A 125146-nucleotide genomic window follows, 5' to 3' on the forward strand; every position below is an offset into this window, starting at 1 on the left:
ATTATCGATGGAGCATATCATGTCACATTCAATGTGCTCTCTTTGGGCATATAGGCCTTTACTAGCAAGTTATACCAGGGGAGAAGTTCTGATGGTTTAAATGGCGTTACCCACGAATTCAAGTATAAAGCATATACATGTCATTGAATGTTCTTCAATCAAAATGAAATCATTACCGTTGGAAAGATGTTTGTGTGATCTCTCTTCATATATATGTTAAACGATTGAATTTGACAGATGTTTGTGGGCTTTAGAGGCCATTATCATTTTGACTAATAATTTTGTTACCCACATATCAAAAATGAAATGATCATTCTGAAAAATAATAAGTGAATCTGTTATAAATGGCTAAGTCATGAAACTTAAGTTTTGTACTATAATTCTCAAGTCCAAGTCAATTTTTCATATTTGAGTACATTTTGCCCATAAAATTCCACAAAATCAAATTTGATTATAATAATAATAATAATAATAAACCATATCCATGCTTATATAGCCCTTTACACCGAAGTCCCTAAGCGCTTTAAAAACAAATTATACATAGACAAAAACATAACAAATAAACATTAGTATGCAATTTTAAATGAATAAGTTTTCAGAGATGTTTTAAACTGATTAACATTCTGAGAGTTTTTCACATGTAATGGTAAACTGTTCCAAAGTTCAGAGGCAGCAATAGAAAATGAGCGATGACCATACTGAGTAGAAGATGATGAGCTAGTTAGATGAAACTGTGTTGACGATCAAAGACTACGTGGAGGCGTGTAATGCTATATGAGTTCTACCATTCTATTTTTCAAGGGTCATGGTCATTTAACTGTTAAATGCATCGATAGGTAAATTTTGTCCTACCGCGGTTTTTGTTGCCTTTTAGAATGATAATATTTCGCAGTGCCTATTTATCTAAACAATGTGAAAATTAAAATTAAATTAAAAAAAATCACAGTATTCACTCCAAAAATGGGGACAAAACCCAAAAACATTTCTTGACGCTTCTTCATATAAAAGTGGGGCAGTAATTAATACTTGAACCAGTACCCTTCATCATTCAAGGTGCACTTTCTGCCGACTGAGCTAACGGGTCAGAACGGTGTAATTTTGAACTGAAGAATATTCACAAAATAGGAAGAAATTACAATGTTAGAAAAATTTACCAAAACGAGTTATAGGTATAATGTATGAATTGATTTACAAACTAAGGCCAATGGCACTTTGAGAAAGAACGCCAGAAAAAAAACACAAAAAAACAACCACCAAACACTAAGTGTTTGGTCATGTCACGAAAGTTTTTTTCTGAGGCATTATGTCGAGGTTTGCACAATTTAACATACACATATCCTTAATGCTGTTGAGATTTTACAAGGAGGGCGCTCTCTCATTTCTATGAAATCCATAGCGCCATTAGGCGAACGTTTACGTTATTGCATTGGTCAAGGCGACATGTAATAAAAAGCGTGAACAAGCATTTCAGTACAATTTTTATCAAGATATTTTCTGATCTGGCCAATTTTATACATAGCAAAAGAAGCTGAGCGACAAATGTTATAAACAAAAGAATCCATTCTCAGATCATTCTGCACAATAACACCAAGATTGCGAGCATTATCTACAGGTTGGATAAATGAGTCACAAATTTGAACAGGTGGTAAAGGTGAATTATGTCTAAAACGAGATGTGATATGGATTACTTCCGTTTTGTCCTCATTTAGTTTTAAATCGTTCATGTTTGACCAGGTTTTAATGTTGTTTATACATCTTATATTATACCCAAAGTTATCCACGCGTCCAGCAAATATAATTTCCATAACTTTAATTTGCATTTAATGGAGCTGTTTACTCTCAGACATGCATGTAGTAAATGTGCCGTAACGTTGTTAATATTCACGCAAGGCATATAAAAGTATACATTTTTATAAAGGCAAGACACCAATGAATCTAAATATAAATACAGATTTGGTGTAAAAACAACAATAATTATTATGAAGAAAATCATAAAAAAGTGAATTTTTGGCATTTTTTTTTGTACATCATAACAAAAAAACACATGCATGATTCCACCCCCTTCATACAAACATACAGACTTGCTTTTCCTTGCTGAATAGAACACTTGAATTGGGGGCTGTCATTCATACACATGATAGCCTTGTATTACCACACTAACTCAATTTGACCAAAATATGGACTTGGTTCATTGTTGTATTCAGGTATTGTTTTTTTAAAGAGGGTGAAACTTGGGGAAGTGTTGCATCATGCATTAAACTTAACTCAAGGCTAAACTAATAATAATTCTACACTCGATGAACAACGGATGTCAACCAAAGTGAACCAGATTGACGAATCAACACGGCAGATTCAAGCAAGTGTAGACGATATTAAGAAGAACACTGACGAGATTGAAGTTGTGTCAGGGGCAATGCAAGAAATGCATCTAATATCATACATTAGTCTAAATTAAAGAGAAAGAAATTTGCCCCATTATTCTGGGGAAAGCTATAGGCCTAAAGCACACGCACACGTTACCAAAAACTCTCCACTTCGTGTCGTGATGGCTCACACTTCATTCCCTGTGACTAACTTGTTTTTATTTATTTATTTATTTATTTATTTACATAACTGGCTAAAATACATCAAAAATACACATACAAAGCATGTCATAAAATAAAAAATTATAAAAGATTGTCCCGGTAGGCTAGCCAGGAGGAGCCAGGAGCGCGGACACTATCACCCGAGGGGTGTGACCCCTCCAACCCACCGAGACAAGTGAACTCAAAACATAAATATTAAATATCGCACATTATAATAATTAACATTACACATCTTTCATCAAATAACATAAAATTTAGGAGTCCAGCTCCAGCTCTTGCATAGTGATTTCAATAAAATGTGTTTTAAGGTGGCTTTTGAATGGCCTCATATTTTTATGCAAAATAAACTGATCCCTGATGGACACTGGAAGTGCATTCCAAAGACGGGGAAAGTTGACACTAATGGTATATTTAAAACTATCGGTTTTTTGGGTGATATGATTGTTAAAAAGCAAATTGTCAAGATGGCGAGTGTTTACAATCCAATTGCTGAAATGAAAGACATAAGAATTTGAAATACATTGGCAAGCAAAACAAATAGATAAATATTTCCTCCTATTATTAAGATCCATAAGATTGAGTTGTTGAAGACGCTCCCTGTAAGATTGATCCCCCCTTCTCTGACCCAAAATAAATCTTGATGCCCTCCTTTGGATAAGTTCCAAATTATTAATGTGATTTTTACGATATACAAACCAAACTGGTGAACAAAAATCATGATACTGAGTCAAATTTCATTTTTGTCTCATAACTCAAAAAACGGAACGTCATATATGAGCTTCATATTATACACGATTTGGGAACAGATTAATGCTTTAATCATAATAAAATTGTTGATAAAAGTTTGGTTTATTTCAGCATGGTCTTTTAAAACATCCCTAATGCTAAATGACACACACATTGTAATTAGGGCTCTAAACTGCATGAAACTGATTTGCCTAACTTATTTTTATAATTAATTTTTAAAGTTAATTGTCATTGCATTTGTCAGATATGTGAATAAGTGTTAGAAAAATAAAAAATAGTTCTAATTGAATACTAAGACCACATTATGATTTGTAAGTACAATGTAGGTATATAATGAACTACCGCTATCTTAATAGCATTAACTTTTTTTGACGTGCTGTACAACTATCTTCATAGATAATTTTAATAATGTGTAAAATATTTGTAAGTGAGGCCTACACTCGCATTTCAGATTTATGCTTCACAATTGTATTCCAAAATAAATACTTTAATCATCTGGATACGATACCGGAAACTTAAGTTAAAATCATGCATGGTAAGTTGATTTGTGAAGTGCTGAGCTTTTTGTATTACTACTCATCTTTCAGACCTAGCGAGTATTTGACTGCTACATATAATGAAGAGAGTGATTCGACCACTCGCCTAGCATGATGCTAGTGCCCTGGCGCACCGCTAGCATGATGCTACTAGGCGAGTGGTCAAATCACTCGGAGTGATTGACCTCTTTAGTGACTTGCCGTTAAAGTCTAGACGGCAAGGCCTGATTCCGTAAATAAATTCATTAGGTTTGCAGAAATTCAGAATACAAAGTTCGTTTTTCAAAACCAATTAAATACTGTTTTTCACTGACCTGACAGTTTCGAGTGTCTTGGGCGACACTCTTCTTCAGAGTGAGCTATGTCCACACACCTCCGACAAATTTCGGCCTGTAGAGGGCGCACTACTCGCGGAGATGATTGGAGATTGTAAAATCTGATCAAGTTGACAACCTTACTGATCACCTCAACAGCACAGACCCCACGGACAGCATAAAATTCACATACGAAAAAGAACATGACGGTAAAATACCATTCCTTGACACACTCATAGTTAGAAAGCCAGACGGTTCAGTGAAATTGCTCATTTACCGCAAAGCTTTGCACACAGACCAATATCTGAATTTTGAGACCCAACTCCACATTAAGGAAAATGCTCGTCCACCCCAAGGACAAGAGGGATCCGGACTCTACAACAGACTGTGTATATGAAATCCCTTGTTCTAATTGTGATCAGTCATATATGTGGGTGAAACGAGGCAACGATTTTCCATGAGACTAAGTGAACACATGAAAGAAACAGACAAAGTTACGGGTTTAAAAAAGAACTACACCCACCAGACCAGAAAACAATCTGAAAGCGAACTTAGCAAATCTGCGATAGCCAATCATTCTGTACAACAAAACCATATCATCGATTGAAAAGGGTCCAAAATTCTTAGCAAGGAAGGTAACACGAGATCAACAAGAATTATGGAATCCATCTGGATAAGGAAGAAATCCCGCAAGTCATGAACAGAGACGAGGGGGCCCATTTTCTAAGTCACATCTATGACCCAATCATCTCTGTGAGTAGTGCGCCCTCTACAGGCCGAAATTCGTCGGAGGTGTGTGGACATAGCTCACTCTGAAGAAGAGTGTCGCCCAAGACACTCGAAACTGTCAGGTCAGTGAAAAACAGTATTGGTTTTGAAAAACGAACTTTGTATTCGGCAAGGCCTGATAATGCCAATACATGTAGTATGATTTAAATCTTACTTGCACAGAGGCATTTAATCTTTCATGGTGCTACCATGGGATCAGTCAAATAAACACCAGGCCTTGCCGTTTGAGGCGAGCGATCACTCTCGCTCGCCACCGCTCACCCAAACTCAATTTCTAGTGAGCGATTTTCCACTAGCCATAGACACTAAATATCGCTCGCTCTGAATCACCATGATCACTCAGTTTACATTCAAGTTTCAGCACTTTCAATGTATTCATTCGATATATTATAATAAATTAGCCTTAATTCCTGAAAATGATAGAGAGGGTATTCAACAGTCCTTAAGGCGATTTAATGCCCTGATTTTCATCAGTACCCATCTTCTTTTTTTGTTGCAAATTTATAAAGTATATAAATATGTTCATCATCTCATGTCCTGAACTTACAAAATATCTCTACATACAAAGTGGTTTTAAACCATTTTAGAAAATCATTTTAGCCCTATATATTTTTTTGTTTACTGTATCCTGGTAACTGAGATGTGTGTTTCATAACAAACGATAATTTATTCTATTGAACATGTCCAAGTAGATTACATGAATAGAATACATTAAATCCTTTGTAATACTATCTATAGAAATATACTCACTGATTATAACACTGAATAAATTAAATAGGCCTGAATAATCTCTTCCACATAGACAATTTAATACTACAACATGTATGTATCTTCTATAATATGTTGTTAGGAAAAGAGATTAAAAAAGGCTATAAGGTCATCAAAGGTCAGGTTATAGGTCAATTGGTTCAGGTCAAATTCAGGCATCAATTTTGAATACATGTGATAGTCTGTGATATCATACATGTCATAATGAGGCATCAATTTTGATATTTTGTCTGTTACTGGATATATAATGGAAATGTGTGAGGTGGATATACTAAAATACACTTGGAACAGATGTAAATGGTGAGTACAATTTAGATTGCCTAGTTGAGTTGAATTGGGCAAATAAATATAAAATAGTTACCAAAATCACAAAAATGAAGCTCACGGAAAACTACCTAATATGGTGGTATAGGTGACAAAAAAATACAATCTTTTTCAACATTGCTGTAGTGTGGTTGTGGTAACCTGTTACCTATGGCTTAATTAAGTTTCAGTGACATAGTGTTGCAAGTTCAAAATACAAAATATAGCTCGACATTGAAAATAGAAGCATTTTAACCGGTTTGTTTTTTGATAGTTGTGGAGCACCAAGTTCATGAAGTCATAAAAGAAATCAGGGACCACTTATTCCCATTTTACATATCAACATTATTTCCCTAATGTGTTAGCAACACATATCCAAAATTTTAACGAAATCCGTTGATAGTAAGCTTTCCAAAATGAAGTGAATTTAAATCGTCAGTGATGTACCTCCTTTTGGCTTCTATCTTCAAAAGCATGTAAGCTACATTGATACCGATGCCACCAATAAAACGAGAAGATTTGCCCTTCATTTTGCATACCACTTTGTCCAATTTTTTTGTAATTTCTTCACAAAATGCAAAAAAATGCAAAAAAAATCAATGGGTGTAGTACCCCTTAAGTATTATTGGTATGAATGATCTTTCAGACCTAGAGAGGGATTTTACTACTATAGAGTGCTTCGACCACTCACCCCACATAATGCTAGCGAGCGATTGACCACTCGCCTTTAAAATGTAGACGGCAAGGCCTGAACACAGCAAAATAAATAAGTCTCCCCCCTCAACATTTTGTCATAACATTGTAAGGTTTCGTTTTGTACCAATAAAACTAACTTTGAAATAATTATATGACTGTTTACCAAGTGTTGTGTGAAAATGAGAGATTTCCATGACTTCAGGGTTGAATGAGCCTAAATTGAAGGCAAAAACTGCCCTTTTCAAAAGTCACAAAGTAGGCCTATGCTTGTCACAAAAGTTGATACATGGCTTGTAACTAATGGAAAAACCTGTGTGGTTGAGTGCAGTTTAAAATCCTCACCAAGTGAACATTTACTGTAATGTGTATCGATTCTGATCATTCAGCCATACAAATCCCCTTGGTGCAGAGTTCAGCACAGTGAGTTGTAAGATCCATCCTTGTCCCAATACGCCTTGCAGTTAACAAGCATATAGGCCTATACTTTGTGACTTTTGGAAAGGGCAGTTTTTGTCTTCAATTTTATAGGATCATTCAGTCATGAAGTCATGGACATCTTTTATTTTCATACAACACTTTAATCATATAATTATTTTTAAGTAAGTTTTATTGGTACAAAGGTTTACTTCACGATGTTATGATGAAATTTTCAGAGGGGGACTTATTTCCAGTAATGTGTTTATAAAAGTGTACGCATGCTTGTTAATCAACCCTCAAAGCAGACCTCAAATAGGGTAACTGATGGTAGCAAATTTGCTGCCCCAAATGGCATAACTGTCAACATTTAATACCACATTTTTTACCTGTAAATGGCGTACATGTAATATCACTTTTTAAAATCATGATGTTAAAAAAAATTGTTTTAGCACTAGGTATGTCTCAGAGCTTGTGAAGATTTTAAAATTATTTTTACCAATTTAAAGTGCTAATCACATAATTAAAACCATAAACTAGAAAATGAAACCCATGGAGGTTATAAAAAAAGCGACCTTAAGTGTCAATATAGCCAAAAGTGGACCGCTAATTAAACATCAATGTAGCCAAAACGTTCACAATACAATGCTGTATGCGCTAGACCAGCTTCTCCGTAGTCCACTTGCCCAATTTGCATACTCTGGCTATTACATTTAAGCATAAAACTCTGATTTGTATTTAATTTGTGTGCATCAATTGATAGATTTTCACATGTGATCTTTTCAGTCACCATCCCTCTGTTTGTTAGCTTCCCAAGTGGACTACTTACTTTGTATTGTGGTTAACTTGCTTAACACGGTTGTCTATGGATGAAATTGTCAGATTTCTGGCCAACTAAAATTGGCCATGATGTAATGCATCTTTAAATGGATCTAGCTTGTGATTGGTCACCCAGATCTCGTTATGGTTTAAATCCTCCGGGCATGTGCCATTACCATGAACTACATGGTACCCAACTATCTGTTGAATTTGCGGCACGCTTTTGTGTTGACGCAAAGTCCTGCTCAAAATTCCAAAGTATATACATACATTGTAGTCGAATTTTTATTTGGGCTTTCATGATCAATAAATTCTTAGATTCCAAAATCAGAATTGTTCAGTATTGAAGTAAGACATTATAAAATGCAAGATATGTTGCATTCAATAACATAGGCAGGCCTCATACTTAACTGTCACTTAATTATAAAATCTTTACGACCATTTACTATTGAACACTTGAATTGTAATAAACATCAGTATAATTTTGAGTTCAACGGAATGCCTTCATCATGATTAATAATAACATATTTTTATATATCGAAATTCGACTATGGCATATTCTATGTACATGCGCAAAATCCAATGTCGATGTTTTATCACCGCAGATGCATAGCACTTTATATGTGAGTGATCCCCATTTGCATCTGAACGTTTGTGTTCTTTTTTTATTTTATTTTTTTTTTTTTGGGGGGCATAATATCAAAAAGATGCCCCAAAAATCTGTGCCAAAAAGCACTTATCCCCAGTTGACCTGCCAAAAGTGATTGACCAAAATATGATTTCCCCCTCCCTATATTTCCCCACCCAGGGTAACATAATTATTGCTCACTTTTAAATCATCTTAACAATTGTTTCATGTTATAATCATTTCCATGTTTGTACAGGCACAATTACCACCACTACTGGAAAATACAACAAAGGTTTGGATGCTGTAGCCAACATTCAATACAACGGAATGAAGAGTGCGCTTATTGGAAATATTCCTAGCAATAAATTTGAGGAAATCAAAGCTTTTCTTCTAAAAGGTAATCAATTTGATTATACTTGACTTATACTTTCACGTTAGGCACAACCTATTACTACATGATCGCATTAAGTTAATGTAAATATACGATTTCTAACATATTTAGATTTTTTTCAAATTAATCTAAACTGGAACTAAAATTTACAACTCACTTTGCTATGTTGCGTCTTAATTTAGAAAATAGTGTTTCAAAAAGACTACTGGATGAATAATCTACATGTACACAGAGATATAATTTTGATTTTGTTATTCTATCATAAACATGATAAAATAACATTACTAAAAATCATCAAGAATATTTCCTATCTTTTTTTTATATGTATCACATTTGATTGCTTCTAAAATACAGACCCTGGTATATCCGAAGCTCGTGTGGAACAAATTCAAGATACAAAAGGTCTTTTAAAGTGTCTTGAAGAACATAGATTGCTTGGACCATACAATTTGCTGTTCCTTCAATTACTATTATCAGTAGTTGATTGTGATGATTTGAAGCAGTATGTGGATAGTTATACAGAACACATGAGAAGCAACAAGATGGATCCTATCACACTAGCTAGGGTTGGGAAATCAGGTAAGCAATTATAACAAGTAGAATTTATTATTGAATAAAATCTAACTTATATTAACTTAGTTATAAATAAACCAATTAAAGTAACAAAGTACAATTTCATTAGTCTGAATTTCATCGCATATGCTATAATTGAAGACAAAGATAAAAAGACTAGTTTGCGTCTGACATCACAAATTTCCTACGATCCTTGATTGGTTAATAGCCTGTAAAAGGAAGGTTGATTTATCTGGTGCCGATCGGAGAAAAGGAATAGCAGAAAATAGCGAAAAAATATGTACTTTTACAAAGCAAAAAGCAACTTTTCTAGGCATTGTTGACATGGTGCCTTCGAAAGAAAGTTTCCTACTATAAAGACCTAACTTTTGAAATGGTTTGTGTGTTTGAAGATGCAAAATTGACAATAAGGCGCCCGGTTTTACCGCCGTGTTCAGGGAACTCATATCATTACGACACTTGTAAACAAACCGTACCCGAGTTTGATTGACAGATGACGTTAGACGCAAACTAGTCTTTTTATCTCTGTGTTTCATTATATTCTTCCTTGGCTGAACCCATTACTTAGTGCAGACATCACCTGGATCAATGTACCTTTTGTTACACATCATCTCCTTATTGAAGGAACTGAGTTATGTACGTCATCCACCAGTGGAGCTCCTGCGCCCCTCCGCAGAACTTCCGGTAGTGGATGTTCTGCGCTCGGGGCGCAGAGAATCCACTGTCGGAGTTGCTGCGCCGGGCGCAGTCCCTTATATGTAACGGTGGATCATTGCTGCGCTCGGGCGCAGAACATCCACTGTCGGAGTTGCTGCGCTCGGAAGCAAAATAATAGATTTTCTTATTATAATAGGCCTACTGGTGGATCACTTCTGCGCTCGGGCGCAGAACATCCACTGTTGGAGTAACTGCGCTCGGAAGCAATATAATACATTTTCTTATTATAATACTGGTGGATCACTTCTGCGCTCGGGGGGCGCAGAACATCCACTGTCGGAGTTGATGCGCTCGGAAGCAAAAAAAATATATTTGGCCTATATTAATAAATATGCATGCGTATAATAACTAGTATTAGGCCTATTATAATAGGCATGCGTATAATAACTATAACTCCAAATTGACAGCAAAATAATACATTTTCTTATTGAAATTACGGCGGATCATTGCTGCGCTCAGGAGCAGAAAATCCCCTGTCGGAGCTTCTGCGCTTGGATGTCAAATAAATTATTTTCTTATTTTATTAATAAAATATAATTATGCATGCGTATAATAACTAAACTCCGAGAAGTTTATTGCTATTAGTATAACCGAATTGACAACAAAATAATAGATTTTCTTATTATAATAACGGTGGATCATTGCTGCGCTCGGGCGCAGAACATCCACTGTTGGAGTAACTGCGCTCGGAAGCAATATAATACATTTTCTTATTATAATACTGGTGGATCACTTCTGCGCTCGGGGGGCGCAGAACATCCACTGTCGGAGTTGATGCGCTCGGAAGCAAAATAATAGATTTTCTTATTTTATTAATAAAATATAATTATGCATGATGCGTTATAATAACTAAACTCCGAGAAGTTTATTGCTATTAGTATAACCGAATTGACAGCAAAATAATAGATTTTCTTATTATAATAATGGTGGATCATTGCTGCGCTTGGGCGCAGAACATCCACTGTAGGAGTTGATGCGCCCGGGCGCAGAACATCCACTGTCGGAGTTGATTTGCTCGGAAGCAAAATAATACATTTTCTTATTAGGCCTATATTAATAAATATGCATGGGTATAATAACTAGTATTAGGCCTTTTATAATAGGCATGCGTATGAACTTCAAATTGACAGCAAAATAATGCATTTTCTTATTGAAATTATGGCGGATCATTGCTGCGCTCGAGCAGAAAATCCACTGTCGGAGCTTCTGCGCTTCGGATGTCAAATAAATTATTTTCTTATTTTATTAATAAAATATAATATGCATGCGTATAATAACTAATATTTTCTTATTATATTAATAAAATATAATATGCATGTGTATAATCCCTAAACTCCGAGAAGTTTATTGCTATTAGTATAACCGAATTGACAGCAAAATAATAGATTTTCTTATTATAATAACGGTGGATCATTGCTGCGCTCGGGCGCAGAACATCCACTGTCGGAGTTGATGCTTGGAGCGCAGTCCCTTATATGTAACGGTGGATCATTGCTGCGCTCGGGCGCAGAACATCCACTGTTTGAGTAACTGCGCCCGGAAGTATAAGTAATTTAAAAGGAATGTGGTCCGATATATTTGGAAAATGTTTTGGGTGATATTTGTAGAAATACATTGATTTTGAACGCATAATTTCAATAAAGAGTAAAATAGGATCTCTCGTTTGATCATGTTGATATCAAAATCTCATCAAGTTTGAGGTGTGGGGGTATGAAATATTGATGGGGTTACACACCTTAAACACAAAACACCAATGTCATTTAACATAATAACAATATTAATAAAAATGTATAGGTTACAAAAAAAAATAAACCAATCAAAACATATTTTTTTATTCTTATTTGTATCTTTTATCATTGTTTCCTCGCCGCCTTCATCAGTTCATTTAGACTTTCATTCATTATTTTCCTTCATCTGTCGAATAAGTATCTATTTTTTTTCTAGTACCGTAATAGTGTATACTCAATGCTATCTTTATTGCTGTATTGTTTTTTTTTTTTGTTTTTTTTTTTTTTGTTTTCATTTTTTTTCTGTTTTCTTTCTTCTTCATTCTTTCTTTTCTTTCTTTTTTTTTCTGTCTTCACGTTTCCTTGTCGGTACTTTTCATGTAACCGCAAATGCTATCTCAGATAATTCCTGTTCCAATATAATTCTGATTGACACATGATCACTTGCAATTTGGCCTTTGTTAGTCAACGGATAAATAGGTGTAATCCATTGGCTTCCCAAACAAGCGGAGGGGGTCCATAAATTAGCATAACCGAAGATCAATGTCAATTTTAAATCCACGGCACACAAAACATTCAGAACAATATCAATGGAGATAATTATGCGCCGTCATTTTGTGGTTAGAGATAAAAGGAACCGACAAACGTGGTTTCATGTCGATGATTTCTAAGGTGATTTACCTTCTTGTACGGTGGATAAAGGAGTGTTACCTGTTTAATATTAAATACCTAAAACCAAAGTTTCCCTTGAGTGATTATGTTTTGGTAGATATATATTTCATTCAAAGCTTTGCAATTGATTGCTATGAAACTTCCTTGATTTTTGAATCATTAACATTACAATCATCACCTTCAATATCAACATTTTTTCCCATTTTTTCAGTTTTTGTTGTTTTTTTAGAAATTATTTCAGCATTTTCCAAAAATTTCAAAATAAAGCGGGGTGTAGAACCCCCTAAATCGACTTTAAAATTTTGGGCGATTTTTTGGCTATTTGGGCGACATTTCACGGCTAATACCCGCGACTTGGGCTAAAAAGTTTTGGCAACCCTGATGTTATTTTACTTCCGAGCGCAGAAGCTCCAACACTGGATTATCTGCGCTCGAGCGCAGAAATAATCCGCCACTATTTGCCCAAAAATAAATATTTTCTCAATCACACTTTGACAACAAACTTTTTTTAATGCGGCCTGGAATGTTCTTGACAATATATTAGGAATAAACATGACAAAAAAAAAACAAATTCAAATACACGCCAACATATTTAGAACAAGAAAATCAATATGAAAAAAAAAACAATAACAAGAAGACCAATAAACATTGTAATAATTTTTTGGGGGGTTATTTCCAAAACAAAGAAACAAATAAAAAAAAATGGCCGACCGACCCTACTTGAAAGGTCCGTCCGCCCGTAGAACAGGTTTTCTTTTTTGTCGCGGCCTTATCGGTTCCTTTTATCTATTAACCACAAAATGACGGCGCATAATTATCCCCATTGACATTGTTCTGAATGTTTTGTGTGCCGTGGATTTAAAATTGACATTGATCTTTGGTTATGCTAATTTTTGGACCCCCTCCGCTTGTTTGGGAATCCGATGGATTTAATACACCTACTTATCTAGTGACTAACAAAGGCCGAATTGCAAGTGGTCATGTGTCAATCAGAATTATATTTGAATAGGAATTATCGGAGGCATTTGCGGTTACATAAAAAGTACCGACAAGGAAACGTGAACGGAAAAAAAGATGAAGAAAACAGAATGAAGAAGAAAGAAACAGTAAAGAAATGAAACTTGTAAGACCTATAGGCCTAATAGTAATAAACTTCTCCGTAGCGCTAATATAATAGACCTAAGTTTTATTATAATCTGAGCTTGCGAGCGCATTATATAGACCTAATAGTAAATATCAATAAACTTCTCGGAGTTATAGTTATTATTATACGCATGCATATAGGCTTATAGTAATAAACTTCTCCGTAGAGCTATTACAATAAAAATTATATTATTAATATAATAAGAAAATAATTTATTTAGCTTCCGAGCGTATCAACTCCGACAGTGGATTCTCTGCGCTCGAACGCAGAAATGATCCACCGTTATTTTAATAAGAAAATCCATTATTTTGCTTCCGAGCGCAGTTACTCCGACAGTGGATGTTCTGCGCCCGAGCGCAGAAATGATCCGCCACTATTTTGCCCCAAAACAAACATTTTCCCAATAACACTTTGACAACAATCGGAATAAACAGTGGATTAGCGTCCGAGCGAAGCAATGATCCACCGTTACATATTATTATACGCATGCATTGGCCTAATAGTAATAAACTTCTCCGTAGACCTATTACAATAAAAAAATATTATTATTATAATAAGAAAATAATTTATTTAGCTTCCGAGCGCAGCAACTCCGACAGTGGATGTTCTGCGCTCGAGCGCAGAAATGATCTACCGTTACATATACGGGACTGCGCCCGGGCGCATCAACTCCGACAGTGGATTCTCTGCACTCGAGCACAGAAATGATCCACCAGTATTATAATAAGAAAATCTATTATTTTGCTGTCAATTCGGTTATACTAATAGCAATAAACTTCTCGGAGTTTAGTTATTATACGCATGCATAATTATATTTTATTAATAAAATAAGAACATAATTTATTTAACTTCCGAGCGCAGAAGCTCCGACAGTGGATTTTCTGCGCCCCGGCGGCAGCAATGATCCGCCGTAATTTCAATAAGAAAATGTATTATTTTGCTGTCAATTTGGAGTTATTATAATGGGCCTAATACTAGTTATTATATATATGCATGCATATTTATTAATATAGGCCTATTAAGAAAATGTATTATGTTGCTTCCGAGCGCAGTTACTCCAACAGTGGATGTTCTGCGCCCGAGCGCAGCAATGATCCACCGTTACATATAAGGGACTGCGCCCGGGCGCAGCCTCCGAGCACAGTTACTCCAACAGTGGATGTTCTGCGCCCGAGCGCAGCAATGATCCACCGTTACATATAAGGGACTGCGCCCGGGCGCATCAACTCCAACAGTGGATGTTCTGCGCCCGAGCTTAGCAATGATCCATCGTTATTATAATAAGAAAATCTATTATTTTGCTTCCGGCGTGACCTCCGCGCGTTGCCTCCCCGACGCTCTCTCGTATTACCGCAAATCTATTATTTTGCGTCCGAGCGCAGTTACACCAACAGTGGATGTTCTGCGCCCGGCGCAGAAATGATCCATCGTTATTATAATAAGAAAATCTATTATTTTGCTTCCGGCGCAGCAACTCCGACAGTGGATGTTCTGCGCCCGAGCGCAGCAATGATCCACCGTTACATATAAGGGTCTGCGCCCGGGCGCATCAACTCCAACAGTTGATGTTCTGCCCCCGAGCGCAGAAATGATCCACCGTTATTATAATAAGAAAATCTATTATTTTGCTTCCGGCGCAGCAACTCCGACAGTGGATTCTCTGTGCCCCCCGAGCGCAGAACATCCACTACCGGAAGTTCTGCGGAGGGGCGCAGGAGCTCCACTGGTGGATCACGTACATACATGAGGAACTCTTGTTGAATAGTATTTATTTCTACTATATAATTAAATACCATACATGGTAGCAATTTCGTACCTTCCTAAAGAAATATCAAAAGGCAGGTAAGCATATGACAAACCATAGGGCATAAATACCATGCCTTGCAAATTATATAGATTCACTACGATACTTCTACAAACATGTCAATATTTTTGACAAAATTAAAGATTATTACACCAGCATTAACACTCAGTCTGCATGGGTGCCCATGTTTACAAAGGATATTATAATAATAAGATAATGTTGTTCGAGGTTAGGGACTAAGTTTTGTGACTGTATAAATCAACCCCCCCCTTCCCCTCGGAAGTTTAGGGGCTTGTCATGTGCTCTGCATCAACAATATGCTGACCATGTATCTGCTAACCATTCAGTAACACCTATTTTCCTATGTGATTCCTAGTAGAAACCAAAAGACAAAATTCTTACACTCTACTAGCTTCTACATGGCCTTGATGATGACCAGGCTATTAGGTCCATTAAAAATGGACTAATAAATCTGGTCATGTTGAACAAGATTAGGCGAGGGAAGAGATGGCCGGAAATAATGTCCTAGTCTCATAACTGTTGCTAATGGGCTATACTAGCTTGTCAACACACAGTGTATGTGAAGGATAAATTGTGTATATAAATTATATATACTGCGTAGATATAACTTCCCTACGGGACAAAAACAAGTTGACTAGTTGCAACTTTTTAATTTATTTTCTCTCACTTCTCTTCTGGATATCTTCATGGGCCTCCCTATTCCTTCCTATTGTTTTCTCAACGGTGTTCTTCTTTATGTAAAATCCACTAACTCCCTGTTTTGTCTTTCAATTGACAAATAGCTGGCGGTATGTTCTTAACAGAATTAGAAATAACTGGAGACCAGAAATATCTTCATGGGCATGATGTCGAGGACTTCAGGCGAAGGTTAAGCACACGTTTATTGGTTCCTCTCAAAGACATCAGATATGAATCTGTACCACGAATGCTGCATGATGATGACAAAACAGATGTAGACATCGGTAAGAAGATACATTTGCCTTGTAGATAACAAACAATACAATTAAAAGAATAATGACGTTTTTCAAAGTTGAAAATCTTTTAAAAACCAGATTGTCTCAGCATCAGGGAAACTTGGGCGTTCATGTGCAGCCAAGTCTGGACAATTATCCTATCAGTTCCACTTGAGCCATATCAAGTGCTCTTGAAACTTATGCTATTGATTTGGGTCATGGTATTGGAATGTTGTAGGAGTTGTTGTGTTGTTATAGCAACAATCCCAGATTCCTGGCCATTCAGATGGCACTTTAGTGGGGTGCAGCCAATCAGGTATCTGCTTTAATTCCATTTCTTTTGTTGTGTTCATACCTTTCTTAGTAAGCCACTTGCATTTGCTCCTCCGATCATGCTGGACCAAAAAAGTTGTTGTGCTCTTGGTGGTGAAAAATACTGTTTGTCTGATGTGGTAGTATTTTATAAAGTATAGGATTGATAGTGATATGTTACTTAAGCAGTGGATGTGATTATTTTATTAATATTTAAGTGTATAGAAGCGCAAATCAACATCCACAAAGCAGCAACTGGTTTCATCATGGTCACATTGGCATTGGCCACCGGCTTCATGTTAGAATCAGCCAACGGCTTCAATTTATTTACAGCAGGCAAGTAATCGACAAATTTATCGGTAATACTTTGCATGAGATAATGAACCCTAGTTATAGTCAAGTATTTTATAAGTTGGATGTTATTAATTAAATCCAAGTCTTCAAAATATTTAGTGTTGGCTGTAATTGACAAGTAGGCCTATTATATATACAATATATACCATTTTCTTTTTGGCATTATTAGATCACATATGCAAATTATTGGGAATGATTTACATGGATTGCATGGTACTCGAAAAGGTCAACCTGTAGTATGCAGGCTCAGGCTGGTTCTATTACTGGAGATACAAATTTATATTATTACTGAATATAAGCCTTTAAGTTAAGAATAGTAATCATGGTAGTATACCTTAATCTTCAAGTGTCTATTACTAGATAAATTCTAGGAGTTGCGAATGTTGGAACATCAGGCTTACCAATCATGTGATATAATCAGGCGCAAAGGTTTCAAACAACGGGGGGAAGGCACATGTAGTTTCTTTTTGCTGTTTGTTTCTTTGTGGTTATATTTCAGGAGTAATGATGCCCCCCGCTGATCTTGCACATCAATTGCAGTGAGGTTTGCTTCAAAAGACAAAAGACCTGTCTAAGCTGTTCGGGTTATCCAAACAATAGAAGGACTCTCAACGCATAAATAGGCGATTAAAAGGCTGTGAAGAGTTTCCATGTGCTTCTTTTGTCCAGTTTGCCATCAACATTTAGAAAACTAGTTAAGACCCAGGACACGATCATATCAGTAAGCAAATATTTTGTTGCGGGTCTGAGTTATCCGAACTAGAGTTTGGTTGGCTATGTGAATACTACAAGTTGTGCAAGCTGATTTCTTGCATTCTTCAGTCATGGCAGCTGTGCATCATCTACATATAATGCGCCACAAAAGATAAGAAGAAAAGAAGAAGACTGAGAACAATAAATTTGCAAGACCGGTAGAACATTTGATACAATGAATCAAGCAGACTTAGATTCTCATTATTTCCACGATCAAGAAGAACAAGACTTCATTCTAGATGAACAATTTTAATCGGATACCAAGGTTTTCTTTCTACAAAACCTCGTTAATTTCTTGTTCTACCTTGGCATCAATATCAGTCATTATTCTTCTGCAAATACGGTCAGTCGCAAATAACGTTAATCCAGTGACGAAACTAGACTCATAATTCCTAAGACTCTGAAATTTGACTTTACATTATATTTAAACCAGCTAAATCTGGTTATGTATGTATGTCTGGGTGTAAAACATTCAGTAATTAATAAAAAATGGTAACTGTGTGGTTATGTGCAAATAAATTGTTCTTTTATAAGGCAAAAAGACAAATCTTAATGTTCATCGGCACACATTTTATAAATAAATAGACAATGTGCATTGTATCTAAATGATATACAAGATGTCTTATACTGCATAGGTTTGCTTCCGATGAGCTATTGGCTTCTATGAAATATCAACAAGGAATGTGCTATTTTAATTATAAGGTATTTTGTTTATGCATCAAAAATTTATTGACCTGATATGACATCCTTATTAAGTTTGAAAGTTAACCTGCCTTCTATATGTACATGTAAAGATAGCTCTTTTTTACAGATCCTAATATGTGGTAAGAATTGCAAATCTGCTCAAAAGACTAGGTCAAAATTAATGCAAGAGACACTTTTCATTATTTACAAGTTGGAAATTGACTTCATAATGGCGATATTAATTAATGACGTAAAAATATGTCTTATGTCTCACTTTATTTCAAGTTAAATAGAATTGTCGTAAGTATGTTAAGATGAAATATGTAGGCTCTATTTGATATTACTATTAATAAATCTTCCGTCATTTATGCAACAAAAAGGAAGAAATTGATAAAGTCCAGATTAGAGTGCCAGGTTGCTCGCAAGACAACTATAAGCACACATATCATGTAAGATAGGTTAAAACAATAATAGACCTATAATAAAATTACATTAAGTATTGTTATGGATGGAGTGGTCCTTAAATTATATGGAACATATTTAATAACCTTTCGGTAATTCAATGTTTGTTTTATGTTGTGGTTCAAGTAATTCAAACTTCGTTGTATTATTTGATATTTTCTTTTATACAAAAAGGCACAATGTGTAAGGTGAATGAAAGTAAGAAAGGAGAATATAAGATTGCAATTGGTATCAACTATCAAGTTAAAGGAGAGGTAATTATTCATTGAATATTCTCTATTGTTTACATTGATCTGTTTAAAATATAGAACATTTAGTTCTTAAACTTTTCATATGCTTAATGTAGACTTTTTCACACAAGCATAGGGCAATTTCTACTTAAGTGATGTTGGCAATGAACCCAGGCCACTTGACCAAAGAAACTTCAAGCAAATGCTTGATTCATTTGTAGTACAGATATTTTTCAGTTCCTGAAAATATTATTAGTAGATATTAAACAATTCAATTTCTGCAATTTTGCTGTACTACTGGGTATAAAAGGGGCTGGTAAAGTTAGCAACTATTTTTAACTGTGTAATTCACAGCACCTTGTATTGTATTGTATTGTATTGTATTGTATTGTATTGATCATTTCATAGCGAGTTTGAAGAAGTTACAATGTAAATGTCACAGATACTTTTGTAAGCTTTTTGTAGGTAATGTACTGTTCTTGAGTTATGTTGTAAAGAGGGCTGTAGCAACAACACTTTTGTAAAATGTACATAACTCATCAAGCAAGTTACAGAGTATTTGATTTTTTCGACTTTTACAAAACAACAAAGCATTATTTTTCAATAACATATTGATAGCGAGTGTGTAGAAGTCAAATGTCATGGTTATACTTTTGTAGGTCCTGTTGTCCTTGTGTTGTAAAGAGGATTTAAACAGCAACACTTTTGTAAAATGCAAGCAAGTTTTCAAAGTTTTATAGAAGGAACTTTTGCAAAACAACAAAGTGTTATTTTGCAAAACAAAGTGTTATTTTTAAATAAGATATTGATTAATCAAGATTCAAGATTTTGGCTGCTTGGACCAACAATAATGCATCTACCCTTAAATTGCTTCAACAAGAATAATTGTTGATTATTGTGGGTGAGCAAGCCTATCCAGTGCAATGCAATTAGATTATTTTGACATTATTACTGGTGGCAACTTTATTTTGTTCAAAATTTAAAAGAGCAGAAAAGATAAATTGTTTCTGGGTTAGTATGTTGCCTTGTGATATCTGTTTCAACTAGTAGTATAAGGTACATATGGGCACTATTCATGATCTTATCATTAAATGTGTCCTGAGATTGGAACTCGAGTTCTGTGTTACTTGAAGGTTAGAGTTTGGTCAGATAAGCATTTTACAAATTCCGGTTTAAAAATCTTACAATGAGCACCCATTTCATGTATTATTCTCAAGATCAGATAAAGACCAAAATATCTCTTGATAAACATATAATTCAAGGTCGGATGAAGAAATTCCAATAAGATCATTTTGTCAAATTGTGCATTGTTCATTTAAAAATGTTGTATGTTACTTAGATAGTACATTACACTTGATTATATGGAATTGTTGTCTATCTTTAAAAATATACATGTACATTGTATTTGATAAGTTGTGCTAAACACGCTTGAAGCATGCATGATTGTATTGTATTGTAATTATAGCTTAAACAACATTGCATTTTAATTTTATACATATTTTGTGTATAATAGACATATTGATAGACCTGCAAAATATTTAAAGAGCAAGTAATGTTAAACCGATATATGCCTTTATGCTATGCATGGGCTTCCGATTATTTGTTTCAGAACATAGAGTTTGTTGATAAGCATCCGAAATTTATTGTCTTTTGATTCAATAATCTTTGTGTCTATATTATTAGGGTGCACCAGTGAATTTTCTGTGTTTTCTTGTTTTGCCTGGCTATTTTTAGATAATAATCATTAATAAGTCTATCTAATTCATGTTTGCAAATAGCTTACATGCATGCCTTAATTATTTTATTTTAAATAAACCATTGTTCATACTTTGGTCTATATCTATTATATTGTTTCGCAATAGATTAATTGATCAATAGATTTTGTTAAGAAAACCCCAGAATGAGTAAACCAATATTTGTCTAGTCTTGGGGCCTACCCCAATGCCTAGGTGATTGTTCACTACAATTATATGGTGGACACTAACAGTAAATTGATAGCCTTCCTTTGTCATCAGAGGGATTGAATTGGTTCAGGGTTTTTCTGATGCATTTTGGTGCATCCTGATCTTTTGTTTTTCCACCTTTGTTAATTTGCTTTTTGGGGGAGGGGGAGGGAATTATGCAAGTTTCTCCATTGAGAAACTTGTATGGCATGTTTCTTCTTTTGGAGATTTCTGTTTATTTAATAATTGCGTTATAAATATTGATTTCCAATTCAATCCTCTGTTTGATCCAAAGAGGTATCTGTATTTGCTTAAGATGAAATTTGGTTAAATGTGATACAGAAGTCAATTCTTGCATGTCCAGCCTGTATGGTTGGCTTGTTGTACACATTTTCCAATAATTCTTGTATTGTGTTATTAATAATATTTATTGGAAGATAACTAATTCAATATGGTTATTTCTATTTATATTATGTCAGGTCTTAATTGCTATGAAAGTGCTATGAAATCTATCATTATGTATCTCAATTATATTTATGTATATGAATATAAATTGTTGAATGGTCATAAATAGCTTAATAAATGGTCCTCATGATCGTGAGGCAATGCGGAGTCTAATCAATGCTTTGGTGTTGTGTTTTCCTGATGTCTTGAGACAATGACGTTTTTCAAAGTTGAAAATCTTTTAAAAACCAGATTGTCTCAGCATCAGGAAACTTAAGCGTTCATGTGCAGCCAAGTCTGGACAATTATCCTATCAGTTCCACTTGAGCCATATCAAGTGCTCTTGAAACTTATGCTATTGATTTGGGTCATGGTATTGGAATGTTGTAGGAGTTGTTGTGTTGTTATAGCAACAATCCCAGATTCCTGGCCATTCAGATGGCACTTTAGTGGGGTGCAGCCAATCAGGTATCTGCTTTAATTCCATTTCTTTTGTTGTGTTCATACCTTTCTTAGTAAGCCACTTGCATTTGCTCCTCCGATCATGCTGGACCAAAAAATCCCACCCACCCTCCCAGTAGCTGGAAGGGTAAATCAATTATCTCATTTGTCAAAGATGCTTCAATGAAAGTATGTCAAATTATGCTACTCTCCGCTTTGTCTGGAGTTTCTTCAAATCCTGAAGAATCTCGTCAGTAGATTGTCTCCACTTTCTACTACGCTGCGTTGTCTGGAGTTTCTTCAAATCCTGAGGAATCTCGTCAGTAGATTGTCTCCACTTTCTACTATGCTGCTTTGTCTCGAGTTTCTTCAAATCCTGAGGAATCTCATCAGTAGATTGTCTCCACTTTCTACTACGCTGCGTTGTTTGGAGTTTCTTCAAATCCTGAGGAATCTCGTCAGTAGATTGTCTCCACTTTCTACTATGCTGCTTTGTCTGGAGTTTCTTCAAATCCTGAGGAATCTCGTCAGTAGATTGTCTCCACTTTCTACTACGCTGCTTTGTCTGGAGTTTCTTCAAATCCTGAGGAATCTCGTCTGTAGATTGTCTCCACTTTCTACTACGCTTTGTGCTGGCTTAATGAATGCTTTGTATGGAGTTCTTCAAATCCTGAAGAATCTCGTCTGTAGATTGTCTCCACTTTCTACTACGCTTTGTGCTGGCTTAATGAATGCTTTGTGGAATCTCGTCTGATTGTCTCCACTTTCTACTACGCTTTGTGCTGGCTTAATGAATGCTTTGTGGAATCTCGTCTGTAGATTGTCTCCACTTTCTACTACGCTTTGTGCTGGCTTAATGAATGCTTTGTATGGAGTTCTTCAAATCCTGAAGAATCTCGTCTGTAGATTGTCTCCACTTTCTACTATGCTTTGTGCTGGCTTAATGAATGCTTTGTATGAAGTTCTTCAAATCCTGAAGAATCTCGTCTGTAGATTGTCTCCACTTTCTACTACGCTTTGTGCTGGCTTAATAAATGCTTTGTATGGAGTTTCTTCAAATCCTGAAGAATCTCGTCAGTAGATTGTCTCCACTTTCTACTATGCTGCTTTGTCTGGAGTTTCTTCAAATCCTGAGGAATCTCGTCAGTAGATTGTCTCCACTTTCTACTACGCTGCGTTGTCTGGAGTTTCTTCAAATCCTGAGGAATCTCGTCAGTAGATTGTCTCCACTTTCTACTACGCTTTATGTAGAGTAATTTATGCTTATTTGAAGTATCTTTTTGGCTTGATTGTTTTTGTCAGTGGTTTATTTCATTTATTAATATTATTTTATAGTAAATTTTGGCTCACTTTTCAATAATTACCAGCTTATATAGGGATTTAAAGGTTTAATTCATTGATAGAGTTGGCATTGTTTCTTCTTTTGGAGATTTCTGTTTATTTAATAATTATGTTATAAATATTGATTTCCAATTCAATCCTCTGTTTGATCCAAAGAGGTATCTGTATTTGCTTAAGATGAAATTTGGTTAAATGTGATACAGAAGTCAATTCTTGCATGTCCAGCCTGTATGGTTGGCTTGTTGTACACATTTTTCCAATAATTCTTGTATTGTGTTATTAATAATATTTATTGGAAGATAACTAATTCAATATGGTTATTTCTATTTATATTATGTCAGGTCTTAATTGCTATGAAAGTGCTATGAAATCTATCATTATGTATCTCAATTATATTTATGTATATGAATATAAATTGTTGAATGGTCATAAATAGCTTAATAAATGGTCCTCATGATCGTGAGGCAATGCGGAGTCTAATCAATGCTTTGGTGTTGTGTTTTCCTGATGTCTTGAGACAATCATTGTATTGCTTTATTCTTGTTTTCTTAAAGTAGAAAATATATGCAAAGAATAAGCAAGAATGTATACATCCTCTTTCAAGAAAATTGTACCTCTTTATTCAATATTTTGGTTTATGTTGTGACCAAACGCAATTATGTGTGGCACTATAAGTGATCCGAATGTGTAAAGCAAATAAGGCTACACATGCCTCTTTACATTTTTACATTTCGTAAAATATTTTTATGCCTCCACCGGAGGTATTATGTTTCCTGGTTGTCCGTCCGTCTGTCCCTCCCTCTGTCCGTCCGTCTGTCCATCCGAGCTTGCAAGTGCAATTCTCGGAACTGGTAAGGTGTATTGTGATGTAACTGGTGGTCTCCAAAAGGTTTTCATCTCAAAATATGGTAATTAAGTACCTAATTTGCATATCAAGCAAAATAACCTTGTGCACAGATTATCTGGAGATCTGTACGAGTTACAGTGATGAAACTTGGCGGAGAGTAGCACAGCCAGAGGTTCTTGACCTGATTTGCTTTTCAGCGCAAAATATTCATAATTGCAAGGTCATTGTGAGGTCATTTGGGGATATCCGGGGTCAAATCACCATATATTGTTGCAGGGTCATGATATTTGGTGGGAACGACCACTGTAGGAAGACAAAAAAATCAAGGTCATTTTGGGGTCATCCAAGGTCAAATCGCCATAGATTGCGTTCATGAAATTTTGTGGGGACGACCACTGAAACAAGGCAAAAATGTCAAGGTCATTTTGGGGTCATTCAGGGTCATCTGGGGTCAAATCGCCTCTGCTGGAGGTTCATGAAATTTGGTGGGAACAGCCACCTTACGGAGGCAAATAATGTGAAGGTCATTTTGGGGTCAAGTGAAATTGCACCGGTTAAAATGATGGGCGTCAAGGTGGAGGCATTGTGACTGACGCTTTGCGTCGAGAACCGCGCAGGTCGAGAACCGCGAAATTCTAGTTTCCACTTATTTCAAAACAATATACAACATAATACAATATATAACTTATTTTTTTGAAAATTACCTAAATCTTCCACATTTAATTTTTTAGCTTACACGGATTCTTCTTAATGACTTCGGTGCGAGAGCACCAACTATATAAATCAAAACTAAAGTGTATTACATTCTTAAAGAATATTGTAAAGGTCTCCTTGTAACTTTGTTTTTTTCCCACATGTCAGATGAACTTTCGGTTCAAATTATATAACTACCATTCATTCCATATGGCATTGCGTGGCAGTTCTTTCTCAGGCTACGAGACTTCCATTATAAAATAATAATACTTAACAAATAAAATATCCTAAATCAAGGTGTGCGCATCCTTCCTTGCATCACTAATCTGGTAGGGGGGTCTTGAGTTTTGTTTGGGTAGGGATGTCCGACTGGGTCTCAAAAAACTTATGCAGAATTTAAACCATGTTTGACGAAAGAGAGATTCAAATTTATACCAATTTTAAGGAATTGTCTGTTAAAACTTGAGGCACCTAAGTGTTGTAATAATAATAACAAGGTTAGATTTATTGAATTCTGGATACTTTCTTTCCCCATTTTTTTGAGAAATGTTGCAAACACATCCTTTCTTTAACCAGGGACTGTGTACTGAAAACGACTTCCACTCATTGTACTATGCGAGTTGCTAGTTTGCAAATTATTCTCAGTTGAACGAGTGGGTATTATTATAGTGTTGTGGTCATGGGTTATCAATTACCAACACCTTTTAATTCTACTCAAGACTTATGTTGATTATGTATTAGCATGTGATACCTGAATATCCATGTCTTAATTAATGGACACGTCACAAGGGAGCATTATCGTAACAGTGCATAGCTCTTTGCAAGAAGCTAACAACCTTGAAGGTCTCTTAACAATACAATGTTAACCTCATGGTCCACCCAGATTTCCTAGTAATAAAGGTAAACAAAGGATACCAGTGGTCCTCACATTGTTCTACTCGCCCACTTGCTCATCTTGGAAATATATGGTATCTAATGAATATTTTAATAACTATTACAGTGATTGGTTAACACTAATCACTAATCACACTAAGAACATTATTTGAAGAATTATTTCGATATCAAAATCAATTGGAATAGAAGGAATATATGGTCTACACATTCCATGAAAATGTTTAATTTTGTTTGTTCTAGCATTTTACATTACCCTAAAATTATTACATCTTGTCTCCTATGTACATGTAAATGATTCTCAGTGCTACACAGAAATCACAATTTGACATAACTGTAGGAAATATTGGAATATCTTTTTTTCGGTATTGGAATATCTCTTTTGGCATTTTGAAAGGCAACATGAGTAAATTAAGAAATCAAACATTACGCCCTTGGCCGCACTCGCATGTAATTGAAGGTCGTAAAAGATAATCCGATAACAATAGTCATCAATAAGTCGTTTCCAGTCCCTCCATACACGGTCCCTGCTTTAACCATATAGTTTCATGAAAATGAGAGCCATCAATAAATAAATATGGCTGAAAATGTATCAACTAAATGACTGAAAATGCACCCCAAACTCTGCCGCACATCTCCCAGTACTCTTATTTCCACTAAGAACCCCCATTATGAACTACATGTATGTGCAGGGAGAGCCTTGAACTGGCAGCATACGTACATGAATGGGAATTGAACCAGCTACAGTCATATGACATTCTGTGTAAGGTTACGTAATTCTTCCTTTCATGTATGCTGCCATTTCTAGGCTCTCCCCGCATAGTGCATAATGGCGGAACCATGCAAGTAGAGAATAAGGGTGAAAACCATGTGGAAGTCCCTTTGGTATATGTGACCGTACACCACAAATGAGCCGTAAAGTCGGCCCCCGGTCAATTTTGTTTTATTTTGTGTTTAGAAAATATCATTTGACTTCAAATGATATCCAGAATCGGGGTTAGGGTTTGTTGAACTCTGCTCCTTCAACAAAATGGTACCTTTTCTCGGTTCTACATGTGTCTCTTTTTCCACACAGCATAGCAGCATTTGTTATTGGGCCAAGTGTTTTTAAAATGCGTAAAAAACAACTTGATTTGAATGCTAATTTATTGCACATTCTAAAGAAGTCTGATTACCTTTTTGAAATAGCTGAGTGGGCGGGTTTTCGATGAAATATTTTTTGTGTTAAAACTGAAGCATCCTATGTATAAAAGAAACATGGCAGGCTCCCTATCATGCCTATACTAGTACATTACTCGGACCATAGCATGTGGAGTCAAAATGGATATATTAGAGAGATTGCGATTTCCAAACGCATTGCTTGGACGCATGTCAATCTATTCAAAACCACTCTCCAATATGGTAATTAAGTACCTAATTTGCATAATTTATGCATATCAAGCAAAATAACCTTGTGCACAGATTATCTGGAGATCTGTACAAGTTAGTGATGAAACTTGGCGGAGAGTAGCACAGCCAGAGGTTCTTGATGTGGTTTGCTTTTCAGCGCAAAATTTGCGTAATCGCAAGGTCATTGTGAGGTCATGTAGGGTCATCCGGGGTCAAATCGCCATATATTGTTGAGGTTCATGAAATCTTGTGGGGACGACCACTGAAACAAGACAAAAATGTCAAGGTCAATTTGGGGTCATCTGGGGCCAAATCGCAATAGACTTCTGCAGGTTCATGAAATTTGGTGGAAACAGCCACCGTAGTGAGGCAAATAAATGTGAAGGTCCTTTTGGGGTCATTTTGATGGGCGTCAAGGTGGAGGCATTGCGGCCGACGCTTTGCGTCAAGAACCGTGCATGTCGAGAACCGCGGAATTCTAGTTAAACTTTACCATCAGGGAGGAGATCATTTTTGCCTCAGTGATCAGTGACAAAGGTGAGGGGTTTGAGCTTTTTGCTCTGTTCTATTCGGTATGGTTTTTTTTTCCAGAGTTTAAACACGTAATGATAAGTTATGATTGGGGACATCAAGAACAGATGATAAAATTGAGGGAAAAGCTGAGCCAGGCTGGGTACAAAGTATGGATGGATATCGATAGTCTCGGTAAGTTTTCATAACAATTATAATTGGGAATTTCAGTGACCGAAACTCTCATGTCATCAATTATGCTTTATTTTCATTTTTATTGTTATATGATGCAGTGTGTGATGAATTAAAATGTGACCGTTCACGGTGAATGAGCCGTAAATTCCTCCCCCGGTCAATTTTGTTTTATTTTGTGTTTAAAAATTAACATCATACACTTAAAAATGGTATATCATTTGACTTCTAATGATATCCAGAAGCGGGGTTATGGTTTGTTAAACTTTGCTCCTTCAACAAAATTATAGCTTTTTTTCGTTTCTACATGTGTCTGTTTTTCCACATTGCTGGCAATAAATATCAAACAGTCATAATTGGCGGTCATTTCAAATCATCCCCAAGTCAACGAGGTTTAAGAAAGTTCTCTCATTGTTAATTGTTGGTTATGCATACCTATACAAAATACAATGCCTATAGCCATCTAAGGTAAAAGCTTATTATCCACTTCAACAATTGGATAATTGATTAGTGTTTCACTATCAAAATGAGATCGATGTCGGGCCAGCTTAAGTTACCGATGAATACGACCTTCGTACACATTTTACACCGTAACTCAGAATACAATTTAGGGAATTTACGGCTCATTTGTGCTGCCGGGTCACAAATAGTGTACAAATATTGAATGCTTAAGAGTGCGATATATCATAAGGTCAAATCTCTGAGTGAAATGGAACAGTCAAAAGTTGACCAAATGATATATTTTTACTATTGCACGAATTAAGGCAGTCAATATTTGTTTTATATAACAATTTCACACGCAGTTTAATCACAGTGCAAAGGTACCTTGCAATGGAACAAAATAATGCATTAATAATGCATAATTGCATGAGAGTTATATAATCTAAATTATATGAATAAATTAATTACATTTAAAGAGATCTGTTAAAGTAAATGCATAAATATTTAATTAGAATAAAGAAAAATTAAAAATATTCAGTTAAACAGATTGTTTATATAGTAAATAAATAAGATTCTGGTCAAAGAAATAAACAACCTCAAAAAACATGGCACTAAAGATTTGATTTAATTTCCTTTTCAGAGGGAAATATGTTTGGATATATGCAAAAGGCAATAGGGGGCTCGGCAGTGGTCCTTGTATGCCTTTCAAAAGCATATCAGACCGGTAGCCATGGTTGCAGAAGGGGTGAGTATATGTGTGTTATTACCATATTGTTATTACCATATTGTTTGTATTAAATGCCCCCTCTGTATAATAAATTCCCCCCATTAATTTTTCAGTTGCCAAGCATTCTGGTCAAAGAAATAAACTACAATTTTAAAAGTAAGCTTAAAACTGACATGTCATGATGACAAAATTGCATGGACGAATCCTATTCCAACTTACATTTCCATCCAATTCGTCGCCACATTATATATAATGTTCATATTTAAATCATAAAAATGTACTTACAGATCTAATTTCGTAGCATATTCCGATAATTGTTTGGTCCCAGTATGCGCCGCCATGTTGTATTTCAAAGCGGAAGGCGAATTTTGCTAGTTCAGAAGTCGTATTTTGCAAGTTTTTTCATTGAAAATTCTCTTAATAATTTAAATGCAACCCCACCAAGGCATTTTTTGTACAAACAATACAGTAACCTGATGCATCTCTGACAAAGGTACTACGCTAGACCTCATAAACCTTTACGTCATGGAGAAATGCTGTACAGCAATTATATGTTTTTCAAAAGCATATCAGACAGGTAGCGTGAACTGCAGAACGGATGAGCATCCGATTATAGTTAACCTGATGACCATGTCTTTAATGAGGGTACTGCACTAGACCAAGCCTGGAGCTATACATGTATGGTCTATGTGAAGTCATGGGAAATGCTGTAGAAGGCTCAGCAGCGCTGCCGCCCCATGGCAAAAGAGTAAAACTTACATATTGATCTTTTTTGAGATAATGGACAAAACCTGTTGATTTCTCTCATAGAGGTGTACATGTAAACCAATTTCGGAAGGGTTTAATTTATGGTTTGGGAATTGCAATTGGGGTATTTTAGATATTCTGTGTTATGATATCATGTTCGTGGGAGGGCAGATAGAGTAGTCCTCAGTCCTCACATGTTTTTCAAAGGCAAATCATGCCAGTATGAACTGCAGAACTGGTGAGTATAATGATAGTAGTTATCAATAACCATGTCCTTCTCTGATGAGGGTTCTGCACTAGACCGGGCACTATATGGTCTGCTCAAAGGCAAGGCTCAGAGGGCTCGGCAGTATAGTTAATCATCATGATGTCAATAATCATGTGAACAATTTTATTCATTATTTTCTTTCAGAACTTAAATCTGCATACGAATTGAAGGTTCCCATTATACCTCTAATGGTTGAGTCCAACTTTGTACCAACTGGATGGTTAGGGGTCTTCTTGGCAGGAAACAAACTCTACTACCATATGGAGACAGACGATGAAATGGAACAGAATTTCCCGCTCTTCTAAGGGCACTGGGGAATAAAGGCCGTGTTCAGCATTCTACCAGCAGCAGTAATGAAACAGAATCTCAAGAAGGTAAATTACATTACTATTAAAAAAGGGAGTATCATGGGTGACCGGTCTATCTGGTAACCTCATGGCTTGAAAGACAGTCAAAATCAACTTGAATATGTTTTGGAATAGCCAAATAGGATCATTTGGTTAGTTCAATGTTCAATTGCCCACAATATGTCCATTTGTGGGGAGGTACTCTGAACCCCATCCCACCCCTGACTAGGCCACTATATTCAATCCAGACAGCATCATTATATTGCACTTTTGGCATTCCCAGTTTTTTTTTAAATATTTGGTTTGACATCAGGAGAGCTGGGTCTAGAAAATCAGTCAGACAGGAGACAGGTTGGTCAATTGTGCAAATGCAGTAACCAGCAAAACATGGACTAGTTAGTCTCATAACCTGTCATCAAAAGCTCAGAAAAGTGAGTAAAAACATTGATTTTCCATACGAAAATATTACCAAATAATTTGTAACATGCCTACAAATTATAGTGTTACACTTTATGTTGGAATTGCAAATGAACTCTTTCAAAGACTGGTTGAAATCTTTTTCTTATTCTTTCCTATCACATATGGGTAAATCATTCAGTATTCTGACACCCATGTTCTGCTGCGATTGCCAGAGCAGGGCAAATGAGCAGCCCGATATTACCCTGATCAGAACAGACATCCACCAATAATCGTACCCGGGACCTCTTGCTCCAGAGTCAAAGACCATAATCACTGTGCCATGCTGCTATTAAATCTAACATTTATATTGGATTTCTATTCTTATATTCTCAATAATTTCAGAATCTAGAAGGACATATCAAGAAAAGGGCATATCAGCGATTGCCCAATTTACAGATGGTCCTATCCTATCTATGCCATATTTGTCATATAATAGGTATATGCCACATATAGCAATATACATGTATATAATATGTATGCTACATAATTATAGCAGTCAAGTTAGCTCAATCAATAAGGCGTTCAACTAGGGTGCGAGAGGTTACAGGTTCGAACCCTGGCAGTGATGGTTAAGTACGCTCTCGTGGAAAATTGAGTTTGCTTGAAATTCCCCTGGACAATGAACTCACTGCTAATTGTCTCATTGTTACCTGTACGAAACTCGGGGAGCTGATCCTGGTTGCGATGGTCATTTGTGGAATGTCTAGGGTGTGCACTTTCAAAGCTGCAAAGTCCCTGTGTTGTTTTTAAATGGTTTATGGAATTATGATGTGGGGCCATAGTGGTCAGCGACAACCTAGATCAACACCATGTGCCTGTGCGTAGTGCACTATAATCACTGCACTTTTTTTTCTTTCTTTTTTTACTTTAGCATATGGGCCTCGGCATGAATCCAAACCTGGGAACAGAGCACATATACTAAGTGACAACGAATCATACGACATTTTGCTATTGTCAAGTGAGCATGATGTGGAGATGGATATATACCAAGATGTTACTGAATTATTCAACAAGTTGGAGCTGTCATTTATATCCATCCATGAGTTGCCATTTTCAAACGTTGACAGCATGGTGGAAAGATGTTCTTATATAATGTGTCTTCTTACGTCAAATTTTCTACAAGATACAGGGTGTGGTTATCATAGGCTTGCGATTCAAGCTTGTGAGATAGCAGTTAGGATGCGAGAGGAAACTGTATTGTATGTAAAGGCTAAAGGCTTCAGTGATGCAGACATCCCACTAGCACTGAAGGGCATAAGCGGAATAGAGCATGGTAGTTGGGCATATGAGAAGGCCCTGAGGAATACATTTAAACCTTATCTAAGAGAGAAGGCAGAAAAACAAGGTGAGAATGCCATGCTATAATTAAAGACAGAATTAAAATTGCAAACAAACCGTGCCCAAGTTAGATTGACAGATGAAGTCAGACGCAAACTAGTCATTTTAATTCTGTCTTTAATTTATCTTGTAACAGCAAAGTGCAATAGGTATGTGCTGTTTTCATAAGTAGGATTTTGTGAACTGATGCACCCTCCAAAAAAAGGTGGGATAGGGTGAAGTTACAAGTATGAGCAAGAGCCTGAAAAATAGGGTCGTCATTTGGGCACATACACAACCCAGTAGTGCTCCCAACATTGGAGGGTAATTGCTGTGCACTTCTATATTTTGGGTATTTTTCCCAAACCACAACGACTCTCCATATCCACCTGTCCTGCATTGCTGTTCCCAGGTCATGATGATTCTAGTCCAGTGTTCTGCTTGATCACATCTACATGTGTAATGGTCTACCATCTTGCTCCATGTTTGGTTGCCAATTGATCAGATTTGTGACAGGTTCGCTCTAACTCCTGAAGCAGTGTCCTGAAGCAGAGAGGATTAATGGATCAATAATACACTATTACAGCTGGGAACTTGCAAATTTGAATTCAATACAGCCATCCAATTTAGGCAAAATATTGTTGTTTCTTTCTGCTAAATCATGCCACATGGAAGGTTGAATTTGAGTGTATTCTCAAAAATTTATACTCTTTCTGGTGTATACTAGGAAAATTAAAAGGATGCATTGATGTGTATACATGTATACATAATCTAGTATTATGGACTTAAGTTGTTCCTGAAAAAAAGGGAAAACCCCCGGGGGAAAACCATAATGCTGGTTTCATACTTTCCTGCCACTATAGCTGCTCTGCTCACTGCTCTGACGACGATTTTGCTTCAGTCACACCAAAAATGCTAGCGGTGTCCAGCAGCAAGCCGATATATCGATCCCTCCAACACTTCGTCAAAAGCGGTAGATCGCTAGGAGTTGAATTCAATTTGACTTGGGAGCAGTGCCGCTCCCATGTATGAGAACAAGAAACATTTTTGGTTAATAAGCACAGAGTGATCAGAGTCATGCCGTTGCCGCTCAGCATTGTGCCGCTCTGCTTACAGAAAAGTGCAGGGGGTGTGGTGAATTAATGGAAATGTGAGGTATATGTAACAGCAAGCTTGATGTTGTCTCGCCTGAACTTTTTCTACAGATTGTTAATATTCGGGAGACCACAAACATGTATACAAAAGTGCATGTATTAAGCATCTAAAGTGCATTCAGTTACTGAGTTTGCTTTAGACTTTTGAGGCACCCAATATAGGTGCATTATTTGATTTATTATTTAGAAATTACGGTTGCCAGTGAAAATATTTTGAGGCCATAGGCAATGATCCTGGGTGGGATTTTGATAGGGGGATGGTCCATACAATCATCCCCCATGTTGACACCTGTATGTGGGTTTCTGACCAAATGAACCTCATATTGGCCATTTTAGCCTAAAAAATGCAAATTTGTGCGTGCTTCATACACATACATTTATTCTACTTCTGCACCATATTTCACCAGTTTTGCTCCAATATGGCTCTGGTTTTTTTAACATGTATCAAAAGGCTAAATGACACTTTGGGAGACCGCAGCAGAAACACATGACCTATTTCCGGATAACTTTTTATATTTTTATGTAGTGTAGACCTAGGCTAATCTCCCATAGCTTAACAAAATTTGTCCCAGTTTTCTTTCTTTACTTGTGACAAGACCAAATGTCCAATTGTTAACGGAAATTTGTCAACCTAACAAAAGTGACTAATTTGTTTTGTTTACAAAATAAAACCAGATCAACTCTGAGTATTCTGTTCAATATTTTATGAACACATGTTTGTACAAGATCCAAGAAATCCAAGATTTACCTAAATAATTTCTAACATGAAAAAATTTTGAGCACTTGAAAATTATGTTTCGGACGTTACATTTTCCGTTAACAATCTTGCTCTATTTTTAACATGGTCTAAGTGATTGTTTTATCATGTAAAACATACACTAATACTTTAAATGTTTGCCTCAGGGCAATATAAATAAGTGCAAATTTTGTATCGGTTGAATGTTTTCAAATTATGGTGAAGCATTACTTAAATACAATGTAGGTCTCATTTTCCATTAACAGTTTTGTAACATCCGAAAGAATACATATTGTCTTATAATTATGTGAAGAACAATACTAGCTTTGAATTTTCATTATGAAGTTGAAGTAGACATGACAACAAGTATCTAAATGAAAAATGATTTCACTTCCTCTTGACTTTATGTAAAATGTTGGAAACACAACATTTCCATTAACAATGGTAACATCCAAATCAAATGTAACATCTGAGACAGAAAGAGTGACATTTTGTTGAAGAAATTTAATTAGAGGGGAAATAAAAAGGTCAAATGGATTGGAAATCATGGGAAGGCAATAGTAGAAATATTTTTTACCATACCTAGGTTTGTTCCTTGAGTGTGCAAACCGTTAACATGTCAAGTTTGTTTCGGATGTTACAAGGCAAAATGTTAACGGAAAGTGAGGCCAATAACAGGGCATTATAAGAAGATTTTAGAATATACACTTAAATGAATGTGAATTTCTAGTAAATATGGTGTACATCCTCATTTTCCTAATATTGCTGACTCCATTTCACCTTTATAAACCTTGCTAGTGGAAAAAATTACAAGTTGTTAGCTCTACAATATATCTATTGTCTCTATGCATAACACAGATAAAAAGCAACATAATTAATTTGGTTCACTCATTTCAAATTAATTTCATTACTGACATATACACATGTCCTAAGAAATTTAATTTTAAATTTGAAAAGCAACTTACACTGAATATTTCTCCATTACACTAGCAAAATACTTTCATTTAAAATGTGTTTCGGATGTTACCCATTTTTTGTTAACAAGTCCAAAATGAAGTTGTAATTTCAATAAACTTTATAATATTTTAGCATTAGATGATATCTAAAACTTATTGAAAGTAATTAAGTAGCAATTTTGTCATGATCATTTATTTCAAAATTGAAAAAAGCTGCATTTTCATAAAAAAAAGTGATCATTTTAACATAAAATATATAAGTATGTATATGTGTTAGGCCTATATTGGAATCACTATGCACATATACCAGGAAGGAAGCAGGAGAAATACTTACTATGCTTCATACAGCTTCATTATGTCCGATAAAACAATAAATTATCAATGGAAACAAATTAACCACTAAGAAAAATACTCTTACAACAGAACAAGTTTCATGGGAATTATTTGATAACACAGACTTATGAGCTGTTTTAATACGATCAGTTTTTGCATATTTTATATGTGTGCAAATGATAAATGATTGTGCCTTGCAATAAAAAATTTCTGAGTGTCCATCATGGCAACATACCTGTTTGAATATGCAACGATCTCATGTTTGTTAATTCAACTTCCAACCATCAAACTTTGTAAAAATGTTAACATCATGTACAGGGTCAAGTTTTTTTTTAAAAACCCCATTTTACATGATCTTGAGGCTTTCTCAACATATCTTGACCATAAAAAGTGAAATGAATCAAGTTAAAGTATGATGCTCACTCAAATCAAATACAGCATTTGTATGGCTAACCATGTGCTATCTACTGAAGATAGCAACATTAAACATGTTAAGATATGATAAATTAAGAACAAGAGCTATATAGAAAGTCATGCGAGACATGACACACAAGCCGACCTAGCTGTTAATGGGTCAAGTTTGAGCAATTTAGAAATTTGACCTTTGACCCCTAAACTTTGTAGAATGTCGTAAGAATAATTCCTGTTGAATTTGAGCTCGATTGGACCAATTGGAAATTTGACCTTTGACCCCTATAACTTGACCCTTGGGTCACGGATGGGAATCAACTGCTCTTGCATTGTGCTTAGGATGTCATAAGAAAGATACCTGGTGAATTTCAGCGTAATAGGAACTTATACACGGATTTTGATTTTTTCAAATTTTGATTGACCTTTGGACCCCCTTAATGACCTTTGACTTCAATGGAAGAAAAACCTTACGTACACTGACAAAATGCATTGTTCCAATTTTAATTAAAAAAATTCTACTATGTTTAGTTGTTGAGATAAAAATTCTTAAAATTATTTAGCTAAAAACAGGAAGTGACCCCTTAATGACCTTTGACCCCCAAAATAAAAATACCATGCATACATCCGGTAGCACTGATTGATGTATGATGGTTATATTACTCTGGTCTGTTTACATTAAGAGATAAAAATTTTTTGAACATTTTTGATAATTTTAGTTTTTGACCGGAAGTAACCCTTTAATGACCTTTGACCCCAAAACTGTAGGCATCCTAAAGACCCTGGCTAGTAGCAATGCATGTGTGTTAATGGCGACTCTCTGCTATATAATTTGCAAAGACAGTGATTTTTTGAATATTTTTTACAAATTTTTCAGACTTTTACCGGAAATGACCCCTTCATGACCTTTGACCTCAATTCTCTTTGATAAGTTTTAAGCACTGCCACATGTTGATTCATATACATGAGTCACATGATCATTGCATGTAATTTGTGGAAGGAGTAGCAATTTTTGTGAAATCAACATTTTTGGCCATAAGGTCAAGGTCACAGTCAGGTCAAAGTCAAATGTAAGGTTTGGCCTAGTCCAGTGGTCATTTGGCTCAAGTATGGTTGAAATCTGTTGAAGCATAAGAGAGCTAGGGCGAAACGTGGCAAGTCACGCAAAATGTCACGAGTTGCCAGAAGAAGAAGAAAGAATTAGAGTAAGACAGAACAAGCCGACGTTCTTCGTCGGCTTGTAAGAAAGAAAGAATTGGAAGAAGACAGAACAAGCCGACGTTCGTCGTCGGCTTGTAATCACAGAGGGCCTAATTCTTTGCTTCTCAACCTTTTAGATTTATTTAATTGAATCACAGGATACATGTACAAGTTGAAACAAATGTTCATATATTATTTCAGAGCAAAACTGACATTTCTTGTGTTATTTTGTCCTCTATATGTCTTAATGAAATATACTGATATCATCACTAACTTAAAGTGGCTGTCTTTTCATTCATGTATTTTTTTAATGTTTCTAATTAAAAGGTATAAGAAAGTAAAAATATTGTGTTATTTAGCTGTCTCAGTTGTGAGCATGCATTCAGGGCATGGGTGAAGGGGTGATTTAAGTAGAAATCAATACAGTTTTAAGAAACCAACAATGGGCAGTGCACTTGACTTATGTTTGGTTGAGATCACTTCTTTGTGACTGAATTAGCATCATTGGAAATTACAAATGATGAAAGAATGCTGTTTGAAGGCAGTTGTGTAGTTCTATAGAGTTTGATAATTTGATGAGTTGATACATTCTATCATTACCAATGGGTCGCGTAAATAGTGGAACATTCAAGCGAAAAGCCTGTGGATTTCAGAAGAATCGTACAGCATGGAACAATTGAATTAATTACCCAGCATGCAGTAGTGAGACACCTAAATACACAAAAACTTCAATCAAAAGACTTACTAAGCAAGAGTTTGAAAGAACTTTTTCATGCAATGTTAATGGAGAATTTGTTCCATATGCTGAGAGACTGGTATCTTCGATGAGCTGTGTACTCTCCCGGTGCACGTTTAAGGCCCATATTGGTTGAAAAAACAGATGTGGAGAGAACTCTGGAACAGAAAAAGGATGAAGCAGAAATAGGTGGTTATACAGAAGTTCATTTGCCCACTACTGTGAATGTTGTTCAGGATTGCATTGTAGAGCACAATCAGACTACACCAGGATGTACAGGTCGTCTTATTACTCCTGCCAGCCTTGTTGAGAAATGGGGTCTCAGTGCAATAATCCAACTAAAATGTAACACTTGCGCATTTGTTTCTCTAAAACACAAATTGTATCGTGAGGTGCCCCATACTGGATGAGGGCGAAAAAGTGCTGAGCCAAACCGCACTCTTGCTGTTGGTCTGTATTCCACTAGTATTGGTATAGCAGGGTCTCAGCGCCTATTTTCGTCAATTGGCAAAACCATACCAGCCACCTCCAGCATGCAACGACAGCTGAATAGAGTTGGCCAAACATTGCGCATTCTCAATGAGACCAACATGGCAACGCATCGAGCAACATCCAAAGACACTCTGGTGCATGCTGGCTATGATCGCTTCGCAGCTTCGCAGGAAACGGTTCTCCTTGTACGACATGGCAAAAAATGAGAGCTATTACAAGAAAGACCAACTCATACCAAAGTAGCTGACATTATGAATGTACTTAAATGAACTTGGGTTTTGAAAAAGCTTCAAATTTGGATCATATCTTAGAATGGCAGATTAACCAAAATTCATTCAACAGCAAATATTACATGTACAAATGTAGTAGGCCTATATGCGATAGGCTTAATCTTTGTAAAATAATAAATCTTATCTTTGTTTGCATTGTAAATTATTAAATGCTGGATAGACAAGACTTTTTGGATACATGTGTATGAGCCTAATATGAAGCTTTTCAAATTTGTTAGATTATCTGATATTGAAATTTGACATAATTTTGGTTGAAAATGGTCCTTTGAAGTGAAATATTACACCCATTTAAAGTGAAAACTCACCTTACTCCTCTGATGTGGGTCCCAAAATGCAGTCCTTTAGTTCCCTTCTGTCTGAAATGTCATGATGGCCCCTACACTGATGTGTCTTAAGACATTTCTCCCTGTCTAAATTAATGGCGTGACTTTCGTGCTCAAGATGGTCTGGATTGACGCACCTAGCTTCATGGCAACAGTGAGAAATGTCGTAAGGCAGTACAAACTTCTTATTAAATGCAATGTATGAAGCACGGTGTGCGTGTACTGTCATTCTGTCCAAACCTATTGTCAGATAGACTACACCGTAGTTGGACTTCTTGCTCTTATAACCACCCCCACTCCCAGCATCCCTTTTTAAAACAGTGCTTGTTTGGAGTTTTGCTTTTAATTCTTTTTTGCAAATTTTCAAAAAATGCTGGAGAGATGTCTTTTTCAGCTTCTGCAGCTTCTTCCATGATGGTCACACACCTGAATAAAAACAAAATTGAAATCAAAACAGATCATTGCAAGATCTGCAGCCTAACCAAAGTCTCAGAGTCACTGGGAGCAAGCCTACCCAGCGAAACCATCATGACCATATGCCTTATATCTAATTATCAGAGTTCCTTGTGCAACAAGAATGTTCTTATAATTATTATAATCACTCTTCATTCAGTATGATCAAGTTCCAGTACATATTACATGCAGACAATATGGCTTTTTCAGTAAGCTTAAAGTTTCACCAGTTCAATAGTCGAAAGAGGTCATTTATGGAGCACATCTGCAAATCGCCAAGTCTGTATTTAATGTGATTTACTAGAAAACTTACCCCAAAAATAAGGAAATATCAATTTCAACAGCCAAATCTGGTTATATATTATTCCACAATTTGTATTTTATCTCTCTCGGTGATCTAAATATAGCGCGTCGCCAGACAGTGTTTCTAGAGTGTCTGTCAAACATGTCATATGGAGCTAATACAGGGTGCACGCCACCAAATAGACTTCCTATTCATGTGTTAAAAGGCCTTAATGAATTTGGCTTTTTCTCATTGTTAAACCTCCCTGGTTCATTCAAAACACCATTTTACCTAAAGTTTATGATATCTTCTACCATATAACCAATAAATTTGGGGTAGGTAAGCAGCTCGATTTTTCGCAATGACGCGTCGAAATCTATGTAACCCTCTGTCAATCTTACAGCACACTGATTCTATGTAGTGACATCATCTGGTGAAGAAGAACAAAAACGTGCCTCAAAGTTCAGAATTGTAACAAATCTAATCTTTTTATGCTTAGATGTTGAGAAAACCATCCACAAAGAACAGCTATCACAAAAAAATAGGCAATCAGCCGTCTTTTCAAACTTTTTTTTTTCATTAAATCAACCCTGGTGTGGTTCTGAGCATAAAAACACTGATTTTTTTACCAGCCATTTACCTTGTATACGTATTTGTACATATTTTGAATCATTTGAATAATTTCAACAGGTTTTCTGATTCAAAGTGATTTTTTTACCAGCCATTTACCTTGGTGGTGTGATTTGGTGGTGTGGAATCTGTAACATCCGAATAACTGCCTTTTTTTTATACGTATTTGTACATATTTTGAATCATTTGAATAATTTCAACAGGTTTTCTGATTCAAAGTGATTGATATTATGCTAAAATAATGAAATGTCTCAAATGTTTCCCTCAATAAGTTCAATTAGATTGCAATTGCATGTTAACGTAATGTAACATCCGAAACACTCTTAAGTTGGGAAGATGTAAAAGAAAGCCTGATTGAAAGGGGTAGCCCTTTGTATTATCAACTTAATGCTTCAGGGAGCTAATTAATTTGGTTTATTATGATGTCCAGTGCACATTTACAATAAGGATGTGGGTATAACAATGTATATGAATAAATGCCATTTAATCAGTACATGTATATATACATCTAAATTAAAAAAATTCTTCAGTAAGATGAAAATATCATTTAATGATGATTAGATTTTCAAGTGATACATGTATGTTTAATCATCTGACAGTGATTATCATTTACATTTTTTTAACTAATATGTGCTTAGAAATAGAGCCAGATACCTGCAAATAATGCATGTTAACAAAATAATGTAACATCCGAAACCCATGAGTATCTAGGGTTACATTTTTACTATAAAGGCATTATCAAACTTATTTTGATATGTCAGTACTTGGTTATCATTACCTTGTTCACATATGGATTAGCAATATATGTGGATGAAATTAATTACATTTAGAGCATATTTTTTTTTTTTTTTCCTGCTATTTCGCCCATTTTTCAGTTTCATATGCCTGAAAAGTTCCCTAAAAGTGATCACAGAATGGCCATGGTCAATAGTAACTTGGACTCATTATTTTCCTATGACAACTAATTTGGTAACTAATGGGCATCACAGTAAGCAATATCTAGCTTTGGCAACAAGTTGCTTTTTATGAAAAAATCTCATTTGGCCAAAGGGTCTACAAAGTTTACAGACCAAATGAACAGAATTAAGCTCCAAGTTTTGTATTTTCATAAAATTCAAGACATCTGCTTTGAGATATGACATATTTTAAGTGTCTTCTGTCAATTTCATTTTTACCCTCTCAGTTCACACTTTTGATACATATTAAAAAACCAGAGCCATATGCTAACATTTTGTGTCCGCTTCGTGCACATTTGTACCAAAAAAGGTGCTGTATTCACTATACTTTTGATAATTTTCCAAACCCACCCCCACGTCAAAAAGAAATCTACGCCACTGTTTGACGCACACAAGTCAGTGCATTATTTATCTTATTATTCAGAAACAGTTTTTCGAAAAATCACACAAGAGCATTAGGTAAAAGTTGGGGTGAAAGAGCAGCTACTTTCATGACTTTGCACCCCTCTAGGATTTAATAACACCAAGTGTTAAGGGTGTATATTACCAGATCGGACATAGTGTTCCCAAAATTAAGAAGTGGCCCTAAGTATCAAAGGTCAACTGAGGGCTCAAATTTCAAACTTGCTCAAAATTTGAAATCATCAATTTTATACCCGCATGCGAAGCATGGACGGGTATATTGCCATCCTGTGGTTTCATCTCCTTCTCCTTCTCCTTCTCCTATCAAACACATCATTCTGTCAAGGCTAGCGCTAAAACTACAAGGGCCCCAGGGCCCATATGTAGTACACTTATGGGCCCTACCCTGCAGATGTGCCTTTTGCCCATCTCGGCCCCAGAGGTCAAAGGTCACGGGCCCAAATGTAAAAACACAAACCATGCCGTTTCTCATCAGATTAAGCAGCCTCACGGCCCTGAATTGGTACACTGATAGCCCCAGGGGTACTCTATATATACAAGTTTACATGAGCCCCATATGTCATATATTATGGGCCCAGGGCCCCAAATGTTAAAATAAGGGGCAACAGATTGACAAGGCTAGCTCTAAAACTATAAGGGCACTAGGGCTCATATGTGGTACATGTATGAGCCCTACGTTTTCAATGTGCCTTTTGCCCATTTTGGGCCCAGATGTTAAAGGCTAGGGGCCCCAGAGGCCCAAATGTTAAAACAAAGGGCCGGCCATTTCTCAGCAAATAAAATAGTTACAGGGTTCAGATTTGGTACACTAATAGGTCTTAAGCATTATACTACTATATGTATATATGAGCCCCATGTGTCACATAATATGGGCCCAGGGCCCCAAACGCTAAAACATAGGGCCGGCCGTTACTCTGTAAATAAAGCAGCTACAATGCCCAGCTTGAGTCTACTGATAGAACTAGAGAATCATACTTCAACATATGTACATGAGTCTCATAAGTCAAATATTATGGGCCCCAGGGCCCCAAATGTTAAAACAAAGGGCCGACCGTTTCTCATCAAATATAGCAGCTTTAGGGCTCCGAGTTTGTACACAGATTGCACCTGAAAATTATATTGTTATATGTACATGTGAGCCCCATATATCACATTATATGGGCCCCAGGGCCCCAAACGCTAAATCATAGGGCCGGCCGTTACTCAGTAAATAAAGCAGCTACAGGGTTCATATTTGATACACTAAACGGTCTTCAGCATTATATTGTTATACGTGTATATGAGCCCCATGTGTAACACAATACGGGCCTCAGGGCCCCAAACCCTAAAACATAGGGCCGGCCGTTACTCAGTAAATAAAGAAGCTACAATGCCCAGCTTTAGCCTACTGATAGAACTATAGAATTATACTTCAACATTATGTACATGAGCCTCATAAGTCAAATACAATGGGCCCCAGGGCCCCCAAATGTTAAAACAAAGGGCCAGCCGTTTCTCATATAAAGCAGCTTTAGGGCTCAGAGTTTGTACACAGATTGCACCTGAAAATTACATTGTTATATGTACATATGAGCCCCATATATCACGTAATATGGGCCCCAGGGCCCCAAGCGCTAAAACATAGGGCCGGCCATTACTCGGTAAATAAAGCAGCTACAGTGCCCAGCTTGAGTCGCTTGATAGCACTAGAGAATTATACTTCAACATATGTACATGGACCTCATAACTCAAATATAATGGGCCCTAGGGCCCCAAATGTTAAAACAAAGGGCCGGCCGTTTCTCATCAAATAAAGTAGCTTCCGGGCTCAGAATTTGTACACAGATAGCACCTGAGAATTATATATATTGTTACTAACACCCACACCCCAACCCCACACACATAGGACTAAACAGACAGATCCGTATTATAATATAATAATTGGAAATACCAGCGTGAAGCGTTAAGGCTGTTCCAGTTAAATTACATATCCATTGGCTGTTCCATTTAATTTACATACTCCCTCTGAAATGGCCCCAAAATAGGCTGTTCCGTTTAATTTACATACTCCCTCTGGAATGGCTGTTCCATTTAATTTACATACTCCCTCTGGAATAGTTTTCCCTAATCATATTGCATAGCCTCACTGTGAATAAGAGAGACTGACAACAGCAACTGGGAGGGGACGTTTTACAATTTCTTTATTTTAAGTGCTACGACAGTGCAACCTACATTCAATTAAAGCTTGTGACTTGGACTTTCACTGTTTACACATTTTCTGCCCAATTGGGCGACTTTTTTACAATTTCTTTATTTTAAGTCCTCAGCAAATAAGGACTGTATAAGTTTGGGTACACCGATAACATGCGGGTATAGCCGTATTTGTGTACAAATATATAGCCTTCTAGTTTTTCCTGTTCCTGTGTTTTATGTATTAAAAGTTCTGTTAACAATTCATTTAAAAAAACATGAAATAATTTCCCCAAAGGCGCAAGCAGAAAAAAGTACTTCAGCATTTTGTACAGTGTGAGTTCCTATGTGTTCCAACAGGCATCATAACTAGGATGAACTTTTGCACAGTCAATTGTGGATGAGGAGGTACTTTTGCCAAGGATTCTCGAGTAATAATATACTATTATATCAGATAAGCATCTCATTTGTGCAAATGAAATCAGTCACATACTTGCACAATGGCGATATGTCGTGCATCAAGTGTGTGTGCAAGAGAAGATTATTAAGTGAATGCGTTGCATACTTCAAGTTTACATTCAGAGAATATTAGGTGTGCAAATGCGTGTGCTGCATGCTTTATGTACGTGCAGGGATGACTGCATGCAGGTTTTGTTTGCGATTGCGCTTAGTTGTGCTTGCAATTGGTAAATGTAAAGTTAACATGGCCATTGCTTTATCTTAACCATGTTTCTCAATGTCCTTAAAAACAATTGCTTGGAACATTCATGCAGTAGATTGTGAGTATTAAACATATAGTGTATTATATTTTTACAGAAACACCTGCTGAGATCTTAGCTCGTGGCCCAAAAGCTCTCAAAGCTTTCCAAAAAGCATCACAAGAGGGAACCAAACATGTGTACAGAACTCGACTAATGCTGGTCGGTCAAGAAAGAGTCGGAAAGACAAGTCTCATTAAAAGCCTCACTGGACAAAGGTACAAAGTAGGGTGTGTCATTTTGTGTAAATACATGACACAGGATCAACACTTTCTTAAAATTGCAGTGTACAAAATAATAGCGCTGACCTATGCACGTGATGTGCGGTATGCACATTGCAAAAAGACTTGCTGCAATAAATCTCAAAAAGCATGTAATGTTCTGTAGACCTTAAAGCCTTAATGTACGATTTCCGTCAAATTTTAATTTTGTTATTCTTTATATTCAAAATGTTGAAATAATATTAGTAATAACTGCCGTGAAGGGTTGCTGCCCGGGGTTGCTGTCCATTTAAGTTGAAATAACAAGGTAAAGGGAAAGAAACCCCACTGGTTATTTTGGCCATTTAACATGCAGTTCTACGGGAGGACATATTATCATAATTTTTTGAATTATGATAATATGTCGAACTTTGCTCTGTTGACCTACAAAGACAACAAATTTGGCAGATTCCATTTAGGTGCAAGTTTGGACATGTGTAAACATTACAAATATGCAAAAAAATCAGGTTTGAAAAAAATTAATCAATTTCATATTTATAAGATGATCCATTAGGCGACGAAAAAAGAAAACCCTGTTCTGCGGGCCCGACCGACCCAGATTTTGAACAAATTGGGAAAAAAATTTCTGTACAAATGAATGCCGACCCAAATTTCGGAAATTTCAGGAACAAAATTTATTTTTTGTATTTTCTCAAGTTTTTTGATTTTGGTGATTTTTTTGGGTCATTTAAAAAAAAAAAAAAAAAAAAAAAGCCGACCGACCGTCCCTACTTGAAAGGTCCGTCCGCCCGTAGAACAGGGTTTCCTTTTTTCATCGCCTTATGGCTTTAATTCTTCCTGTTTTGATTTTTATAAATTCATAAACAAAATTGTCCTGCGTCGTTATGCATTCATTTACATTGTAAGATTAGTCAAAATTGACAACACACAATGCACATGTCAAATTTGAGTAGATATAATGTCTCTGCTTCTAGTGTTACCAATAATCTGGAAAGTCCTTTAATATCTGGTCAAATTTTGGTCATATTTCAGTTTTAACGAATCTGAAGAAATCACTGATGGTGTTGATACTAGAACATTTGTAGAAGTCCCAAAAGATGGTCCATGGAGAGTACACAAGACAGCCAGTACAGGTATGTGTTTTTTCATTCTTCTTGCTATTGACATTAAGGAATCGGATATTAACGTTTGCACAGTATTTTTTTGTGGGAGCTGAGAGTACACTGGACATATCAAATTGCATTTTGAATACAAGGAATTTCCTTCTGTCTTTCTGATATCAAAAAATTTTGATTTTTTTGAAATTCCCAATACAAATTTAATGACAAATTATTAAAATTTGATATTGTTAAATTTTTGATATGTGACACGATCTGGTTCATGGGGGCCAAAGGCGGCAAATTTGAAACTGAGATAAAGGCAAAAATATGGAGTAAAAAACAATAAAATACATAAGAAAATAGGTATTAAAAAACTTCATAACTTTAGAACCAAGTATGCTTTGGTGTTTTCAGTAAATGATAGCCTATTGTATGTATAATGTAATAATTACAGGAACTCAAGTTTCAAAAGTGCCTCCTTTGGCCCCCATGGATCAGATTGTGTCACATATTTAACAGTCCTCAAAGTAAACTTTATAAATCTAATGACATATACTTATGTGTATGTAGCCGGGATGAAAAGCTGACGATCAATTCAAAATTTTGACATTTCATATTGAAGATATACATTTTTTTCCCAAAAAACATAAGTTTTTTGGTGTTTTGGGGAAAAAACATATCTTCAAGATGAAGGTTCAAAATTTTCAATTGATCATCGGCTTTTCATCCCAGCTATATAGTCCGGTATATACTGGAATTTAATGATGACCACCTCAGGACTCTACCAAACAGACTTTTAGCTTCCTTTTATGGTCCTATAACACATTCAAAATGTTAACAAAAAATAATTTCCGGCACTCCAGCCATATTCAAGGTTAAAGGTCAACACAGTGGTCAAATTTCAAAGTTGCTCAAATATGGTTAACAAGCACCCCAAATTATTCCTCTCATTGCAAGGATTCAGAAAAAGTATAGTTTGACCTACCTGCGACATCTTGGGGTGGTCAGTTTTTTTGGTCACCCAGGGGCCAAAAATTAAAAAATGCTCCGATTTCAACAAAATTGGTCTCAAATTGCTTGCCATGTAAAAACAAGCCAAAAAAGGAATAGTTGTAACCATGTAGGATGTTTCGTTTACCTAGGAAACATATAGGTTGTGGTCAATAGGCTGTAATGGGGATTGACCATCATTGGCCAATTGTCAATAACAAAGCATTTTAGACAGTGCAAACAATTCCCTATTTGACTTGTTTTTACATGAGCAAGTTGAGACAACTTGCGTTGAAATTGCACCATTTTTCATTTTTGGCCCATGTGTGGCCAAAAAAATGACCAACCCCAAAAAATTAATGACATCAAGTACGCTTTATGATAGTTACCCTCTTGTGAGATTTAGGGTTAGTCCTTCCTTCTGAAGAAACATGTGAGTTAGTCCTTCATTATGAAGGAACATATATGCAAATATATTACTGTATTAGGGTTAGGGGTCAGATATTATATTTGCATATATGTTCCTTCATAATGAAGGATATACCTGATTAGGTCAACTTTATGTCAAAGTTCAAAGCATTTTTCCTGTGTTTTCTAGTCACCCCTGCACTACGTCATCATCCCTATATCTTTGTGTCAAAAATTGCCGTGATAGTATGGCGAATCCTCTCGTTTTTCAAAAGCTACGCATGGCAATTTTGTTCGAGATAGGCCTAGCGACTCCGGCTAACCATACCATTTACATGATATGAGATACCATAGCCCTGCCATAGAGCCTGTCGCTTAGTTTCTATTCTACGATTTGCGCATGATCAGTACCACATATGGTGTTACTATTATAGAAAATTCGATTTGTTTTCAGGTAAAATGCAGGCTTTGTTTCCAGTACACTGACTCGAAAAGCAATACACTAATTAGCGGGCCTTGCTGTTTGCTGTGGATATCTTTAACTGCATTTTATAAGTAAAGATTTTGAAATCCAAAGTAAAAATTAAGATATATTCAACTATTTGAGAAATTAATTATACAAAGGAACCGTGTAAAATCCACCTGCTGTATCTATAATACAATGTACATTTATCGACTTTGAATACATGTCTCCATTTTGAGTTTGTACTACACCTCTGAGCGACAAAGCGATCGATTTCTAGCCAATCAGATACGGTAGGCCTCCTTTTCTTGCGTTCGGTGAAATACCAATCGCCCGTCGCTCACCAACGGAGTATTAAGTTTATATTTATAACACTGGCTGTTGACACTGTGCCCTGTATACTGCTCATATCACAAAGTCTCCCCTGATTGCAACTTCCAATGTTGTCATTGACTGCACCAAATGTGCTTTGTGTAATTGAAAGCTTTCTATGAAATATTACGTTTGTATCATATGTTGTCAAAGTGTCTCTGAACAGTTCTTTTGAACTGAAATTGGCATTTCATAATTGTTATTATCCGGGGTTATTATCTGGTTCATTTATAGATTTTGCCAAACATGTGCAAAACCAACTTGAGGATGCAGTGTCTGCCTTGATGGTACAGAAGCTTACAGAAATTAAGGAGGACAGACTTGATAGCGAAGAGAAAGCTGGCACAGAATTTGGTGATGACGACCAGACAGAAACATCAGGGGCCGGTATATATGAACAAAATTTTCTTGAAAACATAATAATTGTAACAAAGGTATAATTAGGGATAACCATCAAAATTTCATGTTGCCCCTATTGCTACAAAAGATTGTTTTCTGGATAGAACTCATCAAAAACTTTTCGAATTATGAATTTTCAAAGTTTCCCATTCTGACCGGTCATTGGAACGAAATAAAATGACAAGGTCCAAAAATATCAATTGGGAGCAAAATTGGCATAAGCATATATTTACCTTTATATATTTCTTTATTTTAACATATATGCAAACATGAAACAAGCATATTGTGAAAGTATCAAAGGGTTTCTTATGAAATGGCACTTTACTAGTCAATGGCATAAATTATTTTTTCAAACCGAGGCATTGAAATCATGCATTTAGCGAACATTTGCCAAAAATCATCCAAGATGGCCGATATGGCACAAAATCAAAATTGCACTAAGTCCAGGTAAACTTTTTTTTTTCACAACCAAAAATTTCGATGTTATTATGCGTTTAATATGACCAATTAGTAGGTGTATGCAAATTAAATATTAAGTGTCATTGAAGGTCATTGACTCATTCACAACAATAGAGGTTATCCACTTCACTCATCATGCTCATGTGTGACTTCTAACAAAAGGTGCTGGTTCCGTAGTATTCCCCATTCAAAACAATTCAATACATGACCTCGGAGTTACCTGCATGACTTTCATGCGGGCTATTTTGAAACAGTTATGGTTGCACATTCAGGTACTTCTTTTGAAAGTTCTAAACAAGGTATAGCCAGCAGCAAGTTGTAGATGGTATGGGCCTAAATATAAGAAAACGTTTAGGGTTGAAATCAGGTGAAAAATACATCAAATGAGCACGAAACTTCACATTTATGTTCAGAAAGGTGTCTTCTTAGCACGATTCGAAAGGAGTATGGAAATTCAAAAGGGAAGCTGGTGATTTAATTTGTAACTTGAGATCTACTTGTTCAATATTTTAACCTTTTTACAGAGGGTATGATAGAGGTATTACTGGCAACTCTGCCAAATTTCAGCTTAGTAGGCCACGTTTTTCACCTGAAATTATTGACATGAATATTTTGTGCCATTCTTGAGCAGTGCTGAACTCAGCCACTGGTAATTAAGTGCACTGTGGCGATGGACCAATTTTGACTCGCTCTTACAGGAAAATGAAATAAGTTATGTTGCTGTAATTTGCAAGATAGTTACAAAATATAATTGGCATTAACTTCCCCAATTTTTACAGAAAAATATTGAAAAATAAAAGAATGAGATCAATTTAGCAATGTCTGTGCAAGCAGTGCACAGTTGAGCTCCCTGCATGTCTATGGGAGTGTTCTAATCAAGTTGATGGTTCATTGGTCATCCCTAGTATAATAATTGATCTGAATGCCAATTCTTCAAATGCTAATATCTAAATTTGGATGGTGAAAATTGAGGGAATAAGATTATAAAATCAGGTCACCATTCTTAATCCAAGTAAAGGGATCAATGGGAAATGTTAAAAGGCTAGATTGCATAAATTATTATTCATTAATGATTCTGTCTGTAAAGCAGATAGGCCACTGTTTCATGCACTGTTAATGGAATATGCCACAAAATAATAATTAAATGAAAAATAATTAATGTTGTTATTACCTGGCCATGAATACATACACTGCAAGGTCTTGAAACAGGCAACCAGCATTTTGATGACTACTATATTATTTGGCCAGTTTTGACCAAACTTTGTCTCAAGCATCACTGTCGATAATGGCACGTGATATGTGACTAGATCTGTGTCAAAGGTCATGCAAGGGTCACTAGGGTCAAAAATGTAATTTCAGCTTATAATGCTATTCCCTGCACAAATTTCATAGCATAGTATAGGGACTTGCACACATGCAATGACCTTAGCTGGTTCACAGAGTTGCAACTTGCACATATGCATTGCCTTAGCCGGTGCACAAAAGTTTTATACAATTTGGGGTCAAAGGTCATTTAGGGGTTATTTCCGGTCTATTACCTTTATTTACCAAATACTTTTAAAATACTTCTTTTCCCCAACACATTACATAGCACAAAGTTAGTATTTGCACACATGCATTGTCAATAAGCTCTTGCAAAGTTAAACAAACTCCAAGATGGGGTCAAAGGTCATTCTATAGAGGTAATTTCCAGTTTGCAACTAAATGACTATATCTTGCACAATAATTGTGCTTAACTCTCATGCATAAGGTGACCAGGTTGGACATCAAATATTAAGTTTCTAGTTTGCTAAATTATCTTCAGGTCAGAATTGATAACAACATACCATGACGGCATGTACTCTAGGATTAACACTTGCTAGTTGTTTTTACCCCCAAAATAGTTTTGACCAAACGTGTGGAAAACATATTGCAGCAAAGTGAAGAACCAACACATGAACCAGGAAATGACTCAGGAGAAGAGCCAGAAGATGACAAGAATATTAAGGTTGCATCATCAAGTGCTAGAACTGAAAAGCAAGGTATGTTTATTACAAATATCATCATCATCATCATCATCATCATCATTATTTTACATTGTTAGCATTCATTACTGTTACCCTCCTCCTAAAAGTTTGTTTGGCTTATGTGAGGTGGAAATAATAAGACTCATGACACAGTGTATTGATATATAAAATTGCTTATTTAATTGCATATATAAGCTGAACAAACTTCAGTGTCCTTCCTGTACCGCCTCTATCTTTGATCTTCACATTCAAATTTGACATATATTCAACAGACGTACCACATAAGCTTCAACGTCTTGTTATCTGTATTTAATCATACAATTACATGGATAGTACTAAATCTGTTCCTAAAACCACAAAAACAGTTGGTGATATAATGCATAAATTCTCTTTAGCTGGTCCATGCATCTGGAATTCCCTTCCTAATTCCATCCGGGAGGCACGCTCAACTCTTTCGAAAGTTTTTGAAATTAACCTATCTGATTCAAAATCAGTAATCAATCATTTTCTATATTGTTTTCATGTTGTTGTTTTCTTGGTATATTTTCCTGTCTCTGTCGTATCTACGCCTAATATATTTATATATTTTATATAATATATTTGGCTTTTGCATCTATTTACTGCCAAACTAAACAAACAATAATGAACAATCATTTGTTATTTGCAATGGCAACACCAGAATTCTTGTACTGTGGTGGGATAGTTGTAAGGGCATTGCACGGGTATAAATCTAACTTTTACTTGCTATCTCACTGAATTATTTAAATATGTGAGAACAAACTTGCACGGGGGGGGGCTTTATACACCTTATCATTAAGCTAACTTGACAACTTTGTTTTCTGTTGTTTTTCCCCTTTAATATGACACCCACCATGCAGTTGTTCCAGAAACTATAAGAAAGAAAGTTGAACAGGGATTAGAAATGAACCAAGACGATTCCATAGACCACAAGGAGCTCCCAGAATTCCAGATATGGGACTTCGCTGGTCATGATGTGTATTATACTACACACCAGGTAAAAATAAGCACTATTCATTCCATCACTGGATGCTTAAACGCAAGTCATTTTAGGTGGCCGCTTATTTAAAAATATGTATCCATATAGAACATCCAGAAACTGATCTGGCTGTTATTATTTTACTTTTAATCTTATGTTAGTACACTATTGGTTGGTTGGCAATGCTGCTATTAAAGCCATATTGTAACATTTGCTGAGGAGGACACCCTCGATTGTTTTTTAAATTCTGGTTTTCTGGATTGTAATGTATTTTGGTAAACAAAGATATCCTGCAAAAACCTACAGGTGCTGTAGCTTTGACAAAATCTGAGGTTTTGAATAAAACGTCTCAGGGTTTATTATAATGATGGAAATATCAGTTGAACACATAGGCCCTATGCGATGTTAAGATCATTCAAATGGGTGTGCGCAGAAATATTATTCCCTGGATTTGTGACTTTCTTCATCACCGCCAGCAGTGTGTGAGGTATAACAGTGATCTTTCCAAATGGTGGTGTGCCTCAAGGCACAAAATTTGGCCCCATTGGCTTCCAAATCATCATCAGTAATGCTGCCATTGGTTCCCATTCTCAATACTGTAAGTATGTGGATGACCTCACTTTTGCTGAAAACAGGAAGATTGGGCATGTTGGGGAGAAGGGGGGATTGCAGGAAGACTTGAATGATTTTTCAGAATGGGCTAGAATCAATCAACTCAAGTTAAACCCCTCCAAGTGCCAGGCACTGGAAATATGTTTCAATAAGTCTGCCCCACTGCATGCTGACTTAATGATTGGTTCTAAGAAGCTGCCCTATGTCAACAAAGCTAAAGTTCTTGGTGTCTACCTACAAAATGATCTTAAGTGGGAGTCACAAATTGAAAACATGACTAAGAAAGCCAACCAAAGGCTTTTATGTTGAGATCTCTTAAAAAATGTGGCTTTGACCGTGAAGAGCTATTGACAGTCTTCAAAAGTTATGTTAGACCAGTTGTTGAATATGGGGATGCAGTGTGGCATTCTGGTTTATCTATAAAGCAACAAATGAGCTGGAAAGAATTCAAAAGAGAGCTTGTAAGACCATAGTGGGCTTCAATAATTACAAATCATATTGTGATGCATTAAATACATGTGGGCTATAATTCTTTGCAAGAAAGAAGGGAGGATCACTGCCTTAAATTTGCCAAAAGCCTCGGTGACAATGAAAGAACACATCATTTATTGCCACCCACCAGATTTGCCATCCATGGTAGAAACTTGAGAAATAGCAAAAATATTTCTCAAGTGGCTTCAAAAACAAACCGTTTCCAGCAAAGCCCTGTGCCTTATTTTGTGAATCTTTTGAATGCTAACTAAAAGGCGTTTTTTTTTTCTGGCCGCTTTCACTTAAATTGCTCCTGATTCCTTGGCTTTGGAGTAATAATTTTGGTTTTATTTTAAAATTTTCCTTTTAAGGGAAGGGGTATGAACGTTTGGACAGTATTTATTGTGGGACATTAGAGCACATCAGACATATCGAATTGCTTTCTGAATATGAAGAATGTCCTTCTGATATCAAATAATTTTGATTTTTGAAATTAAATGTAATACACATTTTATGGCAAATCATTAAAAATTGATATTTTTGATATTTAACAGTACTTGAAGTAAACTTTATAAATCTGATGATTTATACTTAAAGTGTATGTAGGTGGGATGAAAAGCCGACAATCAATTCAAAATTTTGGATATATGGATTTTTTTCCCCCAAACACCAAAAAAATAGGTCTTTTTTAGGAAAAAATCCATATCTTCAATATAAAAGGTCAAAATTTTCAATTGATCGTCGGCTTTTCCTCCCAGCTACATACACTTTAAGAATATATGATTAGATTTATACAATTTATTTCGAGGACTGTCATATATCAAAAATTTGAAAAATATCAAATTTTAATAATTTGTCATAAAATTTGTATTATATCGTGAATTTCAAAAATGAAAATTATTTGATATCAGAAAGACATGCTTCAGTATTCAGAATGCAATTCGATCGGTCTGAGGTGCTCTCATGTCCCACAAAAAATACTGTCAAACGCCATAAACGCTCATTCTAGATCCCTTAAGTTTGTTTTCAGGGTATATATTTCTTTCCTTGTATTTAATGTGTATTTCGATTGCAGGAAAAACACGCATTGGCGCTGGTAGTAAATTCCAATTTTCTTTGCTTTACCTCATTTGTTGGGGTCAAAATTAAAAGGGGACATATCTGACAGTAAAAGCTAACATTTTATGCAAAAGAAATACTGATTTTTTAAAATAGAAATGTTACTATATGGCTTTAAATGGGAATCTTACTCAAGATGTACATGTAAGCAATGCCATATCGGTGGTTTTTGGATGTGAGAAACACCTTTTTAGGGGTATTTGGACATGAAAATGTAGCGCAAATAATAAATATAAATGCAATGTTTTATCCAACTGGTGGGATGGCTGATGAGCATATTATTTTCACATCATGACATTACTGTAGTTTCAAGGACAAATCTGTCTCGTTTGAAGAAACTCACTCCCTTATAGTTGTTTTTTTGCAAAATACCAATTTTAAACAGCCTATTTTTTTTTTCAAAAAGCAGTCATTTTCATTGTCCTCATAATATTAGTTTTCCAATGATATGATGTTTCCCGAGCAATGTATATATGACCTTCAATGGCTTTATATAAGATTCACCAGATTGATGCATGCACTCTTTATAATTTGTTTGCCATTTAATGATACTTTGACTTTTTTTTGTCTTGGTTTAGGTTTTCTTAAGCCACAGAGCCATCTACATTGTGGTATGTGATCTTCGTCATGACCTCAATCAACCTGTCAATGTTCAGATTGACCAGGTAAGTAAAGCAAACTTATATGAAAGCATACATCAAATGTTGACACATTGTTTTCAGCAGCAGTAGTGTCATTGCCTTCCAGTAACTTAACAATATTATCTGAGGTCTAATTTTTAAATCCCATTTTTGAAACACACATTTAGGATCACAAATACTGTAAACATTTGTTAATAAGCCTGTGTGCCTATTAACAAGACCTGGACAAGAACAATTTTTTATGGTAGTTTTAAACTTTTTCATTTTTTTTTCTTTTAATTTACATATATACGTGTTACAGATATTTGTAAATTAAAAGTAAAAAAGTTTAACGAACTAAACCTTACACACTATATTTGTCAAAGAAACTGGGCGGTAACTATTTACATCATCGTTGGGCTATCAGAACCCTTATAGATAGGGACAACATTGGCCTCTTTCCAAGCACTAGGAACTTGACCATGCTGTCAAAAAACATTAAAAAGACCACATAACACTGCAGTTAACTCATTACAACAAACCTTAAATAAACAAGAATTCCTGAAAAAAATTGGTGTCAGTTCCAATTTACAATCTAATTATTATTTTAATGTAATGTTAATGTAAAGTTTTGCACTGCAGCACTGACAAGAACATTTAGTGGTAGTTCATTTATCATTAAATAGGCCTAATTATACACTTACATATGCCTCGTGTTTTGGCGCATAACGTCAGCCTTCTATTCTTCAAATTTTTTCACAGGAGGAAGATGGCGAATTTCATCATTCGATATCAGCAAAGTATCAGGCCCTTGCAACTCCTATACCAGCACAATACAAAAAGATTTTTGTTTAATTAACACGGGATGTTTTTATAAAAAATATTGTATGTGATGAAGAAGGGGCTGGTGGTTTATTTGTGTAAAGGTCAAAATAGGTTTCGGATTGGGTTAGGACTCTTGTTTCGCCATCTTCCTTCATCCAAGACCCACAGTCTTTGAACCTGCTCATTGTCTGGTGCTTTTTTTTTTTTGTTGTAATTTTGATTTTGAAATGGAGCCTTGATCTTTGGTTCGAGTTGTATTTTTTCCTGAATATGTATTTTAATGTTTTCTCTCCCCCACCAGCTCCAAGTACAGATAAAATACAAAAAGCTGAAAAAGGAAAAAAAAAAAAAAAAAAAAGATGTGGACACCGTCGGCTTCCCCGTGTATTATCCGCCGATGCCATTATCAGGTGACTGTAGAAAAATGCTGCTGCCACCAGATATAGGCTAAGTAAAACAGCGTATTACTATCAAGACTTCTGTTTAAAAGCTGTCCTCAGATCGATGCGTCAAGTTTCCAGTCTATCACACTACGTGCTATATATTAGTCCATGTCGATATTATTCAAGACAGAGATTGCGTCTGACGTCATCTGTCAAAGTCGTTGATGATGACTTGCTAAACCAGGCGGTAAACCGGGCGCATTATTTTAAGCTTATTGTTAATTTTGCACCTTCAAACATACAAACCATCTCAAAAGTTAGGTCTTTATAGTAGGAATCTTTCTTTAGCAAAGGCACCATGTCAACAATGCCTAGAAAAGTTGCTTTTTGCCTTGTAAAAGTATGTAATTTTTCGCCATTTCCTGGTATCAGCATGGAAGCAGGTCGATTTGCACCCAAACCAATTCGTCCACAGTTGACTTCGCCATATGCCAATTCATGCATTTGGCCCCAAGCTAAGTCAGCCACAAACCAATTTGATATTGACCAAAAGGGATAAACGATTTAATATGTTAATGAATATATGTGACCGTCCATCACGAAACAGCTGTAAAGTCGGCTCATGGCGGTCAATTTTGTTTTATTTCGTGTTTAGAAAATATATCATAAGCTTTAAAATGAAAAATCATTTGACTCCAAACGATATCCAGAAGTAAAAAACAAGGGGGTTAAGTGCACAACGTACAAAAAAGTGACTATATCTCATTAACCGATTATCCTACAGATATGCGGCCACTGACTTTTCTGTTCCTTTTTGACATACATGTATGGCACGACTCTCTAGGATATTTGGTTAAAAAATTTTTAAAAAGTGACTACATCGTATTAACCAATGATCCTACAGATATGCGACCACTGACTTTTTTTTTTTTTTCCTTATGACCAAGGGAAAAGTTTGACATATCTCACGACTCTGTAGGAAATGATGTACATCATCATCATCATACATCATTTTATTTTCATTCAAATCGACATACAAAATATATATAAAAGACACAACATTTGAATGAGGAGATGCTCAAAAGGCCCAAAGGCCTGAAGCGAACACCCCCTTACACTGCCTTAAGTTACAACATGCAATTACACAAAGTTAACAAATAAAAGAAAAAAGAAAGAGGAGAAGAACATGCAAAGAAAGAACCAATATAAATATTTATAACATTTCATATAGACATTCCACAGTTCACAGAAGAAATTGATAGTAGCAGTTGGGGTGGGGATGGGTGGGGATGGGTGAGGTCATTAAATAATGCCTAAATATTAGATGTAATTTTTTATTAGACTTTTCTTTATTTGTAACTTAAACTGGTTTACTGATTTTGCCATCTTTATATATTTATCAGTAATATTCCATTTCCTACATGTAGGACCGGCAGCTCACCGGAAGCCTGTGTTGTGAGGGCCACAAACTGCGGCTACGTACAGATACTAGTACGCGAACGCTGACTTTTTGTTCTTTATGACCAGAGGAAAAGTTTGACATATCGCACGACTCTGTGGGATATTTGGTTAAAAAGATAGAGGGTTAAGTGCATAAAGTACAACGAATTGGTTTGTGACCGAATGCAAGACATCAAGGCATCTAAATATACAGATTTGGTGTAAAAACAACGGTTATGGAGAAAATCACGAAATAGTTAAATTTGGCCAACTTTTTTTGTACATCAATATACAGGGTTTGAATTAGCATGTGGGCAAATTGGTTTGGGGCTGAATTGACGAATAGTATTGATATCGATATTGATATTTTTACAGAGCACATGATATTTCGATAATGATGATTCGAATTGTCACATGATCGTCAAACCTGTACTAGAAGGTGTCAGTTCTGCAGGAACTGACACAAAAAAACCCTTTTAAAGGGTTAAGCAGCGCGAAGGATTTATCATTTAAATATTGGTTCAATGCATTTAAAAGCCACCCATAATCATATATCAAAATCGCTGAAAAGCTACGGTACCTTAAGGCATGTAGCTGTTACGGTGACACTCTCCGTCGAGTTTTTCGATAAATTCATTAATTTCTCAAAAAGTAAAAATAGCAGTTTAACAAATAATAGTTCAAATGAAAGCCATTATTGGGGGCATAATTATCGTATCATTAATATAGGTCTGACACCAATTAAAACATGTGTTTTGATGTCCCAAGTTCATAGTAAAATATGCTCACGCTCTTTTTTACAGATGGCCTGGAATTTAATATTTCGGTTGCAGCGATTGCCCAAAAATAAGTGGTATGCTTATGAAAAGCGTTTCCGCTTGGAATGTAGATAGTTATTGTTGCTATTACTGTTCGCGATTTTAATTTATGCATTCTTTAGCCGACAATTTTCAATGCATTTTACACACTCAAAAAATCGCTCGCGTCAATACTGATATTTTAAACAGTATCCGTTTTTTAAACGAAACTACTGTCCACATTAGTTCCCAAGACTTTGATGAAAACATAGATACCAAATCAGACTGCATGTGACGAACAGATTTTAAATTAGAATTGAAAGAACCAGCGTATATGCCCTATGAAAATGCTGTTTCAGTAATAAATCGCGTTGTGATAAAAAGAGGGAATTTTGGACATCCTTTTGGCTGTTTTTATACCAAGGAAATGCGTGACCTACCCCAAACTTCTCATGTAGCCTTGACTTAATGTCCGTGACTGTTTGATATTATTGAATTTAGACGATTTGAACTATTTACTTACATTTAACCCGATGTTTGGCCAGAGAATGTTGTATTATATTCCAAAAATGGTGACAGCTACAGACTCACTTTAAACCAGTAAAAAGGACACGTTTCTGCTCAGATGTTTCAGAGTTTGAGACCATATATTCACGGTTTTCCTATTACAATTCAAACCTATGACAAATTTGGCTGGTTTGCGATATGCGATTTTTCATCCTGATGTGGTAGTGATGTCAGTACAGTGAGCATTTAATTGGGCACAGCCAAATAATTACTAGCGTGCGGTCAAAGCGCTGGTGTACACATGCACACGCTTAATACGCCACATAGATGCGCCGAATCTAAACAGCTGCTTCAACGCGTTGGCGTTGACTGCCACATCAGGGTGAAAAATGGTAGGCCTACATGTATGACTATAAAACCTCAAACACGCCCCTCGATAAAGGTTGGCAAATGAAGGAGGCGGCAGTTTAGCGAATATGCTAGTGCAAGCGCCGCCCTAACCGTGGAAGGTTTCCGCATACCGAATATAGGTTTATATCATGGCCTCTAGGCCTCATGGTTTATTTTTCAAAAGAAAGCATAATCAATTGAGAAGGGAATGGATATTGCCATAATAATATCAAAGTTAATACTTGTCGTCCATAACAAGAAGGAATGCATCACGATTGTATAATATCCAGCTTTGGTATTTCATTTGATTACACTAAACATATGAAGCTTTATCTTTACTAGATTTATGCACTGAACATTTGCAGACCAGGCCTTCTACATGTAGTGAGCACCACATTAGATTGTGTTTACAAGAAATATTTATAAAATAAATAAATAACATGAATCCATATAAGATTTATATAGTGCACCAGAGGATACAAAGCGCTGTAATTTCGCTGCTACTAGTGAATTATCAGAATCAGATATCATCAACTATGCCGATTGTAGCCGATTAGATTGTAACATCCACTTATTATCTCAGCAGTTCCCCATGAAGAAAGATGTGAGCGGTATGAATTAATAAGTGTCGCCTCCTAGAAATATCCTAGATCACCAGCTTGGATGATAAAATATTATCTAGAAACACACATCTGTTTTTCAAGGTCTCCCTTTCATCTATTGACCTTAAAGAAAGGATTAAAATTATTGAATAGAGTCCATGACCTGACGCTTACGCATTATTAATGAGTAGCTATTAGGGACAGTCATGATGTTATGGTTGAGCGAGCAACGTATGACCACTACACAGGTCAATGGCCTGATTGCGATCTGGCGGGTTTTTAAAAGCACGGTCCCTGAACTACGGTGTACCATGAGGGACATGCAAACTTAAAATAATTTTTCACAAACTCAAATATTTTTTGCAAACTGAAATGATTTTCTACAAACTCAAATATTTTTTTTACAAACTCTAATAATTTTTTTACAATCTCAAATAACTTTCTACAAACTCAAACAATTTTTTACAAACTTGAAATATTTTTTGCAAACTTTCGACTTTCACGAGAGAGCAAGACTCCCAGCGAGACTCAGGCTATCGAGATTGAGTCTATCTTGTGATGCGATATGATTTTTTTTTAAAAGAAGGGTCTTAGACCGCTCGGCCACACGACTTGTTGGTATCCATCTTGAATTTTTTTAACATATAATCGCAACCTCAACATAGGCTTACCACGTGGCAAGCAAAGGCAGAAAACGTACCATATTTTGGAATTTTATTTGCTTAAAAACATTAATGTGTATTAATAGTGCCCAATTGTTGTTAAGGAGACTGTGTACTCTCAGACATGCATGTAGTAAAAGTGCAATAACTTTGTAATTATTCGCACAAGACATATAAAAGTATACATTTTTATGAAGGCAAGACATCAATAAATCTTAATAAAAATACAGATTTGGGGTAAAAACAACAATTCTGAAGAAAATCACAAAAAAGTGAGTTTTTGGCAATATTTGTTAGGTACATCATAACAAAAAAACACTCTTTCCAAAATATTTTATTTTGTTTTTAGCTCAAACTTGAGGCTCCATTCCAAAAACGGTTTTTTTATATTTTTTTATATCAATTGGCCTTATATTTTGAGATATTGACCATATAAGACATCAAATTGAACTTTTAAAATTCACAAACGCCTATTTGCACAAAATGATGCCTAAAATCGAAATAGACCAAAATATAAAAAATGAGAAAACCGTTTCTTGAGTCAATCGTGCTTTTTACGATGATCATATTTGCTTACCTAGATGCTTTATTTATTGAGTTATCGTGTACCTAAATCGTCATTTTACCGAGAAAATGAACATTGAAATAATGGCCGTTGAAGTTTAAAGTGGTCACATTTTGCACTTTCATCGAATTTCACAATGTCTAGAGTACACAGCCGCGTTAAGAGGCGCACCATTTGATTTCAAGGGGCATGGGAGTTTTTGAAAAAAACTTACCCACTAGTGAGACGAAAAAACAACTTCGCCCACTAGTGAGATGGAATTTTTTTTTCCTCACTGGTGAGTAAAACAAATTTCTCCCACCCAACTTTGTATAAAGGTATACATTATAATTGAAAAATAAATAAATAAATAAAAAAAGGCGGTGAAAATAAATCCTCCCTTTGGAGGCGATAAAAAATACAAAAAAAATTTCTGCCTGACCCAAACTCCCATGCACCCTGAGAATCTAATGAAAAGCGTCCCCTCATGATCTAAATACAGAAATCCGACAATAAATGGGCCTCTACATGCACAATACATTATATTAAAGTTTGCAACAACAAAAATTAAAGTTTGTAATTATTATTCGAGTTTGTAAAAAATAATTTGAGTTTGTAAAAAATTATCAAAGTTTGCAAAAATTATTTTAAGTTAGCATGTTCCTCATGGTACACCGTACTGAACATAACATATCCGTGGGCATATGACCGAAATTGCCTAGCAATTGACGTCTCATGTCAACACAGTCTATAGTGTGATTAGAACATTATTGTCTGGTGATCATTATAGTATGATCAGTACGAAAAATCCAGATTTTCAAAAATTAAAAGAACCACTTTTTAGCGGGAATTTTCGTAAGTTACACAGCTGAAGTTATGAAAGGGTTGAAAGACTACAATATTATGGCATAAACAAGAATATGTTCGATTGGTCTTTATTCCTATAGGCTGTACCCTTAAAACCGTGGCACATCCCCGTATATCTCCAACCAGGGAGAACCCCCCCCCCACACACACCCACGTATACATATTTTTTGTATCGTGTATGATCATGAGAATAGTTGAATATTTCCGATAACCTTGCTTTTCCTTGTGTTTATAACACTTTTTAATCAAAGTTTTTTACTCCCGTCCTCCTTCAAAGTATAATCATGACATGACATAAACTGGCGGCACGATAAAATAACATTTTCAACCTAGTTTTTGACTCCATCGTCTCTATCAAACTACAATCATGAGCCCCGTCATGAGCGCCCTAAAAACATCAATCATCCGAACATTAAAGAATGTTTTGCCAATCGATATGCAAGGCATTTGTTTCCTATAGGTCTAATTGACAACATTTTATGCAGAACAAGTTCATTTGGCACTCAACTGATCGCTAACATGCATGACCACATTATTGCCATGTCGACTCCAATTCGTTTTAATATTCCACTGAATACTGTGTGAACTACAGCTAGGCCTATACTCACACGCAAAATACGGGAGTTGTGAGAGATAAGACTGTTTATCAACTGACCATGCTGATGACCTGAGACGAAAATACCTAATCTCTTTCTCAGTCAGTTACTGACATATGTAAAACAAACCCATGACAAATGACTGTTAAAAAGACCAATTATGTAGTCTCTTTCGCAGTCATGTACTGCCATACAAAACAAACTCATAACAAATGCAGAATGTGCATGCGCTTAATCTACATTTTCGATCTCATTTGAGCTTGATTATCGTATGTATTTTGAATGGTGTATATCAACAAAAGTTGAGGCATATCACCTATCGTATGCAAGCCATTTCAGTGAAATTAAATAGGGAAGCATCGCCTGCGGGCGCTGCTTCAAAAAGACAGGAAGTATGCCATCAGGATCGGCTGATTTGGATGAATCAAGATTCTCAATTACTGTAATAGGCTCAAAAGAAAAGGGGGCTGCATCATGTAAAGGAATATCATCATCGACTTGCACAGTAAGGAAATCTATACATCCATAGCATATTTTAAATGCCAAATTTCTTTTTTATTTTATTTATTAATATTAGCCTGAATTCACAATTGCTACGTCAAGCCAGTAGATTACATTACATATGAGATATTTCATTTTTTTTAAATTTGGATTCAAATAGCGTGGATATAAATAGCAGATTTTTCCAGGGGATTCAAAGAGCTGTAATTTTGCTGCCACTGGTGAATAATCAGAATCAGATCGCATTAACTGGGCTGGTTGTAGCCACATCCGGTGCAAACCTATTCATACTTGTATTGTGGCGTAGCGTCATAGGGGCACAGGTGTGCATGCCCCCAATCGATTTAAAATTTAGAAAATCCCGTTCTGGTGTGCCCCCCACCGTGGTTATGCCAATTTGAAGTCTCTAATAGAGATCTCTTTTAATGACTGTCAGAAATATCTATAAATTTAGTATGTTACCATAAGACAGATTATTGTCAATTCCTTAATAAAATATTTTCATGTTTAATGCAAGAGATACTTTTTTTCCAGAATGAGTCCAGATTCCATGAGTTAACAGGTCTAGGATTCTTAGATTTCTGGATGCAGTCTATTTACGCATACGTTACAACCAACCAGCAACCCTGTGATGAGAAGAAACCTGATCAGCTATCACCAGCCATATTTATAGTGGGAACTCACAGAGATAGCGCTGATATCAACATTGATCCAAAAGAAAGAAAAAGATTGGTAAATATAGTATCTATTTATTAACAATTTATTTTATTATTATAGATCATCCAAAAGGAAGTCTTATGGCAGAACGATTAGTGTGTGGATGGGAGGGGGAGGTTGCATGTGTGTATAGACACTGTCAAATGTCTAATGGGCTATTCCAGTTGAAATCCATTTCTGCTAATGTAGAAGATTTCAGAATTATCTTCCGTAGGGGGAGTATGTTTTTCAAATGTAATTGATCAGGTTAATCATTTTGAAACTCATGCTTTCCTTTATTACCTTTACCTATATCTTCCACAACTGGAGTGAGTATTTCAAGTGGAAGTTCTAGTCAAAACTCATACTTATTTGTAGTAAAGTATTTGTCTATTTTGAGATAATGGAAATGAAGTTCAAGTTATACGTCCCAGCTGCACAAAGCTAAATTATGATGGGCAAGCTAATAATACATGCATTGATGATAATAATAGGAAATGGAATGAAATAACAATTTTCTCTATTTGACTTTATCTGTTGGCACAAAATTAAAAGTGGACTTGATCAGTGAAAACTAACATTTTGAAAAAAGAGTCTATTCTCTATTGAAATCACACATTATTGTTTTAATAAATCACATTAAAATGGTGACCACTAAACTATGCCAAAGATTAACAATTTAAGTACATAGTTTTCTACATTTTCCCCTATTTCCATAATAGATATCTGAAAAGTTCAAGAGCATCTATGACATGATAGCTGATAAGCCATATGAGGAACATGTAGTCAGCCAGCCTTATGCTGTAGAGAACAGCTCAGATAGCCAGGTAGATGCGGAGGTAAGCAGCAGTGTTTTCTTTGATTTACAGAGACATCAGTTACTGCTGATTTTAGGCACAACACTGTAGCTGATCGTGAAATTTAGTTGTGACATAATTATTTATCATGTACCACATAATTTTTATATTCTTATTAACTACAGTATATAATCTGTAACTTAAAAACAACTTAGTGAAATAATTTTTATTTTGCTTTATCATATTGTAATTCTGGTTTGTTTCAGCTGTCCTCACTTAGGAAGCACATAGTATCTGTTGCTAGCCAAGAAACATACATGGGAGAGAAGATTCCACTCAAGTGGCTCACGTTTGAGAAGTCTGTAGCAGAGGCTATCAAGGAAGGCAAACACTTCATGGAACTAAACGAAGTAAATTAACTAGGGGCTATGATGTGTTATTTGGGGTTGCATAAAGTTTACCCTTTCAAAGAGCATTTGTGCTATGCTCTAAATTCAGTTTTGTACATCTTGTGGCATTTGCCCTCTTCAGATAGAAAAATAAACCCATAAAACAATGTATAAGCTGTAACTCCAAAACATGTCTGTCTGAAGCTCAACAAGTACCCTTCTAAGTTTGTTCATGACTTCACATCCCGACCTACCAGGACTGACACGACTGACAAACCTAGGCCTAATGCTACTGTCATCTTGCCGTACGTAGCTGGGACCTCTGAAGCAATACGCAAAGTTCTTCGAAAGAAAAACCTTTGGGTTTACTTCAAAACGACCAATACTCTTAAACAGCAACTTGTACACCCCAAGGACCCAATTCCCAAGGATCTCCAGCCAGGAACTATCTACTCTATTCCTTGTGGATCTTGTGACCAAGTTTACATTGGTGAAACTGGCAAAACTTTGAAGAAGAGAACTAGTGAACACCAAAGAGACACCAACTCTGGCAACACACAAAAATCAGCCGTCGCTGAGCATGTGTGGCAAAACCAACACGACATTGACTGGGACAATACCAAGATTTTGGACATGAACACCAAGTGGTCTGAAAGGAAGTTCATGGAAGCTTGGCATATCAATTCCACTCCAGACAATTTCAGTAGGGACAAAGGAGTAGACATTCCTCTTGAATGGAATAGATTATTCAAAAGGACCTCTGATCTGACCAAGTTAATTAACCTGGTTGTTTCGCCACACAGGAAGTTCTCCTAAATTGATGTATTGGCACTTCCTGTCACTTCCTTTTGACATCCCTCCTCTTGACATTTTATGGCAATCTCTTTGACATGTCCCATTGACAGTTCCCCCTAGTGTATATAAGGCGCATTATCATGTTTATTTAGTTGCTCTGAAGATGGCACTCGCTAGAGTTCCGAAAGCTCAGCCCTCTCAAAAGGACTTCTCTAGGGAAAGATCAAATCTTACTCATGTTTACCGACCTAAAGTACCAAGTAATTTTAAATCATGTCTGGTAAATTGTCCCCTGTTTTGTGGTAGCTCACATTTGCATCCATCTGTCATTAATGTTCCCACACTTACAAAAAGTAAATTCCACGTACACAATGTTTTTATACAAAACAGGTTCAAAGTATGAGCAACGAGCATGGCATTCAAGCAGACGCCCTCTTCACAATGCTGAATTTTTACCATGATCTTGGCACCATTATCTACTTAGGAGGAGATGATAATACCAACAGCAACCTACAAGACATGGTCATCTTGGACCCACAGTGGCTTATTGATATCTTCAAGAGAATCATCACAGTTTTGCCATATCAAAAACGGGTATGAAAGCTATGAAGTACTTATAAACACATCACATCAACTTGAAATAGCAAAATGAAACCCAAATTTTATGTTCTGCAAAATATGATGCCTCATTTTGTTATAGTTGTTCACAAGGCGATCCCATGGGTCTTTTTATCTTTTCAGTTTCTGTTAGTTTATCTTTCAGAAACAATGTAAGGGATTATGTGAGTTGATCTGTAACTTGAATTCATTGTTAAGTTTGAAGTATCAATGCATCTTTTTCAATAGAGGTAGATGCCTACTGTCAATAAAGGCTGAATAAGATAATATTATGACGTAGGAACACCGGTGTTTTTAGTGGTCTAGCGCCCCTGTCGCTCAAGGCCTTTGATGTTAAACTGGTTCACATTAATGTGACACTTTAAGTCAGACTTGTAAATCACCATGCTAGAAATGCCATGGATGATGTTGCATGGCCGTCGCCAGGGGTGAAGGGTAGGTGTGATGCACTCCCCCAAAATGCCAATCCGAATGAAAAGGTCCACCTTTTTCTGTAAAAACATTGAAAATCAGCCCTTAAATCACAAAAGGTTCACTTTTGAACTGGTAGCACTTGCAATAAATCGCCCTTCTCTCCTGACTTTTTTTTTTTTTTATTTTGTTGGGAAAAGGTAAAATTCATTTTTTGACTGCTTTTGATATGTTACAGGTTGTCTCAAAATACTTCAGCATTTCATTTTGCAATAAATAATGAGATGCAAAGTATAACATAAGGTACTTTTTTTTTTTACAAATTTTGAATGCCGTCTAATCTTGATCATTTAGGTGTACTCTTATTTTAATATTTCTTCCAGCGGGCCACACTGAGGAAAGAGTGGCGAATCTTGGAAAAAGAAGGCGTCTTAGCAGATTCTCTTATTAATTGCATGTGGGATGATCTGTTGCCTCAGAAGAAAGCTCTCATAGCTATCATGGAGATGTTTGATCTACTATGTCCACAAATAGCTGCTAAGGAGGTCAGTCAAGTAATTTAAATGTTGTTAACTGTCCCATTTTTGTTATTGGACTTCTAAAGGCCAATGTACAATTTGAAATTTTTGTATGCATTTTTAATTCTCAGCTCCCATTTTCAGTTATTTGATTTTCCGCTCATATAATTAGCTTTACCCAGGGTTTGTTCTTCTTCTTGATATTTTGTTGTTGCGACACATTGTTATCAAATCACAACCACATAACTTCCTAATTTTGTTTGTTTGTTTGTCAGGGAGAAGCTGCTTGTGCCTACTATGTTCCAGCTTGTTTGCAACCATGCTCCGACATGATGCAACCAGAGCTATCAAGAAACGAAAAGGACATCTGTACATTCTACATAGACTTCAAAGGATTCTTGCCTGGTAAATTTGATTTATCATTGGTGGGTACTTTGGTTTAGGTAGATACAAGTAGGTGCCTCCGAGAATAAAACAAAAAGTGGACCCATGCATTGCTATACCACTTTTCAAAGAAAAAGAAAATTGCTGTTTGCAAATTGCTGTATGTAGTTGTTGCTAATTCCCTAGACTATGCCATAGTCGATTTTTGATAAATAAAAATACGTTATTAATCATGATGAACGCATTCAGTTGAACTCGAAATTATACTGATATTTATTACAACAAAATACTAGTATAAAATGGTTATGAAAAAGTTTATATAATTATATTTGTGACAGTAAAAGTAAAGTATACGTATGCTTGTATTATTGAATGCAACATATCATAATGGCATAACTATAATTAATGACACTTCAATACTGAACAATTCTAATTTTAGAATCTGCTAGTTTATTACAAGTTAAAAATCGACTATGGACTTTCACTTTTAAGCAGAACTTTACCCAGGGACTTCGTTCTCTAAAACACACTGTCAATCATACTGTCTTGTTTATCAATCAAATCTAACTACAAGTAAGCATGGTGGTACAATCACGCTAGCTAGATGCGTTCATCCACCAACTTTCGCCAGCACAAAAGCGCTGCATTCCAAAGATAGATGTGTACCATGTATAGTTAATGGTAATGGTACGTGTCGGGAGGATTTAAACAATAACGAGATCTGGGCGACCAATCACAAGCCAGATTCATTTAAAGATGCATTACATCATGACCAATTTTAGTTAGGCCATAAATTGGCCTAAATCTCCATAGAGTCCCATGTTAAAAATGTTAACCGCAATCCAAAGTCAGTAGTCCACTTGGGAAGCTAACAGTTGTGAAAATCTATCAATTGTGCACAAATTAATTAAATCAGAGTTTTAAGCTTAAATGCAATATCCAGAGTATGCACAATCATGACAATGGGCAAGTGGACTAAGGAGTAGTCTACTAATTCCCTGGAAATGTTAGCAAATTTTTCAAATTGACCCAACTGGGATCCAGGATCTCAAATAACTTTGATACTGGCAATATAATTATGTCTATTTTTGGCAGATTATTTTGATAATTGAGACAGAAATAATTATATTATATCTCTTCCTACCTGGATGGCCAAACTCAATCTATATCAAAGATGCTATGTCATTTTGAAGACATCTACAACAATGATTTACCCTTCTCTCCCCTCCCCATCAAACAATGTTGGAACACCAGGTGGAGTAGATGTGGGTACTCAACTTTAATTTTGGTAAGAACTGATTTTCTGGCTAAATATGAGCATCTGAACAAAAATTCCAACACATTTTTTTGGTCTAGTGAACTAAAATTGGGCCAAAATATAGGCTGTGGAGCAAAGATATTCCAATTTTTTCCACATTTACAATATTTTTGGTTTTGCTCAAGGTGAGGCTAAAGAACTGCTGCTTGATCCGCTGTTAATGTGGGTCTTCGGGGACTGCCGGAGACCCTGAAGAATGGACCCTTGACCACATATACCCATACCACCTTTGCATGGGAGTGCCCCGAGTGGGAACACTTTGGAAAACTTCTGAATATCATTTCTCAACATTGCACAGTGGAGAGAGGGTGGCAGTCTTCTGTTCTTGACATAATGACTGTTGAATCCTGAGAACAACATCTGGCTGCAAATTGTCTACTCTCAAGACAAACCTTCAATTTTTAGACCATATCTTCAGTATTGATGTTGTCACATTGGTCACTATACAAATACAACATGTTTTGAGGGGAAGTAGTCAAAACTACAGGTCCCGAGGTGTTGGATGATTTGACTACTTCCCGGAAGTAGTCAAATCATCCAACACCTTGGGACCAGTAGTTTTGACTACTTCGAAATGAAAACATGTTGTATTTGTTTTACTATACCTCATAAATATTTTCACTATCACGGTAAAATCGTAAACAAAAGTCAAAACACACACCAGTCAACGTGCCGACCGGCATGGTAAATAAGTTTAATATTTTGCTCACCTAATTTTACTGGAGGATTTCTGTTCAATTAATATTTACATTTTGACCTACATTATTTTAATTTTCTTTTTTAACTTTCCATAAATAACATTTTGTTTCATAAAACATCTAATTCGCGTGTTATTATCCCTCGGTAATCTCGGCAAAATAACTGCAGCAGACGCCATTTTCACGATAAATGCATTTGCAGAATCGCCGTTGTGTAGCATAACGCTACGTCTGAATAACGGTGACGCGCGGGGTCGAGATACCGTGTGGTAGTAGGGGTGCGGAAGTTTTTACTACTTCCCCGTGTGCGCGTAATTGCACAGGCGCGGGGAAGTAGTCAAAATACCGTACTCGGACGCTGGCGTTATTAACCAATAAGATGTCTGGATTACCTAATAAATATTTATGAGGTATAGTAATATTTCTTTTTGCCTTTTAGATACTTTAGTCATATAAAGGTGTATACCGCCTAGCGGCAGGTGCTATATTAAGGTTATTATTATTATAATTGGTTTCATGTTATTATATTATTAACAATAGATGGACTCTTTAATCGTCTTTTGGTGCATGCTGCCCGTTGGTCCCAACAAGAAAGTGGGGAGAAGCCAAAACTGCACTACCGCAATGGCAACTTCTGTCTTGATGATGTACATCATTTCCAGCTGAGAATGCAAACTACAAACCCAGTATGTGTCAAAGTGAGTATTATTACACCAGCATACATGCTTATTGGTGTTTTGGATTAATTCTGGAATACCCAGCTCTCAAGTATAACCATAACCCTAATCGCGACCCACCCTAATTATAACCCTAACCCTAATCCTAGCCCACCCTAATTATAACCCTAATCATAATTAACCCTATTCATAATTATAACCCTAACCCTAATCCTAAACCTAATCCTTACCCCTAAACCTAAAACACAGGGTGTGGAGGGTATATTAGAATTGTACCAGTGTTTCATAGATAAGGTGATTGCAATATTTAATACCACAGGTAAGGGACTGGTCTCCTGGACCAGTCTGTAATTGATATGGTTGCATGAAGTAACGACAAATAGCTATTTCACTGTTCAAACACAGATCTTTGATAAAACATGATGCACACACACACACACACACTCAGTACTCCCATGCAAGGCACATTGGCTATTGTTGACAACCTGCTTGATCATATTCCCTACATACCTTAAATCATGATTTACTCTGCCATATTCTTTTGCATTTTTTATAATGTGATTGCTTTCGTGTTATATCATATTTATATTTCAGGTCACGGTGGGCAAGATTCTTGAGCTTTCGGACAACAGCAGTGATGCTCCACCAGATGCCAAGGCATGTTCATCGGTAAGTAGCAGTGAGTTGTGGCCAAAGCAAGATGAAAATCAAGCTTGTTCGCCATGACATATACCTCCATTTCCGGAATTGCATACTAGAAACATTTAAATATAAAACCATCAAATTATATACAAATAAAAACTGGATTTACTGAACAGGGAATAAAACGGCAAAATCATAACTACTAATTGGCCCTAAACGCAAGTAAATAAAGGAATTGAAGAAAATATCCGTAAAAGATGGGGTTTGTTTGGGCCTTTTGCTGAATTTTGCTGAATTTTGAATTTTGAACATTCAAAATACCAATATTTAAGGTGGAAATAACCGAAATTGCATTTTCTGTGTTTTCTGTTTTCTACCCCAATTCTGTGATTTTTACGGAAAACTTGCCACTTTAATCTATGATTATAGGCCCATCGTGCCATGGAAGAAGATATCATGTTGATTTTTCTAGCTATTTTCAAGTGCTTAGAAAACATGGTACTCCTGTAAGCTATAATCACTCCAAGGTTATGGAGATATAATTGATTAGATAATTGAAAAACCTCTATAGAGGTATATTCATCTGTATACATTAGATCACTTCGGGTATATGCTTGGGTTTCTGGGAACTATATGTTTATTACAATATAGATAGTATGGCTGAATGGTCAAAGAGTTTCAAGTTCACTCATTTTCAATTGAGCATTATGGCTTGCAGTGGTATTAGGTTTCCATCTCTCATGTTACATAACCATGAATTTCTAAATTTATATTTCTGTCACAAAATATTTCTAGGGTTTTAAAACACCCTAGAAATGTTTCTTGATGTGCAGGTGCTTTAAACTGTTTGTAACTGTCAATAATTTATCTCAAAGTTCAGGTTTGAGATATTAAGCCTTCATATCAACTACATTTGTAGCATTTGTAAACTCATACAAATAGTATTGTATCTTCAGGTGAAAGCATTTCTTGCTAATGCTCTCAATGAGCTGACCACCACTTGGATTCGTCGGATTACGTATGAGTTTTCCATAGCTTGCCCCTGTAATGACACGCGTGCTCTATCAGAAGTCTCCAGATGTTACCATCTGCTTCCACTGAAAAACTGTCTCATGAAGGCAAAGATCCGATGCAATGAGACACAGAAGTTGGTAAAGACAGAATTCTGTAGCATGTGGTTTCCAAGAGAAGAGACCACAAAACAAGGTATAATTAAGTGGCTATAATGTTTACTAAAAAATATAGGTCAAATTGAAGAACTTTTCAATTGTGACACTATATGGCCAACAAGCAGATATAGTAAACAAAATAAACCACAATAGTGGGAAAGTTGATATAAATCTCGTAACTTTGCAACAATGGAATTTATACGAGACAAGCTTGCTTCCTTTGGCCTGATTGGGTCAGATTATGTCACAGTTAGAGTTATTCCAACTAAACACCTGGGGAATTAGTTTGAAGAGATTTGGGTTCACTAATGTACTACAATTGTGTAAATCATGTTAAATTTGCCATATTTGGAAGAGTAATACCCCATAATACATGTTGTACTGTACGAGCTGAACATTCTGGGCTATGAAACCACTTCAATGGCACCCCTATTTGGTGGAAAAAGGTCCTTGAACTTTGCAAATAGGATCAAGATCAAAATTTCTCAAACTTGTTGAACCCACACCTTGTAGCCATAAGGATTCATACTGACAAAGTATATTTTGTATGTGCAAAATGGTAGAATTTAAGTTTGGCCCTGCCAAAACTGCTCTGATTTTCTTGAAAATTCTTTATTTGTCTTAGCAAAGGAGCTCAATCGATATCAATTATTGCTTATAATTTTATATAGATTAGTGTAATTTGTATTATGTTGTTTTAACATACAGATTGTCTACCAGATGATATCCCCACAATCGCATTTAATGACTTGGACTTGATAAAAGACCTTGGAAAAGGAGGATTTGGCAATGTTTGGCTGGCACACAGACAGGGAGAGCAGGTGGCAGTTAAGATATTGGACACAGAGTATGTGCTATAAGAATAGTGATAGTGAAGGGTGGTGGGTGGTTGGCTTAAATTTCCAGCATGTAAGCACCAGCATATTCCACTGCTAGTGCGATGTATGGTACTTCAATATAGCGTTTTTTTATCAGGGATGTAAGTTTTCAGGCTTTTTTTGTAGGCCACATTTACACAATTTCTTTTATTTTCAGCCCATTTTACTGCAATTCTGGTAATTTTCGCTTTTTGTCAAAAGTTGACTTTCATCACTGACTTATAATAGTGCTACTAGTGCCGGAAATGCTATTAAGGCACAGTAACACATAAGTAACATAATTAATATAAACAACATGTTAAAAAGTACATTAAATTGGAAATAATTGTCTTGGATGTTCGTTGTGATCATTTATTTGCAAAAAATAATTTTCAGCTTTCACACTATTATACACAGACATTTTTTAGCTATTTTTAACACTGATTTTCCTTTCTTTGTAAAATTATTCAGTTGTTGGGGTTTTGTGGGTGGGGGTGTGTGTGTGGTTTTTTTGGGGTACTTTTTATTCTACAAGCTGTATATTTGTGTGAAAATTTAATTGAATGTAGCAAAATATGAGTTATTTCTTACAAAACTTCCTTGGTATTATTCGTATATCTGTTTACTGTTATCTGTTATCTGTATTCGTAAATGTGCAATGATCACAATGATATGAAATTTTGATTATTCCCTAGGAAAAAATGCGATAGCCACCCACTTCTGAAAGAGATAGTCAAGATGCGACAAGCTATATTCTCTCCGTACATAGTTCGCCTTGTTGGTTTCATTGATGAACCTTCAGATCGAGGCAGAGTTCAAGGAATAGTCATGGATTACTTCAAGTATGGCAGCTTGGAGTCATTTCTTAAATATTTGGACTGTGATTGCTGGCCAAGACGTGTTCGTATGCTCTGTGATATTGCTAGTGGAATCCACCATCTTCACAGGCTAGAACCCCCTATAGTTCACTGTGATGTCAAACTATCGAACATGTTTGTTGATCATGGTTTCACTGTCAAGGTAATTGTTTAATTTCCATATTCAGTGAAATGTACAGGGTGTCCCAAAAGTCTTGATACCATCTTCAACACATTTTTTCATACTAGTATTGATATGTTGCATTTGAGGTGTACTTTTGTTTTTTCATGTATGTTGTAATAGGGAAGGAAAACATTATGTTTGGTATCTAAGTAATTGCATGACTTTATTCTTTACAAATATGTATTTTGATTTCCCCTCGGCCAATCCTTGTGAAAGAGTTCAAAATGGTATCAAGCCTTTTGGGACACCCTGTATAGAGCATGTGGTTATGCGTACGTGTTTGCCGACAAACGAGGACACACACACGATTTTTCACCCTAAACTGTGGACCTACTTCCAACCGAGGACTGTCCTCGGTCTCAAACTGCTGCAAAAGACCTCAAATGCATGCTAGATGCTTTAAACGCTATTTGCCTGAAACCGAGGACCACACGTGTAAAAACTACCGTCCGCAGGGGTGATGGCTAAAATTCCGTTTAGATTATACACAAAAAAATCCGCCATTTTAGTCCACGGTTAGGCGATGAAAACATCATACACACGTCCTCGTTTAGATAGCAAAACACAATGTCCACGTTTGGAGGCAAACACAGACAGGGGTGTGCAACCTTTTTTCATTGTCTTCTGTAATAAATAAAATGGTTTATCGTTAGGGGTGGTGAAATTATTATGGAGGTAAATTATAGGGTCAAGTAATTTGTTGATAAGCCTCAATAATGGGACAAGCATCTTTTGGCAGGTCAACAAAAGGTGGGAGGAATAAGCAAGGGGGGGGGCACCGTTTTGATATTGCTAGTATACCATATAACGGTATAGAAAAATGGCAGGAAAACATTCAAATATGTAACATTTCCTACACCCTGTGCTTGCATCACATTATTAATGTATTAAGGTTTTGCATTTGGGTTCCCCAAAATCTGACATTGCGCCAAAGATTTTTGACAAGCTGCAAGGCCAGGGGCAAACATTTTTGCAGGTCAAAAAGGTAGGGAAGCAAACAAGTTTTGGCATTGACACCTTCCTAAAGATGTGTGAGAATCTGTAGGAAAATGTCCAAATATGCAAATTTCCAGCTCACATTTTTAGGTTTTAAATTTCCCTTCCCTTTCATTAAATAGTAGAGAGGCCACATTGGTCTATCTGCTCTTTTTTTTCTTTTTTTGAGGTTTTCGTACTTCATTTTTAGACAAAGGTGCCAGCCGGGTTAAATTAACCATAAGACTCTCATCTTTCAGATTTAACCGGCTGGCATTTCTGAAAAGTGATGTGAGCTGAGATATTTGGGTTGAAAAATGCAGTTTTTGTGATTTTTATTTGATTTTTTTTACCAAAAATGTCAATTATTAAAACAGATATAACTTTGAAAGTATATATAGCATAAACATCATATTTGCTGTGGACAATACATGTCACATGTGTATTCAATATTTGTAAACCAAAAAATTTCATCTTTATATCTTGATGCAATAATTTGAGTGAAATGCATTATTTTGATGATTTTGTTCAATTTTGACCCCAAAAAAGTTAACTTTACATAGTTAAAAATGTAATGCATTGGTATGAATGTGTACATCAAAAATGTTAATCATGACAATTCCTGAAACCAAAGGTTTTGACCTATAACCTCTTGAAAATCGAAGGTCAACATAAATGATCATTTTTGGCAGTTTTGCCATGAAAATCGACTGAATAATGGCGAGAAGAAATGTGGTTGCTATGGCAACTGACCAACCTGTGTCTCCTCAAACTATACTGAAATTTTGGTACTAGTTCATGTAAATAATATTAGTTGCAATAAAAATATGTGTATAGTAAACAATAAAATTTTGAAAAAATTACCATTTTTAGCTAAAAATTGCCATTTTGTTGGCAAAAAAACAAGCATTTAATGCTGATCTTTGACTTTCAAGAGGTCATAGGTCAATAACCTTTTTAGGAAGTTGCCATGATTCGCTTTTTTTGATGTACACATTCATATCAATACATTGGTATATTTTTTTATTTCATATATCTTTAATGAAAAAATTTTTTTCACCTTTTTTGGTCAAAATTACAGAAAATCACGAAAATACTGCATTTTTTGTCAAAATATAAAGATGCAACTTTTTTGTTACTGAATATTGAATATACATGTGACATGTATTCTCCAAAGCAAATATGTAAGTTCATACTTTATTTACATTTTTGGTAAAAAACGTAAAATGATCACAAAAACTGCATTTTTCAACCCAAATATCTCAGCCCACGTCACGTTTCAGAAATGCAAGCCAGGTAAAAATGAAATTGTCTGAGTGTGTACATAGATACATTAAGAAGCTTTGTCCAAAAATGTTGGACGAAAACTTTTTAGCCGCTTGCAGTTTTCATTGCCCTACTAATACAAATTCGTCAGAAAGGTCAAATATTGATTGCGTCAAACATTGATTTATAGATGGGTGATCTTGGATTATCTGCAAGTGGAACATCAATTACCAAGCCAAAAGTGGGCACTTCTTCTCATATGGCACCAGAGGTGTTAGCTGGAACAGCTGAAGATTTAAGACCTTCAAGAGACATATTCGGGTAAGGTTTCCTTGCACTTTTAAAGTAAAATTCACTGCAAAATCAAACTGCAGGAAAACCATTGCAACTAGATATATTTTTGAAATTTATTGAAAGCTCTTCCAAGTCTATGTTGGCAATATGAATTTGATTTATTGCACTGGTAAAATTAATTAAAACAATGTTTGTATCATTAAAATTTTATATCGAATGCTTCCTTGTAGGTTTGGGATATCTATGTACGAATTTGTCACTGGCCAAAGTCCATGGCCTACATGTGAGTATATCAAACAATCACAACATTGCAATACAACATTAATTACATGATGTGAAATAATTTCACAATATTATATCTGCTTTACATGTTAAGTTGCAATTGCATGCATTATACATTCATGTATTAGGTATACAGTGTGCTTTATGAAAGAGTTGAATAGGAATGTACAAGTAATTTAGTTTGTCACACCAACTATAGTCTGTATACCTTCCTCGAGTCAGTAATATATTGTCTTTTGTTTTATCTCTAAATGTAATGATGAGAAGTATATAAAAGTATATATTTTTCATAAAGGTAAAGATGCAAGAAATCAAACTAGCATAACAGATTCCTGCAAAAATTAACAGTTTTTGAGAAGATCTATAACAATTTATTTTACTTTACCGACTCGAGGAAGGTATACGAACCAGATTTAAATGTTCTGTGACATGGTATTTTAATTGACGAGCAACAATTTAAGTATAATCAATGTATGTAATACCAGGGAATGAATAATATTAATTTTCTTTATGGTGGTTGTCATGGTTTGGATTCCAGATGGAGGTTTTTGTAAGAAACACAGTCACCTGAAAGGATGCACAACAAAACACACTGTAGACGTTAATAAAATTTGAATCTATAATGCAAAGTATATGATTGGACAATGTTCTTGCATAATAAACAAGTCCTGTTGCACTCGCTGTTCTGGAGAAATGATGTATATCCCAGTAAAGTCCACTGTTAACTTAAACAATTATATCCTTTACGTATAAAATCCTTGCACAGACGACAAAACGGGGCTGCTTTGACCATTCACTCACTTGTGAATGTGTTATTTCATAAGTCAACAGTAGAATGTATTCCCTTTTTGGGAAATATGCGCCCCTGTGGCGTATTCTAAAACCCACATCGTTTTTGTCAGGTTAATAGCACATGTGTGCAATTGACTGCCTCACATACCTTTCTTGAAGACACATAGCAGTAATCACAGAAACATATCTTCCACGAAATCATGTGTACATTTTGTTATATACTAAACAGGTGGAGAGTCCCCATTCTATTAATAGCTCACTACTTCACATCCACAAAAGCAACCATGTTTTTTTCATATGATGGAATGCAATGACAACATTGAGTCACCTGGTAATTCCTAATCAATAAATAGGTGTGACTGACTTTGATATTGTGATTCAACTTCATTACAGGAGAGGGGCTTTCCATCCCATGAAATTTTTAGATGTGAAAAAAGATCAAATTGATACTCAGGGCCCATCACAATATGTTAAGGACACAGGCTGTTACTCATGACCAGAAGGTTGTGGGTTCAAAACCCAACACTGACATTGTGTTTTGCACTTAGACAAGGCACTCTCTCCTCCCTGGTGTATGGGCACTGACATTCATAGGTCTGGGAAGGTAAAAAACACTTGTTGTGTGGGAAGAGTGGTGAACCCTCCACAACAAGTCAATCAGGGGAGTCTGACTTAAATGTCAAGGAAAAAGAGATGCGCACTTTGGCCAGTGAGCATTGCTCCAGCATGACCTTTACCTTACCTTTCTCCATAGTTACCATTGTCTCACAGCAGCATTAATTGTTTATGTGTTTTGATTTTAAAGTTGTAAATCCAGACATAATACAAGCATTAGTCATCAGCGGGAAGAGACCAAATGTGGCAGCCGTAACATCTGACACACCACCTGAAGTTGTGATAATGATGCAAAGATGCTGGCATCAAGATCCAGAATCTCGACCCACTTCACTAGGTAAATAGCAACAACACATTCAAAGAGTAATACTCTTCTTGGTTTATAAATATTTTCATATGATTATATGAAAATATTTATAAACCAAGAAGAGTATTACTCTTTGAATGTGTTGTCACTCCTACAGATATTACATACTAATTGCATACTAGTATACTGTTTTTTGTTTTTCTCTATATATGTACATCTTTGTAAAGCGCCCGGGACTTTTGTAAAGCACTATATAATCATGGTTTGTTGTTGTTATCACAATGTTCTTGTACTACTCACACATGTTTATGAGTGATAAAGTGTTGTTTGGGTTGGGGATAATGGAACTTGATGATCCATCATAAACATCTAAATTGATGTTGTTTGTTATCTTTCTATGTATTTTTCATCTTGGCTAGTCAGGAAGTTATTTTGCCCCAGCATCTATGCTGCGTCATTAAATGTGTGCGTATGTGTTTGCTAACAAACAAGCACACATGACATTTCACATTAAAGCAGGTGACTGACTGTTCACGGTTCATGGAGGTCTGCAAATACATGCATTTGCGTGATACATCCTCTATCATACATTCAATATACTGTCTGCAGTTGCTAGGCAAAACATCATCTTATAGACTTATACACATACACACACAAAATGCAAAAAAACGTCCTCGGTATGTCGATTGAATGCGGATTCAGACGTCTGTGTTTGCATAATACTAAACTGTGTCTATGGTTGGATGCGAACATGTGTGGGGGGGGGTGACTGTGTGTACACCGATTTGATGCTGGGCCCAATGACATGCGTGCAACACTGATGCCAATGAATCGCCATGATGAAAAACGGTATTAAAAACATACATTATATGTAGCAACAGATTGTCTCCATCAAGGCACAACAAGAGGATGGGGAAGGTTTTTTTTATTTGCTGCTAGAAGAGAATGAAAAATGCAGATACGTTCTCTGTGTCAAAATATTGTTTATAGAATATATTTTCTTTGTGATTTGAGGGGCATGAAGAAGTAAGTTTCTTCAAAAACTTAACTTCAGAGGCTTTGGGGTGGTAAAGTACAGGAAGTTTATTTATGACCAAGGACTCATTCTCATGGGTGGTTAGATATATTGGAGAGGAACATTTCTAGGATACAATAGTCTACACCTTGCCTGTGATATACTACTTTTGCCAATTAACTTATTAGTAATTTCCCACACCTCCGCATCATAATAATCTTTTTACACAATATTTATTTTTCACAGACATACAACAAAGCTTCAGTGAGTTATACATTTCACATTATGAAACAGGACTAAAACAAGCAGACCAAGCTATCAGAGAAAAGATTGATGCTGTGAGTTGTATATCATTTCTGGTTATCAAACTTTTAATATTAATGTTAATACTAGGGCGGACACATTTCATGAATTTGTTTGTAAATAGATTCAGTCATCAGTTTTAAAGATTCAGTCAATAGTTCAACACTAGATTTTGCTTCTCAAAAGCATCTTAAGAATATTTATTGATGATCCTTTCTTCTGGTTGGACGAATTTCAACCACAGATATGATCCTCCTGTGAGTAACAATTCTATGTTGACTAGACTAAGATTTATTAAGCATTTGAATATAAGAATAAGCACTTCGATTTATTCTTCTGTCACTTGTCACATATCTATTACTAATATCGGTAGAATTGTTCTAGCCAAATAAAGCAGAAAATTTGAACTATAAACGGTCCTGATGAATCTGTTTCAAGTGTTCTCACCAAAGATTTGCATGGATACAACAGTGGACGATATAGGAGCTGGAATGAAGTAGCAATTTTTTTTGTTTTACCACATTTGTTCGGTCCAAAATTAAAAGAAGACATATCTGGTAGTGAAATTAAACCAACAATATTATTTTTGGGGAAAAATAAATATCTATTTTTCATGCAAATCAATTTGCTCAAAAGTAGTGATTCGGCACTCTGCCAAAATTATAATGATATGCTTTAACGCATGCACCCTACATATTTTTGTTTTCTTTTAGGATGCAGAAAAACTCGGAGTACAACAAGGTGACCATCTTGCAGCTGATAGTGGAATAAGTAGTGATTCCCGGGAAAACCTACGTCGGGGAGTAAGTCTTACCATTAGTTTTGGATGGAAATTAGAAATCGCCTGAAACATATTAAATCAGAAACATGTACGTTAACATGTTAACTCAATATGCTAAACATTTGCAATTCAGGTTTAGTTTTTATAATCTTTCTTTATTCAATCTGTTTTCTTTTAGGATGCAGATAAACTCAGAGTACAACAAGGTGACTCTTCTGCAGCTGATAGTGGAATAAGTAGTGATTTCCAGGGAATGACTGTTGTTGAAACAGGTTTGTTCAAAATTAAATTAAGCATGATATGTCATTAATGCCCAATACAATTTTGAAATTGGTTTCAACTACATTTTGTAATTAGTTTTAGATGTATCTGCATCATAAGTATGGATTTTTGAGGACATTGTTTCGGCCTAAAAACTTTTGTATTGTCCTTCAAGCTCCGAAGGCAGGGTCAGTTGGTTGGTTTACTTTTTTTTAAATGATATATAACTTTTGCCACATACAATATTAAGAAACAAAAGTTCACAAAAAATGTGATGGTAAACAATTTATTATAAGGTTTTCCAGGTTCATTGTTGGCCCCACAACACTTCCACTACAGTTTCAACGCAATAACCAATCAATTTCCAACTTGATAGGGTATGGTGTCCAGGGCCCGGTTTGTGAAACTTGGTTGTAAACTTATGGCAGACGTATATGTCATGTATGAATAGACTATAATTTTATTGTAATATGTTCACTGTTTGATATGTCCATCGCGTAGCGTAGGACAAATGACAAATGACTTGTAAGTTTAAGACTGAGTTTCGTGAACCGGGAACTGATGTGCTGTATAGTTTTGTGTCATGCTACTTGTATATTTATGAATATTAAAAGGTGGGTAACCTGGTTGACATCCTTATCCCCCCACTTTACCCCATCAAAATGCAGATTTTGGTATCAGGTGAAAGCTCGTATTTTTCTCATTAACAGAGAAATCATCAAAAATCAGTCAAATTAGTTTGACTGTGGTATACCATGATTGAGACTATTTTAACAGTTTTTTGACGATATCTTCCGAAATACACCAATTTGGAACTCCTTTCAATATGTCAATGAGGAAAGTAGGATCTCTCATTTGATATCAATATTTATCATCCTGATCATAATGATTATCATTAATAAAAACACTGTAGACTACCAGTTTCACGCTGTATAAATGTCAGTAATTCCATAAGGAATTAGTCACATTTACAAAGAACATTTACGTGTACTTTGTGCATGAATGTTTGAAAGGGGCAACATTTTATGTTATATGTAAATTTTAAAGAATTTGATTTTCCAAATATATCAGGTCACCTTCCTTTATGAGCTTATTGCAAAATTTGCCTGAAAATCCATTAATCCACTCTACAGCTTCAACACAATAAACAATCTATTAGGGTGATAGAGCTAGTATGGTAACCTTTATGCGCTGTATAGTTTTCAGTCATGTTATTTGTATATTTATGAATATTAATGAGCTTATTTGCTTATTTCTCCTCACTTAAACTTGTCCGACGGCGAACACGTTAAAAACTTCAATTAAAAAATCTCACAATATTCCTCCACACATTCCATAAATCCTTTCTGCAGCTTCAAGGGGTTGTAACGAACCAACTTTAAACTTGGTAGGGTGAGGGTGAGGCCCCTGTGGAAGTTATCCTCTAACAAAAACAAACTTGCATCAGCTCGGACCAAGTCGCACCTACCCACCAAATATGATGGGCATGCGACCTGTCATTTCCGAGAATTACGGCAGACAGAAATAGTGTGTTATTATATATATATATATATACATGTAAGTAAACATTTGTAATATGGTTCTGCAGGAACTCAAGAGGATGTTTCAAGTAGTCACTTAAAGACTGAGCTCAAAGAAGATTCTGAGGATACTACAAGAAACGAAGAAGATATTGTCGATGCTGGTCCATCAGATGCACCTGACAACTTGGCAGAAGGTAAATAAGGATGAGAATATTTTGTCTAGACCTGAAGAAATTAGGTTGGGACAGTCTGGATTCTGGTATATCTGTGTTTTAGTCATGAAGTGGAAAATAATAAACTTCTGTATTATTTCATTAAACTTTGATTTCAAGTTGTTGTATGTTTGTGATAGGCAAATTATGTTTTGTGCCAATTATGGACATCAAACACTACATGCATAGCTTATTGTTTGATTTTGGGCCATCACTAAAACATACCAGAGGTGCATTTTTTCTCATGCATGTATGGATCGCCGGTACATCTTAGGCCGTCGGCACATGACAGGCTTTGGCGGGGAAAAAACTTGGGGTCAACAATACTAGTAACCATTTTGTGTGCACTGCTTGTGGATGGTGAAAAAACAATGTAAATGTTGCCCCAATCTACCTTTTTACGTTTGCAGATAAGCTAATAGTATATAAACGTGCATAAAAAAAATTAAGAAAAATTTAGCTTCACCACCCATAGTTCAATGCCTAATTTTAAAGATCTAATGTTTATAACAAAGATAAACTTCGTGCTGTTCAGAACAAATTATAGAAACAATTAAACCACAACCCATGTACTTTTCTTTGTTTTTGCAATTTTACACATTGTATCTCGTAATAGCTGTTGAAATTTCTCTTTGTTTTTGCTATGTTGATACACATTGTATCTCCTAATAGATTTTGAAACTTCAAGTTTGAGTTTCAAACCAACAGATTATTTGGATCAAATATCAAAATCTATCGGACCTGGTGGGGATATTCTAGAACTTGCTGATGGCATTGCATGGTTGGACATTCCATCTGGAGCCTTGGACAAGAAAACAAATATCACACTATCAACTGTCTCATCGGAGACAGACCATCCACCACTTGGCGACAAGTTTATCATTGGACCTATTGTACAATTAGAACCTGATGGGCTTCAGTTCTTGAGACCTGTGACATTGACTGTGAAACATGTGGCTGTGGATATTGCACTGCGTGACCTTGAAGTTTGGACAATGACAACAGGTAGGTACCGGGGCGCTCAACTGAAATTTTGGTAGGGGTGTGTGGCACAGAGCGCCAAACTTTGGGAACTAAGAACTGATTTTGGGCAAAATAGAGGCTTGATGAACTGAAATTTTGACTTTTTTGATGGGTCTTGTGAACTAAAATTGGGCCAAATTATAGGCTTTGGAGCTAAAAAAAATTCCCAAATTTTCTCAATTTGAGCTAAAGAGCCACAATTGTCAGAGTTTGAGGCTCAAAAGTCTGGAGCATGATCCAAATATGTGGGTCTTAAGGAACTGCTGGAGAGCCTGAAAAGGGGACCCTTGATCGCTGCACATACCCATACCATCTTGAAATGTGAATGCCCCCCTCCGGGTAGGTACCCAGCAAATGCAATTTTTTTCTGAAAGCATTATAGATGTGTTATAAACTCATTGCAGTAAAAACATATTAATAACAGTTAAAAATGTCGGGTTTTATATGAAAAAACACAATAGTATTGTTAAAATGTCAAAATGTTGTAAACATTTTTGGAAAATATAACACTGGATAATAACATTATGTTAAAATATTTTTCCAACAAGTGTTCCAATATGTTTATGAATGATATTAAAATATTTATACCCTTTATATTACCTGGCATTTACATTTTCTGTAAAAGATTTTTGTGTGGGCTGGGTAATATTAGCTTAAAACAAAATCAAGGGGGCAAAAGTACACTTGATCACTTTTATTACTTTGTGATAGCATGAAATATTGCAATGTTGTATTTACTAATGTTCAGTCATGTTTAAAACAAACTTGTCATTTTTTATTACATATTATTGACTATAATTATATATACTGCGCCAATAAAGCATCCTTACACTTGGAAAAATAATCATGATTTCAAAAATGAACCATATTGGGGTAAATTTGTTTTTTTAATAGATGCACTATCTAATCCTGCACATTATGACACCAAATTGAATCCAATGTGACCTCAAGAAGTAAAGTTATGTACAAGCATTTGATTAGACGAAGGTCCAGTTTTAAAAGTGACAAACTGGCCTATACAAGGCAAAAAGATTCCAACAAGCGAAACAAAGAGACAGCACAGTTTCTTCAATGAAGCGTTATTTAAAGCAGTTTTTATTTCAGTTTTTACTTCTCTGTACTTTTCATAACTTTAATTTTATTTGTCAGTTCTTTTGTTTCAGTTTTCTTTTGCTCCTTTTGTTTTAAATTAAAGCCAAACGCATAAATTAGCCATTCACCACTCTCAAACCCCAGATGTCTAGTCTGTGGAGTTTTGAATAAGCCAGTTTGTCACTTTTAAAACTAGACCTTCGTCTAATCAAATGCTTGTAACTTTGCTTCTTGAAGTCACATTGGATCCAATGTGGTGTCATAATGTGCAGGATTAAATAGTGCATCTATTAAAAAAACAAATTTACCCCAATATGGTTCAGTTTGGAAATTGTGATTATTTTTCCAAGTGTAAGGATACTTTATTGGCGCAGTATATATTGTATATATATGTAAACGGAAAAAATGGTAATATACACTTGGACGTAGCAGTTCTTATAAATACTTAATTTACGGTTCATTGCAAATTTTTCGACAAGATTTGAAAGGTCCCTCCTCAGGTTGAATTTGGTTTTTACATGAAACAATGATAAAAAAATAATATCGCTATAATAGCGATTTTATATAGACATAAACAACATATTGATAACAATTAAAGAGTATGAATAACCAAGAAGTTCGATGAAATTAATAAATACTAAATACACTAATTGATGATACACCAGCTAGTATCTTAATTATACAAAATGATAAAATATGATATTAAACTTACTCAGAAAATATTATACTAAAAGTGTACGAGACAAAGTTGTTGTGGATGTGTATGGGTGGGGGTGTGTGTTCCGTGCATTTGAAGCAACCAGGTGAATCTTTGTTGGTGTTGGGTTTAGTTTGTGAATGAACCAAGAGGTCGCGCAAGTTTGGTGGTCTTCTGAAAGCAGTAAGAGGAGGATCTGGAAATATAAGACCAAAAACCAAATACCTGTGTTCCCTTTGTCAGTACATACATGTATTCCCCCTTCTCAAAAATGTTGGGTCTGTCTTTCACAAACAGCTTCACATACCCCATTAACTCACCTCAACTCAAGCAGATCTTTCTGAAAAATGCATTCCCTTACCAAAGGTCGAGGCCTTATCTAAGCCTCAACTTAACCTCAGAAAATAAGCCTCGTGAATAGCCTTAATATCCTTAGCCTTGTCTTAGCCTCACCTTAGCCTGAAAATTAGCCTAATTATTTAAATTAGATAAGCCTCAAATAATTAGCCTCAAATAATTAGCATAATTAGCCTCAAATAATTAGCCTCGTATCATTAGCCTCACATTATTAGCCTCAAAATATTAGCCTCGGAATATTAGCCTCATAATAATTAGCCTTGTCTTAGCCTCATCTTAGCCTCGCCTTAGCCTGAAAATTAGCCTAATTATTTAAATTAGTTAAGCCTCGCAATATTTAGAGGCTAAGACAAGGCTAATAATTTGAGGCTATTTTACCAGGCTAAACATTACATGCATGCAGGGACGGTTGGGCTATTTATTGATCCAGAGAATAGGTGATAAGTGTTACTAATATTTTTGGGGTGTTATGAAGTGGGGGTAGGGTTATTTGGTGAGTTGTCATTTGGAGAGTTCCAATATGGTGAGTTGTCAATTGGAAAATCCAACTATGGTGAGTTGTCATTTGGTAAGAGTTCCAATATGGCGCAAGTTAATGTCACCTTGAGCATACTAGTATTGTAAAGTTTTGTTTGTAAAGTTGGGATATGGTGTGCTGTCAATGTAATGGGACGGTTGTATTTTGAAGTGGGGAGGGGGTAATTTGGAGAGTTCAAATATGTAGAGTTGTCACCTTTAGCGTATTGGAAGAGTTTATGTTTATGACACACCATATCCCAATGTCACCAAACAACTCTTTTAATATGCTGAAGGTGACAACTCACCATAAGAACTCTCAAAATGACCATCCCCCACTTAAAAGTACAAACATCCCCATACCACATCTCAACTTTTACCAAATATAACTCCCGCATATAACTCTTTCAAATCGGGTGTAGGTGACAACTCACCACATTCAACTCTCCAAATGACCCTTCACCACTTCAAAGTACAAACACTCCCAATTTATGCATCAACAGAACACACCACATCCCAACTTTACCAAACATAACAATTCCAATTTGTTGATGGTGAAAACTCACCACACTTGAACTCTCCAGATGACCCTCCCCCACTTCAAAGTAGAAACATCTCCAATACATTGACATATTGCATGCACACCACATCATCCCAACTTCACCAAACATAACACTTCCAATCATATTTCATTGAACTTCCCCAACAACATTAACTCACCATATTTGAACTCTCTAAATAACCCACCCCCAATTTAAAGTACAAACATCCCCAAACATCAATTAACATAACACCCAACAACATCAGTGCAGTAACACGTTTTCACGTGGGTCAGCCAGCATCATATACATGTCTGCAGACTACAATGCATGCATGTCTGCTGAATTCAACAACCTCAAAAAGGCCATATTTCCTGATGAAAAAGAAGCAATAAAATACTGACTTTGAAACTTACGAAAAGCTGATTTTTCTTCCAGAGACATGGTTGCTATGCTCCCCATGAACTAGGCACTTGTAAAAAAGCTTAAAATACCCTTTAAACTGTTAATTTTTCAAAATTATTGGCAGTTTCTGAGCAGCATACAGTAGGCTGCTCCCTGACAGTTGGTGACCTCTGACCTATCATGTGACCATATTTTTGAGGCTAATAATAGCCTCAAAAAAAGTCGAGGTTAATTTTAGCCTCAAAATTAAAGCAGGCCAAGACGAGGTTAATTTTTTAGCCTCAAAAACATTTCAGGCTAAGACGAGGTTAATTTCTTAGCCTTGTCACCGATAAGGTTAATTTCTTAGCCTCGATGGCTAAGTTGAGGTTAATTTTTAGCCTCAAAAGATATCGAGGCCAAGTTGAGGCTAAGGTAAGGCTTATTTAGCCTCGACTTATGGTAAGGGTTGTCTGCACCTTTGTTAACGTCGGCATAAAGTTAGAGAGCACAAAATCCATGGAAACTTGTCCAATCACATGCAACCTCACATGTAAATGTTCTTCGCTCATTTATTTAATAACATGCAATAGATCCAAATTTGCAATGAACTGTTAAATCAAGTATGTATAAGAACTGCTTATTGTACGAGTGTATATTACCAATTTCTGCCGTCTATGTATTTTTTGTAATTATACATGCACCAATGTGTAGGAAAGTGAACCAATATTATAGTTATCTTTATCATTTTCAGGAAGGAATCCACAATGGCAGCTCTTCTATGATGCTCAGACTGGGAGCAACCAAAACACACACTTAACAAAGGATGTTGTACAGATTCGATGTGAACATTTCTCCCCATGGTGGTTCTTGGGACGAAAAGTACAACTGCAAATTCTACCGTTTATTACTGCCGACTTGCAAAGTTCAAGACAGATTGGATTGACGGTATACGCATTGAAGAGCTGTGATGTGAAGGTAATTTGGGAATAATTTGTTCTATCGCCTATTATCAATTCCAGCTCCAGTGACACCTCATTAATTTCTCTGGACCTTTGGATGCATTGAAATAGGTATTACCATTTTACTTTAAAAAATCAATATAACAGGGCCGTAGTGCTAGCTTTTATTCCCCTCCAATGAACATTGGCGTAATCCTACCCAGGATAATATGCAGGTCACTGGATTTGGAACAGATGATCTCACACCACCAAATCAGAGTCCCATAGAGATATGTGCTAAATTTGCCTTAAGAAAACATCATTTTTTCTTTACAGGAGCGACTCAGTTTTAAGCGACAGCTATGATGGTTGAAATCAGCCCTTGCCTGATCCCTCTGGCTGGGAAAAAATATAGGTTGACCGTCATTATTTTTTACGACTGGCCCTCAAAGTCTACAATGTCCGGGAATTTCCTATTTTACAGGCAAAACCATGCCAGTGTTTCTGTAAAGAAAAGGCTGCTTAAAATCATTAAAAGTTATTTGATCTCTCCCATCTGTGGTACACTTGCAGGAATTAATATTACTAATCATGACCAATCCAAATTTGGCTAAAATTATGCAAATTTCTGCTAATTTTAATGCTTAAATTGAGAATCCATGGCTTTTTCTGAGAAGTAAAATTAAGGGCGCACAACCATATAATTCTATTTGGTGGTGTGAAATCTGAATGTTCCAACATGTTTCTAATTGTCTTTAATTTCAGACTATTTTAATCTAATTAACTTATTTTTAGCATAATTTGAGCAAGAAGCTGGTTAAAAAATTTTCAAGCAGAATCATTGTGTCTCTGACATCTGCTATCTACTGAAGATAGCATTGTGATTTCCATGTTAAAAGTTCACCAAGACTTAGGCTTTCAGCAATTTACAGTCAAGAGGGACAAGTAGCCAGTCAGACACACAGAAACAAAGAAGAACATGACCACAATGTCTGAATTATAAGTGTTGAATTATATGGCCTATTAGTGAAATCTTAAGTCTACCCCCCCATAATGATTAACCCCAGACGGAGACAATGAAACACAAGGAACCATGATTTTTGGTCTACTTATTGGCCATCAGGATAGACAATAATTTATTTTCATATAAATGTGTGAAGATTCCAGCCATTATCATTAAAAGCAAAGGGTTTGTACACAACGCTGAATCAACAAGGATGCCGGGGATTCCAAGATGAGAGCAAAACTGCTCGACCCAATTTTGTTCGACAGTAAACACCCAACTGAGGAATCTGAACCCCAAGGCAAATCCAAAAAGGAAAATCAAAAGGATGGGAATCCAAGATAAAAGTAAAATTACTCAACCCAATTTCTGTTCAACAGTAAATACCCTACTGAAGAATCCGAATCCCAATCAAGCAAAATCAAAAGGTGGAACTCCAGAATAAGAGTAAATTTACTCCACCCAATTTCTATTCTACAGCAAGCTGTGCTGAGGCGTGGTGCTCACAAAAAACCCAACAAAGGGAATTTATAATGGCTGGAATTTTTCAATCAATTAATTTTCATTCTGTGATTAGTGCATACAAATAGTTGCTCCGAAGGTTGCCACCTTGGAGATTCCTCGAGGTAATCCTACCTGGAAGAAATACAAAGACTGAAAGAATGAATGTGAAAGAATATTAATAATGGATATAGGTATACAAGTGCATATAATTGGACGATGTAAGCTAAAATAAAACAAACGTCCCCATTTTTCTTAAATATTTGGCTTGTCTTTTATGGATTAATTAAAAATAAACAGACTTGTAAAATCCTGCTTGAAATGTCATCCATCTGTGTGGATTCCTTTCTATCTGTTAATTTTTTCCAGAAGACAAGGCTTTTGCATTATTAAAGATGCTATAAGCTGATGCTAATTCCTTTGCTGCAGCTATTAGCATTATGATAAATTTTAATATTATTCCATTTCAAACTGACCGAACATGTCAGGAGCTTATGAATTAATTTCCACTTGTTGTGTGCAAAAGTTCATTTAAAATGTATTTATAGTGCTTAGTCAGCATGCCCAACGCATGCTATATCATGCAAAACAAAAATTTTTCCTGTTTTCCTTATTTATGTAAGGAAGACAGCACCTGTTTTTATAAACAGACTTATGTTTTTTCTTGAGTAGCTGTACTTTCTTAAATTATTTTATTAAACCCAATAAGCTCCCCTTAAATTGGGAGAGGTGGGTGGGAGTAAAAAAAATTTCCGTCTATCCTGACTGGAATCCAATAATGCAATAAATTAAATCGCCGAATATGACGACCTAGCGCAATTGAGAGAGCAGCTCTGATTGGTCAAAGCACGAAAGCGTCATAGAGCCATGGAAACCCCGGGAAAAATTCTGACCTGGAAATGGCGACCTAGCGATATGAAAGAGCAGCTCTGATAGGTCAAAGCCCAATAGCATCATAGGGTCATGAAAACCCCGGGAAAAATTGACCCGATGACCCGGAAACGTTCCGCATCACCGCTGTTCGTGCGTACGTTAAAGTGGGCACTTAGTTCAGTTCGCTTAGTCTCAATTGCACGTCGTTTACGCTGCGTGCAGCGGATTGTTTATAGAAATGGCGGCGTGCACAGCGCAATTTCGTGAAGTAAACAAGCACGGAAACATGAGTATAACGGCTCTATTTGAACGAATTCATACATAATTCAACAAGAAATCAAAAATAGGGTAATAAATGCACCATACAATATATCTGGATTTATTGAAGCCGTAATATTTTTCTTAAAAAACACCAGCGAACTTCGCAGTATTTCTGCATGACTTTCTGAGTAAAAATTAAACTCTTGCCAAATTAGTAACTAAAATAACAGGTTTTTAAAAAAAATAGCGGAATTCAGGAAATTTCATCAATATACTATTAATATATAGGGTCAAATTTAATTTATTCCGAAGAAAAATTTTACATATCAATTCCATGACCCGAGTTAAGCCATCCTCAATGTGGTCCAAAAATGGACACAAATTCAACATGCAAAAGAGCGTCTAGCGTGGTGATTGTTGAAAGGCACTCGGCGGGCCGGGATTGCGCGATTGTATACATGCCTATCAAAATTCATGCTTAACAAAATAATGTTCATAAAAAAATAGAAATGTAAAAATAGGAACAGCTTTATGTTTCTGCATAATATATACCAACATCGGCCTAGCCTAGCCTATAGGCCTAGGCCACAGAATTCTGTGGCCTAGGCCTAGGCCTAAATAATATAAATTTTCTTTTTTTCCCCGGCTTTTTTTTTAAATGATGAGTGTATAATGGTTTATTGTCACATCACTATTAACAATTATATTTTATTACTATCAATCATTATTTTTTTAAATGATCGCGTGGATAAAGTGGAAATTTACGTAATTTTAGGTTTTTTCCCTCAAAAGTGTGGGGAGAGGAACTGGGGGGCAAGAAAAATATTTGGGCCTCAACCCCCCCCAGTAGCGCCGCCACTGAAGCCAACGGCAGGGGAGTGCCAGTACGGGTGCGATGGTCCTGCTGATCCGCTGGCTGACTCGCTACTCTTATGTCAACTGCCGAAAAAATGGTCAATTTCAGTAATAAAATTGGCCAAAAGGAGGTTAATTGTGGCCTAATCCCCCCCCCCCACACACACACACCCACACACACAGAGCAGGCTTCTCTCGTCTCCTCTGACCACCAGCAAACACAAAACGTTTTAAAAACAGCATTGGGTTTTGGTTTGAGTAAAAACGTTGTAATGTCGGGAAAGGTTAAATGAAAACACACAAAAATAACATTTTTAAAATGTTGTCCAAATGTGTTTACAAAATATTTTTACAAACATATTTGCCAAATATTTTGTCAACACTTTTAAATAACATTATGTAAAAATATTTGTAGTTATCAAAAATATTTGTTAATGTTATAAAACGTATTATACCCTCAGTATAACCTTCATACCTGTTTTCTGTAGGCTAAAGCCATGATTTCTCAGTCTGTGTTACAAAATTTAAAATCCGTGTTGTCAAACTGGACGATTTCCGTGATTTCCGTTTTCCACAATAAAGAACTGAAGAGTTAAAACAAACATGTTAGAATGAATATTTTAAACAGTTCTCTCAACAAAATAGTGACTTACTTTTAATATTTCATCACCACATCCGTGGGACTTCATCAGAATTGTGACAGGAGCGGTAAAGCTAATCACATGACTCACGGGAAAACCCGGAGTCACGTGACTTGATGACCGGTTTGTAGACGGGGGGCAGGTAGTGCCGTCCCTTGTCTTGGTTGAGGTCTGGATCCATAGATGCAATGTAGTACGACTCCTTGATACCCCTTTGTAGCCATCTGGAATCTGTGTCCAAGATTTTTTACATTGGACTCATCAAACTTGTGTCCTTCAGACTTAAGGTGAGTTCCAACTGGAGAGGGCTCCCTCTTGTGCTCAGCGAGCCGTTTGCGTAAAGGCGTTCCGTTTCCCCAATGTAATGGGACGAACAATTGTTGCACTTAATCCCGTAAACTACACAGGAGCGATCACATTTTTTAGGTTTGTCCTTAGGTGAAACAAGCATGCTCCTGATAGTATTGGTGGGTTTAACGTGAACCAAAACTCCGCTTTGCGAATCTTGCGCTAAGTCCTTCAGTAACTCCCTGGATGTATGGAAGAGTGATACTGCCCGCTGGGGAGAAGAGTTCTGCGTTTTAGGTTTGGGAGTGATTTTGTTGCTACCGGAGCTGTCCCAAGCCCATTTGGTGTAACCGCAAGAGACCGACAGGGCACGCTGAATATGATCAAGTTCTTGGTTGAGAGAACCGTTGGTGGAGGAGATGGTACGTGCACGGTGTTTCAATGTTCGTATGACACCCAACTTGTGTTCCAAAGGTTGATGACTGTCGAAGTGCAAATATTGGTCAGTGTGGGTGCTTTTTCGGTACACACTGAATGCTAAGCTGCCGTCAGCATTTCTGCTGATGAGGGTATCTAACATGGCAATCTTATTTGTCTGCTCAAATTCGACGGTGAACTTAATAGCCGGGTGAACCGAGTTGAGGTGACTGGTGAAGTCCTCAACCACTGAGCGTTTTAGGATCACCATAGTATCATCCACAGAACGGCCATAAAAGGTAGGTGGAGAATGAAAAGATGACAAGGCCAATGTTTCCAAGTGTTCCATGAACAGGTTAGCGATGATAGGACTAACCGGGGAGCCCATTGCAGCGCCCTCACATTGTGAATAAAACTGACCATCGTGCACAAAATATGTGGTTTTCAAACACACCGTAAGCAAATCCGTGATCTGTTGTGGGGTTAACTTGGTACGAGCAGACAGAGTGGTATCACTGGTTAATAAGTCATGAATTATGTTGACACTTTCGTCGACAGGTACACTGGTGAAGAGCGCCGTGTAACATCGTAAGATACAAGGCATTCGCCTCACCAACAAAAACACCGGACAATTTGTCCACTAAGTCCGCACTGTTCTTTAAATGTCTGTCCGATTTCCCAACCAATGGTGCAAGGAGATCAGCCACAAATTTAGCCGAGTTGTAAGTTAGTGAGCCACAACTGGAAACTATGGGCCGGAGGGGACAAGCGGCCTTATGGATTTTGGGTAATCCATAAAACTTGGGGACATCCGATGACGTGGGATAAAGCCGGCGATAGGTGGGAACGTCGATGGCACCACTGTTTTAAAAGTGTATTTGGCATCGAAGGCCTATAGAATTAATGCTAGAATGGATTGTTTAATGGTTGATTACTGCTAAATAATCACTTTTCTTTGTTCTATTTTGCAAATCAACACAAAAAGGGTATGGGTAGACATTTTGCACAGTTTTTCACTTCTTTGTTGCATTTCCAAATTTCCGTGAGCAACCCCGAATTCCGTGATTTTTTCCGTTTTTCCGTATCACGGAGAAATCATGGCTTTAGTTTTTTAGCAACCTTTGCTATAACCTTTTGTGACTTATGTCGAAAACGTTTTGTGTTTGCTGGGCATGCATGTGTCGTGTATGTTTTTGTTTAAGTTCATGATTTTCAATACAAATGAATAGGCCTAGGCCTATGAATTGTTTTACAATTAATGCATGAAATTTTCTTCTTTTTTTTAAAAAAAAGATGACCTGTCCTCATTCGAAATAGTCTATGTTTATAATTATAGCCCATGCACACAATTTTGTACAGATTTCCGACGCGCGTTTTGTGGATAATTGAGCCGAGTTCTAAATTTGAGAAGTTTTGTGCACAAAATGCCTATAATAATGAAATTGGTAAATCATATAAAAAGCAATCTTAAAGTTTCCTCTCTCACCTAGGCCTATACTCTACAAATTATGTGAAAATAAATATGTGTGATTTCAGACTTAAAGTTGTATTTAGATAATATTAATGATTAAAAAAAATATCTCAGGAAATTACAGGAATGGCCAACAAAGGTCATTAAAAAATGTACGAGTCTTACTAAACTCCGATGCATCAGCAACTTTTCAGATATTGATGGATGGTCAACGTAAAAGAGGGGTGGGTGATGGAAATTTTATCCCCAGGGGTTATAATTGCTAGGCCTACGCTTAACCAATTACATGATAACCGATTACATTACCATTATAGGCCTAATTATGATCATCATGATCACGATCATCATTCATGACCAAGTTCATCATGATCTTCGTAATCATGATCATGCATGACATGACATGATGGTCATCATGATCATGATGAGAGTTACCATCATGGTCATCATTATCATCATCATCATCATCATCATCATCATCATCATCATCATTACAAAATCATAATCATCACCTACAACATCATCATTTACAACATCATCATTATCAGCATCATGATGAAGATGATGATTATCATCATCTTTTCTTAACCATTGAAAACACTGGCTTTCTACCAGGATCCCAAATTGTTTTTCAATTTTATCACTTGTGTCTCTATTAGAAATCGCGCAAGCGGCGTACATTGTGTATAATGCTTATCAACTTGTATAGACAGAAGCCTATAGGTATAGGCCTATATTTATATACCAGTAATTTGTAAATCTACCATGGAACTCTTTGTTTCATCATTGGGATTATCACAGTCTTGCTTAGTCATATTAAACTTACACATAGATATGGCTTTACATGGTAGTGAATTAATGTAGGCCTATTAGGGCTAGGCTAAGGTTATGGGCATGTTGCATAATGTGTAGAGGCCTAGGCGTGTTTTGCTTGTCTCAACTAAAGCAATATATTGTAAGTGTATACAAGATTCCAGATAATAGTTAATGCTTATTATATAAATATAATCAACATATATACCTGGTATGCTTAAAACGTGATCGTGTTGATCATTGGACAAAAATACTGTAAGCTAGGCCTACCGCGGCTACGCGCAACGGCTACGATACGGTGATTCCTTCACAAGTATAATGCTGCATGCCGCGGCATCAAGTTGATAAGATAAATCCTGCATAAAACCACCTTCGGTCACGTACATGATAACCATGGACAAAGACTGATGATATAGTATATCCATGAACTAATATATAAGTCATAATTATATTTATTATTTTATAATAATGACGGCATTTGCATGTCCGCTGGGTGTGGAAAAGCTATGAAATAATGTAAACCGTGCAGGCCTGCAGTCATTTACATTTTGGCCCATTTCATTTGTGCTGCTAAATGCTGTAGCTTGTTTCATCGTATACAACTACACTTCCTCTTGATCTATTTTTTGGATCATTTTGTGACTTCCTGCTGGTATCGTGCTTTGTAGAATTGATGTCCTTTAATTCATCAGAGATGTTGATTTTATATCATGCACATATTGACCATGTATGCATGGATTAATACCGGTACGCGCTAGGCCTTCATGCGTTATGTCGAATGCGATATGTCTATAGCAAGATCAGCTGATTTGTGGGATCAGCTGTTCAATGTTTGTAAACAAAATAGACGGATACATAGTAAACAAAAGAATAGGGGGGTTATCAATTGATTTAATTTTAAAAAATCGTAATATATCATGATATATATGCAAAATACAGGGACATCTTCTGGAAGGTATATTTAAATTTTCAACGCAAAAAAGGAATTAAAAAATAGTCCAAAATTAGAAGACATATATTTCAAAAAATAGAATTGATACGTTAAATTTGAAAGCATGAGTGAATATCGACATTGATAGTTATTAATAAAAACTATGTGGTATATCTGGATTTCCGCTGAAAAATATTTGGAACTGGCTTTTAATTTATATATTTGGCAATTTCTGAAAAAATAGTTCAAATCTGTATTTTTGGGACATCTGAATAAAAACAATGTTTTGAAGACATTGTTTTGACTTTTGAAAAAAATGAGCAATATTATATGAAAGAGAACATTTTATTTATAAAAGTACATCAATATTTATGCCTACAATGGGAACTAAAAGGCGGTATAGTGCGAAATACAATGCGACTGTATTTACGCCAAGAGCGAAAATTAGCGCAAGTTGAATTTCAAATTTCGGGAAAACTGCCTAAGCGACGCAGCATTTAGACTAGGAATTAAAACTAAGTGCCCACGACGAACAGCGGTGGCATGGGGTCAAAGTTGTTTTCTTACTGTTTCACGTTAGAAAACTTTATTTTAAATATTGCATGGGCCTAAGTCACTCTACGAAATGGAATATTTCACTCAAACAAACATTTCGGGTCATAACTCACCTTAGCACTGGTATATTTGTAGCAAATGTTGCAGTTCTCTTCAATTTTAGCCTTTAATTACATAAATTCAGTCAATGCACTTCTTCGGTGAATGCAAACACGAATTAGGCACAGGGCTAACTTGCTCAATCAAAAGTTGAGACTCACACACACAGCTCCATGAATGATCCAACATGTTTCTAATTGTCTTTAATTTCAGACTATTTTAATCTAATTAACTTATTTTTAGCATAATTTGAGCAAGAAGCTGGTTAAAAAAAATTTTCAAGCAGAATCATTGTGTCTCTGACATCTGCTATCTACTGAAGATAGCATTGTGATTTCCATGTTAAAAGTTCACCAAGACTTAGGCTTTCAGCAATTTACAGTCAAGAGGGACAAGTAGCAGGTCAGACACACAGAAACAAAGAAGAACATGACCACAATGTATGAATTATAAGTGTTGAATTATATGGCCTATTAGTGAAATCTTAAGTCTACCCCCCCCCCCCCCCCCCCATAAGCTTACCTGATCCATGGACACATTTTATGAGCTCCAACCAGTGCCCTAGCCCACGTGCCACCATATACTGATGTCTTCTACATCTGGCACTAAGTCATTGCATACCATCATGATTGTAAACATTACATGGGTTACCAGTAGTGGATTCATAAGCTTAGCCTACCCCCCCCACACACACACACACAAACCGTAAGCTTACCTGATCCAGGCGCCTATTTCATGAGTTCCGACCAGTACCCAGCACCATACTGATGTCTTCTCTATCTGGCACTGAGTCATTACATGCCATTGATGATGTAAGCTTACAAAATAGTATGATTTTAAACATTGCATGGGCCTAAGTCACTCTACGAAATGGAATCTTTCACTCAAACATACATTTCGGGTCATAACTCACCTTAGCACTGGTATATTTGTAGCAAATGTTGCAGTTCTCTTCAATTTTAGCCTTTAATTACATAAATTCAGTCAATGCACTTCTTCGGTGAATGCAAACACGAATTAGGCACAGGGCTAACTTGCTCAATCAAAAGTTGAGACTCACAAACACAGCTCCATTCAGATCTCACACCACCAAATCAGAGATATGTGCTAAATTTGCCTTAAGAAAACGTCATTTTTCAGCGACTCAGTTTTAAGCGACAGCTATGATGGTTGAAATCAGCCCTTGCCTGATCCCTCTGGCTAGGAAAAAATATAGGTTGACCGTCATTATTTTTTACGACTAGCCCTCAAAGTCTACGATGTCTGGGAATTTCCTATTTTTCAGGCAAAACCATGCCAGTGTTTCTGTAAAGAAAAGGCTGCTTAAAATCATTAAAAGTTATTCGATCTTGTGGTACACTTGCAGGAGTTAATATTACTAATCATGACCAATCCAAATTTGGCTAAAATTATGCAAATTTCTGCTCATTTTAATGCTTAAATTGAGAATCCATGGATTTTTCTGAGAAGTAAAATTAAGGCGCTTACAACCATATAATTCTATTTGGTGGTGTGAAATCTGAAAGATAGAATTCAACACTAAACAATAACATGGCCTTGAAGGTGGCTAATATAGTGGTTGGAGACAGGTGAAGGTGCGATAGGTCTCCCTAATTTCTACTTAAGGTTCAATATAATAGACACATGAAGATATAGCCATGTTTTTAGACAATGTAAGCAAACACGAAAAATGTTTTGAAAACATGTTTTGGTTTGGTCCAAACATTGTAACATTTAAACGTCGGGTTATGTAAAGGGCATGAATAAAATAAAATTAAATTAAAAATGTAAAAATGTTGTCAAAATGTTATTGTACACTATTTCCTGCTAAACAATCTTGCAAAATGTTTAAAAAACATTCACAGCGGTTCATTTGTTTTTCTTGCAATAATATGATAAATTTTTAATTCTTGTTGCAGACATTTCAACCCCGAATGAAGACGACAAAGTATGTGCCTTGTCTTGCTCACGATCCTACTATTAAGGTGGTCTATGATGTTCACAAACACCAGAAGCGGATAAAATTCATCTCAAAGATGTCAAATGCAAAAGCAAAACTACCGATAATACAGATGTGTGGGCAATTGGAGAAACTCCTAAGGTAAATAAGTACAATACTATAGCCATGTCTGAACAGCGTGGCTGTTCAGTTTTAGGCTACCACCATCTAAACCAATAGATGCAGCACAATTGAGAGCAAGAAAACAATGGGACTCTTTTTGGAGATATCATTTTCAATTTATTCATCTAAAACATAATTATTTTGTACTAAGGGATTCATTTTTCTTTTTTGTATCCGATGTTGAGACGATGAGATATAATCGCGATTTTGGGTAATTCCAGATTTAAATTCCCATAAATCTCTAAAACTGATTCCGTTCACTGAGAATGGGCCATATAATGATCAACATCTAAACCTTTTACAGTATCTTTTGCTAGGATACATGTAGAACATTTAGGCCATTAATTAATATAGATAACCAAAATTAATATTAATTGTTTATTATTAGCGAGGTGTATGATGCATAATTATACATTGCCCTAGTGCATACATAAAATTACACCAAGGTAATCGCACTTGACTATGAGTTTGTTCAACAGTATGCATTCTTGTACAATTATCTTGAATAATACAGTGGGTTTAGTGAATTATCCATATCAAAATTCAGAAGGGTAGCATAAAATATCTTGCATGACAGCTACAGAGCATGATATTCTATTGCGTAATTTTGATATCTTTGAATTATGAGAGGTTGATTTGATTACTTTCTTTTCAGTACATAACCAGACGAAATATCAACAGAGGTTTGGGAAACGCATGTTGTTGGTTTGATTTGACTTCGAACGATGAAAATGTGGATAGCATCATGGCAACACTTAAAGTCGAAAGGGATATCGATGATCCAGATTATATTGATCAAGATGCCGTTGAATTACGTATTGAACATACTTCAACATCTCAACAAGATGATGTCAAACATGACCAAGCAACAGGTGGGGCAACAGGCACTACGGTAACAAGCCCAAATGCCAGCAATGCAGATACTCCTGGTCCTGGTAGGTGATAGCCTTCATAAGCCATTCATGCAAAATAAGTCAATTTTCATATTTTTTTATTCAGTATTTTAATTGCCTATGTGAAAAATTCCAGTGAAATCGTATGATGATGGACTAGATTGGCCAAGAGAACAATGCAGTAATAATACATAATGTATGTTATACTACAAAAGAACAAAAAATATTATATTTATTGGTATCATTATTATATTGTTATTAATATGATATTATGTTTAATAGAATGTGCATTGGTTTTTCATACTGTAATTTACGACTTCTGGTTTGAAATAAATTATAATGCAGCACCTTTACAGGGACCACATATTATCAGAAAATACTACGGAGTTATAGATCTGTAAATGCATTTTTATGTAAGCGAAACACAATTTATTTAATTGAATACATGAACATTCTACTATAATGTGACAATGAATTGGCTAGAAATGCAAGCTAGAATAGGATTTGTACATGCAATTTTGTGATCATGATATGCCAGTTTAAGCTCACTTATGATGCTATAGCATGGAAATTTCTGCATTTCTGTCACTATTTTTTTGAAAAAGATGGGGGCATTTAATAGAAGGTGACTTTTAGTATAATAATTACGTATACTAGCGCGATACTACATTTTATCAGCATTTTAATAATTTTTTTAAGTCTTTTTGCCAATTTTTGGCCCTAAAATGAGTTTCCTAAGCCATGTGAGGACATGTCAGAGAATCATGAAAAACAAAAAAAATGCAACTATACTCCAATTCCAGGTTCCCAACCAAATATATTGTTCCCGACCCCAACTAATATGTTTCCTCCAGATGAACACGAACAAAACAGTAGTAGCCTCATTTATACCACAAATTATTGAAATATCGTCAACATTTGCTCCTGGAGCATAGCTGGTTTGCTTCCCTCCAGGTGTATTCATGACATAAGTGGCAATAGAAATAAAATAGTTTGATCGACCATCAATGCATGGTCTATCCTTATTTTTTTATGAAAACATTTAATAACAACCCGTATTTATATTGACCAAGATAAATTTATCACTAATTCTGATTAATTATTTGTTCATTCATTTTAACCTAGCGCATGGAAGCAGCATCGACGGTCGATCCAAAGATCAAACAAATTTGGTTCTGGTGCCTTTTTCCATTAAGCTCCTGGGGCATAACATGTAGGAATTTTAATTAACTACTTGCACTGTTCTATGGGCCATTGTGATATGATATCCAATCGTTGAAGTGATAGGCTCCATGTAAGATAAAAAAAAACATATGAAAAATTTTGAAAAACCCACCTATGACCCATTCACGATGGCCCATTTTGCTTTGAAAGGTAGAGTCGTATCCAATAGATGGTATTTGAAAAAAAGATCTGTGATAAGGCTAAGAAAGTTTCCTGTAGGCGGCGTATGTCAAATGTGTGTATTTTATATTGCCCCCCCCCCCACACACACACACATGTGGGGCTTATTTTATCATCCAGATGGTTATTTGTTTGCCTGCCTGCCTCGTTGTCTGGCTGGCTGTCCGGGCGGAAGCAAATTCATTATGTTACGAGTCGTACTTGACTCAAGGCCAAAATCACCTTTTACCCGAACTCACACGAATGCACAACACAAATACACTGTTTAATTAAGCTAACAAAATCTAAATCTTTAATTGAAAGCACGTTATTATTGATACAATATATGACAACAAATGCACATACACAATAATCAAATATAATCACTCTTTATCTATTTTGTACTTAGCCAGCATTCTTCTTCTTGGCGATCATAAAGTTCTTACAATGTTCTGGACGACTGATATATCCTTATTCACTTGTCCTGCGAAAATCAGCGAAGTCCTTTGTACACTTGCATTGATAAATCCTTGCGTATAAAATCCTCATACGAAAATGGTGTTACTTTCTCCCAAGTACTAAACTCCTTAAGTCCGTTCTCCAAACACATTCGTAACTCTTTGCGCAGTTCTCCAAATCACTTTACTCCATGCGCCGTTCTCCAATAATGTTGAATCCGACTTTTTTGGTCACACAAGCCTTGTGGCACCCAACATTGATTGGTGGGGAAGGGGGAGGGTTGGGGTGTTAGGAAAGGGTTTAGGCTTGACACCAAAGAAACCCCCACTTTATCACGTTAATAATAACGGAAATAAGGTCATAATATAGTGTACGTTTTCCATAAGTGTCCCAACACATTTTGGCCATGGTTGTAGCTTCAAGAATTTGTAATATGGTTCTGCAGGAACTCAAGAGGATGTTTCAAGTAGTCACTTAAAGACTGAGCTCAAAGAAGATTCTGAGGATACTACAAGAAACGAAGAAGATATTATCGATGCTGGTCCATCAGATGCACCTGACAACTTGGCAGAAGGTAAATAAGGATGAGAATATTTTGTCTAGACCCGAAGAAATTAGGTTGGGACAGTCTGGATTCTGGTATATCTGTGTTTTAGTCATGAAGTGGAAAATAATAAACTTCTGTATTATTTCATTAAACTTTGATTTCAAGTTGTTGTATGTTTGTGATAGGCAAATTATGTTTTGTGCCAATTATGGACATCAAACACTACATGCACAGCTTATTGTTTGATTTTGGGCCATCACTATAACATACCAGAGGTACATTTTTTCCCATGCATGTATGGATCGCCGGTACATCTTAGGCCGTCGGCACATGACAGGCTTTGGCGGGGAAAAAACTTGGGGTCAACAATACTAGTAACCATTTTGTGTGCACTGCTTGTGGATGGTGAAAAAACAATGTAAATGTTGCCCCAATCTACCTTTTTACGTTTGCAGATAAGCTAATAGTATATAAACGTGCATCAAAAAATTTAAGAAAAAATTAGCTTCACCACCCATAGTTCAATGCCTAATTTTAAAGATCTAATGTTTATAACAAAGATAAACTTCGTGCTGTTCAGAACAAATTATAGAAACAATTAAACCACAACCCATGTACTTTTCTTTGTTTTGCAATTTTACACATTGTATCTCGTAATAGCTGTTGAAATTTCTCTTTCTTTTTGCTCCTAATAGATTTTGAAACTTCAAGTTTGAGTTTCAAACCAACAGATTATTTGGATCAAATATCAAAATCTATCGGACCTGGTGGGGGTATTCTAGAACTTGCTGATGGCATTGCATGGTTGGAGATACCATCTGGAGCCTTAGACAAGAAAACAAATATCACACTATCAACTGTCTCATCGGAGACAGACCATCCACCACTTGGCGACAAGTTTATCATTGGACCTATTGTACAATTAGAACCTGATGGGCTTCAGTTCTTGAGACCTGTGACATTGAGTGTGAAACATGTAGCTGTGGATTTAGCACTGCGTGACCTCGAAGTTTGGACAATGACAACAGGTAGGTACCCAGCAAACGCAAAATGTTTCTGAAAGCGTTATATTTCAATAAAAACATTTTAATAACATTTAAAAATATCGGGTTTATATGAAAAAACACAAACAGCATTGTTAAATGTCAAAATGTTATAAAATATTGTAAACATTTTTAGAAAATATAACACTGGATAACATAATGTTGCAATATTTGCCAACAAGTGTTCCAGTATGTACATGTACTTGAATGATATTAAAAAATTGTATACGCTTTATATTACCTGACATTTAAACATTTTCTGTAAAACTTTTCTGTGTGTGCTGGGTACTAGTATCAGCTTAAAATAAAATCAAGGGGGCAAAGGTACACTTGATCACTTTTATTACTTTGTGATAGCATTCTGAAATGTTGCAATGTTGTTTAGGCATGCAAGCGCAAATACATTGTAGGCTGTGCTCTAGCTCGGAGGCTCGACTTTGGCCCTGCTATCCTTTTTAATTCTGGTTGCACTGTCTGGTTGCAACAGTTCCCAGGTTGGCTGCAACCTTGGTGGTCAATGTATTTTGAAAGTTGTGGCCAAATCAGGCCACATGGTGTTAGGTCGAATGAGATTTATATATGTTTGGGTAAATAATGTGGTTTCAATCTGTTGACTTGCATCCTCTGATAGTGATGCAAAAATCTTATGCTTTTAAAGAAAGTTGTGAATCTAGCCAAATAGAAGAAGTCTTTATTTGTCTTTCAGTTATTTCCTTATGTACTTTATTAAAATAAAGTAAATTTGATCTAAATTTGGGCCTTTATAATTCAAATAATTATGAATAACTTATCCTTAAACCAGATCTAGCAGTCAAGTTAGCTCAATCGATAAGGCGTTCGACTATGGTGCGAGAGATTGCGGGTTCGAACCCTGGCGGTGTCTAATTCGCTCTTGTGGGAAAATTGAGTTAGCTTGAAATTCCCCTGGACATGAAACTTACTGCTAATTGTCTTGTTGCAACCCCTACGAAACACGGGGAGCTGATCCTGATTGCGAAGGTTATTGTGGAATGTCTGGGGTGTGTGCTCTTGAAGCAACAAATTCTCTGAATTGTTGTTAAATGGTTTATGGAATGATGTGGGACGTAGTGGTCAGCGACAACTTGTAAAGTGTGCTTAGCGCACTATAAATCACTGCGCTTTAAAAAAAATTTTTTTATCTTATTCCTAACATGATCAGAACATTAATATTGAAATTGAAGAAACGATATAGCTGTACAAGTAGTAGGCCCAAGTAAAAGGGTTTTCGCTTTGGAGCAGAAAAGTGCAAAACATGTCACATCAAGAAAGAAAACACATAATAATATGTAATCTTTTAACATGTTTAGATACAATTAGGATGCATTATACAGGGTGTCCCAAAAAAAGAGGCCCCTCATTGCGCCCTCTTTTTCTCCTATTTCTGAAAAGTTGATCAAATATATTTTGGTATGTAAAGAAACCTTGAGTCGTTAGCTTTAATAAACCAAAACAATTATATCAATCGGCTCACAACTTTTGAAGATATGCTCTTTTAAAGAAATGTACCCGTTTTCACTCTGTCCACGGAGAAGGTTTGGCTACTTCAAAGATTGAAAAGGAGTGCATATACCATGCATGAATATCAAACATTCCTCAATGATAACTTTATAAAATAACTTTATTTATGGAATGGGCTTTACCGGTGGGTTTATGGGCAATGGATTTTGTTAATAGTGTCATTAATTTGTGGATAAAATGGATGCCGAATGGGACTTCTTTTGCTTTACTTGCAATTACTTATTTTTTCTTGGTTATTTATGCCTTTTTGTTTTATTATGTTTCTTACTTTCTTATTTCGTTGTTTCTTGCTTTCTTTTTTTTATTTACAACATAAGTCATTTATCTTTTTAGGATAAAAGGTAGCCCTAAAAGGCTGTTTGGTTTGTCTTTGGTTCTTCTGAAGTGAGTTTACTGTGCTGCTCTGCCCTCTACGTGGTTGCCTCCTTGGCAAATACAGGTTTCAGCCCTGGTCCTCATTGCATCAATTGCGTTACGTACCATCCTTGTGCACCGGATACTTGCATGAATGCATTCAGTAATACGCTTACGAAGATCTTGGATTTTGCCACAAAGGAAAAAAAAATCAAGTGGTGTGAGGTCTGGTGATCGTGCAGGCCACTCCACAGCACGAAGCCATCCCAACCACTCTGTTTGCTATCCGTGGACAGAGTGAAAAACGGGTACTTTTATTCAAAAGGGCATATCTTCAAAAGTTGTGAGCCGATTGAAATAATAGTTTTGGTTTATTAAAGCTAACGAATAAAGGTTTCTTTAAATACCAAAATATATTTAATCAACTTTTCAGAAATAGGAGAAAACGAGGGCGCAATGAGGGGCCTCTTTTTTTTGGGACACCCTGTACATATGAATGAAAGGATAAGCTTTATCTGGTTGGATGAATTATAACCCTCATACAATAGAATAAAATTTGTAATGAACTGTTAAATTAAGTATTTATAAGAACTGCTATGTCCGAGTGTATATTACAATTTTCTTCCATCAGTATCATTTTTGTAATATACATGCACCAATGTGTAGGAAACTGAACCAATATTGTAGTCATCTTTATCATTTCCAGGAAGGAATCCACAATGGGAGCTGTACTATGGTGCTCAGACTGGGAGCAACCAAAACACACACTTAACAAAGGATGTTGTACAGATTCGATGTGAACATTTCTCCCCATGGTGGTTCTTGGGACGAAAAGTACAACTGCAAATTCTACCGTTTATTACTGCCGACTTGCAAAGTTCAAGACAGATTGGATTGACGGTATACGCATTGAAGAGCTGTGATGTGAAGGTAATTTGGGAATAATTTGTTCTATCGCCTATTATCAATTCCAGCTCCAGTGACACCTCATTAATTTCTCTGGACCTTTGGATGCATTGAAATAGGTATTACCATTTTACTTTAAAAATCAATATAACAGGGCCGTGGTGCTGGCTTTTATTCCCCTCCAATGAACATTGGCGTAATCCTACCCAGGATAATATGCAGGTCACTGGATTTGGAACAGATGATCTCACACCACCAAATCAGAGTCCCATAGAGATATGTGCTAAATTTGCCTTAAGAAAACGTCATTTTTTCTTTACAGGAGCGACTCAGTTTTAAGCGACAGCTATGATGGTTGAAATCAGCCCTTGCCTGATCCCTCTGGCTGGGAAAAAATATAGGTTGACCGTCATTATTTTTTACGACTGGCCCTCAAAGTCTACAATGTCCGGGAATTTCCTATTTTACAGGCAAAACCATGCCAGTGTTTCTGTAAAGAAAAGGCTGCTTAAAATCATTAAAAGTTATTCGATCTCTCCCATCTGTGGTACACTTGCAGGAATTAATATTACTAATCATGACCAATCCAAATTTGGCTAAAATTATGCAAATTTCTGCTAATTTTAATGCTTAAATTGAGAATCCATGGATTTTTCTGAGAAGTAAAATTAAGGCGCACAACCATATAATTCTATTTGGTGGTGTGAAATCTGAATGTTCCAACATGTTTCTAATTGTCTTTAATTTCAGACTATTTTAATCTAATATATATAAATCATCTTTATTCAACATAAAGAAAAACACATATAAAGCCCAGATCTACTGCAACCCATTCCGGTTGCAGGCAAGGCAGTACAAAAATACAAACATTTAAATAAATAAACAAAATTGGAAATACTCATGGCGGGAAGAAAAAGTTAAATAATTTCATTTACATTCCAAGATGTTTCATATCTGGCGATGAAAATGGAATAAGATGACATTAGCGCCGATTTAATCAACTGGGTCTTGAGATCAGAATACTTTGTGGGAAGATTGAGATCTTTTGACAGACGAGTCAGACTATTCTTGTTGTCGGCGTCAATGAAGCCTCTTGAGCCTACTTCAACAGCAACAAGTGAGCAACAGTACCCGGCGTTAGTGATGTCGGCAACCAGGGAAGAATAGCGATCAAGTTTGGTGTAATGAGCTTTACTGATGTTTGGTTCAAATGGTACCGACAACTCAAAGAGAATGACTCGCTTGTCAGAAGGCCAGTATAACACAATGTCCGGTTTTTGAGACGTGGAAATGATATTGGGTGGTATGGTCCCCCTCCTATGGTATAATTTTCCAGATCGGCATAGATTTTAATATGAGAATTACGAAATGCCTCCGACTGTTGAAATGTGGAAAGAAAAATACGGATGAGGTTGTTGTGTCTCCATAGATACCTGTCCAGCATATTTTGGCAATTATTTAAAATGTGCAGGAGAGTACCTTTCCCTGACAAAGGGACAGCTGTCCGTAAGCCTTTTTCCCCATCTTTTCAAATTGGTGAATGATGGCAAGGAATCTATGGAGGCATTGATTGCAAATTTAAGCACACCCTTTGGTAATGAAAACATAATGGATTTCCAAAACAGATCGGAATTACATGTTTCAAGCAGTTTCGAAACTCCCCTGGCTCAAGAGGGGCTCAACTACAGATTTCCAGTGGTTATCCGTCTCTTCCTTCAGGATCTTTTTAACATCAGGTTTGACCTTATTCCAAGGGGGTTGACCGGGCTCCAATAGCAAGTGCATGAACGTTTTCACACTGGTTGGTTATGGAAATTTTACGAGACCACGTAGATTCTCTGTTGAGCTTGAGGTCAAGAGCCAGGTTAGTAACTTCATCAGCTTTGCACCTAGATCTACTATATGATGCGGAATGAGCCTGGCGATAAACATCAGAAATGCGCTGGATGTTAAGCCCTTGGGACATATGGACCAGGGCAGTATTTGCACCATGTTTTGGAATCCCAAGCCATTTCTTAACATACTGCTCGGACATACGGTCTAAAAGCACAAGATTAGAATGGGTCAGGTCATGCACGGTAAGACAGAATCTCATGGAGGGGAGGCAGTAACGTATATATATTGCCAGTTTTTACTCATAACGAATTAAAAAAGTGAAGTCAATATTATTTAATTTACTATAGAGCTGTGCATAGACATAATCATAAATTTCTTGTTCCTTTCCATGAAACGTTATCAGCGACCTAGGAATTTTTGTGGGTCCTCATTAACGGTTTTCACGACATTTTCACCGATATGGAAATCAATCAGAGTTGGTTTGCCACCACATAAAGAGAGTGAACGACATTTGGATGGTTTTAATGTGAGACCCATGCTGGTAGCCTTCGTATGAAGTTCGTTCATTATTTTTGGTGTTGAATTTTGTTATTGGTGATGAGATTGAAATCGTCGGCATATGGGGTAGTGATGATTTTGGTTGTGTCCAAACAAAAGCCGGTCTTCTCACGCATGGTTTCCAGGTATTCGAGCAATGGGTTGAAACACACGAGAAAAATAACGGGGGACAAAGGATCGCTTTGGAATGTCCCCCTCTTGAATTTAAATGGTAAAGAATTCCAGTTGGGGCCTTGGGCGTGGCCGTTAAGGTTGGAATAGAGATTAGTAACATAGGACTGGACATTCTCGGGGAGCTGACAGCGTTCCATGGAGTGAGTAATGAGATCATGGCTTACACTGCCGAAGGCATCAGCCAAATCGAAAAACGTAATATGTACAGTCTTCTTCCGGGTTTTGGCATAAGAGATTGTTTCTTGCAATACTTGATTATGTTCAATACATCCGTTTACTCCCTGAAGAAACGCTTTCTGGATCTCGGGGTCTATGTACAGGTTATAGTCAGATATGAGCCTAATCGCTCAGCGACGACTTGGTGGAAAACCTTCGCAATGCAAGAAGTAAGCGAAATCATCCGGAAATTTTCCGGTTTGTCAGTTCGCCGGCTTTATGAATAAGCACTACCTTGGATTGAGACCAAGACTCGGAGGAAGAGGGTCAACCAGAAGCATTTTGGTAAAAATGGTGGCCAAAAGATGGTGAGTAGACGGAGATGCTTGAGCATCCCATACATAAGACCATCATCACCGGGTGCTGAGGTTGCTTTCTTCGTCCGGAGAATGTTTTTGACATCCTTAGGTTTGATAACAGACATATTGAATGAAATGTACGAGTCATCTTAACTGGAAGGTTCGGGAACCATGAAAGTTGGGTAAGGTCGAGTGTCACTTGTTGAGAGTATTTATTTGGGAAGTATGGGTCGGCAACATCTTGGGTAAAAGTTGGTCGGGCGGAAGTAGAGTCAAGAGTATTATTGGATGCGTTTTTGGCGAAGCTCAAAAGTTCGAATGATACATTTTTTCCTGATGGGCGACGGTTTTGGTAGTTTTGTTGCTTTTGTCCAGCTTTTTGAGGTATGAGACAGTCTTAACCGCTTGGCGAAACATATTTTTATCTTCACGGGTTGCGTTTGCAGCAAATGCTTTTTTGCGTAAAATGCTCTTCTTTTTTCTGGCCGCGGACAGAGTCTTTGGTTCATGTGATAAGTACGTTTGAGAATGTTTTTCTTCAACAAAATCTTCATGGCTACCAAAGTAGGAGACAAGCGTATCGGAAAATTTCTGAGCTGCACAAGCAGGGGATATATCGTCTGCTCCAATTTCGAAGTGGAGCGGACCCAGTAAATCACGGATAGCCTTGTCATGATTACTCCATTCATTGTCATCATAAATCGGGATAGTAAAGCGGTGACAAACAGATGAATGTACGCTCAAGGACACGAGCACTAAAGCAAATATCCAAGTCAATGAGTTTGTCATGGTTGATGAACACAGGACATGGGTTCCAACACGCAGAACTTATAGTGAACCCTATGGTGTTAGGTGCCTGGGACCACACGGGTAAGGAATCGTTGACTGCACCGGTGAGCAAAAAGATCCAATGTCAGTGAAAATATTGCTCAAAATCTCACAAACGGAAGAATATGAAGCAAATTGAATGCTTACGGAATGTCCATAAATGCGAATGGTAATAAAAATGATAGCAGAAGACGACGAAGACAACCTAGAACAGAAGTAAAACGCAAAATTTGCAGTGGTGGTTTTCACCCCAACTGCCTAGGTGTCCGCCATGTCTGAATGTTCCAACATGTTTCTAATTGTCTTTAATTTCAGACTATTTTAATCTAATTAACTTATTTTTAGCATAATTTGAGCAAGAAGCTGGTTAAAAAAAAATTTCAAGCAGAATCATTGTGTCTCTGACATCTGCTATCTACTGAAGATAGCATTGTGATTTCCATGTTAAAAGTTCACCAAGACTTAGGCTTTCAGCAATTTTCAGTCAAGAGGGACAAGTAGCCAGTCAGACACACAGAAACAAAGAAGAACATGACCACAATGTCTGAATTATAAGTGTTGAATTATATGGCCTATTAGTGAAATCTTAAGTCTACCCCCCCCATAAGCTTACCTGATCCATGGACACATTTTATGAGCTCCAACCAGTGCCCTAGCCCACGTGCCACCATATACTGATGTCTTCTACATCTGGCACTAAGTCATTGCATACCATCATGATTGTAAACATTACATGGGTTACCAGTAGTGGAATCATAAGCTTAGCCTACCCCCCCCCCCAACACACACACACACAAACCGTAAGCTTACCTGATCCAGGCGCCTATTTCATGAGTTCCGACCAGTACCCTAGCACCATACTGATGTCTTCTCTATCTGGCACTGAGTCATTACATGCCATTGATGATGTAAGCTTACAAAATAGTATGATTAACCCCAGACGGAGACAATGAAACACAAGGAACCGTGATTTTTGGTCTACTTATTGGCCATCAGGATAGACAATAATTTATTTTCATATAAATGTGTGAAGATTCCAGCCATTATCATTAAAAGCAAAGGGTTTGTACACAACCCTGAATCAACAAGGATGCCGGGGATTCCAAGATGAGAGCAAAACTGCTCGACCCAATTTTGTTCGACAGTAAACACCCAACTGAGGAATCTGAACCCCAAGGCAAATCCAAAAAGGAAAATCAAAAGGATGGGAATCCAAGATAAAAGTAAAATTACTCAACCCAATTTCTGTTCAACAGTAAATACCCTACTGAAGAATCCGAATCCCAATGAAGCAAAATCAAAAGGTGGAACTCCAGAATAAGAGTAAATTTACTCCACCCAATTTCTATTCTACAGCAAGCTGTGCTGAGTAACGTGGTGCTCACAAAAACCCAACAAAGGGGAATTTATAATGGCTGGAATTTTTCAATCAATTAATTTTCATTCTGTGATTAGTGCATACAAATAGTTGCTCCGAAGGTTGCCACCTTGGAGATTCCTCAAGGTAATCCTACCTGGAAGAAATACAAAGACTGAAAGAATGAATGTGAAAGAATATTAATAATGGATATAGGTATACAAGTGCATATAATTGGACGATGTAAGCTAAAATAAAACAAACATCTCCATTTTTCTTAAATATTTGGCTTGTCTTTTATGGATTAATTAAAAATAAACAGACTTGTAAAATCCTGCTTGAAATGTCATCCATCTGTGTGGATTCCTTTCTATCTGTTAATTTTTTCCAGAAGACAAGGCTTTTGCATTATTAAAGATGCTATAAGCTGATGCTAATTCCTTTGCTGCAGCTATAAGCATTATGATAAATTTTAATATTATTCCATTTCAAACTGACCGAACATGTCAGGAGCTTATGAATTAATTTCCACTTGTTGTGTGCAAAAGTTCATGTAAAATGTATTTATAGTGCTTAGTCAGCATGCCCAACGCATGCTATATCATGCAAAACAAATTTTTTTCCTGTTTTCCTTATTTATGTAAGGAAGACAGCACCTGTTTTTATAAACAGACTTATGTTTTTTCTTGAGTAGCTGTACTTTCTTAAATTATTTTATTAAACCCAATAAGCTCCCCTTAAATTGGGAGAGGTGGGTGGGAGTAAAAAATTTTTCCGTCTATCCTGACTGGAATCCAATAATGCAATAAATTAAATCGCCGAATATGACGACCTAGCGCAATTGAGAGAGCAGCTCTGATTGGTCACAGCACGAAAGCGTCATAGAGCCATGGAAACCCCGGGAAAAATTCTGACCCGGAAATGGCGACCTAGCGATATGAAAGAGCAGCTCTGATAGGTCAAAGCCCAATAGCGTCATAGGGTCATGAAAACCCCGGGAAAAATTGACCCGATGACCCGGAAACGTTCCGCATGGGGTCAAAGTTGTTTTCTTACTGTTTCATGTTAGAAAACTTTATTTTAAACATTGCATGGGCCTAAGTCACTCTACGAAATGGAATCTTTCACTCAAACACACATTTCGGGTCATAACTCACCTTAGCACTGGTATATTTGTAGCAAATGTTGCAGTTCTCTTCAATTTTAGCCTTTAATTACATAAATTCAATCAATGCACTTCTTCGTGAATGCAAACACTAATTAGGCACAGGGCTAACTTGCTCAATCAAAAGTTGAGACTCACACACACAGCTCCATGAATGATCCAACATGTTTCTAATTGTCTTTAATTTCAGACTATTTTAATCTAATTAACTTATTTTAAACATAATTTGAGCAAGAAGCTGGTTAAAAAAAATTTTCAAGCAGAATCATTGTGTCTCTGACATCTGCTATCTACTGAAGATAGCATTGTGATTTCCATGTTAAAAGTTCACCAAGACTTAGACTTTCAGCAATTTACAGTCAAGAGGGACAAGTAGCAGGTCAGACACACAGAAACAAAGAAGAACATGACCACAATGTCTGAATTATAAGTGTTGAATTATATGGCCTATTAGTGAAATCTTAAGTCTACCCCCTCCCCCCATAAGCTTACCTGATCCATGGACACATTTTATGATCTCCAACCAGTGCCCTAGCCCACGTGCCACCATATACTGATGTCTTCTACATCTGGCACTAAGTCATTGCATACCATCATGATTGTAAACATTACATGGGTTACCAGTAGTGGAATCATAAGCTTAGCCTACCCCCCCCCAACACACACACACACAAACCGTAAGCTTACCTGATCCAGGCGCCTATTTCATGAGTTCCGACCAGTACCCTAGCACCATACTGAATGTCTTCTCTATCTGGCACTGAGTCATTACATGCCATTGATGATGTAAGCTTACAAAATAGTATGATTTTAAACATTGCATGGGCCTAAGTCACTCTACGAAATGGAATCTTTCACTCAAACACACATTTCGGGTCATAACTCACCTTAGCACTGGTATATTTGTAGCAAATGTTGCAGTTCTCTTCAATTTTAGCCTTTAATTACATAAATTCAGTCAATGCACTTCTTCGGTGAATGCAAACACGAATTAGGCACAGGGCTAACTTGCTCAATCAAAAGTTGAGACTCACAAACACAGCTCCATTCAGATCTCACACCACCAAATCAGAGATATGTGCTAAATTTGCCTTAAGAAAACGCTCATTTTTCAGCGACTCAGTTTTAAGCGACAGCTATGATGGTTGAAATCAGCCCTTGCCTGATCCCTCTGGCTGGGAAAAAATATAGGTTGACCGTCATTATTTTTTACGACTGGCCCTCAAAGTCTACGATGTCCGGGAATTTCCTATTTTTCAGGCAAAACCATGCCAGTGTTTCTGTAAAGAAAAGGCTGCTTAAAATCATTAAAAGTTATTCGATCTCTCCCATCTGTGGTACACTTGCAGGAATTAATATTACTAATCATGACCAATCCAAATTTGGCTAAAATTATGCAAATTTCTGCTCATTTTAATGCTTAAATTGAGAATCCATGGATTTTTCTGAGAAGTAAAATTAAGGGCGCACAACCATATAATTCTATTTGGTGGTGTGAAATCTGAAAGATAGAATTCAACACTAAACAATAACATGGCCTTGAAGGTGGCTAATATAGTGGTTGGAGACGGGTGAAGGTGCGATAGGTCTCCCTAATTTCTGCTTAAGGTTCAATATAATAGACACATGAAGATATAGCCATGTTTTTAGACAATGTTAGCAAACACGAAAAATGTTTTGAAAACATGTTTTGGTTTGGTTCAAATATTGTAACATTTAAACGTCGGGTTATGTAAAGGGCATGAATAAAATTAAATTAAATTAAAAATGTAAAAATGTTGTCAAAATGTTATTGTACACTATTTCCTGCTAAACAATCTTGCAAAATGTTTAAAAAACATTCACAGCGGTTCATTTGTTTTTCTTGCAATAATATGATAAATTTTTAATTCTTGTTGCAGACATTTCAACCCCGAATGAAGACGACAAAGTATGTGCCTTGTCTTGCTCACGATCCTACTATTAAGGTGGTCTATGATGTTCACAAACACCAGAAGCGGATAAAAATTCATCTCAAAGATGTCAAATGCAAAAGCAAAACTACCGATAATACAGATGTGTGGGCAATTGGAGAAACTCCTAAGGTAAATAAGTACAATACTATAGCCATGTCTGCCTGGGCTGTTCAGTTTTAGGCTACCACCATCTAAACCAATAGATGCAGCACAATTTAGAGCAAGAAAACAATGGGACTCTTTTTGGAGATATCATTTTCAATTTATTCATCTAAAACATAATTATTTTGTACTAAGGATTCATTTTTCTTTTTGTTTCCGATGTTGAGACGATGAGATATAATCGCGATTTTGGGTAATTCCAGATTTAAATTCCCATAAATCTCTAAAACTGATTCTGTTCACTGAGAATGGGCCATATAATGATCAACATCTAAACCTTTTACAGTATCTTTTGCTAGGATACATGTAGAACATTTAGGCCATTAATTAATATAGATAACCAAAATTAATATTAATTGTTTATTATTAGCTCTTACGAGGTGTATGATGCATAATTATACATTGCCCTAGTGCATACATAAAATTACACCAAGGTAATCGCACTTGACTATGAGTTTGTTCAACAGTATGCATTCTTGTACAATTATCTTGAATAATACAGTGGGTTTAGTGAATTATCCATATCAAAATTCAGAAGGGTAGCATATAATAAAAGGGGTAGTTCCCAAAAATCTTGCATGACAGCTACAGAGCATGATATTCTATTGTGTAATTTTGCTATCTTTGAATTATGAGAGGTTGATTTGATTACTTTCTTTTCAGTACATAACCAGACGAAATATCAACAGAGGTTTGGGAAACGCACGTTGTTGGTTTGATTTGACTTCGAACGATGAAAATGTGGATAGCATCATGGCAACACTTAAAGTCGAAAGGGATATCGATGATCCAGATTATATTGATCAAGATGCCGTTGAATTACGTATTGAACATACTTCAACATCTCAACAAGATGATGTCAAACATGACCAAGCAACAGGTGGGGCAACAGGCACTACGGTAACAAGCCCAAATGCCAGCAATGCAGATACTCCTGGTCCTGGTAGGTGATAGCCTTCATAAGCCATTCATGCAAAATAAGTCAATTTTCATATTTTTTTATTCAGTATTTTAATTGCCTATGTGAAAAATTCCAGTGAAATCGTATGATGATGGACTAGATTGGCCAAGAGAACAATGCAGTAACATAATGTACGATACTACAAAAGAACCATTTTTGATGCTAGAATTCATCCTTTGTTTTAATTAATAAAACTGATCATATATATCAAGTAAGACCTATAAAATATTGTTTGATTGGTATAACCCGACCTACCCTAAATAAACTGCCGACCCTGAATTTTTATTTATTTTGAGGAAGGAAAAGCCAAAAAAGTCATAGTTTGTGAATGTTTGATGTAAAAAATAGGCACAGTTAAAATGCATATTTTCTTGCATAATGTCCCATGATATCATTTGCGTATTGCTGCCTTGTAGTATTCAAAAACAGGTCAGATTAATAGTCTTCGTCAAAAAAAATTCAAAAAAAATTCTGATCTAACCTACACTGATTTATTTTTACCTTATGCCAATCAAACAACTTTTTAAAATATACTAACATTTTTGTGCATATTTCTTTATTTTACTTCAGCTAACCCAGACCAAGTATCTAAGAAATTGCTCAAAAAAAAGTTTGCGGAAGGCAAGGTAAGTTTAAAATTAATATCTAAGGTGACCAAAAATGAAACCTGACCTGATCTACAGGCCAGACCGAACCAGATTTTGTGTTTTGGGGATTTTGTTTTAGCTGTATGAAATTCAGTACAACCATTTTTCAGCCAATTGATTACGACAGAATATTTCTTGAATTTAATTTTCTATTTCGAAATATAATTGCAAGATTTTGTTTTCCTTATGAATCCTTCTTTCTGTTTTATAAAACAGGTATTGCACATAGACTGGAAGTGGGATGATCGCAAAATAAGTCAAGTCCCAGTTTCTGCTACATCAACGGCAGAGAATGAAAACCCAACAAAGTCAGAACAGACAGTAGAAGTAGCCATGTCATTTGCTGCAGAACATAGGAGTACCTGTAAATTCATGTGGAAAGATGCGATTGGAGTCAATGCCAAAGCTGAAGTTACGACGGAAATTCCATTTCTAGTTAAGGGAGGGCTTTCTCTCGGTTTAAAGAACACGTACACCTTCGGAAAAGAGAACGTAAGTGCAGAGTTTGGAAAAGAAGAAGTGTCCTCTAAAGTGATTGTGAAATCTGAAACGGGCACAACAACATATGCTGACACCACCATGATTAAACATATAATAATGATTCCATTTATAGCCATTTTGGATGATGGAAGAAAACCAGAGGGAGAATTTGAAGGTGTGCAGTATATTACCAAAACAACTTTCACAGATCAGCCTGTTTCTAAACCTTAAATTAAAGACTTCGGGGGAAGAAGTGCTCCCGGGGAAGTATTCAAATCCCTGGAGGGACACTCGATTTTGTTTGTGGTAGGGGTGTTCTACCGGCAGTCGAACTTCGGGTCTAGAGAACTGATCAGCTGGACAAAAAAAGGGGGGTCTGGGGAACTGATCATCTGGCTAATGAAGGGGGTGTTGGGAACTGATCAGCTGCCAAAATAGGGGGTCTTGGGAACTGATCCAGGTTCAATTTCGTTGCATAGTGCTACAAATTTTCGATAGAATCGGTTTTGATTCTTGTCGTAAATGGTGCATTAAATAAATTTAAGGCTTATCAGGGATCATCAGGAAAACCATTTTAAATGTCAATGATTATTTACTTCATGGCGATCTCAGAACAGCATCAAGATCATAAAAATGGGCATAATTATACCCTGTATTATAGACCCACCTACTGATTATAACAGCAGCACTACATAAAGCAAACCTATCTAAAATGTTTTCGTAAAAAGGTAAAGGAGACGATCCTGTATAAACAGTGATCAGAGTGCCCATCTCTCTTTTATTTGCAATTGGGCCAGACTACTCCGTGTATAATGTTGCTATACGGGGATTGCTTTACCTCCTCCACAGCGAGTGTGTTACATTTAAGAATGCCGATACCCATTTATACACCTGGGTGGAGAGGAGTACTCAAGATATAGTAATAGTGCCTTAAGGGCACAACACGATGGCGTCGCCGGGGCTCGAACCCGCAACCTTCCGATTATGAGTCGGAGCTCGTTCCGCTTGGCCACCGTACTCCCTTCCGCTTGACCACCGTTTTTGTATGAATAAAATTTTACGTGTAATGAATGGGATCAAGTTAATTATGCATAATTCTACAGTCTTTCCATTTGACTGGTAGATTATAGAATCACTTATAAATTCACTAGCTCAAAGAAGTACATAGTGCATGAGGTAATAAAAATCCTGACATTTGCTTCCAATAAGTCCTAACATATTCTTCGAAAGTCCTACTTTTCAACATTGCCCAGTATTGCCACCAATGATGCGACAAGCAAGGTTAAAAGGAGCCCAGTATACACCTTCAAATGGGACGAAATGAACGGCAAAGCACGTTTTGACACTTTTGGACTTGCAAAAGTAGCACAGAAAACATGTCGATCCTGGTGCCAATAGCAAGGCATGAGAGCAGCGATCGGTGAATTTTGTGGGTCCAGGGAATGGCGACGATCGATGAAATATGGGGGTCTAGGGAATAGGGGGTGGGGTGTTGCTGCGGCACATACTCGTATATCTGGGACATGTAAATGCCCCCAAATTCAAGTGTAAACTTTTTGTTCTAAGAAAATCTGCATGTTTAATACAAATATCTGAAGATTAAAAAAATTTTTGATTGAAAAGTTGTGGCGTTATTGGTTTCTAAGCTTATTTGAATTCCACTCGCCTTGAAGGTGAATAATCTTCAGGAGAGCCATTGAGGTTGATGCCTTTGATGAATTTCAAAGTGTACATTTATTTTATCACATGTAATTTACTTATTATTGGTATTCCAATTTAATTGGGTATTACACAATAAGGGTGAAGTTGTCTCATGTGGGTATGGATGTAAATTTGTTTCTGTTGTTATAAATTTTTGTGAAACTACTCAATATCATGTTGTAATATAGTGAAAGTACTCAATATCATGTTGTAATATAGTGAAAGTACTCGATATACTAACAAAAGAGCTTAAAATGGCAGCTGTTTTAAAAGATATGCTTAAAATGTATTCTGACTAAATATTTCATCTGTACTATATTGTGACATTAAATGTTAGCTATAGCTTCCTAAGGCATGTTTGTATAATCTGCACCAAACCTTCTCCAAGGATGAAGTGTTGGACAGTAGCGTAGCACAAGTTATTCGATGAGGAAGGGGGATGATTAAAGGGGCACCAACCGTTTTCCTGCAATGTTCAATGGGATTTTTCATAATGTTCTCAAACCAGTCAATGGAGAATGTAATGTAACTGTACCTGTTGTTTGGTGCATGTAATGTAAAGGTGCCTTCAGGAGACAATTATTGTATTGTAACATTTATGTTAGCATTTCAAAAATACCACAAATATCTTCCTGTGAATGCAGGAATGCTCATAAAGTATTTTCGTTGTTTATTGTACATATCAAAAATATGAGAGCAGGTTGGTTGCCACCAAGTTTTTTGGGTTTTTATTGCTATTGGATTGGTATTAAGTATATCCCAAAACTTCGTTCGGCTTAATTATTATTGGGGAAAATCATTTGATATTTGTTACTGCGCGCATCAATAAAGTCTGAACTTCACGCATGACACAAAGCACAACTACCATAGGTGCTGCACCCAATTCTCAATCTACACTGTTATAAGTCCACACCAATTACAAGCCGAACAAAGTATAATAAAATAGTGAACTGAAATATTGTACAACTCTGTATTGTATAATGAACTGAAATATTGTACAACTCTGTATTGTAATTAGTCTATTTTATTATTAGAAGTGGCGCTTTAAGTGCCTTGTGGTATGTGTATGTTTAAAACATAAATATGAAAACCTTGCCATGTGTCTTTTTGCCAAAAATAGTTTGCGGCTACTCCAAAGATGAAGTGGTAGACAGTGGCGTAGCATGAGTGATTCCATTGAGGGAGGGAAACAGAGCCTGATTAAGGGGGAAACAGCCATTTTCCGGCATTCCAAATTGTCCCTCGGACCCGCTACTTAAATTACTTTACCAGGACAAATTTGTGCAAGAATTTGCAATTCTAATTCTAAAATGGGTCAAAATAAGGACAATACCGGGCCAAAGGAAGATGCACTTTACAACTTTTGGTCATGCAATGTTGTCCCAGTATTTCGATCCGGAGGGAAACTTTCCCCCTGCCCCCGGTCGGTATGCCTCGGATGCGCCACTGGTCAGAATCATGTGTTAAATACAAAAGTATGATGAGCATGCAGCTGCATGCCCAGGTATTGTATAGCAGCTGACATATTCTAATGACCGCTTTGATACATGTGAAATGTGCTGTATAAAATTTATATTGCATTATGAATGTATGACAACATTTTTTATAAAGAGTTGGGTTAATGATGTGCTCGAAATAAATTTTGAATAATTATTTCATCCGTAATATATCATATGACATTAAATGTAATCTAGTACTTATTAGCTAAAGCAAAATATGTATATGTGATTTAATCAACCAAAATTTTGAATAATTATTTCATCTGTAATATATCATACATGTATGACATAAATGTACATCTAGTACTTAGCTTCCTAAGTGAACCTATGTTAAAGTCGTAATGTATAAAATTACGATTTTATAATATGATTTTTTGTTCATATTTATAATAGTGCAATGTTGATATAATGTGGAAATTCCCACATTCTCTACATTAAGCGGTCAAAATAGCCTATGGGGTTTCTTTCACTTTACCTCGTTATTTCAGCTTAAAATGGACAGAAACTCTTCCATTATGATATAACGATGACATTGGTTTGAGCCATTGAATGGCTGGAAAGGAATTATTTCGTATTATATAAAACAAATATTGCCTGCCTATGTAAAATGGTATATAACACTGTGTCAAATTTTGGCAATTCTATTTCACTCGGCTATGCCTCAGAGGATGATTTAAGCACTTCCCACCACGCCACTTGTGTTGACTTGCGGTTAGCACAGCTGTGTGAGTGAACATGACACCACTGCTCGCACATTGCATTGACGGGCATGGTTAAATTTGAATTTGGGACTGATATATTTACAATAAAAACGCATTCACAATGCTGGTCGATTTCACATTTTATGTTACCTACAGAAGGTGTGAATTATCCTTCATGCATACATCACTTTAGATCTGAAATCGACCAGGTAATAATGACACACGCACAATTCTTAAACAACATCTTTTGCAAAGAATTCAATGGGATTTGAAAAGTAAAGTGGCAGTTGAAACTCTGGTGATAACACGTTTGCAGTGCATGATGGGGCTTCCTTAAATCATCCTCTGGCTATGCCTCTTGAAATGTAAAAGTGAAAATTTGACATTGCGCTATATTTTTACCATTTTTACATACTAGTACTCGGCCATTCAATATCTGTATATTAATATCTCATCATATTTGATATTAAAGAATAACAATATTTAAATTTGACGAAGATTGTACATATGGCTTGAAGTATGGTTTGTTGGCTTGCATGTAGGAAAGCAACTCATCATGTTCTAAGATCGGTTGGCTGTGGTATGTTGGATCAAATTAATGGCATCACATTAAGGCTGAAGTGCTTGTTTCAGTAAATCAGTATATTGTCCATAAAGCAATATGTAGTGCATATTTTTCTTTTTTAAATTTTTCTCATGGCTTGAGGTAAAATATACATCGAATCACACATGTTTATAAAGACACTGTCAGTGATGCTATTAAACACAGAAAATCTAAAAAATAAAATTATAACAATTTTGAAAGTGAGAAGGCCAAAAGGTCAAAATATTTTGACATTTTAGGAGGCCTGGATGGAATTCGAAGTTGATATCCATAAAGGATATTGCAGTAACAGGGAATTGAATGGAGCTTCGCATTTTCTCAGCTCTGATGTGCTGTTATCAGCATTTTTTCCTATATTTTCTTGTTATATTATGATAAAATACATAATGAGAATATTATAGACTTGTTATTCTCCACTTCTAAGCTATCCCTACAACTTTTTAAATAGCTAGTTGTTCACTTTGTGGTGAAATTAATCAATTTCTAGTGTGCTTAACTTTTTGGTACTAACCAGTCAAGCTGGCAAGCAGGTTGGCATTCAATAAAATTAACCAGCCCAACAGAAACTTTTACATTCCCATACAAAATTGAAACCAGTCAATTCGGCATGTAATTATACAAATTACTATTGTACCTATAATATGATAATTAAATTAATAATTACACATGTAGGTTGTTTTATATTTTAATCATTACTGGTGCATGTAATCTTAGTCCATGTCTTTATGGTCTATGATGTAAATTAAAGGTGTCTTTCAGGAGACAATTATTGTATTGTAACATTTATGTTAGTATTTCAAAAATACGTTAAGTTCAAGTGAATGCAGACTAATACAAAATAGTCTGCACACAAAGGGTAGGTTGGTTGTCACCAGGTTTTTCTTTTCCTTTTTTAAATTTTTTTTTAACACTTTGTTTTACTTATAATTGGGAAAAATTATTACATTTTTATTACTATGTGCATCAATAAAGTTCCAACCCCGATTGCGCAAAAGTGCAACTAGCATAGGTGCTGCATCCAAGTGTGTGCACACTATAATCAGTTATATCTCAATCCACGATGTTATGAGTCTTCACCAATTATAAGGCAAACAAAGTATAATAATGGACTGAAATATTGTACCTATAAATTGAAAACAACTATGTATTGTAATTTAGTCTATTTTATTATTGCAAGTGGCTCTTATAAAGTGCCTATAACGTTTGTGGTATGTCTAAAGTTTAAAATGTTTCAGTTTAAAACTGTTATGAAAACCTTGCAAAGTGTCTTTCTGGAATATTGGATTGTGATAAAAATGTTAAAATGCTCTGTGAGATTTGGGTTTACCCAAAGAGAGAATACCCAAAGAGTACTGACTCAAAATAGCTCTGTGTGTAACACTATGGAGAATCTGCAATATTGGCTATTTGCTCATGGAGGACAAATAGTGTACCTCCGGTGTTTGTTGGCTAAAGCCCAAAAAAGAATCATAATTGGCGTCTTTAGCTTGAGTATTACAAAGGTTTGCACATGCACTGCTTATTAATGGCTGTTTTGGGCACAACTCGACATCCAGAACACAAACAACCATACTTTTGGAATTGAAGTTTGATGGGTGCATTGCAAAATAATCTGGAGGTACACTATTTTGCCCTCCATGAGCAACGCGCAAACATGGCAGAATCTGGACTCATTGATTCTACCTTATTGGGTTTACCCATGCACTCCAAACGGTCAGTCTCGGCATCACCCAATAATGAGGGCCGATCGTTCCATGAAATGCGACGGACGAAACTGCTTTGCATATACTGCATATTTTTACGGTCTTTAGCGTAAACGTGAAGACATGCAAAAGTCTATCGCATATATGCGAAGGCACGCAATACAGGTGTGATTGTTAGACACGACACGATTGATCGGCCGTCATGAATATGCGAGAATTCACAGCATACAATGCATGGGAACTTAGTCTGTATTAGTCTATACACCAATGTAGGTTTACCATAGACCCTTGACATTAAGAGAAAATAAACAGAAAGGACCTGTGACCACGTGTCGTGCTGGGTTGTGAAAACCAAAAAACAAAATTACTGCCTGAAAAAATGTCACAAGCTCTGTACTGTTAACTGCATTTTTGTCAATTGTGTCATGGAAATATACACATGAGAATTTGATTCATTTCAAGTGTGAAGTAGTCAGTACTACAGGAGTGTGCCTTAACTTTTTTTTGTACTAGTCAAGCAGGTTGGTATCCAATAAAGATAGCCAGCCCATCAGAACTTGTACATTCCCTTCAATGGGGCAAATGCAATTTATAATAATTGTTCCCGTTGTTTGGTGCATAGGCTATATGTAATGTTAAGGTGCCTTTTATGAGACAATTATTGTATTGTAACATTTATGTTAGTATTTCAAAAATACATTAACTGTCTTCATGTGAATGCAGACTATTTACGAAATAACCAATAAAATGCTCACAAAGCATTTTTATTGTTTATTTTACTCAATAAAAATATGAGGACAGGTTGGTTGTCACCATTTTTTTTTTGTATATTGGGGTTTCTATTAAGTATATCCTATTATACTTTGTTTGGTTTATAATTGGGAACAGTTTGATCTCAATCCATGCTGTTATGAGTCTTCACCAATTATAAGCCGAACAAAGTATAATAATGAACTGAAATATTGTACCTCTAAATTGAAAGCAACTCTGTATTATTATTACAGGTGGCTCTTATAAAGTGCCTATGGTCATGTTTTTTATACTGGGCACCTAAACAGGGTGGCTTTGTTGCATACTTACTCATCAAGACGTGTTTACATGCATGTAGCTTGTTTATTTGATATTTATTATGAGCTTGTTTAGTACTATTTTTTTCCTTAGACATTGGTCTTTCAATGGACAAACTAAACATGATAAAAAAACTCAAATTTCTTAAGTAGAACTTGGTTGTGCTCCTCTTTACTTCAGTAAACTAAAAACTAGTAAAACATACAAAGTTTGCGACAAATCTGAAAGAGCGCCCTCATGCTCACTTTTGATCCCAAAACTCAATTTTTACGAAAATGCTTTGTCGAATTCTCTTTTAACTTTCAAAACTGGATTGTTGAGCTTATTTTACATCTAGTTACATGCCTCAATCATGAAAATTTGCATCTCCTGTGCCAGATAAGGGGTGCTTTGAAGAAATTTATATAAATATTGATAGATTTTTGACCACCCTGTATATACATAATTGAAGTACTTGACCGCTAAAAGTTCCATATGGCTGGGTGGGCAATTAAGTTAACTATATTAAACGTGTCAAAACTTTATATTATCAATGTACGTCGAGGGGTGATACCCCTGACTGAATTAATATTTTCATCCTTATTTTGCTTGTTACACCCTGTATATTATATGGGTCACCCTGTATAATGACTCCCATTGTATCGTTTCTGAAATTGTCTGGGTATAGACGAATCCAACAAGCCAAGTCATGGTCAGGATTTGGTCGGCCATCTTTGGTTTCCCGCTAGCACCAACCTGGGGTATTGAGCGCCCGGTTGTGCAAATAAAAACCGCCTTACACCTGGAGAAGATGCAAAGACGAGGAGGGTTAATAGAATAATATATACAATAGAGGTAATCCTGTCGCATCTATTATACATAGTCCTTTTGTTCATCCATTTGTACATCTTTGAATACATGCGACGGGATTTAATACCTGCGGAATTATCTCTATTGTATTATTCTATTAACCCGCCTCGACCTTCTCTAGGTGTAAGGCGGCTTTTATTTGCACAACTGTTGGAACTGTATTGTGTTGTAAACTTAAATCAATCTTTTGTCTACCTGTGTTT

General features: G+C 36.2%; 2 protein-coding genes and 1 long non-coding RNA gene across 3 annotated transcripts; all 3 read left to right on the forward strand.

Moving 5' to 3' along the window:
• The first annotated feature begins 29179 nt into the window (after positions 1-29179).
• On the forward strand, positions 29180-32415 carry LOC140144539 (uncharacterized). Its single transcript, XR_011857900.1, has 3 exons — positions 29180-29273; positions 30415-30644; positions 31948-32415. It is a non-coding gene; the product is annotated as an uncharacterized lncRNA (long non-coding RNA).
• Positions 32416-44435: 12020 nt separating this feature from the next.
• Positions 44436-99718, forward strand: LOC140144535 (cyclic GMP-binding protein C-like). The gene is made up of 29 exons (XM_072166356.1): positions 44436-44457; positions 44752-44911; positions 45947-46047; positions 48482-48634; positions 50989-51126; positions 51990-52126; positions 54889-54975; positions 63579-63776; positions 64463-64579; positions 64804-64947; positions 66112-66315; positions 67134-67295; positions 67544-67673; positions 70209-70366; positions 70940-71014; positions 71944-72193; positions 72865-73003; positions 73709-74033; positions 76486-76616; positions 76820-76872; positions 78469-78615; positions 79847-79938; positions 80617-80706; positions 80863-80956; positions 82534-82662; positions 83353-83685; positions 88043-88266; positions 98854-99035; positions 99712-99718. The coding sequence occupies exons 1-29, from the start codon at positions 44436-44438 to the stop codon at positions 99716-99718; spliced, it is 4182 nt and encodes a 1393-aa protein (XP_072022457.1).
• An 83-nt stretch (positions 99719-99801) lies between these two features.
• LOC140144536 (uncharacterized) lies at positions 99802-118613 on the forward strand. Its single transcript, XM_072166357.1, has 8 exons — positions 99802-99991; positions 102237-102365; positions 103034-103366; positions 105981-106204; positions 114515-114697; positions 115394-115673; positions 116262-116317; positions 116555-118613. Exons 1-8 carry the CDS (start codon positions 99802-99804, stop codon positions 117047-117049), a joined length of 1890 nt encoding a protein of 629 aa, XP_072022458.1. The 3' UTR covers positions 117050-118613.
• Positions 118614-125146: the final 6533 nt, after the last annotated feature.

The sequence above is a fragment of the Amphiura filiformis genome, unplaced genomic scaffold (genome assembly GCF_039555335.1).
Source record: "Amphiura filiformis unplaced genomic scaffold, Afil_fr2py scaffold_62, whole genome shotgun sequence".
NCBI lineage: Eukaryota > Metazoa > Echinodermata > Ophiuroidea > Amphilepidida > Amphiuridae > Amphiura > Amphiura filiformis.

Excerpts from the sequence above, each read along its gene's own strand:
- LOC140144536 (XM_072166357.1), top strand. The coding sequence starts at position 99,802 with ATGGCAACACTTAAAGTCGAAAGGGATATCGATGATCCAGATTATATT. Across the intron at positions 99,992-102,236 it reads TGCAGATACTCCTGGTCCTG|GAACTCAAGAGGATGTTTCA; the intron begins GTAGGTGATAGC and ends ATGGTTCTGCAG. Across the intron at positions 102,366-103,033 it reads ACCTGACAACTTGGCAGAAG|ATTTTGAAACTTCAAGTTTG; the intron begins GTAAATAAGGAT and ends TGCTCCTAATAG.
- LOC140144535 (XM_072166356.1), top strand. The coding sequence starts at position 44,436 with ATGGCGATATGTCGTGCATCAA. Across the intron at positions 54,976-63,578 it reads TCAATGTTCAGATTGACCAG|AATGAGTCCAGATTCCATGA; the intron begins GTAAGTAAAGCA and ends CTTTTTTTCCAG. Across the intron at positions 74,034-76,485 it reads ATCATGGTTTCACTGTCAAG|ATGGGTGATCTTGGATTATC; the intron begins GTAATTGTTTAA and ends ATTGATTTATAG.